This window comes from Chiloscyllium punctatum, chromosome 29, assembly GCF_047496795.1.
Source record: "Chiloscyllium punctatum isolate Juve2018m chromosome 29, sChiPun1.3, whole genome shotgun sequence".
NCBI classification, from domain to species: Eukaryota; Metazoa; Chordata; class Chondrichthyes; order Orectolobiformes; family Hemiscylliidae; genus Chiloscyllium; species Chiloscyllium punctatum.
In genome coordinates, this window is record NC_092767.1 from 36886503 (window position 1) to 37030681 (window position 144179).

At 45.2% G+C, this 144179-nt stretch overlaps 1 long non-coding RNA gene across 1 annotated transcript; it reads right to left on the bottom strand.

Moving 5' to 3' along the window:
- Positions 1-17330: 17330 nt before the first annotated feature.
- On the bottom strand, positions 17331-95384 carry LOC140454339 (uncharacterized). The gene is made up of 3 exons (XR_011952676.1): positions 95272-95384; positions 94958-95170; positions 17331-17374 (listed from the first exon to the last, which is right to left on the bottom strand). It is a non-coding gene; the product is annotated as an uncharacterized lncRNA (long non-coding RNA).
- Positions 95385-144179: the final 48795 nt, after the last annotated feature.

Here is a 144179-nt window from a genome sequence, read left to right on the forward strand (position 1 = left end):
CATGGTCAGGGTGTCAGAAGAGTATTTGTCATTTGAGTAACCACGTCTTTTTGCTCAAAAGCTGCTTTCTTAGCCGCTAAGCAGTTGTTGCTTTTGGTGACATCGGAAGCATCAGAGGAGTGGTGAAGAAGGCGTTTGGTATGCTTTCCTTTATTGGTCAGAGTATTGAGTACAGGAGTTGGGAGGTCATGTTGTGGCTGTACAGGACATTGGTTAGGCCATTTTTGGAATATTGCGTGCAATTCTGGTCTCCTTCCTAGTGGAAGTATGTAGAGAGGGTTCAGAAAAGATTTACAAGGATGTTGCCAGGACTGGAAAATTTGAGCTGTAGGGAGAGGCTGAATAGTCTGGGGCTATTTTCCCTGGAGCGTTGGAGGCTGAGGGGTGACCCTATAGAGGTGGATAAAATTATGAAGGGCATGGATAGGATAAATGGACAAAGTCTTTTCCCTGGGGTCGGGGAGTCCAGAACTAGAGGACATAGGTTTAGGGTGAGAGGGGAAAGATATAAAAGAGACCTAAGGGGCAACCTTTTCATGCAGAGGGTGGTACGTGTGTGGAATGAGCTGCCAGAGGATGTGGTGGAGGCTGGTACAATTGCAACACTTAAAAGGCATCTGGATGTGTATATGAATAGGAAGGGTTGAGAGGGATTTGGGCTGGGTGCAACAAGTCAGACTGGATTGGGTTGGGATGTCTGTTTGGCATGGACGAGTTGGACCAAGGGGTCTGTTTCCCTGCTGTACATCTCTATTACTTTATGAGTGAACAAAACATTTGATAATTGCTGAGAGGGAAGTTGAATAGCACTGAGGGGATTAGCAAAACAGACAGCATTGAGGATAGGAGTTCCTGATGAGGCAAGGAAGCTGCGCTGCTGCTAGAGTTGACCAAAATCATGGGCACATCCAAAGCGTAGTGGGAATCAGTCTAGATATTAGATGACTTTCCTTTAGTAAGTGTACAGGCATGGGTGAAAGCAAAGAGTTCCGCTTGTTAGGCAGAACAGAGTGGGTCGACAGAATAAGCTTCGATTGTTTAGGACAAAGTGACGATCGCATATCGCATGCGTTTGTCCTTTGGAGAAGTAGAAGAAGAACCATCGACATAAAGTGTAAGGTCAAGGTTAACAAGAGCCTGATCCGTAACGTCAGGACATGGTTTAATAACAAGTTCATTTATGAGAACACAAACATGGGGAGGATCAGGCAGTTCAAGAGCTTCTTCCTGCAGGAATGTACCAGGGTACATTTTGGAGCAGTCTCTGAAGGAGAGAAGTGGATTCTGAAATATTGAAATCTCATAGCGACAGAGTCGAGCCACAGTGAGGTGTTGAGCACGTTTAGAGGTAAGCAAGGATATCACAGAATGGGATGTACAGACTTATATATTTTGATGTGAAGTTATATTAGGGACAGCCGCTACCATAGTATGAATGGCGGGGAGAATTTGGGTGGAATTTTAAAATAATCGTGTCGCAGTCACATGTACGTTCATCTTGAATGAATTAAATGTGGTCCCAGTAGAAGGCCACAGGCTGTCTGTAAATACTAATTCGGAGGCAGAGTTGTAATTGCCAACCTGTACGGTGGCCTAATCCTTCTAATCAGAATTTTAAATTGCATTAGTTTGTATCTAATTTGCACTTCTGGTTGTTTTAAAGTCAAACTAAAATACTTTTTTTTTGAAAAACTAGCAAAGTTTTGGTTCTTTCAGCAGTACATTGTTTTCTTTCTCGTTTTAAAAGCAGCAGTTAGATTTGATCAGAATCATTGGCATTAAGTTCACTTATCAGTGCAGTTGTAACACTCCTAAAACACACAGGGACAAATGATTCATTAAGGGAAGGGCATGGGCCTTGGCACATTGGTCCTCAGAGTGGGGGTGGGATGTGGGGTTCAGGTGACTTTTTTTTATGAGGAGTGTTCACCTTGGCCGTATTGTGGGTGAGGTTTGAGGAGGTCCTCAGTGGGCAATCAGAGGAGATCAGCTGACTGGACGGGAGGCGTAAAATATTTCCTCCTCTGAATCTGAATCCCATCACTCATTTGCGGATGGATCAGGATTTTTTTGTAATGGGTCTTTGGGAGAGATGGGGTATAAGGAACAGTCTTTGTCGTCCGTCTAGTCCTGCACGGCTGCAGCTGCAATCTGTTTCCCTTTTCTTTGGGCCCCTGACATTTCAGCTTCGACTGTGATTCTTTGCTTAACTTTTTATTTTTTTTTTATTCTCTCCCTCGCCAATTCCAATTCTGCTTCTAAATCATGTGCTTCATATTTACATTTTAGTTCTGTCCAATTCAGTTCAATCCTTCCTCATTTAATGGACTAATTCACTTTTTAATAAAGTTTGGTCTCCATGATGATTGCATGGATTTTTCCCATTTTTCTTGAGCTACCTTTTTCCACACTGATATGGCTTCTTTCTGCTTAGTTCCCTTTCTTTTTTCCCCAAATCTATTCTGTTGAGCAGCTGTGGTCGATATTCTCCTTAATTGTTTCTCATAGTTAGGATACAGACTTATTATTTTTGTTAGGGGACATTTGTCTTCCATCTTATCTAGAGTTGCACCATATTTATCTTATTTACTTTAAACCTTCACAAAACTACTGATCTACAGGGGACTCGAACCCCAATTACTACAGGGGTCTCTAACCCCACAAAACACAGCGGCCTCTAACTCCATAATTTTCTGCTTCTAGATAAACTATCTCATTTAGGGTTCCATCAGGGTACCGTGAGAGTGAAATGGGGGAAGCAGCACACAAAGAGCAATCAAGATATAATCTTACCTTGTGAGCCCGACCCTTAGGTCAAGCTCCTCTTTTCCAGTTTCACTCAAACGTGTCCCTTGTTGGAACCCTGCTCGCAGCACCAAATTGATAAAGTACAGATTTGAGATGGCCCAGGGAACCCCTTGTGGACTCAAACTGTCAGCCTCTCTTGTTTCGTCCCAGAGATTGTACTTTTTGGAAGTCTAGAATTAAAAAAACCTCTTTCAGGCAGTTTAGTTTAATTTTAGTCATCCCCTTTAATTACCAATAGCATCACTGTTACACCATAACACTGATATCTATAAGCCAGGCTAATTAGGTTCTAATAACTAAGGAGTGTAGGATATCAGCTCCTCTACAGCCTGAGCAGGCTACGCTGCTGTACTGTCACAAACAGGCTTCCTTTATTCAAATCAAGTTTACAAAAACACTGCATGTTCTTAACTAGAAAGATAACAGTGAAGGACAATATTTAAGGAGAGAAGTTAATTGATACAGAGTTTCATTTCGAGGTCAGAATCAAACACTGTTCCTAATTTCACAACGGAACAGCCATGAATGTTATCACTCTGTGTCCTGTTTACACAGATTCACTGGTGCCAAGATAAATATTTTTAATTGCCTTACCTTCCCTGCCTGTCTATTTTCTAGTGTGCAGCAAACGTGTTCTATAATTCAACATTACATTTTAGTCGAAATGTTTACAGACATGTTTTAAGGCTACAGACTTTCTCAAAAGGAGAGGGTAGATCCTGTAACATGGTTCCCTGAGCAGACTGTCAAAAGTAACTTGGCAAAATGCCTCATCACCAGAACTTTCCAATAAACACCAAGGCATTGCTTGGCTGGCGGTGGGAAGGGCACCACCTGCGAGACCCTCTTGTCTTCCTAGACTGTGTGTGCCACCACACTCTGCCCTTGAAGCTGCTGCAAACTGAGTAGAGACTGTGTCACATCCTCTTCTGGAATGTACTTTCGCAAAGGAAGTCTGCAGGAAGATGCAGTGGTTTTTGTTGAGGTACATCCCAAGCAGCTCCGTGAAGCAGAACTCTACATTCTAGGATTCTGTGATACACACTGAGACAAACATTGGCTGTAGCTGGAGAACCATCAGCATGGCTAAAGATGCTCTTTGTTCTGCCCAAAACTTGTTGGTCTTCCAAAACAAGGAGGTGACCCCCATCGAGTGTTGCAGACTGGCACGTTCCAAGGTCCAGGACTACGTGCTGAGGGATGCACTAAAGCTTGGGGCAGCTGCTATCAAGACACATTGGGGAAGGACCACTGTTTGAGATCTTTCTGCTGAAGGCAAGTGGAGATCCATTAAGTTATCGGACCCTTTGGGTACCTCAAAAATATATATAATCTTATACAAGTAAGAGATGCCTTTGGTTTGTTTATTGGGTAGAGTCCAACTTCAATGTTTGTCTTGTTTTCTTTACTTGCTATTGTAAAGAATCAAACTTCTTTAGTAACTATGGATATCTATATATTTTTCATGAATAAAGTGTATTTTTGAAATAAAAAGAATCCTTCCTTAGATGCGGGACCGAAAACTGCTCACAATATTCCAAATACCTTATACAGCCTGAGCAACACATCCCTATTCTAACCTTCTCAAACAAGCCCTAACATTGCATTTACTTTCCTAACTGCCAACTGAAGCTGCATTTTAACATGAAGAGAATCCTGACCACGGACTAACAAGTCCCTTTGTGCTTCAGGTCTGTCAGTATCTGCCCAGAGAGAGATAAAGCTGAGACAATGTTTGGGGTCCGGGGGCGGCCGTTATTCGGAAGATCGCGCTTTGGGACTTGATGCCGCCACACAATTTCTTCATCACTTTCACCTCCCTGCCTGTGGGAGTATTTTCATTCTGATACATATTATTTTGTTTGGCGACACCGAAGTCCGCCCTTTTGTGTTTCTGTTTTCTCTCCTGAAAGGGTTGTTTCTCTTTAAAGAGTTTATTTTCTGAAGCAGCTGCTAACGGTCACTCGGGGCACGAGGCGGCCGTTAACCGCCAGCTCGCGCGCGGCGGGGGGCGGGGCCTGGAGCTAAATTGGTGGCGGTCCCACCCAGAAAGGACAAGGGTCAGAGGGAGAGTGGACTGTGTCAACAAAGTCCCTGTTCTCAAGGTAACGATGGTGGTTATTGGGGGATGGAGGGAGAGCGGACTGTGTCAGGAAAGTCCCTGTTCTCAAGGTAACGATGGTGGTTATGGGGGGATGGAGGGAGAGTGGACTGTGTCAACAAAGTCCCTGTTCTCAAGGTAACGATGGTGGTTATTGGGGGATGGAGGGAGAGTGGACTGTGTCAACAAAGTCCCTGTTCTCAAGGTAACGATGGTGGTTATTGGGGGATGGAGGGAGAGTGGACTGTGTCAACAAAGTCCCTGTTCTCAAGGTAACGATGGTGGTTATTGGGGGATGGAGGGAGAGTGGACTGTGTCAGGAAAGTCTCTGTTCTCAAGGTAACGATGGTGGTTATTGGGGGATGGAGGGAGAGCGGACTGTGTCAGGAAAGTCCCTGTTCTCAAGGTAATGATGGCGGTTATTGGGGGATGGAGGGAGAGTGGACTGTGTCAACAAAGTCCCTGTTCTCAAGGTAACGATGGTGGTTATTGGGGGATGGAGGGAGAGTGGACTGTGTCAACAAAGTCCCTGTTCTCAAGGTAACGATGGTGGTTATTGGGGGATGGAGGGAGAGCGGACTGTGTCAGGAAAGTCCCTGTTCTCAAGGTAATGATGGTGGTTATTGGGGGATGGAGGGAGAGTGGACTGTGTCAACAAAGTCCCTGTTCTCAAGGTAACGATGGTGATTATTGGGGGGTGGAGGGAGAGTGGACTGTGTCAACAAAGTCCCTGTTCTCAAGCTAACGATGGTGGTTATTGGGGGATGGAGGGAGAGTGGACTGTGTCAACAACGTATCTGTTCTCAAGGTAACGATGGTGGTTATTGGGGGATGGAGGGAGAGTGGACTGTGTCAGTAAAGTCCCTGTTCTCAAGGTAACGATGGTGGTTATTGGGGGATGGAGGGAGAGTGGACTGTGGCAACAAAGTCCCTGTTCTCAAGGTAACGATGGTGGTTATTGGGGGATGGAGGGAGAGTGGACTGTGTCAGTAAAGTCTCTTCTCTCAAGGTAACGATGGTGGTTTTTGGGGGATGGAGGGAGAGTGGACTGTGTCAACAAAGTCCCTGTTCTCAAGATAACGATGGTGGTTATTGGGGGATGGAGGGAGAGTGGACTGTGGCAACAAAATCCCTGTTCTCAAGGTAACGATGGTGGTTATTGGGGGATGGAGGGAGAGTGGACTGTGGCAACAAAGTCCCTGTTCTCAAGGTAACGATGGTGGTTATTGGGGGATGGAGGGAGAGTGGACTGTGTCAACAAAGTCCCTGTTCTCAAGGTAACGATGGTGGTTATTGGGGGATGGAGGGAGAGTGGACTGTGTCAACAAAGTCCCTGTTCTCAAGGTAACGATGGTGGTTATTGGGGGATGGAGGGAGAGTGGACTGTGTCAACAAAGTCCCTGTTCTCAAGGTAACGATTGTGGTTATTGGGGGATGGTGGGAGAGTGGACTGTGTCAGTAAAGTCCCTGTTCTCAAGGTAACGATGGTGGTTATTGGGGGATGGAGGGAGAGTGGACTGTGTCAACAAAGTCCCTGTTCTCAAGGTAACGATGGTGGTTATTGGGGGCTGAGGGGGAGAGGATTGAGCCTGGTTCCTTCCCCACAGTGAGACATCTTTCCGGTAAGCGGGCCTGGGTGACCGTTACAAATTTTATTTTATATTCCACCCCCCCCCCCCCGCTCACTTAGCTCCAAGGGTTTTTGTTTACACTGGAGGATATTGTCTGATGGTGGGGAGCTGATGCTGGTGAAGGAAGAGGGATCGCTGACCACCGCGACGGCGAGGACCACACCGTTTTATTTTGCCGCTGGGACCCGCTCCAGATGCAGGAGGATGCTCGGGGACTGAGGAAAGAAAGAGAACTTGGAGATGGGAAGAGTTGGTCGGGTTTGGGACTCTGTACCTCAAACTGCAGTCTATCCCAATTCAATTGTTAAATTTATATTTGACATAAGCAATTATTTTTATGAATCGGTGTATGGGGTCAAGGCAGACAAATGGAGTGAGGCCATAGATCAACCCCAATCTTATTGAGGGATTGGAACAGGATCTAGGGGCTGAATGGCCTCCTCCTTTTCCTGTGAAACTTGTTTACAAATTTTCCAGAACTCTTCAGTAAAATTGGAAGGTGATAAATTAATAAGGATGGATAATCTCGTGCCCCGGGGCAGCACAGTCGCTCAGTGGTTTGCACTGCTGCCTCACAGCACCAGGGCCCCAGGTTTGATTCCAGCCTCGGGTGACCGTCTGTGTGGAGTTTGCACATTCTCCCTGTATCTGCGTGGGTTTCCTCCGCGTGCTCCAGTTTCCTTCCACAGTCCAAAGATGAGTGGGTCAGGTGGACTGGACATGCTAAAGTGCCCAAAATATTAGGGGCATTAGTCGGGGAGAAATGGGTCTGGGTGGGTTACTTTTCAGAGGGTCGGTGTGGACTGGTTGGGCAAAAGGGCCTGTTTCCGCACAGTAGGGGAATCTAATCTAAGACAGGGTTCACTCTGCTGAAACTGCTGGGATGGGACTGTGCATTTCTCATCAAATAGTTACTGTGTCCCTGACCCCACTGTGTCGGTGTCCCTGACCCCACTGTGAGCAGACTGATACCTTATCCTTTAAGGAGGATGTGTTCTGTTTCTCTTGATGAGGGATGTTATCAACCTGGTGCCAAGGTGTATGTTCCATGGAAAGCAGAGTAAATGACTTTGGGTTTTCTTAAATTATGACCAAAGCAGCATGAGGAAGTGGATTCTGGCTCTTACTGATCCAGGGGCTCAGTGCTGCTTTCAGTTACTGAAGTTGCATTATTTGGTGCTGAAGCTATTCGTCACAGCTGTCACCTCTCTCTGCTGTAGGAAAAAAGCTTGAACTCTCACCCTGCTGTGAGATTGTTTGTTTTTGTGTTCCTGTCTTTTGGATTGGAGGAGATAGTAAGTGAGGGAAGTCTGTTTTGCTGAATTTGCCTTTACTATGGGTCTGTTTATAGGATGTGGCTGTATTGGAACAGTTGATTGGTAGAATTAAATAATATATTATTTTGTTCTGTATTCCAACAGGTTCAAGTTGTGTTTTTTTCATTGTTTGCATTTTAATTGTGGTGTAAGAATTAAGTGTGTTTTGTGTAAAGCTCAACATTCTGACCAATCGGATTCCATCCAGAACAGAACACTCTTGAACTGTACATGATGCTACCAGCAATGTCTAAGGTTTGACGTGACTGTTCTCAAACTCACTTGAACTATTAGCCAACAGAGTTCGGTACATTCTAGAAGGGATGTGAGTGCATTGGAGAGGGTGCAGAGGAGATTGACCAGGACGTTCCCTGGGCTTGGAGAGTTTTAGTTCTGAAGAGAGTTTGGACAGACAGGGATTGTTTTCATTAAAGCAGAGGTGATGGAGAGGAGACATGACTGAGATGTATAAAACTATGATAGCCATAGGGTATACAGGAAGAGAACATTTCCCATGGATGGGGGGATTAAGGACCGGGACATAGATTTTAAGTGAAGGAAACTGAACCCTTTAGTTGAAGAGGAGTAGCGTGTCAACAACTAAATGGCTGGAAGATAAGAGAAAGAGCTGGAAAGCACAGCCTAAATGAGTAGTAGAGGTGTGAACCCTGAAGACAATTCGGAATTATATGGATGATATTTTGAAATGCCACAGTGGACATGGCTGCAGACTGATGTAGACAGTGAGGCAAGAGGATATGACAGACAAGGAATGAAACCCACACCTCTCTGTATAGTGGGCCCAGACCCATACCCTCCCTGGCCTCACCCCTCCATCCCCCTTCAAACTGCTCCGTCATCAGTCAGCTGTTTTGGGTTTCTACACTGAGCATGCCCAGTACACTGCAGGGAACAAAGAATGATTCATCCCCATCTGCTGCCGTACAGATCGTGTGTGTCTCCGAGTCAGCTCTGAAACATCTCCAGGGCAGTCTCAATCTGTATCTGTGTGTCTCTGACTCCGTGTCATTGAGCATCACCCATACACCCTAATGTCTATGTCTAGAACTGCTTTGTATATTCTGGAATATGAGCACATTGTAACCTGAGAAAGGTGAGGATTTCGGTCCTCCCCGGCTTACTCCCTGTTTGATCGCAGTGAGGCCACTTGAACTGGACAGGTCAAAGTGTGACCTCACAGAATAAGTGTGACCTCACTGTGTACATCACAGAGAGAGATCCGACATCACAACTGGTTTGTAAACTGGCTTCAACTGAGACACGAGGCTGTGTCAGGAAACACAGGGAAGGCTAGGTCACTGCACTGACCGTGTCTCAGGCTGATCTGTCTGAGATTCAATGTGATCAGAGAGACCATCAAAACAGCTGGACTTTACCAAGAGAAAACAAAGCTTTGAAAACACCATCAGCAATCGGATCAGGCAGAAGATGGGGAGGTTTGAAAGGTTAGTGTAAAATTCTTCCTCTTGCACTGACTGAGGATTTGGGGGTAATTATAGAGTCATAGAGTTATAGAGATGTACAGCATGGAAACAGACCCTTCAGTCCAACCTGTCCACACCGACCAGATATCCCAACCCAATCTAGTTCCCCCATGGCAGCACCCAGCCCATATCCCTCCAAGCCCTTCCTATTCATTGACCCATCCAAACACCTCTTAAATGTTGCATTTGTACCAGCCACCACCACATCCTCTGGCAGCTCATTCCATACACGTACCATCCTCTGCGTGAAAACGTTGCCCCTTAAGTCTCTTTTATATCTTTCCCCTCTCATCCTAATTCTATGCCCTCTAGTTCCGGACTCCCCGATCCCAGGGAAAAGACTTTGTCTATTTATCCTATCCATGCCCCTCATAATTTTGTAAACCTCTAAAAGGTCACCCTTCAGCCTCCGATGCTCCAGGGAAAACAGCCCCAGCCTGTTCAGCCTCTCCCTATAGCTCAGATCCTCCAACCCTGGCAACATTCTTATAAATCTTTTCTGAACCCTTTCAAGTTTCACAACATCTTTCCGATAGGAAGGAGATCAGAATTGCTCACAATATTCCAGTAGTGGCCGAACCAATGTCCTGTACAGCTGCAACATGACCTCCCAACTCCTGTACTCAATACTCTGACCAATAAAGGAAAGCATACCAAATGCCTTCTTCACTTTCCTATCTGCCTGCAACTCCACTTTCAAGGAGCTATGAACCTGCACTCCAAGGTCTCTTTGTTCAGCAACACTCCCTAGGACCTTACCATTACGTGTATAAGTCCTGCTAGGATTTGCTTTCCAAAAATGCAGCACCTCGCATTTATCTAAATTAAACTCCATCTGCCTCTTCTCAGCCCATTGGCCCATCTGGTCCAGATCCTGTTGTAATCTGAGTTAACCCTCTTCGCTGTCCACTACACCTCCAATTTTGGTGTCATCTGCAAACGTACTAACTGTACCTTTTATGCTCGCATCCAAATCATTTATGTAAATGACAAGTAGTAGAGGGCCCAGCACTGATCCTTCTGGCACTCCACTGGTCGCAGGCCTCCAGTCTCAAAAACAACTCTCCACCATCGCCCTCTGTCTTCTACCTTTGAGCCAGTTCTGTATCCAAATGGCTAGTTCTCCCTTTATTCCATGAGATCTAACCTTGCTAATCAGTCTCCCATGGGGAACCTTGTCAAACGCCTTACTGAAGTCCATATGGATCACATCTACTGCTCTGACCTCATCAATCTTCTTTGTTACTACTTCAAAAATCTCAATCAAGTTTGTGAGACATGATTTCCCATGCACAAAGCCGCGTTGACTATCCCTAATCAGTCCTTGCCTTTCCAAATACATGTACGTCCTGTCCTTCAAGATTCCCTCCAACAACTTGCCCACCACTGAGGTCAGGTCCACTGGTCAAAGTTCCCTGGCTTGTCTTTACTGCCCTTCTTTCCAGCACCTCACCTGTGACTATTGATGATACAAAGATCTCAGGAAGAGCCCAGCAATTACTTCTCAAGCTTCCCACAATGTTCTCGGGTACACCTGATCAGGTCCTGGGGATTTATCCACCTTTAACCATTTCAAGACATCCAGCACTTCCTCCTCTGTAATCTGGACCTTTTGCAAGATGTCATCATCTATTTCCCAATAGTCTATATCTTCCATATCCTTTTCCACAGTACATACTGATGCAAAATATTAATTTAGTATCTCCCCCATTTCCTGTGGTTCCACACAAAGGCTGCCTTGCAGTTATTTCAGGGGCCCTATTCACTCCCTAGTAACCTTTTTGTCCTGAATGTATTTGTAAAAACCCTATTGGGGAATAATGCTCTAGAGATTTATTCTGAGAAAGATTGGGGCTCATTGAAACCGGTGAGATACACAGAACTGATTCTTAATGAGGGACAGAAACTGTCTCAAATGTCACTCTTTTCCTCGGACCTAGGCCAATACCTATGTTCGTTCTTTTGAAAAGGGTGGTAAAAATTGTTTAGTAGAGAACTGGTCTGCCAAGAATTTGAGGAGAACCCAGAGACAATGCATGTCACTTGGAGGAAGACGGGTCAGAAATTGAGTTGGAGAGGGATTGGTTGAAGTGGAGCTCCCTGTGAGAGATTAGGGCGGGAGAGGAATCTGATGGTGAAGATTAGAGGGGAGGGTATTGTGGAGAGATAATGCCCTGCTTCACATCATCATTGCCCTCAATTCCACCAACATTACCAAGAGTGCCAATCTCAAGAACTTGTGGCGATGCTAACCATTCTCAGCATTGGGCCATAGTACTCAATATTCCTCATGAGCTTTTAAAAAATATTTTTCCTCTCAATCTTGAGATTTGTGATTTACTTGGATGGAGTTGACCGTGGATTTGAAAATCCGCATGCTCTCTTGAAACTCATCCTGCCTACATGACTTGGAGGTGCCCGTGTTGGACTGGAGTGGACAAAATTAAAAACCACACAACACCAGTTTATATCCAACAGGTTTATTTGGAAGCACTGCTCCTTCATCAGGTGGTTGTGATAAAGGGGCAGCATTTCGAAAGCTGGTGCTTCCAAATCAATCTGTTGGACGAGAACCTGGTGTTGTGATTTTTATCTTCTTCCTGCAGACACAGTTCACAGTCATGAAAGGGAGATTACACCAGCATTTTCATGGAGAATGATGTCTTTCCAGTTTCAGGAAAACTCCTCCCCCCCCTTATTCAGTGTAGATTTGTTACCACGAATTGTTGAATGTGGTAATATCCAGGATGAACGAGAATGTGTGTTTGTGGGATTGATTCAGACGCTTTTATTTTTAATTTCATGATGTTCACTCTCTGCTGGAATGAACACCCAGCCCAATGCCATTCCTGTGACATTCTGTGAGGCCCTGACATTTCAGTGGTCACCATAAAGACTGACATTTGACGACTTCATTCATTTTCATCAGTCAAATGCTTACACCGTGCACTTGATGTATCCTGCTCTGATTGCCATCCAGTCAGACCCAGGATAAACCATGGAATGATTTTACCTTCTTCTGTAAAATAAGAAACATTGAAGCTCACCTGTGTCTTCCTCTTTCCCAAAATTTATGTTCTGATTCACCATCCAAGTTCATGGATTTGCCTCATGAGGTGGATCGTCTCGAGCTTCAACTGATTCAGCTTTGATGCTCTGAACCCAGAACATCGATGCACAAATTCCTGTGTGTTCCGAATCTTCTCCCAGACCCAAACTCCATTTCATATTTAATCTTTAATTAAGTGTGAAGCAGGCCATTCAGACCATCAAGTCCACATGCATCCTCCGAAGAGCATCCCAAGCAGACCCACTCCATCACCATATTGTTCTCATGGTCAATCTATCTAGCCTGCACATCTTTGTGGGAGGAAATAGAGCGCTTGGAGGCATGGAGAGAATGTATAAACTCCAGTCGGACAGTTACCCGAGGGTGGAATCAAATTCAAGTTCCTAGCGCCATGAAACAGTAGTGCTAACCACTTCCCCACTGTGCTGCCCTGATCTATAATAGGTCCCCACATTGTGATTTCTCCCTGTCTCCTCGAGTCTATCACCAGTCCTAATCTGCTTGGTGTTTTGGGTAACAGACCAAATCCTCTCTCTCCGTCTTTCTGTCTGTCTTTCTCTCTTTTTCTCCCACTGCTTGCTTCTGGATCCATCCTAACAGGGTTCAGGCTTAACTCTGGATATGAACTTTTAGTCTCAGTTTTAATTTGGCTCTGAGATTTTTGCTGCTTCAGGCTCCAAACCAAAGCATCGTGGATGTAACCTTCCAAAAATAAAAAGACCACTGTCACTGAAAAGGGCAAATTCCACAGACACTGAGGAACCCGTCAATAGACTATATTGCACTAGTTTGAATTTAAACTATACTGCATTCCGTTAATGTTATTTGATCAAAACGTCCCAGAAATTCCTCCTTAGTCATCCCATGGTTTCTGTCCATCCTTCAGTCCACATTCCTTCAGAAAGAAGGATTTTCTCAGTTTACAAAGATAAAGTTTATTAAGCCAGCTGAAGTGGCAGTCACTGTTGTAAGGTAGGGAAACAGCAGCTACTTTACACACACTAAGCTTTCACAAACAGTAATATCATTGGAACCAGATCATCTTTTGTTTCTTGAGTGCTCTGTTGTGAGGAAGAATTATTGGCCAGAAGACACATGGGCTATTTCTGGTATCTTCAATGTTTGGGAGAAGGTTTGTAACTCGGGTGCTTGTTGTGGTTCTGTTCGCAACACAAATTCCCAGCTCAGCGAACAGAACCACAACATTTCTGGTATCTTTTGCAATAGTAAGAATGGTCAGGAAAGGTCCCGGATGATTGGAAGATGGCTGTTTTAACCCCCTTGTTCAAGAAAGGATCAAGGCAAAAGATGGAAAATTATAGGCCAATCAGCTTCACCTCGGTTGTTGGTAAAATTCTAGAATCCATCATTAAGGATGAGGTTTCTAAATTCTTGGAAGAGCAGAGTCTGATTAGAACAAGTCAACATGGATTTAGTAAAGGGAGGTCATGCCTGACAAACCTGTTGGAATTTTTTGAAGAGGTAACAAGTAGGTTAGACCAGGGAAACCCAGTGGATGTGGTCTATCTAGACTTTCAAAAGGCCTTTGATAAGGTGCCACACGGGAGGCTGCTGAGCAAGGTGAGGGCCCATGGTGTTCGAGGTGAGCTGCTGGGATGGATTGAGGATTGACTGTCTAACAGAAGGCAGAGAGTTGGGATAAAAGGTTCTTTTCCAGAATGGCAGCCGGTGACGAGCGGTGTCCCGCAGGGTTCGGTGCTGGGGCCACAGCTGTTCGCATTATATATTAATGATTTGGATGAGGGAACTGGGGGCATTCTAGCGAAGTTTGCCGATGATACGAAGTTAGGTGGACAGGCAGGTAGTACTGAGGAAGTGGGGAGGCTACAGAAGGATCTAGACAGGTTGGGAAGAGTGGTCCAGGAAATGGCTGATGGAATTTAACGTGAGCAAGTGCGAGGTCTTGCACTTTGGCAAAAAGAATAAAAGCATGGACTACTTTCTAAATGGTGAGAAAATTAATTAAGCCAAAGCACAAAGGGATCTGGGAGTGCTAGTCGAGGATTCTCTAAAGGTAAACATGCAGGTTGAGTCTGTGATTAAGAAAGCGAATGCAATGTTGTCTCTTATCTCAAGAGGGTTGGAATATAAAAGCAGAGATGTACTACTAAGACTTTATAAAGCTCTGGTTAGGCCCCATTTGGAGTACTGTGTCCAGTTTTGGTCCCCACACCTCAGGAAGGACATACTGGCACTGGAACGTGTCCAGCGGAGATTCACACGGATGATCCCTGGAATGACAGGTCTAGCATATGAGGAACGGCTGAGGATACTGGGATTGTATTCGTCGGAGTTTAGAAGATTAAGGGGAGACTTAATAGAGACGTACAAAATAATACATGGCTTGGAAAAGGTGGATGCTAGGAAATTGTTTCCGTTAGACGAGGAGACTAGGACCCGTGGACACAGCCTTAGAATTAGAGGGGGTCATTTCAGAACAGAAATGCGGAGACATTTCTTCAGCCAGAGAGTGGTGGGCCTATGGAATTCATTGCCACGGAGTGCAGTGGAAGCCGGGACGCGAAATGTCTTCAAGGCCGAGATTGATAGATTCTTGTTGTCTCGAGGAATTAAGGGCTATGGGGAGAACGCTGGTAAGTGGAGCTGAAATGCGCATCAGCCATGATTGAATGGCGGAGTGGACTCGATGGGCCGAATGGCCTTACTTCCATCCTATGTCTAATGGTCTTATGGTCTTATGGTCTGAGAGAAGAGATGGAACACTTCATTTAAATGACAGAGGCAATGCAACATTTCCTTTGTAGTGATCCTCCAATAGTGTAAAAACTCCTCATTAATGAGCATGGAACTTTTTTCACTATCTTTGAACAAATTATCTGGAATGTGTTCTGATACACTCTCAGTACCACTTACTGAATTGCAGCTTTGATTGTACAATGTCTTGAATCACAAAAGTAGAAGTCCTGCACAGATTCACAATGATCAAACCCAGCTATATCTCGCAATTATTATCAGATCACGTTATGTCAAAATTTCTCCAGTTTTGTCAAGAATTGAGAATCAAAAAGTCGTTACTTTGAGGTTTTATAATCATAAAAGTTATTTATAAATGTTGGAAGTGACCAATCGATTGGACTGAGTGTTCACAAACAATTTGGAATGGTGAGGACAGTGAAAGGTGAGAGTTTCCTTTAATGCTTATTGTAACAGGCTTGAGCAGGACAGCATACTTTTCAACTGACCAATGTGTCCAGCAATGGTCAGGTAAAATTTGAATAGCAATACATGCAACAGCATAACAATTTTCTTGAAAACTATATTTAGTATTATTCAGGGCACAAAAAGTATACATTGTTAACAAATTATTGACTATGATCCAGAACACATTGTTGATTACCATTATTCATTGGAACCTGATGCTTTCGTCCCCCTCCATTGATGTAGATCCATCTTGCTTCCTGAAGTCAATGATCAGTTCTTCTGTTTTGCAGACATTGAGACAAAAATTGTTATCATTGCACTATGAAACCAAGCACGCTGTCGACTTCCTGTATTCTGTCTCATCATTATTTGATATGCAGCCTAAAACCATGATGTCATCAGCAAACTTGGAGATGTTCATATGAAATGTGGCCAATCAGTCATGTGTATAGGGAGTGTTTGGGGGCTGAGGATGCATCCTTACGGGGCCGCAGTGTTGAGAATTATTGTAGAAGAGGTGCAGTTAGCTACCTTCACTGATTGCGGTCTGTGCGTCAGGAAACTGAGGATACAGTTGCAGAATTTGGAGCCATGCCCTAGGTCTCGGAGTTTTGAGATTAGTTCAATTGGGATTATAATGTTGAAGGCGGAGCTGCAGTTGATTAGTAGGAGCCTGATGTAGGTATCCTTATTATCTCGATGTTCCAGGGACAAATGTAGGGCGAGGGAATTGTGTCCACTGTGGACCTGTTCTGCTGACCGGTAAATTGCAAGGGAATGAAGTAGTATTATCATGTTGCTCCACCTCTTTCTCCTTTCATTCCATTCCTCATGTGGACTCCTCGTTCCATTATCTGCTGCATCTAATGTTGGCTCTCAGTTCCTTGGATTTGTTCCTCAATTGAATTATTTTTATAACTGGATATTTCACTGCATACATTAACTGGTCTCTGAATGCTCTCTGTGTCACCACATAAATAAAAGCATTTGTGCAGCAACTCAGGTTCCGAAGCATGAATGCGATTCTTTCAAATGTCCGAAAAGCAGTGTAATTCAAAGAATTAGCAGCACTAAACATATATAAAATGTACCCCAACCAGAGAAGGATGAAGCTTGCACATATGGCAAAGAGTAAAATGGCAGATTTCTTTCTGCTCTCCAGCTCTGGGTCATTCTCTATTTTTCTCTGACCTTTCAGTTCCACACGCACCTTAATTGCCTCGAAGATGTGTCTGACAGTCAGGACATTGATAAATAGAATAAAAGTGAATGGGAATATTGGTGTTAAAAATTGTTCAAAATATTTGAAACTTGCCCACCGACGGCCATTATAATAACTGCGTGTGGTAAAACAGTACCATGGAGCGTTGTTGATGATCCTTTCAGGTTTAAATCAGAAGTAGTTAGGAATGTTCTTTCAGGGAAAAGAAATTGTTGCTAGAACGCTCATTGCAGTTTTCTCTGTGCAATACTTAGTTTTCAAATGGTGAAAACAGATGGCAACAAATCGATCAAAAGAAAAAGCAGCAGTGAACCAGACAGAACATCAATGGCTGAGCAGGTCAGGACATAGATAACTCTGCAAACAGGAGTGATGTTCAGGAAACAGCGTGGATAATAATAAGACACAAATCTATCAAGTACGATATCAAAAACGATGAACAGTAGATCAGATGTTGCCATGGCCACCAGATAGTGAATGGTGCATGTAGAAAGACCACACTTGCCCCGAGCCAAGAGTGCAATCACCACTAGACTCACTGAAAGAGAGAGAGAAAGGAGACAGAGACTTGAAGTTACTCTCTGTGCCTGAGCCCAGATTGTAAGTAATGGCAAGAAGGACATTGTTGTTCCAAACCACATGAAGTCTCGACAATATGAACCTCAATAGCAAACTCTCTCTAAATGAATCATTTGCACTTTTAAAAGACAGAGGTAAGAACATGAGCGACAGTTTATTCATAGCAACATGGTCACATATTCAATGTTTAGTTTGGGTTGGCAGTGTTTGGTTTGAGCTGCTTTATAGGTTACTCTGACTGGTTGGATTTTCCTATAGGACCGCAACATTTACACAAAGGCACCCTGCATGAGTAAATCAACGATGTTGTACATTGAGCACAAACATTGATTGGAAAATTCTTGCAATCAGTTTTGGAGTTTCCACAGCTCAGATTGTGTCGATAATTTTAGGTCCACACTGTATGAACTATAATATGGGACTGGGAGTGGATGCGCTCCACAATATGAAATTTTAAAAAATGATAAAATTTTGAGTCCATCCCACGTGTACAGGATTGAACATACCAACAATTTTATCCATGGAAGTATTCAGCAGTGAATCCAAGCACCATACCCCAGGTTAGGTGCCTACCACAATCATAAGAATTTCAATATTTGGCATGGAGTCCCTGACCTGTCTTAGACTGTACTCCACTGCTCCCACCCAAATCCATGCAGCATTGGTCATTGCAACTTTCTAGTTTAGAATTCACACTTTTTATCTGGGATGAAGCAAAGCTTCCTGCCTGATGTCCAGGCTCTCTCACACAAGCTCCTCTCCTTGTGAACAGAGATCCTCCTCCCAGATTCAGAGCACATGCTGGGGCTAAGAATGTCCATAGGTTACCCAACACACACCTTGGAAACACGAGAATTGTACTAAAGCTTGTTGTGGGAGACCCAAACATTGTTCCATTGCCTGGCTTCAGAGACTCTCTCTGAATTCAGGTCAATATTAAAGGTTAGGGGAGATGATGGGCTCATATATACTAATACTATACTAGACTCACAACAATCTGGTGACTCTAAGATGATTGCTCCCTTTTTTAGACCACTTCTTATGATAGGATATCCTTATGTGATGTTCATTTTCACGAGCGTGCAACTCCCAAAATTGACCCAGTTTTAAAGATAAGAGATCCTGAATTTGATTCAGTGTAATTTTCTAAAGTAAGGAACACCAACGCATAAACCCATAGACCACAGGGAAAAGGATCTGTCTTCTGGTTTATAGACCAGTAGTAATTGGGAAATTCGTTGGACAAGACAAAATAAGCTTTGACATGGACCATCCACTGGAATAGCTGACATCCTGAATCCAGGAAGATATCAGCACCAAGCTTCCCTACTTTCCCCTTGGTTATTTCTCCTGCTGTCTCCCATGTGGGACATTCTTTTGGACAATAATCACAGCTCAGGTTCAGAGCTATCTTCTTTCAGATCTGGGAATATTGGTTAATTTTAAATGTACTCACAAAATGTGAGTTTTGGTGCCTGGACCAATAATTCTTGCCCAATTCTAATTGCCTTTGAGATAGTACTGGAGAGCAGCATTTTTGAACACCTGCATTATCTGGTGGATAGGAAAACCCTGTATATTTTGGAGCAGAGTTCCATAATTTTTAGACAGCAGTAGTAATGGAACAATGATGCATTTCCAAGTCAGAATGAAATCTATCCTGAAAGGGAAGTAGCATGTGATGGTGTTTCTATGCAACTCCTGCTCTTGCTCTTCTAGCTATTAGAGGTCATGGTTCTGCGAGGTGCTGTCAAAAAACACTTGGGGTGCAATGTTTTGCATCTGTGGGTGGTATTCATTGTGGGTCTTTCATGCCATTAGTGAAGAGAGTGAGTACGGAATGTGGTAATTGGCATGGTGATCAATCAGCTGTTTGTACTGCACAATGTGGTGCTTTGTAAATGTTGTTGGAGATGCTTTCAGTGAGACACATGGAAAGCAATCCATCCCACCCAAGCTATACTTTCTGGATGGTAGACATGGATTGGAGAGACAGACAGGGAGCTTATTCCTGCTGTAATCAATATCTGACATACTCCTGTGTCCACAGCACTTGCATGGCTGGACCAGATCATTTTTTTGTCAATGGTTGGGCCAGGTTGTTGTTAGCCATGCATTCAGTGACAGTAATGTCACTGTAAGCCAATGGCATATTGGTAGATTCTGACTTCTTGGGGATGGCTATTCCCTTGTGCTTGTGGGATACGAATGTTACTTGTCAATTACCAGACCAAGCGAGATGTTATCTCACTGTATCATGACACAGATCTTTTCATTATCTAAGGAGATGTAAATGGTGCTGAATGTTGTGCAACCATGAACAAACCTCTCTCCTTTGGAAATGGCAATGGAGGGAAAGGCATTGATGAGGCAGCTGCAGATTTTAAGGCCAAGGTACAAGTGTGAAGAACTCCTACAGAGATGTGTGACGGCTGAGATGATTGACCGCCATCGACTGTAACTATCTTCATCTGTGGTCAGGATGAAATGCAAGAGAGTTGAAATCTTGGTGAGTTCAGTTTTTCAAGGAGTCCTTATTTTGAATATGTGTTGACAATAAGAGCTGAGCATTTGTTGTCAGTAATTAAAATTTAACTGTAAAAAGAGAAGCATTTGATTGAGATAAATACAATCAATACCTCTGTAAATCCAAGTCAAACGATCCTGAGTTTGTCACACTAGAATATAGAAGGTCAAAGGCTGAGGGGAAATAACAGGTCAATGTGTGACACAGTTTGAATGCCCAGGAAAAGTCAGAATGTTTGTCATTATCACATGAAAGGGATAGAATTACTCCCAATACTGTAAGTGGGAATTGTCTTAGTGACATGTATACCAAGGGCAGGCAGAAATAACTCGTTATGTTGAAGGTAAAATTAATCAGTCATACTTTTCAATATTTCATGTACAGGTTGTTCTGTCACAATGTGTTTCGTTAACACAAAATCACTACAATGCAATTGACAAATTGAAGACACTGTTTCTAAAGTGCAGAATGTTAAGGTGTGTCTTAGTTATAATACTATTCCAGCCCCATTAGTTCAAATGGTGCTCTTATTACTCCATTTTCTTATAACACGGGATTGCACAAGAATGGAATTACCACATTATCGCGGAACTGACTGTAAGGGTCTCCTTCTTCTGCAACTATGTTCCCTCGTTCAAGACTCCTACAGAAGTGGAAACATCATCTCAACATCGACCCTGTCAAACCCCCTCAGAATTATGTATATTTCAGTAAGATCAAAATGCTAATGAGGAAAGACCTAATCTAGTTATCATTTTTCCTAAGTCAACCCTTCACCCCAGGAATCAGTCCAGTGAATCTTTTGAACTGCTCACCTTTTGTTTTGCACACAAATCACACTTTGCTGACCTTTTTGAAATCTGCCTCCATTTATAATTGTTTGCTTTTTTGATTCTTCCTAGCAAAGTGTTTGACCTTACACTTTCCAGCATTAAAGCTTCAGCTTCCAAGTTTTTGCCCATTCACTCCATGTATCTACACCCCCTTGCAGATTCCTTATGTTCTTACCAGAATGTACCCCCGCCCCACCCCCAACCACAGCTATTTATATATCATCAGCAAATTTGAACACATTTTTCTCTGTTTCCTTCTTCAAGTCATGAATGTAGATAGCAAGGAATTGAGATGCTGTGACTTGATGGTTCTGATGGCACTTCACAAATTACATCTCTCCAACAAAATGTCTATTAACCCCAACTCTCCATCTTCTGTGTGTTAATCCAGTCTCAATCCATGCTAATACATTACACTCAACACTGTGAGCTCCTGTCTTGAGCATTAACCTTCCATGCAGCACTTAAAAAAAACTTTGAAATCCAAATGCACTACATCTTCACTTTTGACTCCTCAAAGTCTGTCCACCAGCGAGAAGGCACAAGTCAGGAATGCAATGGAATACTCCCTACAGTACCACATCCAAAAAGAAGTATGCCTCTGTTTCTTGAAAGATGAGTACAGCTAAAGTTGGGGTATGAAACTTTAAAAAGATATGAAGATGGAATTTCCATGAATAAGGGTGATGACAACTAGAGTTTGTTTTGTTCGAATATTCATTCAGCATTTGAACACTTCGTAATGGGAAAGGCATGTCAGAGATACTCCTACTTACGCAAGGCCACTGGTTAAGTTGTTCCCCTCCAGTTAGTTACCCACACTCAGTATAATTTTGCTTTGAGAGATGCTCCCAGTGACACCTGAACACTGGGGTAAGTTGTTCCCCTTTAGCTAAGAACCCACACTCAGTGAAATTCTAATTGAAAGATGCTAACTGAATCACAATGTCACTGGAATTAGATGTTCCCTTCAGGCCATTGACTCACATGCAAAACAGTTCTATAATGAAAGATATTAGTGATTGAGGGCATTTTCCTATTCATAGTCCACATTGACTACAATGCTGCTTTTACAGATACCCACAGGAAGCGCGAACACTGGGTCACAAATTCCTCATGACCAATTCTTTTTGTTTCCTGACACACAGAATCGTTGGCTGGCCAGCATTTATTAGTCAACCTCAGTTGCCCTTGAAAGGTGATGTGAGCTGCGTTCTTGAACTGCTGCAGTCCATGTGCTGTAGGTTGCCCTACAATGCCATAAGGGAATGGATTCCAGGATTTTGACCCAGTCTGACATTGAAGGCATGGTGATATATTTCCAAGTCAAGATGGAGATTGGCTTGGAGAGGAACTTTCAGGTGGTGGTGTTCCCAAGAATCCACTGTCCTTCATCTTCTAGATGGTACTAATCATAGTTTTGGACAGTGCTGTTTAAGGAACTTTAGTGAATTTCTGCACGTCTCCTGTAGACTGAACACACTGCTGTCAGTGGTGAAGATAGTGGCTGTTTGTGGATGTCGTGCTAATCAAATACACAGCTTTGTTTAGGATGGTGTCAAGATCCATCAGTTTTGTTGAAGTTTCACTCATCCAAGCAATTAGGGAGTATTCCATCACCCCCCTAACTTGTGCCTTGCAGGTGGTGGACAGGTTTTGGGGAGTCAGGAGGTGATTTGTTTGCTACAGTATTCTGAGCCTCTGAACTGCTGTCCCAGCCACTGTATTGATGGGGTGAGGCCAGTTGAATTTCTGGCCAGTACTGATAATGGGGGATTCACTGATGTTAACACCATTGAATGTCAAGGTGTGGAGGGAAGGTCATCTCTTATCACAGATAGTCATTGCCTTGCATTTGTATGGCATGAATCTTATCTGCCATTTTTCAGCCCAAGCCCAGATACCCAGCATATCTGGCAGCACAGTGGTAATCAATGCTGCCTCACGGCACCAGGCGCCCAAGTTTAGGTTCTAGCCTTGAAGGACCGTCTGCATGGAGTTTACCTGTAAGTGTGGTTTTGGTTTCAATGGTTTCATCTCACAGTCCAAAGCTGTGCAGGTTTGGTAGGTAAATGCAAAATTATGCCAGTAGGGTGGTGGTGTGGGATGGTCTGCGGAGAGTTGGTGCTGACCCAATGGGCTGAATGGCCTCTGTCTGCAGAGTAGGGATTCTACAATTCCATGATATTGTTGAGATCTTGCTCCCTTCAAACATTGATTTCTTCAGTATCAGATGAGTTGCGAATGGTGCTGAACATTGTACAATTATCGGCAAACATCCCCACTTCTGACTTTCTGACGGAGGGCACGTCATTGATGAAGCAGCCGAAGATGGTTGGGCCTAGAGCACTACTCTGAGGAACTGCTGCAGAAATGACCAGGAGATGAGAAGACTGACCTCTAAGAACTACTCTGTGCCAGTTTTGACTCCATCCATCGGAGTTTGCTTCCCGATACCCCATTCATTCCAGTTTTGCCTGGGCTCCTGATGCCACACTTGACTGAGTGTGGTCTTGATGTCAAAGGTAATCACTGTCACCACATTTCTGGAAATCAGCTCTGCAATTCAGCTCTACAGTGATGGATTCTCCCAACAACAAGACACCATTGCAATCAGAGGGTCCAGCCTGATGTTCATGATCCCAATACAGTTCAGTTCCATGATCATTAATGCCTTCATTCAGAGTGATTTCTGGAGACTTGACTCAGTATCACACATCAGTCCAGTAAATCAGTGGCAATGAAGAGCGCCTGTGGGCAATAAAACCTTTTTTTTTGTTGTTCTCCGTTGACGAATTACACCACAGAGTAAGTTTGAAAATGTTAAATGTGTACATTGATATCACACATTAGGAATTTGTTCTGCTCAGTTCAGTGGCCAGTAAGAGGAGGGTTAAATGTATTTGTCATGCAAACCAATGGATCAGCATTCAGAGAGTACCCCACATCTGAGAGGTGGCTCCTCTGGGGAGGTAAAGACTGAACTTGAAGAGAAGAAATAAATACTTGAAGAGAGCCCATCACAGAATGCTTGTACCCTAGAACATTCAGTCTTCTGTATTGTACTAACCTCTGGCATTATGGCAGCAACACATGTTCTCTGAATCTGACATCGTTCCCTTGGCTGTCAAATGAAATTTGTTTAATATCTTGTCATCCAATATTCCATGGGAATGGGTTGAGCTCAGTTGGCTGGATTGTTGGTTTGCAGAGCAGTATGATGCTAACAGCATCGGCTCAATTCTCATCACTGGCTTGAGGTTACCATGAAGGACTCTCCTTCTCAACCTCTTCCCTCAGCTGAGGTCTGGTGGCCCTCAAGTTAAACCACCAGCAGCCTCTTCTCTCTAATGAGAGCCCTGTGGTCTGATAAGACTCTGGTGACACAATATATCGAACACTCTATTTTCCTTCAAGTGAATCATTATGGAATTGAAGAATGGTGTCATTATTGCATGAGAGAGTTTGACCCACTGTATTACTCCCCTGATGTAAAACACACTGTTCCAGATATGCCCCAGGCAGCAGTGTTGATGAAGCAGCCTTGACATTTACAATGTACTGTGGGAACATTCAGCTTGGTGTTACTGTTACTGCAAACATTTATAAACTTCCAAGTGCTAGCTGGCATCAATAAGAACCTTCTATACTATCTCTCATCCACTCCCAATTTAAATTCGATTCCTCGATAGCCACTAAACAGTCTGAGATTACTCAGCATCTACGTGTGATCTCCAATAAACCACCTCATATTGATATAGAGATTCAATCAACATGGAAACTTTTATCCAACCAGAAGGGGCTGAATGCACGGAACCCTGGCCATTCAGGGAACTGACCCTACACAGGGCAGTTAAGACATGAGTGATTTCCCACAAAGTGAATACAGGTGAGCAGTCATTCCCACTCACCTCAGCTTTCCAATCGTTCAGAATGGGAGGAAAATATGATAAAATTTCTAAGGGCAGATTGGCTCAAATTGATCAGCAAGATCTTGAATAGCATTGATGTAACATCTCACCTTATAACTGTAGGAACTGATATGTCTATGCAAATCTCTCAATGGTGTAAACCACAATTACTGTTTGGACAGACATCCTATGTGACAATTGGTGCAATGATATCCCACACCATGAGACAAAGAGCATCATGCAAATCAGGGTTCACAGATGATTCACATGAGAACACAGAACATCGAACTGTAAAGCACAGGAACAGTCTTTATAAAGCTGAAACATGACATCTTGACTCTTGTACTCAATTTATCAGCCAATAAAGGCAAGCTGACCATACATCTTCTTTGCTACCCTATTTACTTGCAAGGTCACTTGAAGGGAGCTATGGACTTGAGCACCAAGATCACTGTACATCAATGCTGTTCAGGGTTCTGCCATTAACTATATATCTTTTCCCTAACTTTCAATCTCCTAAAGTGCAGCGCCTCATACTTGCCCAGATTAAACTCCATCTGCCACCTTTCCACCCCTATTGGCAATTGATCTCCACTGTATCTTTGACAACCTTATCCACAACTTCATTGATGGTTCTATCATCTGCAAATAAACAAAGGTCAGAGGTCCCATTCTGGAACCTTGAGGAACATCACGAGTCACGAACCTCCAGCCAGAAAAACACCTTTCCTCACTGTCCTCTGCTTTCTATGGGAATCGAACCTGCCACTTCACCATGGATCCCATGTAGTGTAATCTTCAGGATGAGCCCACCATGAGGGACCATATCGGGCACCTTTACTGAAATCCATGCAGACAACATCCACTGCTCTACCCTCATCGACTACCTTTGTCACTTCCTCAAAAGATTCAATCAAGTTCGTAAGACATGACCTGCCTTGCATAATGCCATGCTGACTGTCCCTAATTAGGCCCTGCATTTCCAAATGCCTGTAAACCCTATCCCTAAGAATCATCTCCAATAGTTTATTTTAATATCCATTCAGCAGTGTGCTGTTGATGGACTATGATTCAATTGGTGATCCTGATACAGTATCTAACGCAGCAAGTCCCTCAATACTGAACATCAGGTCAGTTGGGTGCCACAGTAGCAGGGCTGACTTTTACTCCATATGGCCGGATGTTCTTGATCCTGATTGGAGCCTCTGAGCAGCACAACTATATCAAATATCCGAAACTGCACATCAGTCACCCCAAACCAAAATGTCTTTCATCTACAAAAAATTATCTCCACGGTTCTGAGCCAGGTACAATGACAGAGGTTTCACAAAGTTGGTGGAGTACTGCAGTACATGGTGTAACACTCGAGCCTCAAGGTGAATCCGTCTAAAAATATATCCAGGGGTTTTAGTCTCTAAAACATCAGTCCTGACAAAATAGTCATAATAATAATGTTATAACAATAATGTGAATAATAATGATAGCAATTACATATTTAAACTGACAGCTAAAGTCTAAATAATAATCCCAAATTAACACAAATTGGAGGACCTTCACATTATCATTTGGGGAACATCAAAGGATAAAGCAAAAAAAGGCAAGATAGAAAACATCCTGTTGGACAATTTGATCCTCTGAGGCACCAAAAACTCCAGCCCTCAGCGCTTATCCTACTGGGCCCTGCACCACAGCACTGTGTATCCTTTTACAAATGGCACACCTCACATGGCAGTCACATAATTTCAACAATATACATTGTAGTTGGAACCTTGTGTTCAATAACCCTCCAAGTGATCTGTCCTCACAAATATCATAACTCCAGGCATCCACTGACTGACCCAAACTCAAGATGGTCAAAGCCATCTAGGCTGATCCACCCTTATCATGATTTGATTTTCTCCAGGGTGGAAACATTTGGCCCAAAAGGTCCACACTGACACTAATTAATGGACCTAACACTGTACGCAATTTAACATGGGCAATTCACCTGACCTACACATGTTCAGATTGTGGGAGGAAACCTACACAGACACAGGGAGAACATGCAAACTCCATGAAGATAATCAGCAGAGGCAGGAATTGAACCCAGGTCACTGTTGCTGTGAGGCAGCAATGCTAACCACTGAGCCACCATGTCACAGGGGACCTAATCTAATCCAGCTGACTGAGAGCAGGCTTGAAGTGACCACGGAGAGAGAATGGTCTTGCTAAACGCTTTCTAGACAAGCTGGGGCCGGTGCTCAGCCAAACTTCATCACTGAAGCCTCAGTGTAAGCCCATTCTGCACAGGACAGAGAAACAGACACTGCTACACGTTACTGAGAAAGTTCCGAATCGACAAACAATTCACTTTAAACTCTGTAAGTGAGAGCACTTTCATCTGGCATTGGGATTTGATTTGCTCAATGGAAATTAAATCATCAGGAAATGCAGATCGGAAATATAGACTTATGTAACTTAAGTTGTTCCAAGACTTACCGGGTACACCAACAATGACAAGGATGGTGTCGCATATTTTTGAGATCATTATGTTTGGAAAATACATTTTGTTGTTTGTGAAACAACCTCTCCCTTCCTGCTGCTGGCATCTGTTCGAATTGTCTCAAAATTAGAGATGAGACATATCCAGAGACATCGTTTTATATTTTGTGATTCATTTTATATTTTGTTGTATCCCTCCTGGGAAAATATGATTACACATTCACCTTTTTAATATCATTTTGAACAAAGAGATTATGACAACAGGTTTAGTTTGATGATGTAATGTCATTGAAATTTAAGTCTACATTTGAATACCCCAAAGACTGGATGAATCTAATCTTATTTGGTCACAACTGCTCCTTGTAACTTGTCATCAAACAAGATAAGTCCCCTGGGCCTGATGGCATTTATCTTAGGATTCTCTCGGAAGCAAGGGAGGAGATTGCAGAGCCATTGGCCTTGATTTTTGTGTCCTCTTTGTCTACAGGAGTAGTGCCGGAGGACTGGAGGCTAGCAAACGTGGTTCCCTTGTTCAAGAAGGGGAGTAGGGATAATCCTAGTAACTATAGGCCAGTGAGTCTCACTTCTGTTGTGGGCAAAGTCTCAGAGAGAATTGTAAGGGATAGGATTTATGCACATCTGGATAAGAATGATGTGATCAAGGATAGTCAGCATGGTTTTGTGAAGGGCAGGTCGTGCCTCACAAACCTCATTGAATTCTTTGAGAAGGTGACGAAGGAGGTAGATGAGGGGAAAGCGGTAGATGTGGTATATATGGATTTTAGTAAGGCGTTTGATAAGGTCCCCCATGGTAGGCTACTGCAGAAAATACAGAGATATGGCATTGAGGGTGAGTTGGAGGTTTGGATTAGGAATTGGCTGGCTGGAAGAAGACAGAGGGTAGTAGTTGATGGCAAAGGTTCATCTTGGAGTGCCGTCACTAGCGGTGTTCCGCCAGGATCTGTTTTGGGACCATTGCTGTTTGTCATTTTTATAAATGACCTGGAGGATGGGTTAGAAGGTTGGGTGAGCAAGTTTGCGGATGATACGAAAGTCGGAGGAGTTGTAGACAGTGAGGAAGGATATGGCAGGTTACAGCAGGATATAGAGAAGCTGCAGAGCTGGGCAGAAAGGTGGCAAATGGAGTTCAATGTAGCTAAGTGTGAGGTGATTCACTTTGGTAAGAGTAATAAAAAGATGGATTACTGGGCTAATGGTAGACTACTTGGTAGTGTGGAAGAGCAGAGGGATCTTGGTGTCCATGTACACAGATCTCTGAAAGTTGCCACCCAGGTAAATAGTGCTGTGACGAAGGCATATGGCATACTGGCTTTTATTGGTAGAGGAATTGAGTTCCGGAGTCCTGAGGTCATGCTGCAGTTGTATAAGACTCTGGTGCGGCCGCATCTGGAATATTGTGTGCAGTTTTGGTCGCCATACTATAGGAAGGATGTGGAGGCACTGGAACGGGTGCAGAGGAAGTTTACCAGGATGTTGCCTGGTATGGTAGGAAGATCCTATGAGGAAAGGCTGAGGCACTTGGGGCTGTTTTCATTGGAGAAAAGAAGGTTTAGGGGTGACTTGATAGAGGTGTACAAGATGATTAGGAGGTTAGATAGGGTTGACAGTGAGAACCTTTTTCCACGTATGGAGTCAGTTATTACAAGGGGGCATAGCTTTAAATTAAGGGGGGGGTAGATATAGGACTGATGTTAGGGGTAGGTTCTTCACTCAGCGAGTCGTAAGTTCATGGAATGCCCTGCCAGTAGCAGTAGTGGACTCTCCCTCTTTATGGATATTTAAGCGGGCATTGGATAGGTATATGGAGGATCGTGGGTTAGTGTAGGTTAGGTGGGCTTTGATCGGCGCAACATCGAGGGCCGAAGGGCCTGTACTGCACTGTATTCTTCTATGTTCTATGTTAAGAATGCTTGCAGTGTTTCACACACTAATAATCCCATCAACATCTGAATATCTTTTGATATTCTTTACTGTGATGACTTTTATTTTACTGAGGGTATTCAATCATTCAAAACCTCATGTTGTACCTTGACAGCTGTTCTACTGCACACTGTTATACCACTAGTTTCCTTGTTAATTCAATTCCATGACTCATTTGGGAAAGTCTGTCTGATTCAGCACTTGAATACCGAAGCTGAAACTAATACTGACCACAACAATAACTGAAACTTACACTTGGTAATAATTTCTCAAAACAAAGTCAAAAATAAATCAGAACCTTAACTTCAAAATTATAGAATGATAGCACCATACAGGACAAAAGTGACCCATCGATCCACAAAGGTTGTTCCTCCAAAACTTACATGAAAAGCTGCACAAGTCCCACTCCCCAGCACTTAGTCCACAGTCTTGAATGTTATGACATTTCAAGTGCTCATTCAAGTACTTTTTAAAGGTTTTGAGGATTTCCTCCTCAGTTACCCTCCTGGGCAATGCACTGTAGGCCCTGCCATACTCTGGATGTCATGTTCCCTCTAAACCTCCTGCCTTTCAGCTACACCCCAGTATTGGCCCTTCACTTACTAGGATGCTAACTGGACTGGAGGTTTTGAGCTATAAGACGGGGTTAAATAGATTGGGACTTTTTTTTTACTGGCAACGTACGAGACAGAGAGGCAACCTTATTGAGGTCTATTAAATCTTCTGAGATACATATAAGATAGATAGGCAACAGATTTTCACCAGTATAGGAGAGTCAAATATTAGAGGGCATAAGTTAAGGTGAGAGTGGAGAGATACAAAAGGATTCAGAGGGACACTTTGTTCAAACAGAGGGTGGTGAGTGCTTGTAACAGGCTGCCAGAGGTATTGGCAGAAGCAAGTACAATTTTGTGATTTGATTAGATTCGGTTTCCTACAGTGGGGAAACAGGCCCTTCAGCCCAAAAAGTCCACACTTGTTGCCCACCAAGACCCATTCCCCTACACCTAACACTATGGACAATTTAGCATGGCCAATTCACCTAACCTGCGCATCTTTAGACTGTGGGAGGAAACCGGAGCACCCGGAGGAAACCCACACAGACACAGGGAGAATGTGCAAACTCCACACAGACAGTTGGCCGAGACGGGAATTGAAACCAGGTCCCTGGCGCTCTGAGGCAGCAGCAGTGCTAACTACCGAGCCACTGTGCCGCCCTAAGAAACATTTTAAAAAGTACATGGATGGGGTAGATATGGAGGGATATGGACCAAACCCAGGCAAATGGGTCCAGTTTAATTGTGAAAACTGGGTGGCATAAGCAATTTGGGCCATGCTGAGAATCTCTGTGACTTTATCTATTCCTGGACTGGTAAAGACACGTATCTTGTATGCCTTAACTATCCTATTACCCTGTCTTGCTGTCTTTGGGGATCTGTTAACAAGCACCTCAAGGTCCTTCTGTTTCTCTGAGCTTCCTGGTGTCCCACCACTCATTGTCTTATGTTGTGACTTCTACTAAAGTGCATCATCTCACATTTGTCAGAGTTAAATTGCATCTGCCACTGATCTGCCCATCTGACCGGTCTATATTATTTATGAATATGACAAACAATAAGGGATTCAGCACTGATCTCTGTGATACATACTGTACATGAACCTCTAATTACACAAACAGCCTTCTGTCAATATTCGCTGCCTCCTCTGACTGAGCCAATTTCCCAGCCAACTTGCCAAGTTACTCCAGCTGCCATATGCTTTTACCTTCATTCTCAATCTCCCATGTGGGACCTTGTCAAAGACTTTGCTAAAACCCATGTAAACTACTTCAATTGTCCTAGCCACATCCACAGACATGGTCACCTCCTCCAAAACTCCACCAGATTGTCAGACCTCCATCTGACAAAGCCGTGCTGACTGTCCATGATCAAACCTTGTTTCTTTAATTGGAGATTAATCCTTTCTTTTGGAATTTTCTCCAATAATTTCTCTAACATTGATAGACACTCACTGCTCTGTTATTTCTGGTCTACCTCTACCACATTTCTCAAAAAGTGAAAACACATCAGCTGTCCTCCAGTTCTATGAGACTTCCCCTGTGGCCGGAGAGGAATTAAACATTTGAGTCAGAGTCCCTGTAATTTCTTCCCTTGTCTCCTTGGTTACAACTCCTCCAGACCTCAGGATTTGTATACTTTGAAGCTCCCCAGTCTTCAATAACTGTTCTCATCAGATATAAATCTGCTGAAGAGAGACTGAGAGTGAGATTGTTGTTTTGCATTTTGCATGTTTCCTTCCTAATGCTGTTCCCATCCTTACTGAGGTGGGGGCAACATGTGTTTTTAGGACCCTGGGTTTCAAATTCCAATTTTTCAGATAAGCACATTCCAAAGTACTTTAAGACTAAGGGGAAGAAAGAGTTCTTATTCATGCAGAAGAATTTCTTAGGTATTTTACACACAGAAACACAGAAAGACATGTACACATGTGTGCACATATACACACACACCACATTTACCTCACACATATATAAATTATTCTTTTACCTTTCTACTCAATACCTCCCTCTGTATGGTAAAATAATTCCCTCTAATCATCCATTGTTCCATTATAACTCCCACTGAGCAAATACACAAACCTATCTTGCCCTGATACAAACTGGATGTTCTCACAATTGGTCATAGTCAAGACAAATTCATGGAGTTGACCACTATCACTTAGTCTGTTGTATTTCCATTTTTTGGGATCAAATAGAAACAAATTAACTTATCACTAAACGGTAAAAAAAATCTTAAAACTTTATTGGGTAATTGGAACAGTGGTTAGCACTGCTGCCTCACAGCGCCAGAGACTCAGGTTCAATTCCCGCCTCAGGTGACTGTCTGTGTGGAGTTTGCACATTCTCCCTGTGTCTGCGTGGGTTTCCTCTGGGTGCTCCGGTTTCCTCCCACAGTCCAAAAATGTGCAGGTTAGGTGAATTGGCCATGCTAAATTGCCCATAGTGTAAGGTCAAGGGGTAAGTGTAGGGGAATGGGTCTGGGTGGGTTGCGTTTCAGCGGGTCGGTGTGGACTTGTTGGGCCGAAGGGCCTGTTTCCACACTGTAAGTAATCCAATCTAAAAAAAATCAAGTTGGGTTCCAACTCAGCCAGGAAGCCAGCCATTGAATTAGCTCATATTCAGATACTTCAGAGCTACGATCATGGAATTGGGTCAAATCCCAGCATGACAAAACTTCAATTTCATAAGTATGTGGATTATAACTCTAATGTCAACCATGAAACTAATGTCAGTTGTCAAAGAAAATGCACCTGGTTCATTAATATCCTTTAAGGAAATATAACTACTGTCTTTACCTGGTCTGGACTATATGTGACTCCAGACCCACAGAAATTGGTGTGGTTTATGGAGGTCAGCCATCTAAGCTCCAAGACCTCACAGCAGGAGGTCCTCAAGATTGTGTCCTAGCCCTAACTATCTTTAGTGACTGTATAACTGACCTTCTCTCAATCAGAATGCCATAAATCAGAGGGTTCGCTGATACTTGCACAATGTTCAAAGCATTCTTACACCCTCAGATACTGAAGCACTCCATGTCACTCTGTCACAAGACCCCTGAAAATTCCAGCCTGGGCTGACAATTGGCAATTAACATTCACGCTGTACAAATGGGAAGCAATTACCACCTTCAATAAGAGATCACCTAAATAATGCTTCTGGACACTTAAGTCTTTGCTGTTGCTGAATCCCCAACAATCAACAGTATCGGAATTACCATTGAGCTGAAAATGAACTGGACTCATGAGATAAGTCCTGCTCACTGTGGATAGAAGGGCAGGTCAGAGATCAAAAATACTGCCGTGAGTGATGCAGTTCATGACACCAAATGCCTCTCTGCTATCTACAAGGCACACATCAGGAATATGATTGAATACAGCCCATTTGACTGGATGAAATGTATCTCCAATAACAGTCAAGAAATTGGACACCATCATGATAAACACACAATGCTGTAGACACTTGAAGCCTGAAATGAAACCGGAAAGTGCTGGAGAAAGTCAACAAGCCTGGCAGCATTGGTGGAGAGAAATACAGAATTAACCTTTTGATTCCAATATAACTCCTCTTCAGAACAGGACTGAGGAGGAGTCATGTAGGACTAGAAACATTAATTCTCTTTCTCTCTTAACATATACTACCAGACCTGCTGAATTTCTCCAGCTCTTGCTTTTTTAGGAAAAAGTAGCCAGTTTGATTGGCACCATATCTACAAACATGCAGTGAATCCAACACCAATCTTCTGTAGCAGCCTTATGTATCATCAACTAGATGTGCTCCAGAAATTCACCAATGCTCCTTAGACAGCATCTTCCAAATGTACGACCATATCTTCCTAAAGACAAAGGCAGTAGATGCATGAGAACACCACTACCTACATGTTCCCTTCCAAGCCACTTAGTATCGTGTCTTGGATATATATTCCTTCCATGTCCCCATAGTCATAGTGAACTACAGGCTGTTCTCCCATTAGCGAGACATGACTGATTGTGAGCTTAACCTGAGTGTCACCATGCCCCAGGGGAGGGGTGAGGTTGAGAAGATGGGACCTTCATGATGACCTCAGCTGGTGTATGGGGATTGAACCTGTGCTGTCGGTGTCACTCTACATCATGAACCAGTTGTCCAGCCACCATTGCCACAGGGAGTCAGTTAGCACAGTTGGCTGGACGGCTGGTGTGAGATGTAAAGAGGAGAAGTGATCCTTAGGTTAAGCTCACCACCAGTTGACTCTCTCTTTCTCTCTCTCTCTCTATCTCTATGAGAGAGCAGCCATATGGAACTAGAACTAGGGCGATTTCTACGGTAACCCTTGTTACGACACGAGGTAAACCCTCCTGCTTAATTTAAAACCAGCAACACAGAAAAGATTGATCCTGTGCAGTAATCTGTAAAAATTCGAATGGCCAAGGAATATTTAAAATAAAATTAATGGCTTTATTACTTAAAGTATAACAGAGAATAATTAACTACTATTTACAATTTCTTTCTCTAACCTACATTCTACCTTCCCTTCTATAATACTACTCCAATAAAACTCCCAGTTAAGATTTACTAAACAACACTTCTTATCTCAGAACCAGGCAGCTGTAGGTTCTTGTCTTCGGATCTTCCTGTGTCTGGAGTACTGAGAGACAGAAGTACTCTAACTCCCAGTACTTCTGCTTAACAGAAATCTTAGTTTTTGCTTCAGAGTAAACAATTGATCAGATATCGATGTCTGTTTGTGGAAGGAAACTTCCATCACTTGCATCTACCTTCTAATTTATAAATGGTGAATAGAATTTGACAGTCACTCAGTATCTAGTCTCTGCCACATTCTCAAATCCACATTTGTAATAATCAGGCGGTTGAATATTTTCTTGCTGGAAATGGTGATTTCTTCATTAGTAAGTACTACCTGCCACACGATGTTGTACAGGTCGTGCTGTAGGAGCCTTGTGAGCTGCCTTATTCTGGAAGGAATTGGGAATGGAGCTGAATGATGTAAAATTGCTCATGAACATCGCTGTGACTTTATATGATAAATGGAAGATTGTTGAAGGAACAGCTGAAAATGGGCAAGATGGGGATGCCACCTGGAAAAACTCCTGATCATAGAATCCCTACAATGTGGAGAAAGACCATTTGGCCCATTGAGTATGTGCTGACCCTCCCAAGAGCTTTCTCCTCAGACCCCGCTCCCTACCCTACACTGTAATCACACATTTGCTATGTTTAATCCACCTAACGGGACATTTTTGGACTGTGGGAGGACACTGGAACACATGACGGAAACCCATGCAGAACATTGGGAGACAGTACAAACTCCACACAGACTGTCACCCAAGGCTGGAATTGAACCTGGATCCCTGGCACTGTGAGGCAGCAGTGCAAACCGCTGAGCCTGATGTCCCGAGAGAAAGGCAAAATGTTGCCAATGCTGGAAATCTGAAATTAAAAACACAAAATGCCAGGAAAGCACATGTGATCAGACCGTATCTGAAGAGAGAAACAGTTTGGTACAGGTCAGGGCATTTCCACATGAGATACAACCTTCTTGAGACATCCGAGATTCCCAGAGGACTTGTCAGGGTCGATGCAGAAAGATTGGTTCCTCTTGCAGGAGCAGAGGGCATAATCTCTGAATAATCTCTCAGCTATCTAAGACAGATGAGGTAGAATTTCTCCTCTGACCGTAATGAATCTGGAATTATTTATCACAGAGGACTGTATTGGCTGTATAAGGACATTCAATACTGAGCGATTTTTAAGGGAAGCATTATATCAAAACGGTCATGATTTCATTGAATGGCAAAATGGACTTAAGGGACGGCATGACCACCTTCTGCTGTGTCTTACTGCAAGGATTAACAGATGTAATGGTCAAACTGTAAAACTAATTGATATTAATCAGGGTTCACTGCTAAAACTATACTAATTTCAAAAAGGCAGGGATCAGAGACAAGGGTGTCTAATCTGTGAATGGAAACTGACCAAGGATTAAATGAATAAAAGACCCGAATAGTCTAAGCCAATTAGTATCAACATGTCCAAAACCAATTAATTTGAGAAACAACCTGTTTAGGAACAAGAAAGGAACCAAGGATAAAAAGCTAATTAGACTTGAACAGGATGCTAAGAAATTCTCCTGGAAGAATTCAAGAAGCAGAATATGGTTGTCAAAGAAAAGCATGGGTTCAGTGAAATTTAGGGGATCAGTCCATGCACTGCTGCAAGAATGAAGACTTTAAGAAGTGTGGCCAGATAATATGAAAGTTTGTGGAACTGTCAGTCAAATGGTAACAGGGTTACAGTCAGTGGAGAAACTCAGCAAGAAGCTGCAGCAGAGAAGAGTGTGCTTTTGGGCCAAAGATATTAAATGTGGTGAATTAGAATGTGAACCATCAGGTACAGCATGGATTAGAGTTGGATAGCACATTGCTTTCACATGATTCTCTGCCAGTTTTCACTGTATGGTGCTGCACCTTTAAAGATGTTAACATAGTCCAAAGCAACAACTGGTTAGCGCTGCAGCCTCACATTGCCAGGGACCTGGGTTTGCTTCCAGCCTCGGGTGACTGTCTGTGTGGAGTTTGCACATCTTCCCTGTGTCTGCGTGGGTTCCCTCTGGGTGCTCTGGTTTTGTCCCCAATCCAAAGATGCGCAGGTTAGGTGAATTGGCCATGTTAAATTGCTCATTGTGTTCAGGGATGTGTAGCTTAAGTGTATTAGTCAATGGTAAATGTAGAGTAATGGGATATGGGTTTGGAGGATCAGTGTAGACTTGTTGGGCCGAAGGGCGTTTTCCCACACTGTAGGGATTCTAAGATTCTGAGTGAACAGTTCATGTTCAAGGAGATACAGAGATACAAAACATGAACCTGCTGTAATAATCAATTCAGTTCACGCCAACTGATAGCAAGTTGTGGCTGGGAACATTGATAAATTGAAGACTACAGGTTCTGATAATATCTTGGCTGCAATGTTCAAGACCGATCCATTGCATTGCCTCCTTCTTATTCAATGTATTCTACTGTTTTTATACCCCTGGCATCCACCCAGCAATGTAGAGACTAAGCAAGTTAAGTTCTACTCAGATAAAAAAGATTATCTTTAACCTAATCCTTTTATTCTCCTGCAAAATACCATAACACGGCAGTAGTCGTCAAGTAGTACATATCAACCAGCCATTTGGATACAGAACTGGCTCGAAGGCAGAACACACAGGGTAGTGATGGAGGGTTGCTTTTGCAGACTGGAGGCCTGGACCAGTGGTGTGCCACAAATATCGGTGCTGAGTCCACTGCTTTTCATCATTTAAATAATTGATTTGGATGTGAACTCAGGAGGTATAATTAGCACGTTTTCGGATTATACCAAAATTTGAGGTAAATTTCTTTACTATACACTGCACCTTCAGAGTACAATGGGATCCTGATCAGATAGACCAATAGGCCAAGGAGTGGCAGATGGAATTTAATTTAGATAAATGTGAGGTGCTGCATTTTGGAAAAGTAAATCAGGGCAGGACTTATACACTTAATGGTAAGGTCCTGATGAGTGTTGCTTGGAGTGCAGAAAGGGTTCAGAAAAGATTTACAAGGATGTTTGCCAGGGTTGGAGGGTTTCAGCTGCAGAACTGAATCATAGCCTTACTCAGAAAACTTAAGAAATCAGGAGAATTAAACAAGACAGACTTTCAAAAAATGAAACTAGACAGATCCAGCACAGCATGCTTCTATGGACTACCCAAAGTTCACAAACTAGGAGTCCCCCTCAGACCCACAGTCTCACTACCAGGAACACCAATATACAGACTAGCCAAGGAACTCCACAAGAGTCTAAAGCACTTTGTAGAGTACTCCTACCACTGCACCTAAGAACTCCTGAACCTCATGAAAGACACCAAGAAAGAAGTGGATGAAATAATGGTCTCCTTTGACGTAACAGCCCTGTTCCCATCCATCAACATCAACCTGGCCAAAGAAACACTGACTACGCTATTAGAAAAACCAAAGACACATACACCAAACACCACCAACTTCATCAACAAGGACAACATCATCAAGCTGGTGGAACTATGCCTCACCACCCACTTCACTTTCAATAGCAGGACCCTTAAGCAAATCAACGGGATCACCGATATCAGAATTCATCGCAGAAACAGTAATGCAGAGACTCAAACAAACAACTCTCCCAACCATCCAAGCCACACTTTGAGTCCGCTGCGTGGATGGCACCTTTGTGATCACTGAACAAAACAATTTAGAGGAAACCTTCAAGATCATCAATAGTATCCTTACTGGCATAAAATTCACAAAGGATGAGGAAAACAACAATAACCTGCCATTTCTCGATGTCACAGTGGAGCAGACAGCCAATGGAGACCTTCAAATGAGCATCCACAGGAAAACAACACATCCGGACCAAATACTGAACTACAGAAGCAATCATCCCAAGACCCACAAACACATTTGTCTTGCAAACGTTTCGTCCCCTGTCTAGGTGACATCCTCAGTGCTTGGGAGCCTCCTGTGAAGCGCTTCAGTGCTGTCTCCTCTGGCATTTCCAGTTGTCAGTTCCAGCTGTCCACTGTAGTGGCCGGTATATTGGGTCCAGATCGATGTGCTTGTTGGTAGAGTCTGTGGATGAGTGCCATGCCTGTAGGAATGCCCTGGCTGTTCTCTTTTTGGCTTGCCCTATAATGGTAGGGCATTATAGGGCAAGCCAAACAGAGATCACCCAGGGCATTCCTAGAGGCATGGCACTCATCGACAGACTCTACCAACAAGCTCATCGACCTGGACCCAATATACCGGCCACTACAGCGGACAGAGGAACTGACAACCGGAAGTGGCAGAGACAGGCCACGATAAATGCCAGAGGAAACAGTACAGAAGCGCTTCACAGGAGGCTCCTAAGCACTGAAGATGTCACCTAGACAGGGGACGAAATGTTTGCAAGACAAATTCCCAGCTCGGCGAACAGAACCACAACAACGAGCACCCGAGCTACAAATCTTCTCCCAAACCTTGAACCCACAAACAAAGCTGCATTAGGACAGTATTTCAATGAGCCACCACACGCTGCAGCATTGTAGAACTTCAAAGAGCAGAAGAAAACCACCCATACAGTGTATTCAAGAAGAACAGGAACCCAATAAACACATTCTGCCGATTTCTCAGCAACAAACCCAAACAAACAGACAAAACAGGCCCAGAAGCCTTCGGCACTTTACGCTGCATCAAAGACATCTCTGAAATGACTGCCAGCCTACTCAGACCTGTTGGCAGCATGATAGCCCACAAACCCAACAACACACTTAAACAGTAGCTAATGAACCAGACAGCATGCAAAAAAAAACGTCATCTACAAAATTGAGAATCGACGTTTCAGGCATAAGCCCTTCTTCAGGCTTATGCCCGAAACGTCGATTCTCCTGCTCCTTGGATGCTGCCTGACCTGCTGCGCTTTTCCAGCAACACATTTTCAGTTCTTTGCCCCTTAGCATTGGACATAATTGCACTGATTATCCCATGGGATGTCTGACCAAACAGTGATTGTGGTTTATAGATGAGGTGGTTTATTGGAGGTTTATTGGATATTAAAAGGGACCTAAGGGGCAAGCTTTTCATGCTGAGGGTGGCGTGTGAATGGAATGAGTTGCCAGAAGAAGTGGTGGAGGTTGGTACAATTACAATATTTAAAAGGCATCTGGATGAGTATATGAATAAGAAGGGTTTAGAGGGATATGGTCCAAGTGCTGGCAAGTGGGACTCGATGAATTTCGGATATTTGGTTGGCATGGAAAGGTTGGACTGAAGAGTTTGTTGTCATGCTGTATGTTCTATGTCTCTGTCTCGAGTACCATCTGGCAGCTTCTACTCTCCAATGACCAGGTCAGTAAATCTTTGTTTACCTTCTGTTGGAATTATTGAACTCCCAGTTTCATCATAGCCTCAATGGGCTGAGGGAAAATTGAGAGGAAATGCGAGAATAATTGTTCTCAACACCAAGACTATTGAGTCAAGTATAGTGTCAAAGGAACCGAACAAAACAAACCAATGGATTGTTTAACATGGCCTTAGGATGCCAGGGATCAAAACAGAAAATTCTGGAAACATTTAGCACATCAGAAGGCATCAGTGGACAGAGAAACAGAGTTCACATTTCAGATTGTAACCTTGCATTGATTCTGATAAAAGCTGCCAGTTAATGAAATCATGGCTGATCTGATAACCCTCAACTCTACTTGCCTGCCTTTTCCCATAATGCCTGATTCCCTTATTGATTAAAGTCGATCTGTCTCGGCATTGAATTTTCTTAAAGCCCTCTGTGGTGTTGTATAGAAAGCACATCCGTTGATCACCCTGAAAGGTATTCCTTGAATTTTCACGCTTTTCTCTTATTTCTGGGCTGTTCTCCCCTGACTTTTTCCCATGGAAATAATCTCTCTTTAACTATCTTTACCTTAAATATTGATCAAGCTGATACAAATGTATATTGTATAATCTGGCCTCGTTGAAACTTTTTAAAATCTCAGAATCATTCTGCTGATTCTGTATTGCACCTCCCCCATGCTGCAGTGCCGAATTGGGTAGTGTCCCAGATCACGTTTTGTATATATATATTAAAATATATATATTTCTATACCTCGACCCCATAAAAACAGTCATTCGGGTAGGAATGACAACATTGAGAAGACAAAGATCATTGCAAAATGCCTTGTTAAAAAGGATATATTGCTTTGTGAAATTAGAGTTGTGTGCTTATTAAAGTCTCTGGGTAAATGGTCTGGTGATAATACCGCTAGGCCATTGCCTCCCCCTAAATGAAAGATAATGCATTCATATCAAAACAGTGAGTATTTTGGCAGATATTTAAATTTTTTTTTAAACTTTTGGACACCTTAAGTTCAAGGGGAGCTCATTGAGCTAACTGATTTTGTATAAATTTGAAAATTAATTAATTGATGAAAGTATTTGGCTTTATTGCTTCATCTTCAGCTACCGGATCACAATCATAGTAATAATGCAACATGGGTCTGCAGACCAGCTAGTTTAAAGTTGGTTGTAGGAAAAATATTGCAATTTTTACTCAAAGCCATAATGGTAAAATATCCAGAACTGAGAATTCAATAAAGAACAGTCAGCATTGGTGTCTAACCTTATTGAATTGTTTGATGACAAAACAGTATATGTAAAGGTATTGGGGAGGGTGTGTTTATGTCTGTATTTTTATAAGATATGTTAATAGTAAACGAGAGTTACAACATGGATGCAGGGAAGAAGTAGCAGAATGGATAACAATAGGGTTAGAAACAGAAATTAAAGCTAAAAGTTAGTTGTTCAGACTGACAGAATGTGTTGTTCCACAGGGTACTAGTCCTGAAAGTAATTGTGCCTGGAGATCAGGGGTATAACAATTATGTGGATGACAGGAAATTGGTGATTATGGCTAATACTGAGGAAGGTTGTGGTAAAATAGCAGAGTCCAGAAAGGTGAGCAGAATGGGCAAGACAATGGAAAATAATTTTAAGAGGTGGTGTATTCACATAGGAAGGAGAAGGAGGAAGCTACTTCGATGTATGTTTAAAATTGAGGGGATTTGATGATGTGGGTGTAAAAACATGGTGTCTGACATGAGGAATAAAAATCAGATGACATCAATATAAGATGGTCACAATTAAGGCCAATAAAGAATTTGGGAGAAATGTCTTCTCCAAAGAGCTTTCAGAATGTGGTGTTCAATGCCACATGTAGTTGAGAGGAATATTGTAAGTGCCGTTTAAGGTGGTGTTCATCAAGTCCATGAGAAGAAAATGAAAACCTGAAGGATGTACAGAGGGTGAGATGGACCGGAGTGAATGAGCCCCTTCTGAAGCTTGAAGACTGAACAGAGCAGCTGAGCCTAATAAACTTCAAAGTCAATCATTCATATATTCTTTTCAATAAAAAAAAAGAAAGTTTGTGTAATTTGTATTATTATCTGTTTCAACCCCACCCGACCCCGAACATTAGGCATGTCTACAGAAGAGACAGCTGATGCTGGGCTTCAGTACCTGAGGACCGGACGATGGAGTAATGATGGAGTCATAGTCACCAACAACACAGGGAAGTGGGCAGCCAGGTTCACCACTAATACAATGCCATGGGTTACAGTGATTGGTGACACCATCTATTATGGCATGGCTTTGGGAGAGGTCCACACTTCTACCATTGAAGATATTTCCCTGTGAAGTCAGTACAGAGGATGAAGTGACATCCCAGGGTATTTGTTCCTAGTTTCTATTGGATCATCTGTGAGTGTACTCATCTACCTAATATCACTGGAGTTATTAATAACATTCATGCTCACTTCTTTCAGTCCATTCTTTCAGTCTTACAGAGCAGGAAGATCGATGGTTTCATCCTTGATTGATGCTGAGAAATCTGATTATCGACAATGATCAACTTCAGTGATGTTTAATGAGTGACTATTGGAAATCCGTTGGGCTTCCCTCTTCCAATCACAAGGCAATGACTTCCCTGTGGCCTTGGGGTTTATGAATTTCAGTGAAGAAAGGATTTTGCTTTATTTCCTTCCATTATTGAATACTGCTCAATAACAGTGAGGTACCGGAAGGCAACTGTGGTCCGTGGACCATGAGTCAGGAACTTCAGCTTCTGAACAAAATAAAAGGAAACAGTGAATTAAACGACATTCTTCATCATCATATTTCCTCTAAAGGAAAGTTTGTGTGTTAAGTCCTAAGATGAAGTTGAGGCTGTAATTTAACCTGTGATCAAAGAACAATCAAATGAGAGCACAACGGAGACTTCAGTCATTCATTAAACAGGAGCTGGGAGTCCTGAGGGACCAAGGTTGCATTCATCCTTTAATCAATATCATCAAAACCGATTCCCTCTTACATTTTATGGGATTTGCGATGTGCAAATTGATGGGTATGTTTTGCAAAGATAATAGTAATGACTGCAGTTCAAAAGGAATGAGTTCATGGTGAAGCCTCTTGGGGATAACCTGAAGTAATGGGATGGTGCCACATGAAATGACATCATATCCTTTTGTGTTCCTATTTACTTTTACTCCTCAGATCAAAGTTTGTGTGTTCTTTTGTAAAGGCTGTTATGCTCCAGGTTAGCGCTGAGCCCAAATGACCCAAGTACTCCATCAGATATCTGAAATTCGTGGCATATTTTAGATAAATATCATGTTTTGGGGGGCTTTATAGATTTGATTTTCGAAAGATTCTTTAACGATTTGAAGTTTCTACCACCAATACATTATTGAATTCAAAAATGTTCTGGCAAATTTGGAATGCTTTGCTTTAAAAGTTATGTAGGCCCTTTAATAAAGTCATAGTTAGACAGTTCAGAAAAGGCCCTTTGTCCTATTGAGTCCTCACTGACATTAACTATCACCAAAGGCATGGTCATCCCAAATCCCTGTACTCGTCACATAGTCTTGAATGTTATGTTATTTCATGTGCTCATTCAAATATTTTTAAAGGTTGTAAGATTTCCAACCTCTCCTAATATACTGGCAGGGAGATTTCTTCGAGCTGCTCAGGAGGATTTAAACTAGTGCAGGGTGGGAAAGGGTGCAGAGGTGGGCTGTGAGGGGGGTGTAGGGGGAAGACCTCGGGAGATAGTGAGAAAAGAGATCAGTCTGAGACTGGTACAGTTGGGGAAAGGAGCAAGTCAAATAGGGTAGGCAGGAACAAAGCAGAGAATGAGGTAGGACTAATAAATTAAGCTGCATTTGTTTCAATGCAAGAGGCATAACAGAGAAGGCGGATAAATTCGGCATGGTTGGGAAAAAGGGATTGGGATATCACAGCAATTATAGAGATGGGGCTCAGGGATGGACACGACTGGCAGCTTCGTATTCCAGTTTATAGATGCTATAGGAAGGATAGAAAGGGGCAAGAGAAGTGGGGGAGTGGCGTTTTTGATTAGGAATAACATTACTGCTGTACTTCAGGAGGATATTCCTAGGAATGCACACAGGAAAGTTATTTAGGCAGAACTGAGAAATAAGAAAAGGATGATCACCTTATTGGGAAATGTACAATAGAGACCTTAAACCCCCAATAGTCAGCAGGAAATTGAGAAACAAATTTGTAAGGAGATATCTGTTATCTGTAAGAATAATAGGGTGGTTATGGTAGGGGATTTTAACTTTCCAAGCATTGACTGGGACGACCATACTGCTAAGGGCTTGGATGGTGAGGAATTTGTTAAGTGTGTGCGAGAAATTTTTCTGATTCAGTATGTAGATATACCGACTAGAGAAGGTGCAAAACTTGACCTTTTCGGGATAAGGCAGGGCAAGTGAACTAGGTATCAATGGGGGAGCGAACATCATTCTGTTAGTTGTAAAATACTGATGTAAAAGGATAGACCAGATCTAAAAGTTAACATTCAAAATTGAAGGAAAGCATATTTTGATGGTTTTAGTCAAGAACTTTCGAAAGTTGATTGTGGGTGGATACTCACAGGTAAAGGCAAGGCTGGGCAATGTCAAACTTTCAAAATGAGATAATGGGGTCTAATATACTGTATGTTCCTACTCGGTTGAAGGGCAAGGTTGGGAAGGGTAGGGAATGCTGATAACTAGAGTAATTATGTTTCTGGTCAAGAAAAAGAAGGAAGCAGATGTCAGGTATTAACAGCAGGGATTGAGTAAATCCCAAGAAAAATACCAGGAACAATCCGCTCCTTCCGAGTATTAGCCTAGTAAACCTGTTCTTCCAACACATTAACGTAAGTACGGTGACCGGTACTGTACACAGCACTCCACATGAGGCCTGACCCACATCCTGGGTAAGTGAAGCAGAGCCTTCACACTCTTGCTTTCAATTCCTCTCACAATAAAATGTGACACAATTAGCCTTCCTGATTACTTGCAATACCTATAGATTACCTTTCTGTGATTTGTGTCCGAAGGCACCCAGATTCCTCTCCATCCCTGAGCTCTTCAGCCATAGTATTGCAGTAATATGTTGCCTTATTATTCTTTCTTCCAAAATGCACCATTTCACACTTTGCCACATTGTACTCCATTTGCCAGATGGTTTGTCTTTACAACTCATTTTCCTACCCACCTTTATGTCATCAGCAAATTGACTCTTCACTGCCCTTTGCACAATTAAGGATGGACAATGATGGACATCAGAATGAACTGGCAATAGAGATAGATCGTGAGGGAGCATACTAAACTGGGAATGGGGAGAGACAGCATCAAGACATTGACCTGGGAATGGGGAGAGACAGTGACAAGACATTGACCTGGGAATGGAGAGAAACAGTGACAAGACAGTGACCTGGGAATGGAGAGAGACAGTGACAAGACATTGACCTGGGAATGGGGAGAGACAGTGACAAGACATTGACCTGGGAATGGGGAGAAACAGTGACAAGGCAATGAACTTGGATTAGAGACAGAGAGAGACATCACACTGAATTGGTAATATAGAGACTTAATGATTAGATTACAGTACTAACAGTGTGAAAACAGGCCCTTCAGTATAACAAGTCCACACCGACCCTCTGAAGAGCAACCCACCCAAACCCATTCCCCTAAATTTACCCCTTCACGTAACACTACGGGCAATTTAGCATGGCCAATTCACCTATTGTGGGAGGAAACCGGAGCACGGAGCACCCAGAGGAAACCCACGTAGACACGGGGACAGTTGCCTGAGGCGGGAATTGAACCCAGGTCTCTGGCACTGTGAGGCAGCAGTGCTAACCACTGAGCTACCATGCCACCCAAAAAAAAATTAAACGCACCCATTCCCTGGCTGGGAATCGAACCCAGGACAAGACGGTGAAAGTACCGAATCCTAAGCACTAGACCACCAGGTAATGAGAGACAGTGATTTGCGATTAGAGAGAGACAGAGTGGCAGCACAATGAATTTGAAAATGAGAGACAGAGAGACAACTCACTGAATTGGGAATGCAGAGAGAGATGGAGTGACAACACAGAACTGGCAATAGCAACAGAGAGACAACACTCTGAACTGGAAAAAGAGGGAAACAGGGTACAAGACACTGAAGTGGGAATAGTGAGAGATAGACAGACAACATAGACAAAAGATGATAACACACTGAACTGGGAATAGAAGGAGATAAACTAACATCACAATGAACTGGGAACGGAGAGAGAGAAACAGAGAATGCATTGAACTGGGAGAGGTGAGAGACAAACTGAGAACACACAACTTGGAATCGAGAGAGACAACACACTGAACTGGAACAGAGAGTGACAGAACTGGCAATAGAGAGAGATAGAGAACACCCTGAACTGGGAATAGAGATTGAGAGACACCCACAGTGAACTGGAAATGGAGAGAGACAAAGAGACAACACATTGAACTGAGAATAGAGTAAGATAAACTGACAAAACACTGAACTGGAAATGGAGAAAGAGAGAAACAGAGAGTATACAACTAAAAATAGAGAGAAACAGAAAGATAAAACACTGAACTGAGAATAGAGAGGACAAAAAATGTGATAATACACTGAACTGGCAATAGAGAAAGACAGAGAGACAACACACTGAATTGGGAACAGAGAGAGAGAAAAACAGAGACCACACAACTGGAAAAAGTGAGAGACAAGCGGAGAACACACAATTGGGAAGAAAGAAAGGTGGAGAGATAACACACTGACCGGTGAACACAGGGAGACAGAGAGTGTGACAATACACTGAACTGGGAACAGAGAGTGACATAATGAGAGACAAGACCTTGGAGTGAATGTCCACAAGTCCTTGAAGGTGAGTGGGAGGATTATACAGTGGTCACAAAATCATACATTTTCTTATTATCTGAAGCATTGGAGGTTTTATTGATAGGTTAGGCTACAGCTGGAGTACAGAATATAGTTATGGTCAATGTACAACAGGGAGTGGGAGCAGCGTCGAAGTAAAAGCGAACCCGGGAGACTACAGCAAAGGTAAGACAGTTTGTTTTAAAATTGCTTACCTGTAGCAGGCAGCGGTGTGTTTTTTTCTCTCTCTCTCTCTCCACAGAAAGAGCGGGAGCAGCAGAGGAAGTGACGGCAAGCAGAGGGGCAGCCGGGAAGGAAAAGTGAGTATATAAGTCAGGAAGGCGGCTAAATCCGAGATTCTACACCTGTAGTATCTCCCACCCACCCTCCTCCTCTAACCTTCTTAACTACTCTGCTTTTTCTTTTCAGGTAAGGATTTTTATTTCTTTACCAGGGACTAATTAACAATTTACTTCGTTTTTTTTGTGTGTGTATACATCAAGTCCTTATTTAGGGTAAAAAAAACTATAGCAGAGAGGTATCAGAAGGTATTCTAACTCATACTTGTACAAAGTAAGTAATTAACTAACTAAGCAGAGATGGCTGGGCAGGTGATGTGCTGTTGCTGTATGATGTGGGAGCTGGCTGATCCCATTGTTAACGGCAGTGACCACATCTGCAGCAAGTGTTGGTTGCTGGAAGAACTCCGGATCAGAGTTGATGATCTGCAATCTGAGCTTCAAACGCTGCGGCACATCCGGGAGGGGGAGAGTTACCTGGATGCTTTGTTTCAGGAGGCAGTCACACCTGGGAGATTAAGTAATTCACATTCAGCTAGTGATCAGGCACAAAAGAGTGTGACTGTAAGTGAGGCAGGTAGGGGGAACCAGAGTTCAGGAGTGGAGGAGCCTCAGCCCTTGACCTTGTCCAACAGGTACGAGATTCTTGCTCCCTGTTCGGATGAGGAAAAGGGCTCTGGACAGGATGAGCCAACTGACCAAGGCACCATGGTGCAGAAGGCCATTCAAGAGGGGGGAGCTAATAGACAAGTAGTGGTTATAGGGGATTCTATAATTAGGGGGACAGATAGTATCCTTTGCAAGCCGGATCGGGAGTCTCGCATGGTGTGTTGCCTGCCCGGTGCCAGGGTGCGAGACATCTCTGACCGGCTTGAAAGGATATTGGAGCGGGAGGGGGAGGATCCAGTTATTGTGGTCCACGTTGGTACCAACAACATAGGCAAGACTAGGGTGGAGGACCTGTTGGGCATTACGAAGCACTAGGCAGGAAATTGAAGCACAGGTCCTCAAGGGTCATAATCTCTGGATTACTGCCCGAGCCACATGCCAATTGGCATAGGGACAAGAAAATTAGGCAAGTAAACACGTGGCGATGGGATTGGTGTGGGAAAGAGGGATTCCACTTCATGGGGCATTGGCATCAGTTTTGGAACAGGGGGGGATCTGTACCGTTGGGACGGTCTCCACCTGAACCGATCAGGTAGCAATGTTCTAGCGAAGAGGATAAAAATGGTGGTCAGTAGGACTTTAAACTTCTGAGTTGGGGGAAAGGGAAAGTGAAAGCGACAGGGAGTATGGAGGTATATGGAAAGATAAGCAGCAGGATAGCATGTTTCCAGGCGGATTTAAAATTGAGGCAGACTGAGAATGCAGAAAAAAGCAAGGATAACTTAGGACATATGATTTCCAGCATCTGTAATGATAAGGAAGTTAGCATTAAGGCACTTTACCTGAATGCTCGTAGCATTCATAACAAGCATGTGGATGAGGGTAGAGCAGTGGATGTAGTGTACATGGATTTTAGTAAGGCATTTGATAAGGTTCCCCATGGTAGGCTTATGCGGAAAGTCAGGAGGCATGGGATAGTGGGAAATTTGGCCAATTGGATAGAAAACTGGCTAACCGGTCGAAGTCAGAGAGTGGTGGTTGATGGTAAATATTCAGCATGGAGCCCAGTTACAAGTGGAGTTCCGCAGGGATCAGTTCTGGGTCCTCTGCTGTTTGTAATTTTTATTAATGACTTAGATGAGGGAGTCGAAGGGTGGGTCAGTAAATTTGCAGATGATACAAAGATAGGTGGAGTTGTGGACAGTGCGGAGGGCTGTTGTCGGCTGCAGAGGGACTTAGATATGATGCAGAGCTGGGCTGAGGAGTGGCAGATGGAGTTCAACCCTGCCAAGTGTGAGGTTGTCCATTTTGGAAGAACAAATAAGAATGCGGAATACAGGGTTAATGGTAGGGTTCTTGGTCAGGTGGAGGAACAGAGGGATCTTGGGGTCTATGTACATAGATCTTTGAAGGTTGCCACTCAGGTGGATAGAGTTTGTAAGAAGGTCTATGGAGTATTATCGTTCATTAGCAGAGGGATTGAATTCAAGAGTCGTGAAGTGATGTTGCAGCTGTACAGCACTTTGGTTAGGCCACAGTTGGAGTACTGTGTGCAGTTCTGGTTGCCTCACTTTAGGAAAGATGTGGAAGCTTTGGAGAGGGTGCAGAGAAGATTTACCAGGATGTTGCCTGGAATCGAGAGTAGGTCGTACGAGGATAGGTTGAGAGTTCTCGGCCTTTTCTCGTTGGAACGGCGAAGGATGAGGGGTGACTTGATAGAGGTTTATAAGATGATCAGAGGAATAGATAGAGTAGACAGTCAGAAACTTTTTCCCCGGGTACAACAGAGTGTTACAAGGGGGCATAAATTTAAGGTGAAGGGTGGAAGATATAGGGGAGATGTCAGGGGTGGGTTCTTTACCCAGAGAGTGGTGGGGGCATGGAATGCGCTGCCTGTGGGAGTGGTAGAGTCAGAATCATTGGCGACCTTTAAGCGGCATTTGGATAGGTACATGGATGGGTGCTTAATCTAGGATAGAAGTTCGGCACAACATCGTGGGCCGAAGGGCCTGTTCTGTGCTGTATTGTTCTATGTTCTATGTTCTAAAGCTGATGAACTAATGGCACAGATAATAGTGAATGATTATGATGTAGTAGGCATCACTGAGACTTGGTTACAGGGGGGTCAGGACTGGCAGTTAAACCTCCATGGTTTTTCAACTTATCGAAAAGACAGAGAGGTGGGCAGAGGGGGTGGGGTTGCCTTGTTAGTTAAGAACAAAATTAAATCTATGGTATTCAATGACATAGCGTCGGATGATGTGGAGTCTGTGTGGGTGGAATTGAGGAACCACAAAGGCAAAAAAAAATAATTGGAGTTGTGTATAGACCTCCTAACAGTGGTCAGGACCAGGGACGCAACATGTACTGGGAAATAGAGAAGGCATGTCAGAAAGGCAAGGTTACATTGATCATGGGAGACTTCAATATGCAGGTGGACTGGGTAAATAATTTTGCTAGTGGATCTAAAGAAAGGGAATTCATGGAATGCTTACAGGATGGCTTTTTGGAACAGCTTGTCATGGAGCCCACAAGAGAGCAGGCTATTCTGGACCTAGTGCTTTGCAATGAACCAGACTCTATAAAAGATCTTAAAGTAAGGGAACCCTTAGGAAGTAGCGACCATAATATGGTAGAGTTCAGTCTGGAGTTTGAAAGGGAGAAGGCAAAATCGGATGTAATGGTGTTACAGTTGAATAAAGGTAATTATGAGGACATGAGAGAGGAACTGACTAAAATAGACTGAAAGCAGAGGCTAACCGGGAAGACAGTAGAGCAAAAATGGCAGGAGTTTGTAGGTATAATTGAGGACACTGTACAGAGGTTCATTCCCAAGAAAAGAAAGATTAACCGGGGAGGGATTAGACAACCTTGGCTGACAAAGGAAGTCAGGAAATGTATTAAAGAAAAAGAGAGATCCTATAAAGTGGCTAAGAACAGTGGGAAATCAGAAGATTGGGAAGGATACAAAAGCAAACAGAGGATAACAAAGAGTGTAATAAGAAATGAGAGGATCAAATATGAAGGTAGGCTAGCCAGTAATATTAGAAATAATAGTAAAAGTTTCTTTCAGTACATAAGAAACAAACGACAGGCAAAAGTAGACATTGGGCCACTTCAAACTGATGCAGGAAGCCTAGTGATGAGAGATAAGGAAATAGCAGGTGAACATAACAAGTACTTTGCGTCAGTTTTCACAGTGGAAGACATGAGTAATATCCCAAAAATGAAAAGGTGTCACGGGGCTGAGTTGAGTATGGTTGCCATCACGAAAGAGATAGTGCTAGAAAAGTTAAAAAGTCTTAAAATTGATTAATTTCCTGGCCCCGATGGGATACACCCTAGAGTTCTGAGAGAGGTGGCTGAGAAAATAGCAGAGGCATTGGTTGAGATCTTTCAAGAGTCACTGGATTCAGGGAATGTCCCGGATGATTGGAAGACCGCTGTTGTAACCCCCTTGTTCAAGAAAGGATCAAGACAAAAGATAGAAAATTATAGGCCAATTAGCCTAACCTCGGTTGTTGGTAAAATTCTAGAATCCATCATTAAGGATGAGGTTTCTAAATTCTTGGAAGAGCAGAGTCTGATTAGAACAAGTCAACATGGATTTAGTAAAGGGAGGTCATGCCTGACAAACCTGTTGGAATTTTTTGAAGAGGTAACAAGTAGGTTAGACCAGGGAAACCCAGTGGATGTGGTCTATCTAGACTTTCAAAAGGCCTTTGATAAGGTGCCACACGGGAGGCTGCTGAGCAAGGTGAGGGCCCATGGTTTTCGAGGTGAGCTGCTGGGATGGATTGAGGATTGGCTGTCTAACAGAAGGCAGAGAGTTGGGATAAAAGGTTCCTTTTCAGAATGGCAGCCGGTGATGAGCGGTGTCCCGCAGGGTTCGGTGCTGGGGCCACAGCTGTTTGCATTATATATTAATGATTTGGATGAGGGAACCGGGGGCATTCTAGACGATGATAATGTTTGCCGATGATACGAAGTTAGGTGGACAGGCAGGTAGTACTGAGGAAGTGGGGAGGCGACAGAAGGATCTAGACAGGTTGGGAGAGTGGTCCAGGAAATGGCTGATGGAATTTAACATGAGCAAGTGCAAGGTCTTGCACTTTGGCAAAAAGAATAAAAGCATGGACTACTTTCTAAATGGTGAGAAAATTAATAAAGCCAAAGCACAAAGGGATCTGGGAGTGCTAGTCGAGGATTCTCTAAAGGCAAACATGCAGGTTGAGTCCGTGATTACGAAAGCGAATGCAATGTTGTCTCTTATCTCAAGAGGGTTGGAATATAAAAGCAGAGATGTACTATTAAGACTTTATAAAGCTCTGGTTAGGCCCCATTTGGAGTACTGTGTCCAGTTTTGGTCCCCACACCTCAGGAAGGACATACTGGCACTGGAACGTGTCCAGCGGAGATTCACACGGATGGTCCCTGGAATGACAGGTCTAGCATATGAGGAACGGCTGAGGATACTGGGATTGTATTCATTGGAGTTTAGAAGATTAAGGGGAGACTTAATAGAGACGTACAAAATAATACATGGCTTGGAAAAGGTGGATGCTAGGAAATTGTTTCTGTTAGATGAGGAGACTAGGACCCGTGGACACAGCCTTAGAATTAGAGGGGGTCATTTCAGAACAGAAATGCGGAGACATTTCTTCAGCCAGAGAGTGGTATTCCTGTGGAATTCATTGCCACGGAGTGCAGTGGAAGCCGGGACGCTAAATGTCTTCAAGGCCGAGATTGATAGATTCTTGTTGTCTAGAGGAATTAAGGGCTACGGGGAGAACGCTGGTAAGTGGAGCTGAAATGCGCATCAGCCATGATTGAATGGCGGAGTGGACTCGATGGGCCGAATGGCCTTACTTCCACTCCTATGTCTTATGGTCTTATATTTGATAGAGTTCAGAAGGATGTTGTGAGATCTAATTGAAACTTGCAGAATACTAAATGAACTTGACAGTGAGGATTTTTGGAAGATGTTTCAAATGATAGGAGAGACTAGGACCCGAGGGTAAAGAGTAAAGAGGAGACTTTTAGAACAGAGATAAGGAGAAACGTCTTCATCCAGAAAGTGGTGAATCTATGGAATTCATTGCCACAGACGGCTGTTGAAGGCAGGTCATTGATTATATTTAAGAGTGAGACAGATACGTTATTGATTGTAAAGGAGATCAAAAAAGCAGGAGATTCGGGTTGAGAAACTTAACAGCCGTCATTGAATTGCAGAGCAGGGTCAATGGGCTGAGTGGCCACATTTCTGCTACAATGCCTTCTGGTCGTATGGTTAATATTGGCTCTTCTCATTCCTCATTGGAGATGTATCCTGGAATTTGATTTTCATATGATTTATAAAGAACAACATTCCAATACTGATGACTGGGAAATATGATATCTCACCCCTCCAGTCTCAGCAACCATGTCCCCAATATCATAATCACATTGCAATTGAAGTCCAGTGAATGGTACTTAAGCACACTTTATTGACATCGATAACATTAACAGCATAATCCTCACCTGCACTCTCTGATCCTCCAGTAACCATATGAATTTTGTGTCACATCATATTCTCTGTTCACATATCCATGCCATTTGTATGTTATAACTCATGCTGTCACAGGCACATTTTACTGTCAAGATTATGGACTAGAAAAGGTCTCTCCATATTTTACTGACATTATAATCTCTGATCAGTAGTTACAGGCTGTATGTTTCCATTCATAAATGGAGAAAATTGGTTATGTTCTGACAATACTTTGACATTACTCTCATATCCAAGGCAGATAGAATGTTTGCACACAATCAATCTACTATCTCCAAATTCCTTCCCACAGTTGCCCGCATATATCCCATGCAAAATGGATACATTTTGAACGTTCTTTTGAAATTTAATAAAATCAGTATTGAATTGAAAGGGGTTAACTGGAGCTATTTGTTTAGTGACTGTGATTAATGTCTATCTCCGTGGATCCGAGTTATCCCAGTAGAGAATTTCCATCATTGAATGATAAATGGGCTCTGACAATGTGTTATTCCATGGTATGAGTAGAAGAACACTGTCGGCTCTAACACGGATCAGCAGCTCGAGAGAGAGGGGTAGGAGAGATCAACATCTGAGCACATCAGCGTGGAACATTACAATAATGGTTCAGAATCTGAGGACCCCGGATTGGAATGTTCCAACAATGGATCAGAATCTGAGAACATTAGACTGGAATGTTACAACAATGGACAGGAGCTTGTTCTCGGGACTTCACTGGCTTTCTCTGCCTTTGATACCATTAGCACATCGGATCCAGGCTGTCCTTTTCGTTATTCAAGCTGGTTACTATCCCATCCTCGCTATAGTTGGTGTTCCTGGTAAGTCATTATATTTGTCTACTAAACCGGGTTGAACTGAATTTCTGCTCATGAGATATAAATTTTGGTAAGTGCAAGTCAATGTCTTCAGTTCCAAACAAAAATTCCTTCCCTTATAAATTATAACTATGAAACTACTATTTATAAATTACTCACTGATACTGAACCAGACTGTTCTCAAACTCCATAAGCCATTTTGTCCTCCACAGATTAACATCTCCATGTCCTCCCAACTCACCAATCTTTTCCAATACCACCACCATGATATCCCTGTCTCCTCCTCAGTCTCAGTGCAACTTCTGAATAAACCATGATTTGCACCTTTATTCAATCCGGATGCAACAGTTTCAAGTGACATGTCTGTCACTAAATAATTACTCTTGAGAATGTTTAACTTGTTCTCTGCATATACAGGAAGACAGTTTATGGTGGTCAAGCCATTGACTCATAATATAGAGCCACAGAATAATGGTCTGTTGGTAACTCGTGAAGGAAATTAGTGGAATTTAAAAGCAACCATAATTATTTGTTATAAAAACCCATCTACTTGCCTCAAGTCCTTTAGGGAAGTCAATGTGTCATGCTTCCATAGTCAGGTTTCCATGTGACCTCTTTGATGAACATGTGTGTGTGTAATGTACCTTTACGAGAATTAAGAGCCAGCAATAACTACCTCACAGCACCAAGAGTTCTGAATAATAGATATAATGTAATATTTGGCCAAACAACTCGATTCGCTCATTGTCTCGAGACAAAACCAAATTCAACCAAACAGTTTTAATTATATTCCAAAATATCCACCTCCAATCAAGTTTGAATTTAGTCTCTTGACAATCTTAAAGCCAATGACACAATCCTATGGTTTGGCGGGGGGGGGGGGGGGGGGGGGGGGGGGGGGGGGGTACAAGGCCGTGGAAAATTTAACAGTTGACAGGAGATTTGCCAAGCTATCGGCATGCAAAGACTGCCTGAAAAATAGTTCTGTTAAAGGTACCTTTATTGATTAGAAACTGGTGAAACAGGATCTCCAAGAAGAAAAGAAGACAGGAATATTGAGAAGAACCGAAAGCTTTCTGGTTTTGAGATAACAAGTTTTGTTTTGTAAGTCTTAATTAGGAGTCTTATCAGACTCGGATTGTGGCGGGCAAAGGTAAAAGATAGGTTAGAGGAAGAAATTATAAATAGTCGTTCGTTTATTATTCTCTGTTATACTTTAAGAAATAAAGTTGTTAATTTTTACATTAAATACTTTTGGACTCTAGAATTATTACATATTGCTGCATGGGATAAACCTTTTCTCTGTTGCTAGTTTTAGTTGAGCAGGATAATTTATCCTGTGTTGTAACGCTACAAATCCACAGGAATGTGTTTTACTCTTTACGGTACTGTGGAAAAGCTAAACTAGCCACTCAGTTCAAGGTCAGCATAACATGCTGCCCTGACCAGGGCAGCATACAACCTGTGAGAGAAGAACAAAAGTAAAGATGGCTCCCTTCCTCTGCCTGTTTCCGGTATTCATACAGCTCATTTCTATTCAAATAGGTGATCATCCCCTATTGGAGGAGTATTCAATCGCATTGAAATTCTCCCCAAAAGTGATACATATCTTCATAGGCATCTCTGGTGTTGGCATTATTGATGCTGACGTACAGATGTAAGGAACTTACAAATTCCATGTTAGTCGTAGTGCATAGAGAAGGAATGGCTTTTTGTGGCACAGGCAAAAAGTGGCGATGTCTAAGTGAGAGAAAAGGATTATTGCCATCATCCCTAACAGTGTAGTTGAGGCAGTATTTGGGGACCTGTGGATATACCATCTCCCAAGATTCACCAGACTAATCCCTGGGGTGATGGCACCTTGAGCAGTGAGTGAAGCTCAGTGAGAGAATAAGAGGTGATTGCATTGAACCTTAAGGGGGATGGACAGTCATTCATGATGTTCTAAAATGATACTGATAGGCTGATAAATTCCATGGCTTTTTATTCACTCAGGTTACATGATTCTTGATAGTTTAAGAGCCTCTGAGAACGTTCCACCCAACCACCCCCAATTTTGATTGAGACAGAGAGAGAGAGAGACAGATAGACAGGCAGACAGACAGACAGATGTTCAGCCTTTTTAATAAACTCTCCCAACATTAATGCAGTTAAATTGGTGCGTGATCCTGCAATGAAGGTCAGGCTATCCATAATCCCGACAGCAGACGCAATACCTTCATTATAAAAGAGTTAACACCTCCCAGCAGCTTCTGACCTCCATGGAGAACATAGGTTTGTCTTTTCGGAGAAGGAAGATGCTTCCTTCAGACTTGACACAAAACATTTTGCTTTCCTCCTCACTTCCAGCAAACCATGTTAAAGGAGCAGACGTTCTACAAACAATGGAGCCATGATTATCATCATGGAGCTCTCTATCAAAGCATTCTCGGTTTTATTGGGTTGTCATGTTGTAACATCATTGACTCCTTCCTGTTCGTGTATAACTATCTCGAGGGGCTGAATGGCCTCCTCCTGGTCTCATGGAACAGGTTTAAGGATCTGATTGGGCTCTGCCTGCTCCTGTTTAAACAGCTCAATGTACTGACCAGACTCATTCTCTTCCTGTGGACTGTCCCTCTTCTTGTTCACTAGTTTCCGCGGGCTAAATGGCTTCCACATATCAGTGTGTAACCAGCTTGAAATGCTTAATGATGGTGGCAATGTGCATTGATGTCACCACAGTGATCTCTGAGGCACTTCATCAGTTACAGCTGTGCAGCCTGAAAGTAAACATTCCTCCCTACTCTGTATTTTTTATCGTGACAAATTCCTTCTCCCTGTGTATCCGTTTAGGCCTGTTGAATGGCCTCGCTCTGGGCTGTGTATTGTACTCAACGAGCTGAATTACTCATTCTATATTCTTGTGTAATTCCTTAGAGGAGCAGAATGGTCACCTCCCGTCTCATTGTAGCGATCCTGTGTGACTGAATGGCGTGGTCCCCTACCCTGTAACAGCATCGGGGGGTGGATTGCGGGAACAGCCCATGGGTTAGGGGCAGCAATATATCTCTGTAACAGCACCGAGAGACGGATTAAGGAAACAACACATGGGGTAGGGGCAGTAGTATATTTCCGTAATAGCAGCGAAGGACAGATTGTGGAAACAACACATTACGTAGGGATAGCAGTATATCTCTGTAACAGCCTCGAGGGTGGATTGAGGGAACAACACTTGGGTTAGGGTTCAGCAATATATCTCCATAACAGCACTGAGGGAACAAGACATGGGATAGGGGCACCTGTATATTTCTGTAACAGAATCGAGGGTTGATTAAGGAAACAACACATGGGGTAGGTGCACTTGTATATCTCTGTAAAGCAGCGAAAGACAGATTGTGGGAACATCACATAAGGTAGGGACAGCAGTATAACGCTGTAACACCCTCGAAGGTGATTTGAGGGAACAACACATGAGGTGGGGACAGCAGTACATCTCTGTAACTGCCTCGATGGTGACTTGAGGGAACAACACATGGGATAGGAGCAGCAATATATCTCTGTAACAGCCTCGAGGGTGACTTGAGGGAACAACACATGGGATAGGAGCAGCAATATATCTCTGTAACAGCATTCAAGTGTGGATTGACAGAACAACACATGGGGTCAGGGCAGCAGTATATCTCTGTGACAGCCTTGAGGGTTAATTGAGGGAATAACACATGGGGTAGAGACAGCAGTATATCTCTGTGACAGCCTCGACGGGTGGATTGAGAGAACAACACGTGGGGTAGGGACAGCAGTATATCTCTGTAACAGCATCGAAGGGTGGATTGAGAGAACAACACATGGGATAGGGGCAGCAGTACATCACTGTAACAAACCTCGAGGGTGTATTGAGAGAACAACGTGTGGGGTAGGGGCAGCAGTATATCTCTGTAACAGCATCGCGGGATTGATTGAGGGGACAAAATATGGGATAGGGGCAGCAGTACATCTCTGTAACAAACCTCGAGGGTGTATTGAGGGAACAACGCGTGGGGTAGGGGCAGCAGTATATCTCTGTAACAGCATCGCGGGATTGATTGAGGGGACAAAATATGGGGTAGGTGCAGTGGTATATCGCTGTAACAGCCTCGAGGGGTGGATTGAGGGAATAACACATGAGGTAGGGACAGCAGTAATGGAGGCTGATGCAATCACAACATTTAAAAGGCATCTGAATGGCTATATGAATAGTAGGGGTTTGCAGGGATATAAGCCAAGTGCTGGCAGGTGGGACTAGATTGGGTTGGGATATCTGGTCGGCATGGATGAGATGGACCGAAGGGACTGTTTCCGTGCTGTACATTTCTATGTGTCTATGACACTATGGCCCAGTCTTCACTGTTCCCTGGCGTTGTGAATACCACAGGCAGCTCTTCCCTAACGAGATAGGAACATCCTTATCTCAATCTTAAATGGTAGAACATCTAAATTTAAAAGCGTATGAACCTCACAGTTAGCTTCTCATTTTTAAAAAAAATGAAGGCACAATGAATAGGAAATCGATAGACCATTCAGTCCCTCAACCTTATCCCACATTCCCATTCAGTAAAGTTTTTATCAAATTCAGCCTCCATAGCTCTTTTGGGTCGACATTTCAGATAGCGTAAACCATAGAGCATATGACATTGGTGCAGAACTATAGTGTTTAGTCCATCAAGTCTGATCTGCTGTTCGATCATGGCTGACATTTGTCTCAACAAAATTCTCCCACAGTTTCACTGTAACTCTTATATCTATCCCTGTCTTAAACACAGAAGTGTGTCTGTGTCTCTGTATGTTTTTATGTGTGTGTGTGTGTGTGTGTGTGTGTGTTTCGGGTTATTGACAGGAGGCAAAGGGTGGTGGAGGATGGTTGTCTTTGGGACTGGAGGCCTGTGACCAGCGGCTTTCCACATGGATTGGTGCAGGATCCACTTTTGGTTGTCATTTATAGCAATGATTTAGATGAGAATTATAGAAAGCATGGTGAGCAAGTTTATGGCTGAAACCAAGATTAGTTATACAGTGGAAGGTGAAGAAAGTTGCATACGATTACAAAGAGAGCTTTACAAATTGGATTGATTATTCCAAGAGTTGCACAGCACAGAAACAGACCCTTTGGTCAAACTCACTCGTAAGAACCAGATGTCTTAAATTAATTTAGTTTCATTTTCCACCATTTGTTCCATACCCTTCTAAACCATTCCAATTCATGTCCCCATCTAGATGCCTTTTAAATGTTGTAATTGTAACAACTTCCACCACTACGTATGGAAGTTCATTGCATACACGCACCATCCTCTGTGTGAAAGTAGTCCTCTTAGGTTCCTTTTAAATCTTGTCCATCTCACCTTAAATCTATGTCTTCTATTTTTGGATCTACCTGCACTTGGGTAAAGTCCCTGACTATTCACCCTATCCACTGTCTTCATGATTTTATAAGCCTCTGGAATGTGCAAACGTGACTCCAATCAACACGAGTGGCTGTGTTTTCTATCAACCTGGGCCTAAGTTCTTAAATTCAATATTAACACCTCTTCCTTCTCCAACACATCACAACTCTAAAATAATTTAATTAACTTGTTCAGCCACATTATGAAACAGTTCTGTGGGATTTGAATCTAGACTTTTGGGCTCAGAGGTATGGAAACTACTACCACTTGGCAATAGTCCCTATAGCTGCAACATTATTCACCTCTGTGTTTATTCATCAGCTTGTTTTGAAATATTGTGATATATCTCCGTGACAGACAGGACTTGAATCCAGACCTTATGGTCCAGAGTAAGAGACATTACTATGCAAGTTCAGGTATTGCAATATAACCCAGAGCTCCAGCTTAGTGGCATGGGCATTACCCTCTACACAAGACCTAAACCATGCCCAGATTTTCGGCTCTCATTTTAAATGTCAGCTTTCAGCTCGGTGTGGATTCCTTAAAATTTGGTTCACTTTACCGAATTACACAGTTAAAAGAGTTACATTTTTCAACGGATGAAAGATACTCACCTCAAATGTAGGATATTGAGTTTATGTGCTCTGCCTTCGTGATAAACTATGAAGATCTTTAATTGTTTGGCTATGGTTTCCACCTTAAGTGGCTATTATCTGGCATCTGCAATATGAGTGAAAGACATCCTGCAGACACAGTCTGCACCATAAAGGATCTGGAAGAGATACTTATCACTGAACACCAGAGATGAAGAAAGCGCATACTTTCTGGATCAAATACACCAATCACTCTTTCCCGCCTCTAATGTGTGACTGCCCTCTTCTTAAAACCACGAAATGATTTAAGGCTGTGGATTACTTTTCAGCCTTTCTTCACCAGTACTATCACTCACTGGGCTGAGAAGTGGCAGGTGGAGTTTAACTTCGTTAAATGCAAGGTATCACAATTTGATAAAACAAACAAGGAGTGGACATACACAATTAAATGCCAGGCCATTGGTAGCATTGGAGACCAGAGGGATCTAGGGTTCTGGTATATTTCTTTGAAGTTTGCATCATGTGTAGGCAGGGTAGTTATGAAGGCTTGCTGGCCTTCATTGCTCAGATCTTTGAGTACAGGAGCTGGAACTTTATCTTCAGGTTGTGCTGGACATTCGTGAGGTCTCTCCTGGAGTACTGTGTGCAGTTCAGTTCACCCAGTCACATTGAGGATATGAATAAACTGGACTTGGTTCAGAAAAGATTTACCGGGTTTTTGCTGGGAATGGAGTGTTTAAGTTATAAGGACAGACTCGATGGACTGGGACCTTTTCCACTGCAGTGTAGGAGGTTGAGACTTTGTCAACCTTATAGAGGTTTATAAAACAATGACGGGTATAGATAGTGTTGAATGGCAGGTGTCCTTTCCTTAGGGTAGTGGATTTCAGGACTGTGGGTAATTTTAAGATGCCAGGAGAAAGTTTCACAGAAGACATAGTGTCATGGAGCTGTCCAGCATGGAAACAGACTGAGGAGATGTCCGACATTAATGAGGGTCCATTTGCCTGCATTTGGCCCATATCCCTCGAACCATTTCCTATTCATGTGCCCATCCAGATGCCTCTTAAATGTTGGACTTGTCCCCCCCACCACAACTTCCTCAAGCAGCTCATTACAAATAAAGCGCCCTCTCTTTGAAAACGCTGCCCCTTCGATCCCTTATAAGTCTTTCCCCTCTAACCTTCAACCTATGTTCTCTTGCTTTGGAATGTGCTACCCTGGGGAAAATACTTTGCCTATTGGCATTATCCATTCCACTTGTGAGTATATGAACCTCTATGATCACCGCTCAACCGCTGATGCTCCAGGGAAAATAACCCTGACATATTCAGCCTCTCAATAAATCTCAAAATATGCAACCCTGGCAATATCTCTGTAAATCATTTCTGAATTTTTCAGGTTTCACACATCCTTCCTCGAGAAGTGAGACCATAATTGCACCAAGTATGCAATGTCCTGCTGAAAAATGTGTTGCAGGAAAAGCGCAGCAGGTCAGGCAGCATCCAAGTAGCAGAAGAATCGACGTTTCAGGCAGAAACCCTTCTTCAGGAATCCTGGAAGCAATGTCCTGTACAGCTGCAATATGACCTTCCAACTCCAAAATTCAATGCTCTGTCCAACAACGACAAGAATATCAAACACCTTCTTCGCTATCTTATATACCTGTGACTTCGCTTTCAAAGTACTATGAACCTGCGCTCCAAGGTCTCTTTGTTTAGCAACACTCCCCAGTGAATTAACATTAAATGTATAAGCCAACCCTTGATTATCCTTTACAAAATGCAGCACTTCACATTTATCTAAATTAAACTCCATCTGCAACTCTTCAGTCCATTGGTCCAGCTGATCAAGATCCCAATATATTCTGTGGTAATCATTTTCTCTGTCCACTGCACCTTCAATTTTGGTGTCAAATATGAACTTACTAACCAGACCTGTACTGTTCACATCCAAATCATTTATGTAAACGATGAACAAGAGTCGAACCAGCACAAATCATTGTGGCACACCACTGGTCACAGGCCTGCAGTCTGAAAAGCAACCCTAAACCACCATCCTCTGTATTCTAACTTTAAGCCAGTTCTATATCCAAATGACTAGTTCTGCTGGTATTCATGATATCTCACCTTGCTAACCAGTCTCCCATGGGGAACCTTGTCGAATGCCATACTAAACTCAATATATATCACCTCCGCTGCTCTGCCCTCATCAATGACAATAGACAGTAGACAATAGGTGCAGGAGTAGGCCATTCTGCCCTTCGAGGCAGCACCACCATTCATTATGATCATGGCTGATCATCCTCAATCAGTATCCTGATCCTGCCTTATCCGCATAACCCTTAATTCCAATATCCTTAAGAGTGCTATTCAACACTTTCTTGAAAGTATCCAGAGACTTAGCCTCCACTGCCTTCTGCAGCAGAGCATTCGACACACCCACCACTCTCTGGGTGAAGGTGTTTCTCCTCAACTCTGTTCTAAATGGCCTACCCATTATTTTTAAACTGTGTCCTCTGGTTCGGGACTCACCCATCAGCGGAAACATGGTTCTGCCTCCAGAGTGTCCAATCCTTTAATAATCTTATACTTCTCAATCAGATCCCCTCTCAGCCTTCTAAACTCAAGAGTATACAAGCCCAGTCACTCCAATCTTTCAACGTAAGATAATCTCGCCATGCCGGGAATTGACCTCGTGAATCTATGCTGCACTCCCTCAATAGCCAGAATATCTTTCCTCAAATTTGGAGACCAAAATTGCACACACAATATTCCAGGTGCGGTCTCACCAGGGCCATGTACAGTTGCAGAAGAACCTCTTTGCTAGTGTACTCAATTTCACTTGTTATGAAGGCCGGCATGCTATCATCTTTCTTCACTGCCTGCTGTACCTGCATGCTTACTTTCATTAGCTGATGTACAAAAACACCTAGATCTCGTTGTACTGCCCATTTACCAAACTTGACTCCATTTAGGTTGTAATCTGGCCAGCAAAGTGGATAACCACACATTTATCCACATTAAACTGCATCTGCCATGCATCTGTCCACTCACATAGCCTGTCCAGGTCACCCTGTAATCTCCAAACATCCTCCTCACATTTCACCCTTCCACCCAGCTTTGTATCACCAGCAAATTTGCTAATACTACTTTTAATACCTTCATCTATATCATTAATGTACATTGTCAAAAGCTGCGGCCCCAGCACTGATCCATGCGGTTGCCCACTGGTCTCAACCTGCCATTCCGAAAGGGAGCCACTTATCACTATGCATTGTTTCCTGTCAGCCAACCAATTTTCAATCCGAGTCAGTATTTTGCTCCCAATACCATGCGCCCTAGTTTTGTGCACTAACCTCCTATGTGAGACTTTATCAAAGGTTTTCTGAAGGCCCAGGTACACTACATCCACTGGATCTCCCTTGTCCATCTTCAGAGTTACATACTCAAAATATTCGAGAAGATTAGTCAAGCATGATTTCCCCTTCATAAATCCAAGCTGACTCTGACCTATCCTGTTACTGCTATCCAGATGTGTTGTAATTTCATCCTTTAGAATTGACTCCAGCATCTTTCCCCACTGAGGTCAGACTAACTCGTCTATAATTCCCTGCTTTCTCTCTCCCTCCTTTCTTAAAAAGTGGGACAACATCAGCCACACTTCAATTCTCAGGAACTGATCCTGAATCTATAGAACTTTGGAAAATGATCACCAATGCTTCCACGAGTACCCTGGGATGTCGACCATCAGGTCCCGGGGACATATCAGCCTTCAGACCTAACAGTCTCTCCAACACCAATTCCTGGAAATTATAAATTCCCTTCATTTCAGCTCCTTCAGTTACTATTACCTCTGGGAGATTGCTTGTGTCTTCCCCAGTGAACACAGATCTGAAGTACTAATTCAACTCTTCTGCCATTTCTTTGTGCCCCGTAATGTATTCCCCTGTTTCTCTCTTCAAGGGCCCAATTTTAGTCTTAACTATTTTTTTCCCCTTTCACATACCTAAAAACGCCTTTCCTCTCCTCCTTTATATTTTTGGCCAGATTACCTTCGTACCTCATTTTTTTTCTCTGCGTATTTCCGTCTTAGTTATACTCTGTTGTTCTTTAAAAGCTTCCCAGTCCTCTGTTTTCCCACTCATCTATGCTGTGTTATACTTTTTTCTCTTTTGACTTTATATGTTGCTTAGCTTCCCTCGTTAGCCACGGCCACCCATGCCTCCTCTTAGGATCTTTCTTCCTTTTTGGAATCAACTGATCCTACATCTTTTGCATTATACCCAGAAATATCTGCCATTTTTCCTCCACTGCCATCCCTGCTAGGGTATTGCATCATTGAACTTTGGCCAGCCCCTCCCTCCTAGCTCCATAATTCCTTTTATTCAACTGAAATATTGCCACTTCCGATTGTACCTTCTCCCCTTCAAATTGCAGAGTAAAGCTTATTGTATTATGCTCACTACCTCCTAACGGCTCCTTCACTTCGAGGCCCCTGATCAACTCTGGTTAGTTGCACAACACCAGATCCAGAATTGCCTTTTCACTGGTAGGCTCCAGCTGTTCTCAGAATCCATCTCGGAGGCACTCCACAAACTCCCTTTCTTGGGTTCCAGTACCGTCCTGATTCTCCCAGTCTACCTGCATGTTTAAATCCTCCATAACAACTGTAGTAATATCTTTGCGACAGGCCAATTTCAGTTCCTTGTTCAACTTGCACCCTACATCCAGACTACTGTTTGGGGCCCTGTAGATAGCGCCCATGAGGGTGTTTCTACCCTTAGAATTTCTCAGCTCTATCCATACTGACTCTACATCCTGGATTAGTGGTGCTGGAAGAGCATAGCACTTCAGGCAGCATCCAAGGAACTTCGAAATCAACGTTTCCGTCAAAAGTCCTTCATCAGGAATGACTCTACATCCCCTGATCTCGGTCCTCCCGCGCAAGGGACTGAATATAATTCCTTACCAACAGGGCCACCCACCCCCTCTGCCCGTCAGCCTGTCCTTATGACAGCACGTCGAGACTTGAATGTTCATTTCCCAGTCCCTGTCCACTTCGAGTCACGTCTCCATTATTCCCACAATATCGTAGCTGCCAATTTCCAAACGAGCCTCAAGCTCATCCATCTCGAGCTTCCCACAATTTTCTTGTGTGTTCCTGATCAGGACCTATGAATTGCATTTTTATTACACATCGTTTGGTTCGTATATGGCATGAACGTCCTCAGATAGATGTGGGTAGTTACAATGTTTAAAATACATTTTATTAAGAGTAAGAATAAGAGAAGGTTTGGAAAAATATGGTCCAAGCACAGGAACGTGGGACTGGTTTAGTTTTAAATTATCATTATCAAAGACTGTATGGGCATTTGGTCTGTTTTCAAACCCCCTGTATAACTTTATGGTTCCATGTGTCTTCGTATGTCTAAGTTTGGATCTGCATATTTCTGTTTTGTGCATTTGTGTGTGTGTGTCTGTGGGTGCGTGTGTGTGTCTGTGTCTGTGTGTTTATGTGTGTGTGTGCGTGTCTGTCTGTGTGTGTCTGTGTGCATCTGTGTGTGTGTCTGTGGGTGTGTGTGTCAGTGTCTGCGTTTTTATGTGTGTGTGTGTGTCTGTGTGTTCGTGTGCGTGTGTGCCTGTGTGTGTGTGTGTGTGTGTGTTGATGGTGCTGTGAGCCGCTGCCCTCCATCTGTCCCTCCCAAACTGAATCCCTGAGGATTTTCACCCTTCACCCCTACTGTACTGTGGTGTGGGGAGGCCCACACTGGCAGCAACAGAAAGCTCAGCAGGTCTGACCGCATCTGTGGACAGAAATGAAAGGACCCTTCCTCGGATCTTGTGTCAGGGGGATATTACATCACTTTAAGCACAATAGAGACTGCCAGACTCGCTCCACGTTGATACACACAGATAGGCACACACTCATACAGAGACTTATAGACACTCACTAATACACAGAAACTAATGTAGACATGGAGTGTCTCTAAGTATTTCTCTTGCTCCATGGTAACCCTGTCAATAATTCAATCATTCTGTCTGATGTGTGTCAGTATTTAAATCTGTTCTCAGGGAGTGTGTTACCATTACAATTGCTCACAATAGTGAGTGAGTCAGTATTTCTATGTGGAGTGTGACTGTAGGACAATTTCAATATTTGCAGATACCAAACCTGGAAGTATTATAAAGTATGTAGAGGACACGGTGGGACTCCAACGCGATATTCACACGTTGGTGTAGTTTTCAGATTTATGGCAGATGAGGTTCAATGCAAAACTGTATGAGGCGATGCACCTTGGTAGGAATAACTCTGAAAGTCAATATAAAACATTCTGTTCCATTATAAAGGGGTGAAGGAGCATGGACCGCTGGGTGTACATAAGCACAGATTATTGAAGATGTCAGGACAAGTAAGGAGAGCAGTAACTATCACAGATCAGTTTCAGTATCTGAGCTGTTTAGAGGAGGAAGTGTAGAAGGGAGCATCCATGCTCCCTTCCTGGGAGGTGGTGGTGACGATGTGTTGTGAGCTCACCCTCCTGCCCACCGAGACCATGGGGATTCAATTTGCCCTTCACTGAACATTGCTCCTTACTCGGCCGGTGGGACGTGGATGTTTCAGAATCTCCACACGAGGCATCTCGGTCCTCTCTGGCTCGTACCAGGGTCCTACCCCCATGGCAGTGGGGAGGGTCGAGGGAGCAGATAACGTGCAACCCACCCCTCGGCTTGGCTCTTTCTGTCCTATTCCAGGCAGTTTCAGATCCCTGAAAAATGTCCAGATATACAGAGGAGGAAGTGCTGGATGTCTTGAAACGGGAAAAGGTGGATAAATCCCCCGGAATTGCTCAAGTGTAACCGAGGGCTCCGTGGGAAGACAGAGAATTAATTGCTAGGCCTCTTGCTGAGGTAGTTGCATCATCGATAGTCACAGGTGAGGTGCCAGAAGACCGGTAGTGCCACTGTTAAAGAACGGTGGTAAAGACAAGCCAGGAAACTATAGACCGGTGAGCCTGACCACAGTGATGGGCAAGTTGTAGGAGGGAATCCTGAGGGACATGATGCACATATATTTGGAAAGGCAAGGACCGATTAGGCATAGTCAAAGTGGCTTTGTGCGTTGGAACTCATGTCTCACAAACTTGATTGAGTTAATTGAAGAAGTGACAAGGAAGATTAATGAGGGCAGAGCTGTAGATGTGATCTATATGATCTTCAGTAAGGCGTCCGTAAAGGTTCCCCATGGGAGATTGATTAGCAAGGTTAGATCTCATGGAATACATGGAGAACTAGCCATTTGGATACAGAACTGGCTCAAAGGTAGAAGATAGAGGGTGGTGATGGAGGGTTGTTTTTCAGACTGGAGGCCTGTGACCAGTGGAGTGCAACAAGGATCAGTGCTGGGTCCTCTACTTTTTGTCATTTACAGAAATGATTTGGATGCGAGCATAAGAGGTAGTTAGTAAGTTTGCAGATTACACCAAAATTGGAGGTGTAATGGACAACGAAGAGGATTAGCTCAGATTACAACAGGATTTGAACCAGATGGGCCAATGAGCTGAGAAGTGGCAGATGGAGTTTAATTCAGGTAAATGCGAGGTGCTGCATTTTGGGAAAGCAAATCTTAGCAGGACTTCTACACTTAATGGTAAGGTCCTAGGGCATGTCGCTGAACAAAGAGATCTTGGAGTGCAGGTTCATAGCTCCCTGAAAGTGGAGTCGCCAGTAGATAGGACAGTGAAGAAGGCGTTTTGTATGCTTTCCTTTATTGGTCAGAGTATTGAGTACAGGAGTTGGGAGGTTATGTTGCGGCTGTGCAGGACATTGGTTAGGTCACTCTTGGAATGCTGCGTGCAATTCTGGTATCCTTCCTTTTGGAAAGATGTTGTGAAACCTGAAAGGGTTCAGAAAGAATTTACAAGGATATTGCCAGGGTGGAGGATTTGAGGTACAGAGAGATGCTGAACAGGCTGGGGCTGTTTTCCCTGGAATGTCGGAGGCCGAGGGGTGACCATATAGAGGTTTACAAAATTATGAGGGGCATGGATAGGATAAATAGGCAAAGTCTTTTCCCTGGGTGGGGGTGTCAAGAACTAGAGGGCATAGGTTTAGGGTGAGAGGGGAAAGATATAAAAGAGACCTAGGGGGCAACTTTTTCACGCAGAAGGTGGTATGTGTATGGAATAAGCTGCCAGAGAAAGTGGTGGAGACAGGTACAATTCCTACATTTAAGAGGCATTTGGATGGGTATATGAATAGGAAGTATTTGGAGGGATATGGCCAGGATGCTGGCAGGTGGGACTAGATTGGGTTGGGATATCTGGTCGGCATGGACAGGTTGGACCGCAGGGTCTGTTTCAATGCTGTACATCTCTATGACTATGACTCATTGATAGAGAGAGAGAGGGGGCGGTGGGGGGGGTGGGGGGGGAGGTGTTGCCTGTAGTAGTGAGAGTGGTGGAGCATGAGCAGTATTTGGGGGTAGACGCTATAACAGATATGCAGTGAATGTGAGGGAGCAGGAAGAATATGGTGAGCCTTACGCTAACAGAGTGGGGATGGTTATTATTGCTTGTCCTGTATTGCGAGACATTTCTTCATACAGCAGATACTTCACTGAGCTGGGTGGTGAGCACAGACCATGTTCGATGGGTATGTCATTGTGGCCCACTCTGGGAAGAGAATGGTCCTCCTCTGTACGAGCTCATTCTCCAGAATCTCCGCATCTTTGTTGACAAACCGTGGTTTAATTGCCCCTTGTCTTCCATGCTCTGGGTAAACAGTGCAGGGCAGCTCCAAAGAGAGAAAGCTCAACTGTGTGCCCATTGGCCTTTAAAGATAGCAACAGTGTCAGGGATCCCGGAATATCTGGGGTCATGCGGGTGTTCATGAATACCTACAGCCATTATAGGTTGGAGAATCGGGCTGGCATTAAGTGAAAGGGACACCATGGGGTGGGGTGGGTAGTTAACGAGATGAATTCGATAAGATAGCACCAAGACACTAGCTCAGTCTCATATAGACAATCCTTCCATCACACACAATGAAAATGTTACTGAGACAAGTTATTGTTAGATTCAACCCAATGAGTCGAAGACTCTGCTGACCCTACTCCCAGTTACAAAGCCACAGAACAAATGCTCATCCAATACTCTCCATCATCTGAACTCACACCAATACCCTGTTCACTCATCATTCCTGGAAACACTGGCGCATGTTGCAGGGTACCGTTGAAATGTCTTCATTTCACAGTCTGGAACTTGGGAACAAAACCTTCCATGACATTGTCTCTCAGTCTCCACCCTCTGTCTATTCCCCAAACTCCTCCTATTTGTTGCTACATAAACTGATTGCCCCGCCATCTCTCCCTAGCAGTGATGTTCACACCGGCAGCATCTCTGTGTCATGATACAATGGAAATTTGGAGCTGTAAATGGATGGGAGCTGCATATCCTGTCACTTCCAGCAAGCTTTACAAGTTTTCCTACACTGGGCAGTCATCTCACACAATGTTACTGAACAATGCACTGGGATGATGGACACAGCTCCACACCCTGGTCAATTATCTTATCTGGGTTTATAGATGCTGTGGTCTGCATACCTTTCCACTCTGGGTAGGTTGTGGGTTGTGTTGTACAGAACACCAGTCCGGTATGCACAGTGCTCCCTGCTGAACACAGGTCTCATCTGGGTTTACAGATCAATGCATTGCTGAGGTCTGCACAGTGTTCCATTGTGGACTGATTGTAGGGTGGTGTTCAGAAGTACACTAGCCTGGTCTGCACAGTGCTCCATGCTGAACACATATCTCCTCTGGGTTTATGGTGTCTGGTCTGATTCTGTGAGGTGGTTGAGAATGTGATATAACTAATCATTTCAGTTGATATGGCAATGGCTTTATTTTTGTTCACAATCATGTGAATGGACCCTCCAAATTCTGACTCGTCCGGCCAGTCCCATTCTTTAATCTACCTCCATAGTTCAGCAATGTGATGGCCCGTGAGAAATTATCCAGTTTCAATGTGAATAACTGTTCTCTCTATTACTCTGACCTCTGGCCTTGCTCACCCTGGAGCATTGGGATTCACCGCAATAAACCTCAGTAAGGTCACTCATCAGAACCAATGCTCCAGGGAACATAGCCCAGCCCATTCATACTCTGCCTGTAGCTCAACATCACTCGCCACCACCACCCTACACAACACTGCCAATATACTTGGAAAACTTTTCAGCATGCTTTCAGGTTTAACAGCATCGTTCCTACAGCAGAGAGAACAGAATTAAAGGCAGCATTTCAGAAGTGGCTGAACCGAGCGTTTAGGTGAAAGTGAATATTGCAGATGCGGGAGATGAGAGTCAAGAATGTGGTGCTGGAAAAGAACAACAGGTCAGACAGTATCCAAGGAGCAGGAGAATCAATTTTTCTGGAAAAATTCCAAATTCTGATGCAGGGCTTTTGCACAAAACGTCGAATTTTCCTGCTCCTCGGATGCTGCCGGTATTGCTGTGCTTTTCCAGCAGCACATTCTGAACCCAGTGTAAATCCCAGATGGCCTCCTTCTTCAAGACAGCAACTTCCCCTCCCACATGGTCTATGATGCCATCCAGAGCATCTCATCCACTTCCCGCACTTCAGCCTTCGAATCCTACCCCTCGCAAAGCAACAGGGAAAGAACACTCTGTTCCTCACCTTCCACCCCACAAAACCTCCAGATACAATGCATTATCCTCCCCCATTTGTGCCACCTACAAACAGACTCCACCACCAGGGATATATTTCCCTCCCCACCCCGATTTGCGTTCTATAAAGAACATTCGCAGCGTGAATCCTTTGTCAGGTCCACACCAACCACCAACCCACCCTCCACTCCTGGCACCTTCCCCTGCCACCGCAAGAATTGGAAAACTGGACCCTCACCTGCAACCCCCCCCCCCCCAACCTTCCGAGATCCCAAAGTGTACTTCCAGATTCTTTGGAGTTTTAACTCCACAGACGTCGCCTACAGTATCCATTGCTCCTGATGTCTGCTTGACATTGGGGGGACCGAACACCAATGTACGGAACACTTCAGAGAACAATGCTGGGACACCCACACCATCCAACCCCACCACACCGTGGCTAAACACTTTAACTCCCCCTTCCACTCCGCCATGGCCATGCAGGTCCTGGGCCTCCTCCCCCGCCAAACCTTAACCAGCCGACATCTGGAGGAAGAGAGACAAACTTCTGCCTTTAGGCCCTGCACCCACATGGAATCAATGTGCATTTCACCAGCTTTCTTATTTCCCCTACGTCCACCTTATCCCACATCCAACCTTCCAAATCAGCACCGCCCCCATGACCTGCCCTACCTGTCCATCATTCTTCCCATCTTTCTGCTCCACCCTCCTCTCCAACATATCACCTCCAACCCTAACTTCATCTACCTGTCACATTATCAGCTACCTTCCCCAACCCTATCCCCTTCCCATTTATCTCTCAGTACCCTTGGGCCACAAGCCTCATTCCTGAAGAAACGTTTAGACAAGGAATGTCGATGCTCCTCCGATGCTGCCTGACCTGCTGTGCTATTCCAGCACCACATTCTCGACTCTGACCTCCAGCATCTGCAATACTCACTTTCCCCCTTGAGTTAATGCATCCAGAAAAGTTCCCCACCAGACATTTTATGCAGCTGGTCAGTTATTTTATCCCTGTCTTCTTTATAAACAGAGTGGGGCACATACAGCCCTGCAGTGCTCTGGCAATACTCCCACGTACATGGAAAAAGTTAATAAAAAGGAAAAATGTTAACTCCGTCCGTCAGTCACCCTCATCCATTCCATTGAGACTGAGTAAATATTCCCTTTTATTATGATATGAAATGTTATGTAAGGAAGAGGTTAACTGAGCCTGTTTGTTGTGTGACTGTGATTAATGGCAGTCTCCATGGATTCTAATTATCCCAGTGGAGAGTTCCCATATTTTAATGATAAATGGGCACCGTTCAATGTATTATCTCATAGTGTGAGCGGGAGCATCATTGACAGCCCTAATAGAGATCAGCAGCTCCAGATGGAGAAGGGGAGGAGAGATTAATCCGAGAACATTAGACTGGAATGTTTCAACAATAGAACAGAATCTGAGAACATTGGACTGGAATGTTCCAACAATGGACAGGGGTTTATCCGAAAGAAGGTTTGGTTTCTTTCAACATATTATGATTGGTTGTCATTATATTCATGGATATATTATGTCCTTCGGATTATTCAATATTTTTATTATCCTCTTCATGCTATCGTTGGTGTTCCTGGTAAGTCTCACCATCCAGATATGTTTTTTTTGTCTATAAACCAGTTACGACTGTGTTTCTATTCTCTCATGTGGTCTTCATTTCTTGCCACTATTATTGTTCATGTTGAGACTCCGAATCCAGATATTCACTCTGCAGTCCACTACTAACTGCATCAGGGAACTTATTCAATTACTGGCTCCCTCCTTGATTCTGGCAGTGTTACTCATGGGTCTCTATGTTAACCTACTCACTTTCAGATGTGAACTATCGTCTCACTGCCCTTGTTATTTAAATATTGGGAGCGTGGAGTTCATTGCCCTCCATTACGTTTACAAACTCCGTTTACTTCATGGGACTCCATCCCATCCCTGGCCAATATCTTTTTTTTTAAAATTCATTTCTGGGACTTGGGCATCGCTGGCCCGCATTCCTATTTGCCCTTGAGAAGGTGGTGGTGAGCTGCCTTCTTCAATCGCTTCAGTCTTCTTGCTGTGGATTGACCCACAATGCCATTAGGAGGGCATTCCAGGATCCTGACCGTACGGGCAGGGGGTATGAGAAGGTGAAGTGCATAAAAGTTTGTGCCAGAAGCCAATAGACAGTGTTTCAGGAATCTAAAATAGCGTCCCTGGTTAAACGTACATTGAGTTTGAAAAAATCAAAGTAATTTTGAAAGGTGGATAATGGCATTAAAAGCAGAGCAAACCTACGACACTCTTAAAGAGATTCTTACTTGGGAGAAGTTCAAACATTCACATCCTGCAGTCGTGAGAACTCGTGTGGAAGAGCAGAGATTTAAAATGGCGTGACTAGAAGCTGAAATAGTGAATGATTATTAGTTGGTCCATAAATCAAAATTTGGCTTCTGTGAGGGATTGAGAAGAACGTGCTAGATTTTCGTAAAACATACGCCTGTGAGAGTAAGGTTTAATGGCGTAGGCCAGGAGTAGTAGGTAAAGAGGTTACAGCATTAAGAGGTACAGAAGCATGTAATTCTTTTATGCTGAGACATAAGGAGTTATGTCATTCAGAAGGACTATTGGAGAGATGAGAAGTGCTCCATTATGTAACGTGTGGTTTGAGTGCCCGCTGAAACCATCAACAAAAATATTTCTCAATGGGGAAGGTGACCTTGAGCTTGGTGTTGGCGTTGCAACATTTCAGCATTTAAAATGCCGATAACACGCCTGAGCAAAATCGATATACTGATCATAGCTTCTATAAGTTTTTGGACAAATTTAGGTAGAATACTTCCAGTCTGTTCCGATAGAGGTTACTATTGTTGCCATTCAATTTGGAAGTTATATACGTAACAGGACAAGAAACTGTACTTGCTGCCAAGTTGTCGAGCCTTGAATGAAGAAATACAGAGGCATTCTGTGGCAGGGATAAACTGACTGAAATAGAATGGAGTTTTGAATGTTTGCATGCTTAGTGCCAATATCATATATATGTATTGTAGTCTACTAATAGAGTAAAAATAAGGGGTTAAAAATGATGCTACAGCTGTATCTTGATGGTTATTTTTTCAAAGGGGGAGGTTTGACGATACTGTCACTTTTAAAAGATTATTTTCTCTTGGTCGTTTTTGAAGACAGGAATTAAAGGCAGAGATGCCAAACTACCACCTGAAAACGACTTGAGTAAATACTGAGGAGGTCTTTAGGTTTTATTAAAACGATGGGAGCAATAAAAGGGCAGCGGCCAGCTCTCCCAGACAAGGTTTTCTCGTTTTGTTTTTAGCTGCAGCATTCAGCGGCTACTTGGGGTCCCAGCAGGATTGGAAGTTTCAATGCATGATCCCCAGCTGCTCTTCTCTCTGAGATCTCTTCTAATATGTTACTTTCTGGATTTGAACACTGCACATAAGAATTTGTATTTGAGTTTATCTTTGTGCCAAGCGGTGTTTACCAAGAAGGTACGGCATCTATAGTTTGTGTATGTGTTCCAACATATAAGTCAACCCAATTGTTCTTTTCTTTGACTGAATTTTAACTAAAGCGTTTGAAGAGATTGTATTTTGCTTCACCCTTCATATCTACGGTTACAATTAGGAAATGTTTGGGCTGGAGCAACCTTCTTACAATATTTTACGGGTATCTCGTCTGATCGATAACTCTCTTAGCTCAGGGGATTCTGACTGACTCCTGTTATTGAAAAGTTAGTGGAGGTGCTGCGGATGGTTTGATGGACGTTGTGCTTTGAGCTGCCTCAGACATTCAGGGAGACCTGAGGATTTGCTGACCCAACTCTGGATGCAGCATAGGGACTGTAATTACAACATCTGGGTCTGTATAGCATGAACAGCAAATGGAGCAGAGGCTGCAGAGAGGGGAAGCTCTGAAACCACTGAGTGAGTGTGTGGGGGGAAAGGGATCTGCTGTATCCACCCCGGGTTTCCAGGAAAAGCTCCCAAGTTACACTTAACCCAGGAGAGAGTGTGAGGGGACCCTTTGAGCAGTGTCACCTCCTTCAAGACGACCTACAGCTTCATACCGGGAGAGGACAGTCCTGTCAATGGCTGTTAGGGTCACAGTTTTATTCAGCTTCAATGATCCGGAACATTCCAGGCAGGACTGAGTGACATATCCATCATCTCCCAGTTTGTCAACATCACTGGTAATGTTCTGTCAAACTGATTGAGACTGATTTATCAGGAGTGCCTGCTTCCTGTTTGATAACCAGTCCTCCCCCACTCCTGTGTAACACATTTGAAGGGCTAAATAAGAACAAGGAACATCAGTCAGTAATCCAGCCCCTCGAGCCGGCTCCACCATTGAATACAATCATGGCTGATGTCATCGCGGCCTCTGTTCCACTTTCATACCATTTCTCCACCCTGAAACTCTGGTCTCTTGTAAATTGCAGCACCTGAAAATATATCCACTCCACATCTACACTTTCAATTAGTTTTAGCATTTTACAGACGTTAATGAGATCTCCTTGAGATAAACGTGAGAGTATAGTCCTGAACTGCTCAATCTCTTTTCATAAGACAAACCCCTCATCTCTAGAATCAATCTAATGAACCTCTTGTGAATCACCTTCAATGCAAATGCATCCTTCCGCAAATCAGGGCACTCAAACTGTACTCCAGTTGCAGCCTCACTCATGTCTTGAATAGCTACAGCAATACTCCCTACTTTTCTACTCTGTCCTTTTACAAACAAAAACTGAACCTATGCTTGCCTTTCCCATTACTTGCTGGACCTGCATGCAGGTTTTCTGTAATATGCATGTGAACACACTGACCCCTCTGCACTTGAGCACTTTGAAGCTTATCTCCATTTAGCTAATAGTTTGCCTTTCTATTTTGCTGACCAAATTGATAAATCTCATAGTTGTCCACTTTAATTTTCATTGCCAAGTGTTAGCCCAATCACCCAACCTATCCAGATTCACTTTTAAACCTCTTTCATCTTCATTCCGAAGTAATTTCCCACCGATGTTAGTGTCATCTGAAAAATTGGCTATAGTATTTTCTATCCTGTCAACCGAGTAATAATATTGATGACAAACATTTAAGGCATGAGTAATGAAATCTGTGGCACCTCACAACGTACATTTGCCAAAAGAAAATGACACATTTATTCCATCTGACTGTATTTTGTTGGTTCACCAATCCACCATCCAAGCTAATAAAGTTTTCCTAAACCCATGTTGTCTGATCTTACTGCCTATTCTTTGCAGAAGCGACATATCCAATGCCTTCTGGAAGACCAGATATATTCCATCTCCAGGATTCCCACTATCCACCTTGTTTGTGACGTCCTTAAATAACTGAAGTTTAAAATTCAAACACAATTTAGCCTTCGTAAAATCATGTGGACTCTGACGGATTGTGGTTTAACTTTGCAAATGTCCTGAACAATGGATTCTAACAACTTGTCTTAACTTACTATAGTTTATCGTTACACTTTACTCCCTAATGTGTCCAGTTATTATAAGTTCTTCCTTTTCGAAAACCTTTACGTTTACTTTGAATTCCTGTTTAACAGGCACAAGGCTTTAAGAGATCTGCTCCAATTGCTGTATAAGAGCCATGTGTGGCTGAATGGACTCATCATCCTGCTGGTATACAAACTCGATGGACTGGCGTCTTTCTAGTGTTCTCATGTTGTCGTCTCCAAGGCCAGAATGACCTTCTACCGTTGATGTGTGAGAGGGTTGGGGGATTACGGAATCTTCCTGTTGCTGCGGAACAGCTCGAGGGGGCTGATGGGCCTTCTCATATTCCTCCATCATAGGCTGGAGAAACTGAACGGTCTCCTCATGTATCCCTTACATGGGACCGGGGGAGTGATTGGTCTTCTCCTGCTCCCTTACAGTTGACACGTGCCTGAATTACCTCCCACTTTCTCATTTAAAAAGTCTCAGATAGATTGTATCCTTATCCAATTCACTTGCAACAGGCTCAGTGGGGCTGAATGGCCTCCTGTTATCCCAGCATAACAATCTCCAGTCACTGTGTGGTCTCTTCCAGTCCCCGTGTAACAGACTTGACAAGGCTGAATGGACTGATCCTGTTGATGTGTAGCAGGATACTGGTCCATTATGGCCTACTCTGGGTCCAGGGTTATCGGCTCGAGGGGCTGATTGGTTTCCTCCTGTCACTGTATATCAGGCTCCAGGGTCTGAATAGCTTCGTCATGTTCTGGTGTAACAGTGTTGTAGGCCTGAATATCCTTCTGTTGTTTCTGTGTAACAGGCTGGAGAATGGCATGGGTTTCTCCATGTGTAATTGGCTTCTGTAGCTAACTCCTTCTGGTCATCTGTGTTGAAATAAGATCATCTTTCATTCTTGTAAAGTCTAACGTGTATAGGATCAACCTGACCGTCCTTTGCTTATAAACTAACAGCTTCATTACACAAATCAGTTGAGGGAAGCATCTCAGAACTGCTTCCAATGTAACAACGTAACAATATCAGTGAGAAGATTACACCTGTGTGCACTACTCCAGATGTGACCTCACTAAGATCCTGTACAGCAGCAGCAATGCTTTACCAGCCTGTTGTAAGGTTCCCAACCAGGTTAGAGCTGTCTCAGCTGTCTGGAGGAATTCACAGCATTGTTGAAAGATCATTAACCTTCTCTACTCCACCAGCATAACGGGAGATCTTATTAAAGATATTAAAGTTATTAAAGATAGAAGCCTAAAATTTACATGGAACACTACGACAGATTAGTGCAGAAGGGAAATGGACTGAAGTGCACCAGATTGTGTTACCAGTAGCATACAGTGTTACGGGTAGCACATGAATTAATTGCAGGCGTTCACCTAGGTGTACAGACTCAGGCTAAGGTACAGAAGCATTTCTAGTGGCTTGGAATGCACAAGGACGTGGTTAAATTTTTTTTGTACATGTCATACATGCCAAATGGTATGTACGTCACAGGCAGTAATAAAACCAGAACCTTTGTTGCCAATTCCTGTATTCTAAGAACCTTTCACGTGGGTTATGATTAATTGTGGAGCTCCTCTTTCTAAAATAAAAGTGGAAACCAATCTCTGCTGATCATAATGGATGCGTCTACCTGAATTCGAGCGATAATTCCATTATGGAGTATTAGGGCAAAGAGGGAGGTGGAGGAGTTGGTAGTTTTCTTTACTCACTGTGGGTTATGCAGTGTGATTCAGTCAGACCAAGGGTCTCATTTTACCGCTCAACTGTTTAAGGAAGCCATGGATAGCTTCAGCATACAACAGTTTAAATCAAGTGCGTCCCATACCAAATTACAGGGAACCTTGGAAAGTTGGCATTAGACACTGAAGACAATGTTAACAGCGTACTATCAGAATTACCCGAATGTTTGGAATTAAGGCGTCTCATTATATTGTTTGCCATGAGATATGCCCCAAATAAATCTCCTCAGTTTACTTCCTTTGAGTAAATATTTGTATATGAAGTGAGAGGTTCTTTGAAATTAATTAAATATAAATTGTCAGGACCGAAGTCGGAAATCTCACACTTGGATTATGTATCTGAGGTGAGAGAGAAATTAGATGGAGGTGAGTTAGCTAAACAGCACCTGAAGAGGGCACAGTACGGAATGAAGCAGGTGGCAGATAAAAATTCTGTAACATTACCGATTTCCTTGGGGATGACGTATTAGTATTGCCAAATTGGTAGGAAATCCCTTCAAAGACAGGTTGAGTGATCCCCTTCAAATTAAAAAAAAATGTTGCGTCAGTTAAACTATCTGGTAAAGCTACCAGATGTGACAAAAGAAATGCTAGAGACTGTCATGTGAGTGAATAATGCTCCAGGCACATTTAAGACTCAGGAACAGAGTTCCTTTTAGACAGAACGGTCTTGCTGAATAGAAAGAACAGCCACAGATACCAGCTAAAGTTCAGACTGTTCCCAATGTCACCATTAGCTGGAAAATGGATACCTTAGTTTTGGTTGCTGTTTTGACAACAATTCAAATGCAACCAAAGAATTTAATAACGTTTAGCAGACCAGAAGCCATAGGAAATTGATATTATTGTTTGGACAACTGGAAAGTATGAGATTTATTGTTTCATGGGGAATATATAAACCAAGCATTTTGAACACTAGAGGGAGAGTCACTGCCATCCAACAGCAGAGTAACTGCTGTAGAGCAGGAGTGCTAACTGGTCATCTCAAACACTCTTTATCAAAGATGCATGCATATGCCAAATCTACTTGCAGTAAAAAAAAACATGAATTGTGAACACAGTGGCGAAGACAGAGACTATGTTTAATATGAAATTATAATGTTTAATATGTGGGTTGTTGGAACAGCATATTTTTACAGAGTTGGAGTCAGATGGTAATTAATTAAGAAACAGAGGGGCTTGTATTTGTGAATAGTTGTTGTTTAGTGTTCACTATTAAAGTTAATAAATAAACTTGTTAATTTTTCCTGATAGTGGAACGTTTGACTCCACCTTGTAAATGTCCATCCACGCTAACCACATTTCCCTGCAGCTGGCCCATATCCTTCTAGTCCTTTCCCATCCACATATTTATCCAAATGCTTTTGAAATGTTGTTAATGTACCCCCCTCAACCACATCTGCTGGCAGCTCATCCACGTACCAACCCTCTGTGTAAAGAAGTGGCCCCACAGGTTCCCTTTTATTCCTTCCTCTTTAACCTTAAACTGATTCCCTCTAGTCCTCGACAGTCTAACCTGTGGAAAAAGGCTGAGAGCATTCGCCCTATCCATACCCCATATGATTTAATACAGCTCTATAAGGTCCCCCCTCATTCTCCTACACTGTAAAGAAAAGGTCCTAGCTTGTACAACCTCTCCCTAAATCACAGACCATTGAGTCCTGGCAACGTCCTTGTAAATTTATACTGCATTCTATGTAATTTAATAACATCCTCCCTATAACAACGGTGACAAAACTGAACACAATACTCCAAGTTTGGGCTTACCAAAGTCCTGTGTAATTGCAACAAAGATTCCCAACTTCTATACTCAATGTCCTGCCTGATGAAGGCCAGTGGGCCAAGTGCTTCTTGCACTGCCCTGTCTACCTGTGATTCCACTCTCAGAGAACTGTGAAACTGAACGCCAAGGTCTCTCTGCCCATTACACCCCTTAAGGCCCTCCCATACACCGTGAAACTCCTACCTTGATTTGAGATTCCAAAATGCAAGACCTCACACATCTATACTAAATTCAATTTGTCATTTCTCGGCCCACTTCCCCACCTGATTAAGGTACTGCTGCAACTTCTGATAATCTTCCTCACTGATCACGATACCACTTATTTTAGTGTCATCTGCAGCTTACTAATCATGCCTTGTACATTCTCAACCAAATCATAGTTAACAAACAGCTATGGACCAAGCCTGACAAGCATCCTTCCACAAAACCCTTTGCGTCCTACCATCAAGCCAACTGTGTATCCAATTGGCCAGTTTCCCCAGAATTACACGCGATGTAACCCTACAGAGCATCCTGCCATGTGGAACCTTATCAAAGGCCTTACTGAAATACATAGAGTATACGGTGACCGCTCTGCCCTCGTCAACCTTCTTGGTCACTTCATCAAAGAACTCTAACAAATTTGGGAACCATGATCTCGCACTCACAAGTCTATGCTGACTGCTCTGAATCAAACCCTGTGTAAGTAATGGGTGCAGTCAGTGGTATGCTGTCCTTCATTGTAAGATGATTCGAGTACATAAGTAAAGCCATCTTCCTGCTGTTGTAGAGCCTTGCTGAGAGAGCATTCGAGGCACTCTCTACAGTTTTGATCACCTTTGTAAGGATTGATTTCCTTACCACAGACATGGATGATGGTAACATGAGGATAGAGTAAAGAAGTTGCGTGTTCAATCTGTAGAGCTGTGAGAGAGACGACGAAATGGTGAGGCTGAAACACGAGGAGAGGCAGCGATCACTTACTTCCGAAACAGACATTGACAGGGAGAGAAATTCCATACTTTACCCAGGATTGATTGGTTTGATTTATTGTCACGAGCATCTCAGTACAGTGACACACTTTATTTATGAGCAGTGGAGGCAGATCATAGTAAGCATTGTCAGGCAGATCATAGGGTGGAATTAGACTCGGACAGAGTAAGTCGTACATGTGACACTGAACAGGATGTGCACGAGCCAAGATAAACATGAACATGATCAGCATTATTTAAACTTAGAGAGTCCATTCATCAGTCTAACGTGGCTTTTCTAATAGTACTGAACGTCAGATTGTTCACAATCTCCAACAGCAGCCACAATACCTTCCATCTGAAACACGTATCCATTCCCACCATTTTCCATCCTACATAGAGAACACCAGGCTGTCTTCTCCGAAATGAAAGGCACTTCTTGAGACTTCACACAAGACATATGGCTTCCCTGCTCACCACTATAAAACCACATTAAAGTCCCACGTGTGTATCATAAGCAACGGAGCCAGGAGGAACAACGTGGAGCAGTCTGTCTGTGCAGCCTGTGCTCCACTTGATGATCATGTTAGAGCATCAATTGGGAGACACTTAATACTACCGATGCTGGAGATCAGAGTAGAGCATCGATTTCTGGAAAAGTACAGCAGGTCAGGCAGCATCCGAGAAGCAGGAGAATCGACGTTTTGGGCATAAGACATTCATCAGAAATCAGCATCAATTCCCTCATTCTGCCCCCGTGTAAGTGCATTGAGGTCGGAATGGCTTCCTACTCTTCCTGTATAAGTGACTCAAGGGACTGACTGGCTTCTTCCTCGTCCGATTGGATAGGGCCAAGGGCCTGACTGGTTACCCCTGGTTCCTGTTTGACAGCTCAATGTACTGACTAGTGTGACAACGCTGCAGCTTTAACAGGTTATTTTGTCGTGGTTTATTTTAAGAGAGAGATTGAACGATTGTTACCAAGATGGCTAGTTAAGACCACTTGAGTAAACAGCGAGAGAAGCGTTGTGTTTATTTTAATGCAGACTGAATGAGGGTGGCCAGCTCTCACAGATTAGGATCTCTGGGTTTTGATTTCTCAGTAACATCAGAAACTATAGGGGTCTCAACAGAGTTGGAAGCTTCAGTTAATGTCTCCTGGCTGCTACTCTCTCTGAGTTTACTCTTCTTGCAGTTTTTAATTCCTGGATTGGAGAAATATTTGTGACAATCTGTGTCTGAATTTTCCTTCTTGCCAAGAGCTGTGTTTATGGGAGTTTCCTATGTTGTACTAGTTCTTTAGCAATAGATCTATAGCAATAGCTCCTAGATCTATTATTCTGTTAAGCTGTCCAATAGAATTACGTTGTTCTAGATTCCTCTTTCTTTGGTTTAATTTTATCTTTTGTGTTGAAGTAAATGGTGTTTTGCTTCACACCGAGTAGTTTGACCAGTCACATTGCATCTGGAACAAACACTTTACATTTCCTTTAAAATAAGGAAACATTAGAATCTAGGCTACCGCCTTCAAATATTTTCGAGTGGCTCTGGTGTGGCCCATCACACTAGACTCCTGCTCTTTTTGAGTAATAGGCTGGAGGCACTGAATGGGCTGTCCCTGTTCTTCTCCAACAGTGTCAATGGGCCGAATGACTTCATCGTATTCCTGTGAAAATAGCGTGAGATGCTGAATGAACTCTGGTTTTACTGTGGCAATGTGCAGTGCCAGGCAGTGCTGTTACATGAATGCAACAGACACGTTCACAGCACAAGTCTCACTGGAGTCTGGGTCTTGCTGCACATGGACACAGACCAGTTCAGGAGCTGAGGGTGGACAAAATGTTCTGAACATTGTGGAATCTTCAGTGACCATCCCCACTTCTGATGTTATGGTGAGGAGGGTGGGGGCGGGGAGACATTGATGAAGCAGCTGAAGATGTTTGTGAAGAGGAAGCTACCCTGAGGGTCTCCCACAGAGCTGACCCAGTAATGAGATGATGATCATCTGCTTTTGTGCCATGTTTAACCCCAAACACTGGAGTGTTCACTCTGATTCCCATTAAGTCCAGTTTTGTTAAGCTCCTTGATGTCATCAGTAGTCAACCACTGCCTTGATATCAGCCAGTCATTTTTATTTGAACTCTTGTGTCAATCTCTTTTGTTCACATCAATAGGCCATGATATAGGAGCAGCAAGTGTTTTCTTCAAACAGGTGGGATTGGATGTCAGGATTTCTCTTCTCAAGAATGTTGGGGAGCAAGATGACTGAAAGTATTTGAAGAGGAGGTAGATGGATATTGACCTGTCAGAGAGTTGAGGGCTATGAAAAATTGGGTATGAAAAAGGATTTGAGACCAAGCAAAGATCAGTCATGATCTTATGGAGGGCAAAGTAGGCTTCAGGAGTGAATGACCTGTCCCTGTTTCTGATATTCTCAAATTCTGTTATTGGAAAGTTAGTGGGTGTCATTTTCATGAATGTTCTGTTATTGAATGTTGCAGTCAGGGAGATCAGAGAATTTTGTGAGCCATCGCTGGGTGAGGTAAAGGGGCTGTATTCTCAGTGAATTTGGGTTTACAACATGACCAATAAATGAAGCACAAGTTGTAGAGAGGGGAAGCTCTGTAAAGAGAGATGAGGGGACTCTTTCATACCCAGCCTGGGTTTTCCAATTACATTCCCCAAATCACCTCAAAGTGTGTGGGACAGTCTATAAGGGCCAAATGATCTCCTCTGTTTCTGTGCAACAGGTTATAGGAGTAGGTAGCCTCCACCTGTTCCTATCTAGCAGGTTTGAGGGGCTGAATGGAACACAGGAACATGGGACTGAGGGACTGGAGTGGTTCATTAGACACTTTGACCCTTCTCCACCAGGCACTAAGATTGTGGCTGATCAGGTTGTGGTCTCAACCCCAGTTTCCTGTCTGCATCCCATTATCCGTGACTCACTTCCCTGTCAAATATTTAACTGACTCAGCTTTCAATCAATGTGAACATAGAGGCACGATCAACTTAGAGTGAAGGGAATTCTGACTTGAAATGCCATTTCAGAATTAATCGTCATCCCTCTTATAGAATCAGAGAGCCATGCAGAACGGAAACAGACCCGTTAGTCCAATCTGTTCACTCCTATCAGATATCAAATCTGAGCTAAACCCATTTGTTAGTATTTGGTCAATATCCATCCTCTTTCGGATACGTTTTAAATGTGCGATTGTAACAGACATCACCACAGCACTTTCTGTACACACACCACTCTCTGTGTGAAACATTTACCTTCAGGTCCCTTCTAAATCATTCGCCCTCTCCCCTTCAACCTATGCACTCCTATTCTGGACTTGCCTATCCTGCGGAGCAGAGCGTGACTGTTCAGAATATCTATGCCCCTGATGATTTTATAAACCTCTATAATGTCACCCCTCAACCTCTGACACACCAGGGGGAAACACCTCAACCTAATCAGCCTCCCCCTAAAGCTCAAACCTCCAGACGTGCAATATACGTGTAAGTCATTTCTGCAGAAAACCGAATAGTACGCAGTATTCTTAAAGTGGCCTCACCAGCATCGTTTACAGATGCAACATGCCACCTCAACTCCTATACTCAATGCTCTGACTGATTAAGACAAATGTGCCAAATACGTTCAGCACCTCACTGTCTACCTGCGACTCCACTTTCAAGGAACAATGTACCTGCAGCCCTATGTCCCTTTGTTTCGCAAAACGGCCCAGGACCTTACCATTAAGTGTGTAATTTCAGCCCTGATTTGCCTTCCCAAAATGCAAAACCTCGTATTTATCTAAATTAAACTTCATCTGTCACTCCTTGCCCCTTTGTCCAATCTCTTTGTGGTCTCGTTGTACTCTGAGATAATCTACTACACCACCTTTCTGATGTAATCTGTAAATTTACTAATTATGCCTCCGAATTGCATATCTAAATCCTTTACATAAATGATGAAATGCAGCGAACTTAGTACTGATTCTTACAGCACACTACTGTTCACAAGCCTCCAGTCTGAAAATTGTCCCTCTTCCTTCAAGCCAATTGTGACAAGCTTCTTCTGTATCCCATGTGACTGAACTTACTAATCTGTCCATCAATCAGAATGAAATTCTAGCAATGAAGAAAGGCCGAGTAGGTTAGATTTATTTTCACGAGAAAAAAGGAGATTGAGGGGGGAACCTGATTGAGGTTTGCAAAATCATGAAGGGTATAGACAGGATGGATAGAGACAAGCTTTTTCCCAGGGGGAAGGGTTCAATAACGAGAGATCGTGCTTTCAAGGTGAGCGGTGGAACGTTTAAGGGGGATACACGCTGTAAGTACTTCACACAGAGGGTGGTGGGCATTTGGAACGCGTTGCTAGCAGAGGTGATAGAGGCAGACACGGCAGATTCATTTAAGATGCGTCTGGACAGATGCATGAGTAGGTGGGGAGCAGAGGGATACAGATGCTTAGGAATTGGGCGACAGATTTAGACAGTACATTTGGATCGGCTCAGGCTTGGACGGTGAAGGGCCTGTTCGTGGGGTGTAAATTTTCTTTGTTCTTTGTTCTTTAAATGAACACCTTGCTGAAGTCCATATGGACAATATCTACCAAACTGCCTTCATCAATCTTCTTTGTCACCTCTTCATAAAACTCAACCAAATTCATGAGACATGATTTCCCATGTAGAAAGCCACGCTGTCTACCCCAATCAGACCTTGCCTTCCCAAACGTATGCAAATGTTATCCCTCAGAATCCCCACCAACAACTTACCCACCACTGACATTTGGCTCACTGGTCTATAGTTCCCCAGCGTTTCGCGTCACTGTTTCCTTTTCTAGTCCCTCTCCTCCGCTGCTCAGAACAAATGTTAAATGTAACCAAGTTTGTGATATGGCCGATGATATCGGTCTCAGACTGGGTCAGGATCAGTTTTAGCAACAGGTCAGGCTAGTTTCTTTAATCTGCTAAAATAGCACGTTTAGGACCCAGAGCAATGTTACTCAAACTATGATGGAAAAATGAATGGCCAACTGTTTGGGTATTGCAAATATATAATCAATATTTCACTTTCTAAAAATGCTGACACACACACACACACACACACACACACAGATAAACAAAATCTCTGCAATTTTAACTTGAAAGAACGTTGTCCAGATATTATTGGAACTCATGACAAAAGGAAGCATGTTGGTTAGATACCTCACAGCAACAGGGACTTGGGGTCGATTCCAACCTTGGGTGTCTGTGCGGAGTTTGCACATTTCCCCCTTGTCTGTGTCAGTTTCTAATGGCTGATCCCGTTTCCTACCACAGCTCAAACTGTGTAGGTTAGGTGGATTGGTCATGGTAAATTGTCCGTAGTGTTCTGGGATTTCCAGGTTAGGGGTAAATATAGGGGACTGGGTTGGGAAGGTTGGTATGGACTTGTTGGGCTGAAGGGCCTGTGTCAACACTACAGGGAAGCTATAAAAATAAGAATGGTAATGATGACTGTAGATTTTTTGTTAGCTCGCACACATTGTTGTGATGTGTAACAATGAAGGAGAGAGAGTGCAATAGGCCATTCCTTCTAGGGCAGCGGACATTTCCTCCCTCTCTGAGCTGAATCACACAGTAATGTCATCCTCTCCCAAAGTGGACCATGTGAAGTCTCCTTGTGCATTGTCCAAACTATGTCTCCATCACATTCCCTGCTCCACGTAGGTGTATCATTGCTGCTGTCATACAGAGTCGTACCCATAGCAGAAAATGGTTTCGGCCGATTTGAAATATGTTTACATGACCCCGCATCATTAAAAATTAAAATGTTTAATTTATTCAGAATACCTGTGCTATAATGCATGCATTTTTAAAAAGAAATACAGAAATTGCTGTAAAAGTTCGGCAGGTCTGTCAGTATCCAGATGGCTTTTACATGCTGTAGTTGTACTCGCCTCCAGCACTTCCTCTGGCAGCTCATTCCTTATGCATGCCATCCTCTGTGTGAAATGGTGCCCCTAGGTCTCGTCAAAACCTTTTCCGTCTCTCTTTCAACCAATGCCCTCTAGTTTTGGACGTCCCTAACCTGTGGAAAAACCCTGACATACTCACCCTATCCATGACCATTTTGATTTTATAAACCTTTTCTGCCGCGAAATGTGACTCCAATCAACACGAATGGCTGTACTTTCAGTCATCCTGGGCCTAAATTCTGAAATGCAATATTGGCACTTCTTCCTTCTCCATCAAGTCACAATTCAAAATTCGTTTCAATCGGTTTGTTCAGATGTATCATGAGACACTTCTGTGAACTTTACACCTAGACCTTTGTGCCCAGAGGTAGGGACACTAGCACCACTCAGCAATACCCATAAAGCTGTAACAGTATTCTCCTGTATGTTTGTTCATCAGCCTGTTCTGACATGCTGGGACATACCTTTGCAACAGGCAGGACTTGAATCCAGGCCTTCTAGTCCAGAGCTAGGAACACTACCACACAAGTTCAGGAATTGGAATCAAATCCAGAGTTCTGGCTCAGAGACAGGGACACAACCCACTACACTACCATACCCAGATTTTGGGTCATATTTTAGTGCCCACTTTCAGCTCAGTGTGGATTTATTATAATCAGGTTACCATTACTGAGCTACACAAAACACTTTGTATTGTTAAACAAATGCAAGATATTTGTCTCAACTGTAGGATATTGAGTGTACGTGCTGTGCTATCGAAATTAACTATGAACATCTTTAATCGCTATTATCTGGAGTCTGCAAAATTAGGGAATGAAATCCTGCAGGCACACTCTGCCCAATGATGTGTCTCAAATGGATATTTATTACTGAACAACAAAGACGAAGGAAGAGTTTAATTTCTGGTCCGAAAACATCGATCACTCTTACCCACCTGTAACGTGTGTCTGCCTTCTTCCAAAAACCATGAAATGATACCAGGCCGGTGATTACTGTCAGCCGCTCCTCCCCACTGACTGTTTCTGCAATCTGTCCCTCCTCCCACTAACCACACAAGGCAAACCAAGCTCAGAGCCTTTGTGAAAATCAAGACTGGAGTGTGCAGGCATCCTGGAGAGGGTTGGGCATTTTAAGATTTAATGGGGCGGGTGAGGTGGCAGTAATATCATACACTGGACTGAGGGATGGCAGATGAAGTTTAGTTTAGATTAATGGTAGGTATTGGCTTTGGTAAATCAAAAAAGAGTAGGCTCTATACAATTAAATGTAGGGTCTTTGGCAGTGTTGTAGAACAGAGATCTCGACCAACAGGTATAACTCTTTAAAATTTGCATCTCATACAGTATGGTTAGGAAGGTGTTTAACACACTTGTCTGCATAGGTCAGACCTTTGAGTATCGGAATTGGGATGTCATGTTGTGGTTGTAAAGGGCCTCTTTTGGAATACTATGTCCAGTCTGGTCTCCCTGACCGATCATTCCAAAGGCACGTCACCCTCTGTGTGAAAAAGCTGCCCCTCAGGTCACTTTTAAATGTTCCCCTCTCATTTAAGCCTATGTCTCCCCGTACCCTTGGAACATACCTTGACTATTCACTTTGATATTATTGACCTTGATATTATTAAGCTGGAGAGGGTTCAGAAGAGATTAACCTGGATGTTGCTGGGAATGGAAGGCATGAGCTATAAGGAGAGGCTGGACAGACGAGGAGGTTTTTTCAGTGGAGAGTATGAGAGATTAAGGGGTAACTTTACAGAGGTTTACAAAATAACGAGGGGTATAGATAACCTGAAGGACTGATGTCTTTTCCCTAGAGTTGAGGCTTCAAAACTTTGGGATATTTTAAGGTGCGAGGAAAAAGATTTACAAAAGTCATGAGAGATAAATATTTTAGACAGAATCTGGCTTGTGTGTGAAATGAACTTCCAGAGGAAGTGGTGAAAGCAGGGACAGTTGCAACATTTAAAGGACATTTAGATCAGTACATGGATAAGATATCAGTTTGGATTGTGCTGTGAGCAGTTGCCCTCTCCCTCCCCCTCTCAGAATGAATCCCTGTTGGTTTTCACCCTCTGCCAATGCCTGTGCAGTGGCGTGGGGAGGCCAGCAGAGGGTGGCATTGCATCATTTTAAGCACCACAGAGACTGGCAGACCTGCCCCACACAGAGACACACAGATACACGCACACAGCAATTGTTCAGGCACGGCGTGAAGCTCACCTGGTAACTTAAACTACACATAAAGAAATACTCAAATCGCCTTTTAAACTGTTAAAATATGAGTGACAGAGAACTCTCAAATGCCACTGTTTAAATAAAAACATCAATTTATTTTTTTAACTCTGAAAGTGAATATTTTACATCAACTATTCACAACTCTGGGACTCTCTTTCTCTTAACTGCTTATCACCCGACTCCAACTCTATAACAATATATTGTTTCTGAGTCTACTATCCTCTCATACCACAGGTGCTTGTAAGCTCTCAGTTCAGAACAGCATTCACTCTCTCTTAAAGGTACAGGACACACTTTCAACTTCATCACATTATACCCTGATGAAGATCGATAAGTGGATACTATCCGGATTTGTCTTGCTCTGTGGTTTGTCAATATTTCATTCACTCCATCTGGTGTGTGTCAGGACCATTGTTGCTCCATTGACAGCATGTCATTAATCGACTCCCTCCGTGGGAATATATCAGTATTTCACTTGTTCACACTCGTGAGTGTGGTGCAGGATTTCAGTTGTTTCATGGGGAAAGTGACGCTATAACAATCTCAATGTTTGTAGAATGCACTTGAACCTGAAAGAACTCTGAAGTCTATGGAGGAGAGTCTGGAACTCTAACAGGACAATCACATTGGTGTAGTGTTCAGGTGTGAAGCAGATGGGTAGCAATGCAGAGCAGTGTGAGGTGATGCACTTTGGTAGGAAAGACAATGAATGACAATATAAAACAGGCTGTACCATTATAAAGGGGTTGCAGGATCAGAGGGCCCTGGGTGTATATGAGCACAGATTGTTGAAGATATCAGGACAAGTGGGGAGAGCAGTAATTATCACAGATTAGTTTCAGTATTTGAGCTGTTTACAGGGGGAGGTGTAGGAAGGAGTCTCGGTGTTCCTTTCCTGGGAGGTGGTGGTGAAAATGCATTGTCAGCCTACCCTCCTGTCCACCGAGACCGTGGGGATTCCATGTGTACCAGCTCGTCATAAAAGGGAGATGGCATCAGGGCCACGGCTTCTAAGTTGTGCCAGGGGCTAACGGAGCTGCCAGTGGGTTTAAGGTGAGAGTTGCCATTCACCAAACATTGCTCCTTACTCGGTTGGTGGGACTTGGATGTTTCAGAATCTCCACACGTGGCATCCCGGTCCTCTGCGGCTTGTATCAGGGTCCTCCCCACATGGGGAGGGGGGTGAGGGTACGGATATCGGGCACTCCACTACATGGCTTGGCCCTTTGAGTGCTATTCCCAGCTGTTTCTCCTGGAATGGGAGAAAGGGAGGGAGGGGTGGTGGGGGTGTTGGCCCTGCTGTTAGGGCTGGTGTAGGTGTGATAATGACAAGTGGTGAGGTTTTCAGAGGGAGTCTGTCGACAGTGTTGTATCCACGCAGTTTAGTTAATGTGAGGGGTAAAGTGGACGGGGTGAAAGAGATAGAGAGAGACAGAGAGGGGGGAGAGAGAGAGGGGAGGTGCTGCATTCAATAGTGAGAGGGGTGGACCATGAGCCTTGTTCGGGGGTAGGTGCTATAACAGATATACAGTGAGTGTGGGGGAGCAGAGAGAATACAGTGACCCTTATTCTGACAGAGCGGGGAAGGTTATTGATGCTTGTCCTGTATTGCTGGACATTTCTTCAGACCCCAGATACTGCACTGAGCTGGGTGTGGAGCTCAGACCATGCTTGGTGGGTCTGCTGGTGTGTTCCATCTCTGTACTAGCCCATCCACCAGGACCTCCGTGCCCTTTTCAACAAACTGTAGTGTAATTGTCACTTATCTGCCATGCTTGGGGTAAACTGTGCAGGGCAGTTCCGAATTGAGACAACTCAACCGTGTGCCCATTGGCCTTTTAAAGATGGCCCCAGTGTCAGGGATCACAGAATATCCAGAGGTATCCTGCCGATGATGAGTACCTCCATCCATGATGGGAGGGAGAATCGGGCTCGTTTTGAATGAGACGGACACCATGGGGTGGGGCAGATAGTTAATGAGGTGAGTTCAATAAGGTAGCACCAGGAAATTAGCTCAGCCTCCTGCAGACAATCCCTCTGTCACACTCAATGAACATGACATAGAGGCAAATTGTTGTTAGATTCAGCCTAGTTAGTCAAAACTTCTGTTGAAACCACTCCCATTTACAAAGCTGTAGAACAAATGCTCACCCAAAATTCTACACAATCTGACCTCACACCAATCTCCCTTTTTCCCATCTTTCCTGGGAAGACTGGCTCATGTTACCGGATGCAATCGAAGAGTCTACATTTCACCATTCTGCAACCTGCGAACACATCCTTCCATGACACTGTCTCTCAGTCTCCCCATCTCTGTATATACCCCAAACCCCAAACCACTGGGGTGGTGTACACAGTCCTACATGCTGGGAGGGTAACTGCTCCTGTTTTACAAATCAATACATGGAGTAGAGTACACAGCCCTACATACCAGGAGGGAAACTGCTCCTGGTTTATAGATCAATTCTTTGGGTTGGTGTACGCAACCCGACATGCTGGGGGCTAACTGCACCTAGTTTACAGATCCATGCACTGTGGTGGTGCACAACGTCCTACATGCTGGGAGGTTAACTGCTCCTGGTTTACAGGTCAATGCACTGGGGTGGTGTACACAGTCCTACATGCTGGGAGGGTAACTGCTCCTGGGTTACAGATCAATGTACTGGAGTCATATACACAGTCCTACATGCTGGGAGGGTCACTGATTCTGGTTTATAGATCAATGCGCAGTGGTGATGTACACAGTCCTACATGCTGGGAGTATAACTGCTGATGGGTTACTGATCAATGCACTGGGGTAGTGTGCACAGTCCAACATGATGAAAGGGTAACTGCTCCTGGTTTACAGATCAATGCACTGGGGTGGGGTACACAGTCCTACGTGCTGGGAGTGTAACTGATTCTGGTTTATAGATCAATGCGCAGTGGTGATGTACACAGTCCAACATGATGAGAGGGTAACTGCTCCTGGGTTACAGATCAATGTACTGGGGTGTTGCACACAGTCCTACATGCTGGGAGGGTAAGTGCTCCTGGTTTACAGATCAATGCACTGGGGTGGTACATACAGTCTGCCATGTTAAGAGGTTAACTGCTCCTGTTTTTCATATCAAAGCACTGGGGTGGTTTACACAGTCCTGCATGCTGGGAGGGTCACTGCTCCTTGTTTAAATATCAATGCACTGGGGTGGTGTACACAGTCGTACATGCTGAGAGGGTAACTGTTCCTGGGTTACAGATCAATGCACTGGAATGACGTACATAGCTCTACATGCCGTAATGGTAACTGCTCCCGGTTTATAGATCAATGCTTTGGGGTAGTGTACACAGCCCGATATGCTGGGGGCTCACTGCTCCTGGGTTACGGATCAATGTACTTTGTTGGTGTACATACCCCAACATGCTGGGAGGGTAACTGTTCCTGGTTTACAGATCAATGCACTGGGGTGGTGTACACAGCCCTACATGCTGAGAGACTAACTGCTCCTGTGTTACAGATCAAGGCATGGGGTGGAGTACACAGCCCTACATACAGGGAGAATAACTGAACCTGGTTTACAGATCAATGCACTGGGGTGCTGTACACAGCACTACATTCTGGGAGGGTAACTGCTCCTGGTTTACAGATCAATACACTGGGGTGGTGTACGTAGTCCTACATGCTGGAAGTGTAACTGGTCCTGGATTTCAGATCAATGCACTTGGGTCTCGTGCACAGTCCTACATGCAGGGAGAGTACTTCTCCTGGGTTACAGATTAATGTACTGGAGTGGTGCACACAGTCCTAAATGCTGGGAGGGTAACTGCTCCTGGTTTACAGATCAATGCTCCGGGGTGGTGGACACATGCTGGGAGGATAACTGCTCCTGTGTTACAGATCAATGCACTGGGGTGGTGTACGAAGACCTACATGCTGGGAGTATAACTGCTCCTGGGTTACAGATCAATGCACTGGGGTGGTGTACGAAGACCTACATGCTGGGAGTATAACTGCTCCTGGGTTACAGATCAATGCACTGGGGTGGTGTACACAGTCCTACATGCTGGGAGGGTAACTGTTCCTGGTTTACAGATAAATGCATTGGTGATTTGTACAGAGCCCTACATGCTGGGAGGGTAACTGCTCCTGATTTTCAGATCAATGCATTGTGGTGTTGTCCACAGTCCTACATGCTGGGATGGTATCTGCTTCTGGTTTATCGATCAATACACTGTGGTGGTGGGCACAGTCCTACATGCTGGGAGTAGAACTGCTCCTGGGTTACAGATCAATACATGGGGTGGAGTACACTGCCCTACATACATGGAGTGTAACTGCTTCTGGGTTAAAGATCAATGTACTGGGGTGATGTACACAGTTCTTCATGCTGGGAGGGCAACTGCTCCTGGTTTACAGATCAATGTACTGCGGTGGTGGACTCAGTCCTACATGCTGGGAGGGTAACTGCTCCTGGTTTACAAATAAATGCACTGGTGATTTGTACAGAGCTCGATATGCTAGGATTGTAACTGCGCCTCGTTTACAGATCAATGCACTCGGTTCGTGTACGCAGCCGTACATAATGGGCGGGTAACTGCAACTGGGTTACAGATCAGTGCACTGGGGTGATGTACACAGTCCTACATTCTGGGAGGGTAACTGCTCCAGGGTTATTGATCAATGCACTGGGCCATTGTACAGAGTTCTTCATGCTGGGCGGGTAATTCCTCCTGGTTTACATATCAATGCAATGGGGTGGTGTACACAGTCCTACGTGCTGGGAGGGTAACTGCTCCTGGTTTACAGATTAATTCACGGGTGATCACTGCACAGGTCGCTGTGCTGGTCAAACTATCTGGTTGGGGTTTATAGATAATGCAATGATGTGGTTTGTGTTGCTCCTAATGCTGGATGGATATTTGTATCAGGTTCACACATTAGTGCCCTGCTGTGGTCTGCACAGCTCCCCGAGCTGGACAGATATCCAGTCCGGCTTTATAGATCAATGCACTGCTGTGGTCTGCACTTCCCCTGGTGCTGGACAGATATCCAGTCCGGCTTTATAGATCAATGCACTGCTGTGGTCTGCACTTCCCCTGGTGCTGGACAGATATCCAGTCCGGCTTTATAGATCAATGCACTGCTGTGGTCTGCACTTCCCCTGGTGCTGGACAGATATCCAGTCCGGCTTTATAGATCAATGCACTGCTGTGGTCTGCACTTCCCCTGGTGCTGGACAGATATCCAGTCCGGCTTTATAGATCAATGCACTGCTGTGGTCTGCACTTCCCCTGGTGCTGGACAGATATCCAGTCCGGCTTTATAGATCAATGCACTGCTGTGGTCTGCACTTCCCCTGGTGCTGGACAGATATCTAGTCCGGGTTTATAGATCAATGCACTGCTGTGGTCAGCGCAGTGTTCCACTCCGGACAGATTGCTGGATTGTACTGACCAGTGTAATGGATGAATCTGGACAGATTGCTGGGTTGTACTGAGCAGTACACTGGCCTGGTTTACACAGTGTTCCACGGTGAACAAACATCTCCTCTGGGTGTATGGTATCTGGGCTGGTTCTATGAGGTGGATTGAGAATGTGGTATAACGAACCATTTCAGCTGATCTGGCAATGCCTTTAGCTCCCATTCCTGTGATTGGACCCTCTGTCTCTCATCCCATTAATATTACAGTGTTCCCAAGCACAGTGCATCATGTTGGTGGGGTGGATGGGGGCAAAGGTGATGGATGGATCAAGGAGTTCCCCGGAAACACTCAGTCCCCAACATGCTATAACTGACATTCCCCGGAACGTTCTGTCCCTGACATTGTTTGTGAACGGCCGGACGTCAGTGAATTGAACAAACAATAAGATCCCGAGGGAAGAGATCCCGTTCCAGGGAGAAGGAGACACTGTTCTGAAGGCCCCTCAGGCAGTTAAAGGGGTGAATACGTTTTCCCTGCGTTTACATTTCTTCACGACACAGGATCGACCACAATTTAAACCAAAATACAGAAATTTCCAAATTCCGTTTGTCTTCAGGAAACTGGGAGAGAATCCTTCAGGACAGCAACGTTCCCACCCTCCGTATTAGGAACTGGGAAGGACTGACCTGTGTCTGCTCTCGAGTGATCGAGTGGGTGGGAATGTTTTAGAAACCATCTGTCCTTATGGATGTGTCTCTGTGTGTTTGGGGAGGGAGGGTTTCTTGTGGTTTCTGTCCCATTTTTGTCAGTAATTCAGGCCTTCCCATTTGTTATTCCAGCTCCAATTATTTTAATAAATCCCTGAATACAGGGACACATTTGAAAATCTCACTGGGTCCCCGATCAAACGGGTCCCTTTACCTCCAGGCTGATGGATAATGGGTTTGTTTTCCTTCCTCACAGTTAACGTAGTGACCATCTACGTCCTGCTTTATAAAGATTGTGGATTGTCTCCATGTGTCAGACGTTACCTGGGGGCCATGGCAGCGGCGGATCTCCTGGTCATTATCCTCGACCTGATCCTGAGACACATTCCCACTGTTTATCGGGAACAGTTTTATTTCCTGAAGTCCGTCCCCGTGTGTAATATCCACGCCGTCCTGATTTATGCAGCCACTGACTGCTCTGTCTGGTTCACCGTCACTTTCACCTTCGATCGGTTTGTGGCCATTTGTTGCCAGAAGCTGAAAAGTAAATATTGCAGTGAGAAAACGGCGGCTGTGGTTCTGGGAGCAGTGACTGTGCTGAGCTGTTTAAAGAACATTTTCTGGTATTTTATTCTTACGGCTGAGTATTTGTTGGTGAACCTCCCCTGGTTTTGTGATGTAACATTCGCTGTTCTATTCTCCAGTGTCTGGGTCACAATCGAGTTCCTCCACTACATTCTAACCCCGTGTGTCCCATTTCTCCTGATTCTGCTGCTCAATGTTCTCACCGTCAGACACATTTTAGTGACCAGCAGAGCCCGCAGGAGACTCCGCGCTCACACCAATGGGGACGCTCAGTCTGACACTGAAATGAGAAACCGAAAAAAATCCATCATTTTACTGTTTGTGATCTCAGCCAATTTCATCCTGTTATGGTCAACGTTCATGCTGTTTTCTCTATGGTACCGGCTGTATTATATTGTGTTTAACACTGTGTATATCCATGACGTTGTGCGGGAATTGGGCTTCATGCTGCAGCTCCTCAGTTGCTGCACAAACACCGCGATTTATGCCGTGACCCAGACTATGTTCAGGCAGCAGCTGAAGAATGTGCTGAAATATCCCTTCACCCAAATCCATCCATCAATCAAATTCCCTCATTAATCAATCCATCCGTGATTTTCTCATTTCAGTTCAGTGTTTCAGTGATGGAGCAGCCTGTCGATATGGTAACAGACTGAGGGTAGCGCTGATTTGTCCATCCTTATCCCACAGGGGGGTTACAGGGAAACATTTCAATGTTTCTCACAACTCAGGGGCCAGTGATAAAAGGCACCATCCCACTGACTGTATCCATCACTTCCATTTGTAAACAATAAAAATGGTCATTAAAGCGTGCCGAGCAGCAGAGTGGACGATGTTGTTGTGTGTCTTTGTGTTGGAGAAGCTGAGCTGGAGAGAGACAGACTCAGCCCCAAGTCCTGGTCCTCAGGGAGGGGGAGGGCACCGCGCCCTGAGCTCAGGAGCTGGGTCTAACTCCCTCTGTCGCCCCACTGCAGCCTGGCATCCCCATTTCCTCTCCCCTACTCTTTCTCATCACTTGTCTCCCTCTCCCTCCTGCACACTCACTCTTTCTCACCACATCTCCCTTTCTCTCCCTCTCTCTCTCTCACAAACCCCCAACCCCCCATTTCTCCACCTGCCTCCACTCTTCACTCTCCCCCTCCCCCTCACTCTGCCGTCTCTGTCTCCCTCCCGCAATTCCGTCTCTACCCCATATTCCCCTCCTCCTACCTCCCACATCTCTCTATTCTCTCACCCCCACCACCCCCACCATATGCAGCCGCACCACCACCCACACCAGTCTCTGGGTCAGAGGGTGAGGGAAGGATCAAGGAGACAGAGTGCATCCGAGAGAGAGGTAAGGAGGGCCAGAAGGGAGAGAGGTTCAGTCAATGAGAAACGGAGAGAGGTGGGGAGAGAGGGAGAGAGAGAAATAGCGAGGCAGAGGGAACGAGAGTGAGTGAAAGTAGAGAGAGAGAAGGAGCAGGGAGGGAGAGAGGGGAAAAAGGGAGAGTTATGGTGAAGGAAGGGAGAGAGAGAGAGACAGCGGAGGAGGTAATGAGACCGAGACGAGAGAGAGTGAGACAAAGAGTTGTGAGGGAGGGGGCGAGAGAGAAAGGGGGCAAGTCTTAGAGAGAGTGAAGGACAAGGAGAGAGAAAGGGGACAAGAGGGAAGAGAGAGAGAGAATGAGGGGGTGAGAGAGAGAGAGGTGAGAGATAGAGAGAGGGGCAAAAAAGAGTGGGATGGCAAGAGATAGAATGTCGAGAGAGAGAGGGGCGATAGAGCGAGAGAGATGGGCAAGAGAGAGAGGGGGGCGAGAGAGAGGGGGGCGAGAGAGAGAGGGGGGCGAGAGAGAGGGGGGCGAGAGAGAGAGGCGAGAGACGGGGGTGAGAGAGACAGAGGGGCGTTAGAGAGAGGGGGGCGAGAGAGAGGGGGGCGAGAGAGAGAGGCGAGAGACGGGGGTGAGAGAGACAGAGGGGCGTTAGAGAGAGGGGGGCGAGAGAGAGAGTGGCAAGAGAGAGAGAGGGTGGGCAAGGGAGGGGGCGAGAGAGAGGGGGCGAGAGATGGGGTGCGAGAGTGAGAAGGGGTGAAAGAGAGGGGGCAAGAGAGAGGGGGTGAGAAAAAGAGGGGCTGAGAGAGCGAGGGGGGCTAGAGAGAGGGGGCGAAAGAGGGGGACGAGAGAGAGGGGGCAGGGCCAGGGCTAATGAGAAAGGGATTGAGTAGGGGAGGTGTTCTATGGGGTCGAGGGAGGGGGCGATGTTGGACGGTGTTGGGGAGAAGGGGCGGAGTTTGATTGGGTTGGGGATGTGGGGGTGTTGGGGAGGGGGTTGTATTGGATAGGTTTGGGGAGGGGCGGTGTTGGACGGGGTTGGGGAGGGGGCGGTGTTGGGGAGGGGGTGGTGTTGGATGGGGTTGGGGAGGCGCAGTGTTAGACGGGGTTGGGGAGGGAGCGGTGTTGGACGGGGTTGGGGAGGGGGCAGTGTTGGACAGGGTTTCAGAAGGGGCAGTGTTGGACGGGGTTGGGGAGGGGGCAGTGTTGGACGGTGTTTGGAGAAGGGCGTTGTTGGATGGGGTTGGGGGAGGGGGCGGTGTTTGGACTGGGTTGGGGAGGTTGGGCTGTTGGACGGCTTTGGGGAGGAGTCGGTGTTGGATGGTGTTGGGGAGATGGAGTGGTGTTGGACGGGAATAGGGAGGGGCCGGTGTTGGACCAGGTTGGCGGATGGAGCGGTGTTTGACGGGATTGGGGGAGGGAGCGTTGTTAAACGGGGTGGGTGGAGTGGCCGATGTTGGACAGGGTTGGTAAGGACGCGGTGTTGGATGTGGTTGGGGAGGGAGCGGTGTTGGACTGGGTTAGGGGAGCGGGTGCTGATGGAAGGGGTTGGGGAGGGGGCGGTGTTGAACGTGGTTAAGTTGGAGGCGGTGTTGGATGGGATTGGGGAGGGGGCGGGGTTGGATGGGGTTGGGGAGGGGGTGGTGTTGGGGGAGGGGGCGGTGTTGGACGTAGTTGGGGAGGGGGCGGTGTTGGATGGGGTTGGGGGAGGGGGCGGTGTTGGGGGAGGGGGCGGTGTTGGACGTAGTTGGGGAGGGCGCGGGGTTGGACGGGGTTGGAGGAGGGGGTGGTGTTGGGGGAGGGGGCGGTGTTCGATGGGTTTGGGAAGGGGCGGTGTTGGACCAGGTTGGGGAGGGGGCGGGGTTGGATGGGGTTGGGGGAGGGGGTAGCATTGGAAGGGTTTGGGGAGGGTAAGGTGAATGATGGGGTTGGGGCCGGGGGTGATATTGGAGGGCATTGGGGAAGGGGCAGTGGAAGGGCTTGGGGAGGGGGCGGTGTTGGATAGGGTTGGGGGCGGAGGCGGTGTTGGACGTGGTTGGAGGAGGGTTCGGTGATGGTCGGGGTTGGGGAGGGGGCGGTGTTGGGGGAGGGGGCGGTGTTGGACTGGGTTTGGGAAGGGCCAGTATTAAACGAGGTTGGGGAGAAGGTGGTGGAAGACTGGGTTGGGAGATGGAACGGTGTTGGACGGGGTTGGCAGAGGGAATGGTGTTGGATGGGGATGGCGAGGGGACGGTGTTGGAAGGGTTGGAGAGGGGGTGGTGTTGGACGGAGTTGGGGGAGTGGGCACTGATGGACGGGGTTGGGGGAGGGGGCAGTGTTGGATGGGGTTGTGGGGAGGGGGCAGTGGACGCGGTTGGGGAGGGGGCGGTGTAGGACAGGGTTGGTGGATTGGGCGGTGTTGGACGGGGTTGGGGGAGGGGGCGATGTTGGATGGGGTTGGGGAAGGGGTGCTGTTGGACGGGATTGGGGAGGAGGGAGTTGTTGGATGGGATTGGGGAGCTGGCGGTATTGGACGGGGTTGGGGAGGGAGTAGTGTTGGACGGAGTTGGTGAGGGGGTGGTGTTGGATGGGGTTGGGGAAGTGGCAGAGTTGGATGGGGTTGGGGGAAGGGGGCAATGTTGGACGGGATTGAGGAGGGGGCGGTGTTGGATGGGGTTGGGGAGGGGGCATTGTTGGACGGGTTTTGGGGAGGGCAGTGTTGGATGGTGTTGGAGAGGGGCGGTATTGGACGGGGTTGGGTATAGGGGACGGTGTTGAATGGGGTTGGGGAGAGAGCGGTTTTGGACGGGTTTGGGGAGAGGGCAGTGTTCGATGGGGTTGGGCAGGGTGGAGTGTTGGATGGGTTTGGGGAGGGGGAGTTATGCACGGGGTTGGGGAGGAGGCGGTGTTGGAAGGGTTTGTGGAGGGGGCAGTGTTGGATGGGGTTTAGGGAGGGGGCAGTGTTGGACGTGGATTGGGTGGAGACGGTGTTGAACGGGGTTGGGGGAGCGGGCGATGTTGGATGGTGTTAGGGAAGGGAGCAGTGATTGATGGGGTTGGGGGAGGGGGCGGTGTTGGACGGGGTTGCGGGAGGGGGCGGTGTTGGACGGGGTTGGGAGAGGAGGCAGTGTTGGAAGGGTTTTGGGCAGGTAGCAGTGTTGGATGGCGTTGGGGAGGGGGCGGGGTTGGACGGATTTGGGGGAGAGGGCGCTGATGGACAGGGTTGGGGTAGAGGGCGGTGTTGGACGTGGTTGGAGGAGGGGGCGGTGTTGGTGGAGGGGCTGTGTTGTATGGGTTTGGGAAGGCGCGGTGTTGGACAGGGTTGGGGAGGGGGTGGTGTTGGATGGGGTTGGGGAGGGGGTGGCATTGGACGGGTTTGGGGAGGGTGCGGTGTTGGATGTGGTTGGGGAGGGGACGGTGTTGGACGGGATTGGGGAGGGGTCAGTGAATGATGGGGTTGGGGAGGGGGCGGTGTTGGAGGGTATTGGGGAGGGTGCAGTGGAACGGGTTGAGGAGGGGGCGGTGTTGGACGTGGTTGGGGGAGGGTTCAGTGATGGTCGGGGTTGGGGAGGGGCGGTGTTGGGGATGGGCTGGTGTTGGACGGGGTTTGCGAAGGGGCGGTGTTGGACGGTGTTGGGGAGGGGTTGGTGTAGGACGGGGTTGGGGGATGGAATGGTGCTGGACGGGTTTGGCGGAGGGAGCGGTGTTGGACAGGGTTGGGCGAGAGCTCGGTGTTGGACGGGGTTGGTAAGAACTTGGTGTTGGACGGGGTTGGGGAGGGAGTAGTGTTGAATGGGGTTGGGGGAGCGGGTGGTGTTGGACGGGGTTAGGGGAGTGTTCGGTTTTGGACGGGTTTGGGGACGGGGCAGTGTTGGACGAGGTTTGGGAGGGGCGGTGTTGGATGGTGTTGTGGAGGGGTGGTGTTGGCGGGGTTGGGAAAAGGGGGCGGTGTTGGACGGGGTTGGGGAGGGAGCGGTTTTGGACGGGTTTGCGGAGAGGGCAGTGTTCGATGGGGTTGGGCAGGGGGGAGTGTTGGACGGGTTTGGGGAGGGGGAGTTATGTACGGGTTTGGGGAGGAGGCGGTGTTGGAAGGGTTTGGGGAGGGGGCAGTGTTGGACGGGGTTGGGGAGGGGGCGGTGTTGGAATGTGTTGGGGGAGGGGGCAGTGTTGGACGTGGATTGGGTGGAGACGGTGTTGAATGGGATTGGGGGAGCGGGCGGTGTTGGATGGGGTTAGGGAAGGGAGCGGTGATTGATGGGGTTGGGGGAGGGGGCGGTGTTGGACGGGGTTGTGGGAGGGGGCGGTGTTGGACGGGGTTGGGAGAGGAGGCATGTTGGACGGGTTTTGGGGCGGTGGCAGTGTTGGATGGTGTTAGGGAGGGGTCGGGGTTGGACAGAGTTCGGGAGGGGCGGTGTTGGATGGATTTGGTGGAGAGGGCGCTGATTGACGGGGTTGGGGTAGCGGGCGGTGTTGGACGGGGTTGGAGGAGGGGGCGGTGTTGGGGCAGGGGGCGGTGTTGGATGGGTTTGGGAAGGGGTGGAGTTGGACAGGGTTGGGGAGGGGGTGGTATTGGATGGGGTTGGGGGAGGGGGTGGCATTGGATGGGTTTGGGGAGGGTGCGGTGTTGGATGTGATTGGGGAGGGGACGGTGTTGGATGGGGTTGGGGAGGGGCTGGCATTGGACGGGTTTGGGGAGGGGGCAGTGAATGATGGGGTTGGGGCGTGGGCGGTGTTGGACGGGGTTGGGGGAGGGTTCGGTGATGGTCGGGGTTGGGGTGGGGGCGGTGTTGGGGAGGGGGTGGTGTTGGACGGGGTTGGGGAGGGGGTGGTGTAGGATGGGGTTGGGGGATGGAACGGTGTTGGACGGGGTTGGCGGAGGGAGTGGTGTTGGACGGGGTTGGGCGAGAGCTCGGTGTTGGTAAGGACTCGGTGTTGGACGGGGTTGTGGAGGGAGTAGTGTTGGAGTCGGTTGGGGGAGTGGTCGGTGTTGGATGGGGTTTGGGGAGGGGGCAGTATTGGACGTGAATGGGGTGGAGACGGTGTTGAACGGGGTTGGGGGAGTATTCGGTTTTGGACGGGTTTGGGGACGGGGCAGTGTTGGACGAGGTTTGGGAGGGGCGGTTTTGGATGGTGTTGTGGAGGGGCGGTGTTGGACGGGGCTGGGGAGGAGACGGTGTTGGACGGCGTTGGTGGGAGGAGGCGGTGTTGGACGGCGTTGGTGGGAGGAGGCGGTGTTGGAAGGTTTTTGGGGAGGTGGCAGTGTTGGATGGCGTTAGGGAGGGGGCGGGGTTGGACGGGGTTGGGGAGGGAGCGGTGGTGGACAGGGTTGGGGTGGGGGGAATGTTAGATGGGATTGGGTGGGGGAGACGGTGTTGGAAGGATTTAGGGAGTTGGCAGTGTTGGACGGGGTTGAGGAGGGAATGTTGTTGGGGAAGGAGTGGTTTTGGAGGGGGTTTGGGGAGCGGGCGGTGTTGGACTTTTCCACCCTCGACGTTCCCCCTTCGACTTTCCCCCCTCGACTTCCCCCTCGACTTTCCCCCACTCGACTTTCCCCCATCGACTTTTGCCCCAATCGACTTTCCCCCACTCGACTTCCCTTCCCAATTTCCCCTCACTTCGACTTCGCCCCCCCTCCCCCGACAGCATTGGAATGGAAAGACAGATTAAAAGAGGATCTCTTTTAATGCAGCGTTCTTTCTCCATCCGAATATTGCAGGACCTTCACATAATTCCCCCCCAAAACACATAAGCCCCTCGTCCCCTCCCTCCCTCTGTGTCTATACATATATCGATACATAACATTAAACATCACACAACCCCAGGTTATAGTCCCGACAGGTTTCCCTGGAACCACGAGATCCGGGGGGTGTAAACTGCTTGTGTCACAATCCCAAGGACCCGGTTCCTTTAACCCCAGGCCTCAAATCCATTTTAAATCAATGAACCTTCCACTGGGACAGTCAGCGCTCTCTTTCACTACTTCCTCTCTCTCTCTCACTCACTCTGTCTCTCCCGCCCGCTTCACACCCCGATTCTGGAGCTGGAGTGAGGGAGGGAGGCAGTGACATCTGTGGGATCAGACTGTGCAGCAGCCCCCCTCCAACTTTACCCCCCTTTGTCTCCCCCAGTCCAGACCAGAACACGCCTCCTTGTGGTAAAAATCCCAGAGACAGCCTGAACCCCACCATTCTTTTCCCTGCATGTGTGTGTGTAAATGAACGACAAGGAGACAGGACACTTTCTGATTATTCTCTCTCTCTGTGCCTGATGATTCCTCGCGGCAGAAGTGATTTAATTCTCTCTGTCTCTACATCATCCCAAGTTTTAGCACCTGGATCCAATCTCCTCCTCATCCCCAGGGTTAGGGGGAGCGGGGGTGGGGGGTGGGGATATACACTGAGAAATAAAAACAAATCAATTTGAAATAAAATGCAACAGTGGCACCAAAAGCACAGCAAGAGCCCACAGCTCTCTACCTTCTCCAATCTCCCACGTGACCCTGTGACACTGGTTCAGTTTAATTATTGCAGAATTAATGAATTGCTGACCATCATAGCGACGTTGAAATACACAGACATCACCGCAGAGCAGTTGACCAGAGGCTAGAAACATGAATAAACATGAATGTACAGCAAGACCCCACAAGTAGCAAGCTAACCAAACACACATCGTAGTTGATGCTGGTTAAGGGTTGACGTATTTGTGTCAAACCTCAAGGTCCCAGTTACCTTAGCCCCAGGCTTCAAACTTATTCAAAAACGACAAGGCCGCAATCCGACAGAAACGGGTTAACCAGAGGTCCCGTTAAAAGCCAGCCCCCTCCGCAGAGAGAGGAGATTAAATCTCTGGGTAATACACAGAGAAAACTGACCCGGGCCCAACAGGCTGCAGCCTGTCAAACAGGCCTCAGGTCTGCGCCCCCTCTGTAGATAGCTCTTGTTTCAAGGTTTCCTCCTCCCAAATACACTCTTTTCAAATTCTCAAGTGACCAGGAAGACCCCTTTTGGAGGAAAGAGGCAACATTAGTGGGAAGGCTGAGCAGGAAAATCTTTCACAGGGGAGAAGCACAGCAATATCACAGGTTTTCCCCTCTCAGTGAGACAGACCTTTTCTCAGCAACTCCCAAACACAAACACGACGGGTGATGATTTGAGTTTTCATGTTGAAAAGTTTTTGTAATGACGGGTTAGCTGATTCAACCACTCACTGCCTGCAACAAAGGCATTAGGGCAATTTACGCACAGCAAGATCCCACAAGTGACAGTGCTGCAGATAATCTGATCATTTTTATTTCCAGTTTAATTATTTCCTGTCACCCCAGAATGAAATATTGCAGCTATTTCACAATCTCACACTGTCCCTCTCTCTCTCTCCTGTTTCTCTTGTTTTCACCATTTCCCATTTCTTTCTCTCACTCTCTTTCTCTGTCGTGTCGAATTCAATCATCCTGCCCTCTGTATGAGCCACTTTCCTCTGATAGTGTGACAATTCTTTCCGGAGGGTCAGATATTTTGGGTTACAATTCCCTCCTGAGGTAGTCCCGTCTCGCAGATCCTGGGGGTTTAACCTGTTTGTGTCCCAATGCCAATGCCTCAGTTACTTCAATCCCAGGCTTCAAACCCGTTTTAAAACCGACAAGGCCATGATCTGACAGAACGAAGTTAACCAGAGGCCCCGACAAACCAAGCTCCCACACCCACCCCATACCCCCATTCCCCAGAAATGAAACTTCGGGGGAAGAAATAGATTCCCAACTCTCCTGGGTCGCATGGGCTGCAGCCTGGCCAACAGGCCTCAGGCCTGTGCTCTCCCTCTGGAGGTTGTTCTTGCCCAAGGCTTTCTTGGACCACAGCCATTTGGAATCTTCACTTGCCTGCTTTCCCAACAAAAGTTCCTCAGGATAAAAGAAAGAAGAGATGAGTTAGTGGGGGGCCAGGGGAGAGAGAGCAGTGTGATGCAAAATTACACAGCAAGATCCCAAATTAAACACAATCCCACCACTCCCTTCCCCATCCCCAATGCATTTCATAACATCACAGCAACATCAAAATACCAACAAATCATAAGAAAGCAATTAACCATTAAACACACACACACACACACACACACAGTCTCAACCAGACAGGGAGGGTTGCTCCCTCTCCATACAGAGAGAGAACAGGGTTTGAGAATGAATCTGACCAATTCCTTGCGCACATGTATTCTGGGTGAGGGGTTAGTGGACACCCCCCACCCTCTCTGACACGTTGCATCGTCTCTCAGTCTGCTCCCTGGGGAGGGTTCTGTCTGATTGACATGTTAATTCCTTGGACAGGAGCCTTGTGGGATCTTGCTGCCCACTGAGATGTTAATTCTGGGGCAACAAAGTGTAATCCTTCCCAGTAGCTACAACTCTTTTCTGGAAGCCTTATTAGTTGTGTCAGTGCAGTTTGAAAACATTAAATGTTACTCCCACACTAGCGTCTCAGAGCCTGACTGTAGGTAGGCTTCCTGAGACACACACACATGGCTGGGAATGGAAAGGGGGATATTTGCTGAGGCATCCTTGGGATTTTCCTGTGTTATGTGCGATTCCCAGAATTAATCTGTCTCTGTCCCTGTCTGTCTGTCTCGGTGTGTCGCTCTCTGTCACTCTCTTTCTCTCTGTCTCTGTTTCTCTCTCTCTGTCTATCTCAGTCTCTCTGTTCCTCTGTGTGTGTGTGTGTGTGTGTATGTGTGTGTTTGTATGTGCCTCTCTGTTTCTCTGTATCCCTGGGTATCCCACTCTCTGTCTCTGTCTCTCTCTGTCTGCCTTCTCTCTCTGTCCCTGTGTCTCTCTCTTCTCTGTGTCTCTGTCTTTCTGTCTCCGTATGTCTCTCTCTCTCTGTCTCTGTCTGTCTCTCCCTGCTCTGCTCTGCATCCAGCCATTTCTAACTTGATTTTCAGTCTTTTAGTTCCTTTCCCTTTCTCAAGCATATTGGCAGCGTTTGGGAATTTAAATCATCGATCACGTATCTGACCCTCATCACCCACTTTTCACCCTCCCTCTCCCCTGCCTTCACCTCCCCCCCACACACAGAAACACACAGAGACACATGCACACACAGACATTCAGACAGACACACACACAGAGACACACACACAGACACACATAGAGACACGCACAGATACACGCACACAGACACACACAGACACACCCAGAGAGACAAACACACTGACACACACAGAGAGACACAAATACAGAGACACACACACCGAGACAGACATACACAGAGACACACACACAGAAACACACAGACACACACACACAGACACACACAGACAGACACAGACAGTCCGACACACAGACACCGACACACACACACAGACCCTCACATGTACAGACAGGCATTCTCTCTCACACACACACATTCTCTCTCTCACACACACGCATTCTCTCACTCTCACACACGCGTTCTCCCTCTCTTGCACTCACTTTCCCTCTCATGCACACACTATTCTCACTCTCAGGCACACACACATTCTCACTCACATGCACAGATGCATTCTTTCTCACACATGCATTCTCTCTCTCACACACACACACATTCTCTCACACACACACGCATTCTCTCTCTCACAAACACGCATTCTCTCGCTCTCGCACATGCAATCTCTCTCACACATGCATTCTCTCTCTCACACACGTGCATTATCTCTATGCACGCACACTTTCTCTTTCACAGACGCATTCTCTCACTCACTCACGCATTCTCGCTCTCACACACGCATTCTCTATCTCATGCACACAAGCATTTTCTCTCTCTCACACACATGCATTCTCTCTCTCGCACACGCATTCCCTCTCATGCACACACTATTCTCACTCTCACGCACACACACATTCTCACTCAGACATACGCATGCATTCTCTCTCTCACGCACACACGCATTCTCTCTCTCACACACACGCATTCTCTCTCTCACACACACGCATTCTCTCTCTCACAAACACGCATTCTCTCTCTCTCACGCGCGCATTCTCTCTCTCTCACACACATGCATTCTCTATATCGCACAAGTGCATTATCTCTCACGCACACACATTCTCTCTTTCTCTCACACGCATTCTCTCACTCACTCACGCATTCTTGCTCTCACATACGCATTCTCTATCTCATGCACACACGCATTCTCTCTCACACACATGCGTTCTCTCTCCTTCGCACACACACATTCTCTCTCTCACACACGCATTCTCTCACTCACACACACATTCTCTCACTCTCTCACTCACGCATTCTCTCTCTCCTCACGCATTCTATCTCTCTACCTCACACGCATTCGCTCTCTCACACACATACAGATTCTCTCACTCTAACACTCACGCATTCTCGCTCTATCTCACATGCATTCTCTCTCTCACACACACACAGGCATTCTCTCTCTCTCAGACATGCATTTTCTCTCTTGCACACACGCATTGTCTCTCCCTCACACACGCATTCTCTCCCTCACGCACCCACGCATTATCTCTCTCACATTCACGCATTGTCTAACTCTGACGCACATGCATTCTCTCTCCCTCACACACACGCATTCTCTCTTTTACACACACACGCATTCTTGCTCTCACACACACGCATACTTTCTCTCTCACGCACACACGAATTCTCTCTCTTGCACGCACGCATACTCTCTCTCACGCACACATGCATTCTCACCCACTCACACACGCATTCTCTCTCACAGACACACATTCTTTCTGTCACGCACGCACGCATTCTCTCACTCTCATACACGCATTCTCTCTCTCACACATGCATTCTCTCGCTCTCACACATACATTCTCTATCTCACGCACACACACATTCTCTATCCCTCACACACACTCATTTTCTCTCTCTCTCACTCACGCATTCTCTCTCTCGCACACACGCATTCGCTCTTTCACACACACGCATTCGCTCTCACTCTCACACATGCATTCTCTCTCTCTCACACATGCATTCTCTCTCTCTCTCTCGCACACATTACCTCTCATGCACACACTATTCTCACTCTCACGCACACACGCATTCTCACTCACACATATGCATGCATTCTCTCTCTCTTACGCACACACGCATTCTCTCTCACACACATGTATTCTCTCTCTCGCACACACATTCTCTCTCACACACACTCGCATTCTCCCTCTCAGAAACACGCATTCTCTCTCTCTCACACACGCATTTTCTCTCTTTCTCTCACACACGCATTCTCTCTCCCACACATGCATTCTCTCTCTCACACACGCATTCTCTCACTCACACACGCATTCTCTATCTCATGCACACATGCATTCTCTCTCACACACACACATTCTCTCACTCACTCACTCACGCATTCTTGCTCTATCTCTCACACATTCTCTCTCTCCCTCACACATGCATTCTCTCTCTTGCGCACCCACGCCTTATCTCTCTCACATACACGCATTCTCTCACTCTGACGCACATGCATCTCTCTCCCTCACACACACGCATTCTCTCTCACACACATACATGCATTCTCGCTCTCACACACACGCATACTCTCTCTCTCACGCATACACGAATTCTCTCTTTTGCACGCACGCATTTTCTTTCTCACACACACGCATTCTCTCTCTCATGCACACATGCATTCTCACCCACTGACACACGCATTCTCTCACACACACACACATTCTTTCTGTCACGCACACATGCATTCTCTCACTCTCACGCACACATTCCCTCTTACACATACGCATTCTCTCTCCCTCGCTCATATGCATTCTCTCACGTCACACACGCATTCTCTCACTCTCTCACTCATGCATTTTCTCTCTCTCTCACTCACGCATTCGCTCTTTCACACACATACGCATTCTCTCTCACCCTCACACACGCATTCTCTCACTCTCTCACTCACGCTCTTCTCTCTCTCTCACTCAAACATTCTCTCTCTCACACACACGCATTCTCTCTCTTTTTCACGCATGCATTCTCTCTCTCTCTCACACACACACACACATTCTCTCTCTCGTGCATCCAGGCATACTCTCTCTCTCATACACATACATTCTTTCTCTCCCTCACTCACGCATTCTCTCTCTTTCTCTCGCACGCATTTGCTCTCTCACACAGACAGGCATTCTCTCACTCGCGCACACACATGCATTCTCTCTTCCTCTCACACACGCACTGTCTCTCTCACGCACATAGGCATTCTATCTCTCACGTACACACACATTCTCTCTCTCTCACACATGCATTCTCTCTCTCACGCACACATGGATTTTTCTCTCGCACACATGCACTCTCTCTCTCGCACACACGCATTCTCTCTCACGCACACACACATTCTCTCTCACGCACACAAACAGTCCTCCTCACACACACCCATTCTCTCTCTCACGCACACAAGCATTCCCTCTCACGCACACACGCATTGTCTCACACACACACACATTCTCTCTCTCACGCGCACTCACATTCTCTTTCTCTCACATGCATTTTCATTCTCACACACATGCATTCTTTCTCTCTCTCACATATGCATTCTCTCTCTCGCACACGTGCATTATCTCTCACGCACACAAAACATTCCCTCTCGCACACACGCATTCTCTCACACACACACAATCTCTATCTCATTCACACACGCATTCTCTATTTCACACTCACATTCTCTCACTCACTCACACATTCTCTCTCTCCTCACGCATTCTATCTCCCTCCCTCACACGCATTCGCTCTCGCACACACATACGCATTCTCTCTCTCTAATACACACGCATTCTCTCACTCTCTCACTCACGCATTCTCTCTCTCACGCACACACTCATTCTTGCTCTATCTCACATGCATTCTCTCTCACACACACAGGCATTCTCTCTCTCTCAGACATGCATTCTCTCTCTCGCACACACGCATTCTCTCTCCTTCACACACGCATTCTCTCTCTCACGCACCCACGCATTATCTCTCTCACACACGCATTCTCTCACTCTGACGCACATGCATTCTCTATCCCTCACACACACGCATTCTCTCTCTCACACACACACGCATTCTCGCTCTCACACACACGCATACTCTCTCTCTCACGCACACACGAATTCTCTTTTTTACAAGCACGCATTTTCTCTCTCACACACATGCATTCTCTCTCTCACGCACACATGCATTCTCCCCCACTCACACACGCATTCTCTCTCTCACACACACACGCATTCTTTCTGTCACGCACACATGCATTCTCTCATTCTCACACACGCATTCTCTCTCACACATACGCATTCTCTCCCGCACGCATGCATTATCTCTCTCACACACATGCATTCTCTATCTCACGCACACACGCATTCTCTCTCCTTCACACACATGCATTCTCTCATTCACACACACGCACTCTCTCACTCTCTCACTCACACTTTTTCACTCTCTCTCACTCACGCATTATCTCTCTCTCAAACACGCATTCTCTCTTTCACACACACACGCATTCTCTCTCACTCACACACACATTCACTCTCCCTCACACACACGCATTGTCTCACTCTCTCACTCACGCTCTTCTCTCTCTCTCACTCAAACATTCTCTCTCTCACACACGCATTCTCTCACTCTCTCACTCACGCTCTTCTCTCTCTCTCACTCAAGAATTCTCTTTCTCATACATGCATTCTCTCTCTCTAATACACACACACACATTCTCTCTCTCATGCATCCAGGCATTCTCTCTCTCTCAAACACATACATTCTTTCTCTCTGTCACTCATACGTTCTCTCCCTTTCTCTCGCACGCATTCGCTCTCTCACACACACAGGAATTCTCTCTCTCACACACACACATTCTCTCTCTCTCACACATGCATTCTCTCTCTCACGCACACACGGATTTTCTCTCTCGCACACATGCACTCTCTCTTTCGCACACACACATTCTCTCTCACGCACACACGCATTCTCTCTCTCATGCATACAAGCATTCCCCCTCACACACACCCATTCTCTCTCTCATGCACACAAGCATTCCTCCTCACGCACACATGCATTCTCTCTCTCACACACACATTCTCTCTCTCACACACACGCATTCTCTCTCTCTCGCTCACACGCATTCTCTCTCGCTCACACATGCTTTCTCTCTCGCACACACACATTCTCAGACACGCATTTTCTCTCTCTCACATGCATTCTCTCTTTCACAAACACATTCTCTCTGTCACACACACGCATTCTCTCTCACGCACACGCGCATTCTCTCTCTCTCTCACACATGTATTCTTTCTGTCACGCACACAGGCATTCTCTCTTTCACACACGCATGCATTCTCTCTCACATTCACACAAGCATTCCCCCTCACACACACATGCATTCTCTCTCTCATGCACACAAGCATTCCCCCTCACACACACACGCATTCTCTCTCACATACAAACACATTCTCGCTCTCACGCACATACGCATTCTATCTCTCTCACACACACATTCTCTCTCTCACGGGCATGCATTTTCTCTCTCACACACACAAGCATTTTCACTCTTTCACACACACGCATTCTCTCTCTCTCTCACATACACATTCGCTGTCTCTCGCACACACGCATTTTCTCTCACACACACACGCATTCTCTCTCTCACGCACACACGCATTGTCTCTCTCTCGCACACATGCATTCTCTCTCATGTACCCACGCGTTCTCTCTCACGCACACAGGCATTCTCTCACTCTCGCTCACACACGCATTCTCACTCTCACGCACACAGGCATTCTCTCTCTCACGCACACTCACATTCTCTGCATCTCACTCATGCATTCTCGCTCTCACGCATGCATGGATTTTCTCTCTCGCACACATGCACTCTCTCTCTCAGACATATGCATTCTCTCTCACGCACACATGCATTCTCTCTCACATGCACACTAGCATTCCCACTCACGCACACACGTGTTCTCTCTCTCACGCACACACGCTTTCTCTCTCACACAAAAATGCATTCTCTCTCACACGCGCACACGCATTCTCTCTCATGCACACATGCATTCTCTCTCTCACAATGCATTCACTCTCTCGCACACACGCATTCTCTCTCACGCACACACATTCTCTCTCTCTCACTCATGCATTCTCACTCTCTCTCACACACGCATTCTCTCACTCGCTCACTCATGCATTCTCTCTCTCTCACACATGCATTCTCTCTCTCACACACATGCATTCTCTCACTCACTCTCACACACGCATTCTCTCTCCCTCACACACACTCATTCTCTCACATACTCACGCATTCTCTCTGTCACACGCATTCTCTCTCACACACACACGCATTCTCTCTCTCACTCACGATCTCTCTCTCCCACTTAAGCATTCTCCCTCTTTCTCTCACACACATTTGCTCTCTCACTCGCGCAGGCATTCTCTCACTCTCACACACGCACGCATTTTCTCTCATGCACACACGCATTCTCTCTCACTCACACACGCATTCTCTCTCTCACACACACGCATTCTTTCTCATGTATACACGCATTCTCTCTCTCACGCTCACACACATTCTCTCACGCACAGAAGCATTCTCTCTCACGCTCACACGCATTCTCTCTCACAGACACACATTCTCTCTCTCACGCACACACACATTCTCTCTCAAACACGCATTCTCTCTCTCATACACACACATTCTCTCTCAAACACGCATTCTCTCTCTCATACACATGCATTCTCTCTCTCACGCACACACGCATACACTCTCACGCACACACATGCATTCTCTCAATCTCTCACTCACGCATTTTCTCTCTCTCACACACGCACAATTTCTCTCTCACACACACCATTCGCTCTTTCACACACACACGCATTCTCTCGCACTCAAAAACACGCATTCTCTCACTCTCTTACTCACGTATTCTAACTCTCACTCAAACATTCTCTCTCTCACACACGCATTCTCTCTCTCACACACACTAGCATTTCCCCTCACACACACACATGTTCTCTCTCTCATGCACACAGGCATTCTCTCTCACACACGTGCATTATCTCTATCTCTCACTCACACGCATTCTCTCTCTCTCACTCACGCATCCTCTCTTTCTCTCGCACACATTCGCTCTCTCACGCACACAGGCATTCTCTCACTCTCGCTCACACACACATTCTCTCTTTCTCACACACACGCATTCTCACTCTCATGCACACAGGCATTCTCTCTCTCACGCACAGTCACATTCTCTGCCTCTCACTCATGCATTCTCTCTCTCACGCATGCATGGATTTTCTCTCTCGCACACATGCACTCTCTCTCTCAGACACATGCATTCTCTCTCACGCTCACACACATTCTCTCACGCACAGAAGCATTCTCTCTCACGCTCACATGCATTCTCTCTCATACACATGCATTCTCTCTCTCACGCACACACGCATTCACTCTCACGCACACACACGCATTCTCTCACTGTCTCACATACACATTCCCTACCTCACGCACAAATGCAATCTCCCTCCCTCACTGACGCATTCTCTCTCTCTCACACACGCATTCTCTCACTCTCACACGCATTCTCTCTCTCTCATACACGCATTCTCTCTCCCACGCGCACACACATTCTCTCTATAAAACACGCATTCTCTCTCATACACACACCTTCTCTCTCTCATGCACACATGAATTCTATTTCTCGTATGCACGCATTCTCTCTCACACACACGCATTCTCTCCCACTCACACATGCATTCTCTATCTCACACACACACACATTCTCTCTACCTCACACACACGCATTCTCTCACTCTCTCACTCACGCATTCTCTCTCTCACACACACACGCATTCGCTCTTTCACACACACACGAATTCTCTCTCACTCTCACTCACATATTCTCTCTCTCACACACACGCATTCTTTCTCATGTATACACGCATTCTCTCTCTCACGCACACACATTCTCTCTCTCACAGACATTCTCTCTCTCACGCACACGCATTTTCTCTCTCGCTCTCTCTCACACACATCTTCTCTCTCTCTCGCACACGCGCGTTCGGTCTCTCTCTCTCTCACACACAGATTCTCTCTCTCACACACACGCATTCTCTCCCACGCACGTATGCATTCTCTCTCTCTCTCACAGGCATTCTCTCTCTTTCTCACATGCATTCTCACACGCACGCATTCTCTATCTGACGCACACAGGCATTCTCTCTCTCTCGCACACACGCATACTCTCTGTCTCACACACGCATTCTCTCTCTCTCACATGCAGGCATTCTCTCTCATGTACCCACGCATTGTCCCTCTCTCTCACACACACACCTTCTCTAACTCTATCACACACGCATTCTCTCTCTCATACACACATGTATTCTCTCTCTCACACCCACATGCATTCTCTCTCTCACACACACACACAGAGGCATGGTCTGTGTCTGTGTGTCTTTCTGCCTGAGTGTGTATGTGTGTCTGTGAGTGTGTTTGCCTGTGTCTCTGTGTGTGTCTCTGTGTGTGTGTCTGTGTGTATCTGTATCTCTGTGTGTGTCTGTGTGTGTCTATGTCTCTGTATGTGCAAGTCTGTTTGCGTGTCTGTGTGTGTCTCCGTGTGTGTCTGTGTGTGCCTGTGTGTCTGTGTGTGTGTGTCTGTGTGTCTCTGTGTGTGTGTGTGTCAGTGTGTGTGTGTCTGTGTGTGGGTGTCTCTGTGTGTGTGTGTCCGTGTGTGTCTGTCTGTCTGTCTGTGTGTCTGTGTGTGTGTGTCCATGTGTGTCTCTGTCTCTGTGTGTGTGTCTCTGTGTATGTGTGTCTGTGTGTGGGTGGGGGGTGAAGGCAGGGTTGCAGAGAGGGTGAAATGTGGGTGTTGAGGGGCAGACACGTGATCTATGATTTAAATTCCCAAACTCTGCCAATATGTTTGAGAAAGGGAAAGGAAATAAATGACTGAAAATCAAGTTAGAAATAGTTGGATGTAGATCAGGGCAGGGAGAGACAGACACAGAGAGAGAGAGAGATAAAGAGACAGAGAGAGAGAGAGAGAGAGAGACAGCGACAAAGAGAAGAGAGAGATACAGGGACAGAGAGAGAAGACAGACAGAGAGAGAGAGACACAGAGTGGAAGACACGGAGAAAGAGAGAGAGACACACACACACAGGAACAGAGATAAAGAGACAGACAGAGAGAAAGAGAGTGACAGAGAGAGAGACAAATAGAGACAGAAAGACAGGGACAGAAACAGAGATTAATTCTGGGAATCACACCAACCTACCTACAGTCAGGCTCTGAGACGCTAGTGTGGGAGTCATCTTTAATGTTTTCAAACTGCACCGACACAACTAATAAGGCTTCAAAAAAAGAGAGTTGTAGCAACTGGGAAAGATGACACTTTGTTGCCACAGAATTAACATTTCAGTGGGCAGCAAGATCCCACAAGGCTCCTGTCCTGGGAATTATCATGTCAATCACACAGAGCACTCCCCAGGGAGCAGACTGACAGACGATGCAACGTGTCAGAGAGGGCAGGGCTGGGCTCCACTAACCCCTCACCCAGAATAAATGTGCACAAGGAATTGGTCAGATTCATTCTCAAACTCTGTTCTCTCTCTGTATGGAGAGGGAGCAACCCTCCCTGTCTGGTTGAGACAATGTCTGTGTGATTAATAATGTTTCCAGCCTTGCTTTCTTATGATTTGTTTGTATTTTGATGTTGCTGTGAGGTTATTAAATGCATTGGGGATGGGAGAAGGGAGTAGTAGTATTGTGTTTAAACTGGGATCTTGCTGTGTAATTTTGCATCACACTGCTCTCGCTCCCCCCCCCCCCCCCCCCACCACCACCACCACCACCAACTCATCTCTTCTCTCTTTTCTCCCGAGGAACTTTTGTTGTGAAAGCAGGAAAGTGAAGACCAAAATGCCTTGGGGGTCAGGAAAGCCTTGGACAGAAAAACCTCCAGAGGGGGGCATTCTGCAGCCCCTGGGGCCCAGGAGAGTGGGGGTCTGTTTATTCCCATGAGGTTTCATCTCTGGGTTGGGGGTGTGGGGTGGGTGTGGGAGACTGGTTTGTCTGGCCCTCTGGTTAATTGGGTCCTGTCAGATCACGACCTTGTCAGTTTTAAAACGGGTTTGCAGCCTGGGGTTAAAGTAACCGGGGCATTGGCATTGGGACACAAACAGGTTAAACCCCCAGGATCTGGGAGACGGGACGACCTCAGGAGGGAATTGTAACCCAAAATATCTGACCCTCTGGAACGAATTGTCACACTATCAGAGGAAAGTGGGTTATAGAGAGGGCAGGATGATTAAAGAGAAAGAGAGTGAGAGAAAGAAATGGAAAATTATGAGAGCAAGAGAAACAGGAGAGAGAGATGGAGGGGCAGTGTGAGATTGTGAAATAGCTGCAATATTTGAATCTGGGGTGACTGGAAATAATTAAACTGGAAATAAAAATGATCAGATTATTGAGCTTCTGCAGCACTGTCACTTGTAGGATCTTGCTGTGTGTCAATTGCCCTAATGCCATCGTTGCAGGCAGTGAGTGGTTTAATCATCTAACCCGTCATTTCAAAAACTATTCAACATGAAAACTCAACTCATTACCTGATGTGATTGTGTTTGGATGTTGCAGAGGAATTGTCTGCCTCATTGAGAGGGGAAAACCTGGGATCTTGCTGTGCTATCTCCCTGTGAAAGCTTTTCCTGCTCAGCCTTCCCACTAATGTTGCCTCTTTCCTCCCAAAGTGATCTTCCTGGCCACTTGAGGATTTGAAAAGAGTCTGTTTGGGAGCAGGAAACCTTCAAACAAGAGCTTTCTCCAGAGGGAGAATGCAGTCCTGAGGCCTGTTCGACAGGCTGCAGCCTGTTGGGCCCAGGTGAGTTTTGTCTGTGTATTACCCCGAGGTTTAATCTCCACTCTCATGGGAGGTGTCTGGCTTTTAACGGGACCTCTGGTTATCCGGGTCCTGTTGGATTGCGGCCTTGTCGTTTTTGAACAGGTTTGAAGCCTGGGGCTAAGGTAACTGGGACCTTGGGATTTGACACAAATACGTCAATCCTTAACCAGCAACACCCACGATGTGTGTGGGGTTAGATTGATGTTTGTGGGATCTTGCTGCGCGTGCCTGTTTATTAATGTTTCTAGCCTCTGGACAACTGCTCTGCGGTGATGTCTATGTATTTCAATGTCACTGTGATTGTCAGCAATACATTAATTCTGCAATAATTAAACTGTACTAGTGTCACAGGGTCACGTGGGAGATTGGGGAAGGAAGAGAGCTGTGGGATCTTGCTGTGCTTTCGGTGCCACTATTGTATTTTATTTCAAATTGTTTTGTTTCTATTTCTCAGTGTGTTTCCCCAACCTCCGCTCCCCCAACCCTGTGGGTTAGGAGTAGATTGGATCCAGGAGCTGAAACTCGGGACGATGCAGAGACAAAGATAATTAAATCATTTCTGCCGTGAGGAATCATCAGACACACAGAGAGAGATTAATCAGAGAATGTCCTGTCGCCTTGTCGTTCATTTACATATACACTCACACACTGGGAAAAGAATGGTGGGGTTCAGGCTGTCTCTGGGAATTTTACCACAAGGTGGCGTGTTCTGGTCTGGATTGGGGGAGAAAAAGGGGGGACAGATGGAGGAGGAGCTTCTGCACAGTTTGATCCAACAGATTTCACTGCCGCCCTCTCTCACTCCAGCTCCAGGGACACAGAGAGAGGTGGAGGGAGAATGGGTGTGTGAAGGGGGCGGGAGAGACAGAGTGAGAGAGAGAGTGTGTGCGTGAGAGAGAGAAGTAGTGAAAGAGAACGCTGACTGTCCCAGTGGATGTTTCATTGGTTTAAAATGGATTTTAAGCCTGGGGATTGTGACACAAACACGTTACACCCCCAGGGTCTGGGAGGAAGGACTCCCGGAGGAGGGAATGAATACCTTATCATGAGAAACTCTCTCCAAAGCCCCATTCTAATGTCAGAGTCATATGCAGAGGCCACGGGGATAAAATGTGAGAAATCTGAGAGACAGAGAGAAAGATCTTCGCGATGAAGACAGCGAGAGGGGGGAACACAGAGGAAGAGATTTCAGAGATAGAGGGAGAGAGGGGAGGAACAGAGACACCTCGGAGATAGAGAGAGTGGGGGAGGGGGGACAGAGCGAGGTAGGGAAGAGAGATCAGAGATGGAGACAGCGAGAGAGGGGGAACACAGAGAGAGAACAGAGAGAGATCTCAGATGGAGAGAGCACAAGACAGGAATCAGAGAGTACAGGGCACAGAGCAGGAAGGGGGAAATGTTTGGAATCTGTTCAACAGGAGGATTGCTCTTTCTTGTCCAGGAGACAGAATCAAACCCTTTAACAGCATCAGGGACACACACGATCTGTCTGTGGTTACACTGCTACTTGTGGGATCTTGCTGTGTGTGTTTCAAGCATGCATCTGGTTAAAAGCTCGATGGTGATCTTTATATTTCGATGATGGAGATGCCAGTGTTGGACTGGGACAACACCAGGTTATAGTATAACAGGATTCTCCGAAAGCTAGTGTTTCCAGGGAAACCTGTCGGGACTATAACCTGGGGTTGGGTTGTGTTTAACGTTATATATTGATATATATAGATACAGAAGGAAGGGAGGGGAGGAGGGGCTTATGTGTTTTTTTTGGGGGATGGTTTGAGGTTCCTGTTCTATTTAAACGAGATCCTCTTTTTAATCTGTCATTCAATCACAATGTTGTCGGGGGGGATGTCGAGGAGGGGAAAGTCGGGTGAGGGGAAAAGTCGAGGGGGGAGTCGAGGGGGGAAGTCGAAGGGGGAAAGTCAAGGAGGGAAGTCTAGAGGGAGCATGTCGAGGGGGGAATGTCGAGGGGGTAGTCCGGGGGGAGTCGAGGGGGAAAGTCGAGGAGTGAAAGTCGAGGGGAGGGAAGTCGAGGGGTGGGAAGTCGAGGTTGAGAAGTCGAAGGGGCGAAGTCGAGGGAGGGAAAGTCGGGGGGAAGTCGAGTGGGGGAAGTCGAGGGGGGATAGAGAGAAAAAAGGGACAGAGAGAAATAAGGGACAGAGGGAGAGACAAAAGGGACAGGCAGAGAGAAAGAGAAAAGGGGCAGAGAAAGAGTTAGAAAAGGGACAAGGAGAGAGAGAGAAAATGGACAGAGAGAGAGAAAAGGGACAGAGAGAGAGGAAAGTGATCGGCAGAGAGAGAGAGAAAAGGGAGAGAGAGAGAAAAAAGGGATAGAGAGAAAAGGGACAGAGAGAGAGAGAGAGAAAAGGAAAGAGAGAGAGATTGATCCCTCCCTCTCTAGACCTTCATCTCTCTCTCTCTCTTTCTCCCTCTCTCTCGCCCCCTTGATCCCTCCCTCTCGCCACCCCCTCCCTTTCTCGACCCTTTCTCTCTCTCCACCCTCTCTCTCTCTCGACCCCCTCTCTCTCCCTCTTTCGACCCGGTATCATTCCACTCTTTGACCCTCTCTCTCTTGCCCCCATGTCTCACCATGTGTCTCTCTTTCACCTCCTCAATCTCTCTCTCTCTGTCCTCTATCTCTCTCCTCCCCATCTCTCTCGCCCCCTTTGTCTCTATCCTGGTCCCCTCTCTCAGTCTTTCGCGTGCTCTCTCTCTTGCTCGCGCTATCCCTCTCGCACCCTCTCTGTCTCGCTCCCTCTCCGTATCGGTCCTTCCCTCCATCACGCTCCCTCCCTCTGTCTCACTCCCTCCCTCAGTCTCCCTCCCCTTCCCTCCGTCTCTCTCTCGCCCCTCATCTCCTCCTGTCTCTCTCTCTCCGCCTTCTCTCACTCTCGATCCCCCTCCCTCTGTCTGTATCTCTCCCTCTCCCCACTTCCCTCCGTTTCTTTTTGACTGAATCTCTCTCCACCCTCCATCCCTCCCTGTCTGTCTGATACACTTTGTCTCCCTGGTTCTTCCCTTTCCCCGGAGGTGATGAGAGAGAGTATGTGTGCAGAGAGAGGGGGGGAGAGAAATGAGGGGATATATTAGGGGAGAGAAAATGGGGAGGCCAGGTTAGAGTCGGTGGGAGGGAGTTAAACCCAGCTCCTGAGCTCAGGGCGCGGTGCCCTCCCCTTCCCTTAGGTCCAGGACTTGGAGCTGAGTCCGTCTCTCTCCAGCTCAGCTTCTCCAACACAAAGACACACAAGAACATCGTCCACTCTGCTGCTCAGGACGCTTTAGTGACCATTTTTATTGTTTACAAATGGAAGTGATGGATACAGTCAGTGGGATTGTGCCTTTTATCACTGGCCCCTGAGTTGTGAGAAACATTGAAATGTCTCCCTGTAACCCTCCTGTGGGATAAGGATGGACAAACCAACGCTACCCTCAGTCTGTTACCATATCGACAGGCTGCTCCATCGCTGAAACACTGAACTGAAATGAGAAAATCCCGGATGGATTGATTAATGAGGGAATTTGATGGATGGATGGATTTGGGTGAAGGGATATTTCAGCACATTCTTCAGCTGCTGCCTGAACTTAGTCTGGGTCACGGCATAAATCGCGGTGTTTGTGCAGCAACTGAGGAGCTGCAGCATGAAGCCTAATTCCTGCACAAAGGGATCGAGATACACAGTGGAATACCTAATCCACAACATCCGGTACCATATAGAATACAGCATTAACGTTAACCATAACAGGATGAAATTGGTCGAGATCACAAACAGTAAAATGATGGATTTTTTTCGGTTTCTCATTTCAGCGTCAGACTGAGCGTCCCCATTGGTGTGAGCGCGGAGTCTCCTGCGGGCTCTGCTGGTCACTAAAGTGAGTCTGACGGTGAGAACATTGAGCAGCAGAATCTCCTGGGGGCACACGGGGTTAGAATGTTGTGGAGGAACTCGATTGTGACCAATACACTGGAGAATAGAACAGCGTCTGTTATATCACAAAACCAGAGGATGTTCCTCAGCGAATACCGAACCGTGAAAATAAAAAACCAGGAAATGTTCTTTAAACAGCTCAGCACAGTCACTGCTTCCAGAACCACAGCAATATTTACTTTTCAGTTTCGGGCAAAAATGGCCACAAACCGATCAAAGGTGAATGTGACGCTGAACCAGACAGAGCAGTCAGTGGCTGCATAAGGCAGAACGGCCCGGATATTACACACGGGGACGGAGTCCCTCAGGAAATAAACTGTTCCCGATAAACAATGGGAATGTGTCTCAGGATCAGGTCGAGGATAATGACCAGGAGATCCGACGCTGCCATGGCCCCCAGGTAACGTCTGACGCATGGAGACAATCCACAATCTTTATAAAGCAGGACGTAGATGGTCACTACGTTAACTGTGAGGAAGGAAAACAAACCCATTATCCATCAGCCTGGAGGCAAAGGGACCCGTTTGATCGGGGACCCAGTGAGACGTTCAAATGTGTCCCTGTATTCAGGGGTTAATTAAAATAATTGGAGCTGGAATAACAAATGGGAAGGTCTGAATTACTGACAAAAATGTGACAAAAATGTGGGCGGCACGGTGGCACAGTGGTTAGCACTGCTGCCTCACAGCGCCAGAGATCCGGGTTCAATTCCCGCCTCAGGCGACTAACTGTGTGGAGTTTGCACGTTCTCCCCGTGTCTGCGTGGGTTTCCTCCGGGTGCTCCGGTTTCCTCCCACAGTCCAAAGATGTGCAGGTCAGGTGAATTGGCCATGCTAAATTGCCCGTAGTGTTAGGTAAAGGGTAAATGTAGGGGTATGGGTGGGTTGCGCTTCGGCGGGTCGGTGTGGACTTGTTGGGCCGAAGGGCCTGTTTCCACACTGTAAGTAATCTAATCTAATCTAAAACACAAGAAACACTCCCTCCCTAAACACACAGAGACGCAACCATAAGGACAGATTGTTTCTAGAACATTCCCACACATTCAATCACTAGACAGCAGACACAGGTCACTCTTTCCCAGTTCCTAATGCGGAGGGTAGAAACGTTGCTGTGCTGAAGGATTCTCTCCCAGTTTCCTGAAGACAAACAGAGTTTGGAAATTTCTGTATTTTCAATCTAAATTGTGGTCGATCCTGTGTCGTGAAGAAATGTAAACGCCGTGAAAACATATTCACCCCTTTAACTACGTGAGGGGCCTTCGGAACAGTGTCTCCTTCTCCCTGGAACAGGATCTCTTCCCTCGAGATCTTATCATTTGGTCAATTCGCTGATGTCTGGCCGTTTATAAACACTGTCAGGGACAGAACCTTTCTTGGAATGTCAGTTATATAATGTCAGGGACAGAACGTTCCAGTGAATGTCAGTTATAGAATGTCGGGGACAGAACGTTCCGGGGAATGTCTGTTATAGAATGTCAGGGACAGAACGTTCCGGGGAATGTCAGTTATAGAATGTTGGGGACGGAACGTTCCGGGGAATGTCAGTAAGAGAATGTTGGGGACAGTACGTTCCGGGGAATGTCAGTTATAGAATGTCGGGGACAGAACGTTCCGGGGAATGTCTGTTATAGAATGTCAGGGACAGAACGTTCCGGGGAATGTCAGTTATAGAATGTTGGGGACGGAACGTTCCGGGGAATGTCAGTAAGAGAATGTTGGGGACAGTACATTCCGGGGAATGTCAGTTATAGAATGTTGGGGACAGAACGTTCCAGGGAATGTCAGTTATCGAATGTCAGGGACAGAACGTTCCGGGGAATGTCAGTTATAGAATGTTGGGGACGGAACGTTCCGGGGAATGTCTGTTATAGAATGTCAGGGACAGAACGTTCCGGGGAATGTCAGTTATAGAATGTTGGGGACGGAACGTTCCGGGGAATGTCAGTAAGAGAATGTTGGGGACAGTACGTTCCGGGGAATGTCAGTTATAGAATGTTGGGGACAGAACGTTCCAGGGAATGTCAGTTATAGAATGTCAGGGACAGAACGTTCCGGGGAATGTCAGTTATAGAATGTTGGGGACGGAACGTTCCGGGGAATGTCAGTAAGAGAATGTTGGGGACAGTACGTTCCGGGGAATGTCAGTTATAGAATGTTGGGGACAGAACGTTCTGGGGAATGTCGGTTGTAGAATGTTGGGGACAGAACGTTGCAGGGAATGTCAGTTATAGAATGTCAGGGACAGGACGTTCCGGGGAATGTCAGTTATAGAATGTTGGGGACAGAACGTTCTGGGGAATGTCGGTTGTAGAATGTTGGGGACAGAACGTTGCAGGGAATGTCAGTTATAGAATTTCAGGGACAGGACGTTCCGGGGAATGTCAGTTATAAAATGTTGGGGACAGAACGTTCCGGCGAGCCCCTTGACCTGTCTATCACCTCTCCCCCCTATCCACCCCATCAACATGATGTCCTGTACCTGGACACACTGTAATATTAATGGGGTGAGAGACAGAGGGTCGAATCACAGGAATGGGAGCTAAAGGCATTGCCAGATCAGCTGAAATGGTTCGTTATACCACATTCTCAATCCACCTCATAGAAACAGCCCAGATACCATACACCCAGAGGAGATATCTGTTCACCGTGGAACACTGTGTAAACCAGGCCAGTGTACTGCTCAGTACAACCCAGCAATCTGTCCAGATTCATCCATTACACTGGTCAGTACAATCCAGCAATCTGTCCAGAGTGGAACACTGCGCTGACCACAGCAGTGCATTGATCTATAAACCCGGACTAGATATCTGTCCAGCACAGGGAGCTGTGCAGACCACAGCAGCGCACTAACGTTTAAACCTGAAAGAAATATCCATCCAACATCAGGAGGTAAACAAAACACATCATTGCATTATCTATAAACCTCAATCAGATAGTCTGACCAGCACAGTGACCTGTGCAGTGATCACCGGTGAATTAACCTGTAAACCAGGAACATTTGCCCTCCCAGCATGTAGGACTGTATACACCATCCCAGTGCATTGATCTGTAAACCAGGAGCAGTTAAACTCCCATCATGTAGGACTGTGTACCCCACCCCAGTGCATTGATCTGTAACCCAGGAGCAGTTATCCTCCCAGCATGTAGGACTGTGTACACCACCTGACTGCATTGCTCAGTAACATTGTGTTAGATCACTGCCCAGCCTGGGGAACCTTGCAGCCCATGCTGGAAGTGACAGAATGTGCAGCTTCCACCCATTTCCAGCTCCATATCCCCATTGTGCCATGACACAGGGGTGCTGTGCGTGTGTACATCACTGGCAGAGAGAGGTGGCAGTGGAATCAGTTGAAATATCAACACATGGGAGGGGTTTGGGAAATAGAGAGTGGGAGACTGCGAGACAGTGTCATGGAAGGATGTGTTCCTAAGTTGCAGAATGCTGAAATGCAGACACTTCGATCGCATCCTGTAACGTGAGCCAGTCTTCCCAAGAAAGATGGGAAAAAGGGATATTGGTGTGAGGTCAGATGAGCATTTGTTCTGCATCTTTGTAATTGGAATTAGTTTCAACCAAATCTATGACTCATTGGGCAGATTCTAACAATAATTTATCTTTGTTTGATTTTCCTTGAGTGTGACAGAGGGATTGTCTGCACGAGGCCGAGCGAGTTCCCTGGTGCTATCTTATCGAACTCACCTCATTAACTACACACCCAACCCCATGGTGTCTCTCTCATTCAATACCAGCCTGATCCTCCCACCCATCATGGCGGGTGGTACTCACCTTCGCCCGGGTGCCCTTGGATATTCCGTGATCCATGACACTGGCGCCATCTTTAAAAGGACAATGGGCAAATGTTTGAGCTTTCTTCATTAGGAGCTGCCCTGCACAGTTTATCCGAGCATGATTGATAAGGGGCAATTACACCACGTTTTGCCGACAGAGGCGCGGAGGTCCTGGTGAATGGGCTAGTACCGAGGGGGACCATTCTCTTTCTAGAGGGGGCCACACCACCAGAACCACCGAGCATAGTCTGAGCTCACAGCCCAGCTCAGTGCAGTATCTGCGGTCTGAAGAAATGTCTAGCAATACAGGACAAGCATCAATAACCTTTCCCATCTCTGTCAGGATAAGGTTCACTGTATTCTCTCTGGTCCCTCACACTCACTGTACATCTGTTATCGCACCGACTCCCAAACAAGGCTCACTGTCAATCACTCTCACTGCTGCATGCAGCACCTTCTCTCTCTCTCTGTCTCTCTCTCTCTGTCTCTCTCTCTCTCTCTCTCTCCCTCTCCCTCCACTTTACCCCCTCCACTAATAACACTGCATTGATACAACACTGTGGACTGACTCCCTCCGGACACCTCACCATGAACCTGTCCCCCACCTACACCAGCACTAACAGCAGGGCCAGCCACTCCCACCCTCCCTCCCTCCCTCCATTTCTCCCATTCCAGGAGAAACAGCTGGAATAGGACAGAAAAGACCAAGCCGTGTGGTGGAGTGCCCGATATCCGTTCCCTCACCCCCCTCCCCCTGCCATGTGGGGAGGACCCTATTAGGAGCCGGAGAGGACCGGAACGCCTCGTGTGGAGATTCTGAAACATCCACGTCCCACCGACTGTGTAAGGAGCAATGTTCAGTGAAGGGCAATTCTCACTTTAAACCCACTGCAGTTCCATTTCCCCCGGCACAACTTAGATGGCGTGGCCCTGATGCCATCTCCCTTTTGTGTCGAGCTAGTACAAATGGAATCTCTACGGTCTCAGTGGGCAGGAGGGTGGGCTCACAACACATCGTCACCACCACCTCCCAGGAAGGGAGCACCGAGACTCCCTCCTACACCTCCTCTTTTGAACAGCTCAGATACTCAAACTAATCTGCGATAGTTACTGCTCTCCCCACTTGTCCTGACATCTTAAACAATCTGAGCTCATATACACCCAGCGCTCTCTGCTCCTGCAGTCCCTTTATAATGGCACAGCCTGTTTTAAACTGTCTTTCGTTGTCTTTCCTACCAAAGTGCATCACCTCACACAGCTCTGCATTGATCCCCATCTGCCATAAATCTGAACACCACACCAACGTGTGATTGTCCTTTTCAAGTTGCACACTGTCCTCCTAAGACTTCAGAATTCTTCTAGGTTCGGTGCCATCTACAAGCATTGAGATTGTTATAGCGTCACAGTTATCATGAAACAACTGAAATCCTGCCCCACACTCACGAGTGTGATCAAGTGAAATACTGCTATATTCCCACGGACAGTGTCAAATAATTAGATGCTGTCAATGGAGCAACAAAAATCCTGACACAGACGAGACAGAGTAGATGAAATATTGACAAATCACAGAGCAAGAGAAATTGGATAGGTTCCACTTATCTATATTCATCAGGGTATAATGTGATGAAGTTGAAAGTGTGTATTGTACCTTTAAGAGAGGGTGAATGCTGTTCTGAACTGAGAGCTTACAAGCACATGTGGTATGAGCGGATGGTAGACCCAAAAACAGTATAATTGCTGTAGAGCTGGAGCAGGGTATTAAGCAGTTAAGAGAAAGAGGATCCCAGAGTTGTGAATACTTGATGTAAAATGTTCACTTTCAGAGTGAAAAAGAATCGATGTTTTTAAACAGTGGAATTTGGCAGATCTGTCAGTCATATTTTAGCACTTTACAAGGCAAATTGAGCACTTCTTTATATTTCATTTAAGTTACCAGATAAGCTTCACGCCGTGTCCTCGCAATTGCTGTTTGTGTATCTGTGTGTCTCTGTGTGGGGCAGGTCTGGCAGTCTTTGTTGTGCTTAAAATGATGCAATGCCACTCTCTGCTGGCCTAGCCACGCCACTGCACAGGCATTGGCAGAGGGTGAAAACCAACAAGGATTCATTCAGAGAGGAGGAGGGAGAGGGCAGCTGCTTGCAGTACCATCCAAACTGATGTCTTATTCATTGAATGATCTAAATGTCCTTTAAACGTTGTAACTGTCTCTGCTCTCACCACTTCCTCTGGAAGTGCATTCCACACACAAGCCAGCTTCTGTCTAAAATAATTACCTCTCATGAATTTTGTAAATCTTTTTCCTCGCACCTTAAAATATCCCTCAGTATAGAATCCCCAACTCTAGGGAAAAGACATCAGCCCTTCAGCTTATCTGTACCCTTCATTATTTTGTAATCCTCTGTAAAGTTACCCCTTAATCTCATAATTTCCAGTGAAAAAGTCCCAGCCTACCCAGCATCTCCTTATAGCTCAATCCCTTCTTTCCCAGCAACATCCAGGATAACCTCTTCTGAACGCTCTCCAGCTTAATAATCTCAAGGTCACTAATATCAAAGTGAATAGTCAAGGTGTTTTCTAAGGGTACGGGGAGTCCTAACCTGAAGGACATGAACTTAAGGTGAGAGGGGAAACATTTAAAAATGACCTAAGGGGCAGCTTTTTCCCCCAGAGTGTGGTGTGCCTATGGAATGAGCGGGCAGGATGACTAGACTGGACACAGCATTCCAGAAGAGGCCTCACCAATGTCCTGTACAACCTCAACATGACGTCCCAATTCCGATACTCAAAAGTCTGACCAATGAAGACATGTGTGCTAAACACCTTCTTGACCACACTATCTATATAAGATGCAAATGTTAAAGAATTATACCTGACGACCTATGTCTCTGTTACACAGCATTGCCAAAGGCTCTACTTTTAATTGTATATATCCTGCTGATGTTTGATTTACCAAATCTAACACCTCGCATTAATCTAAACTAAACTCCATCTGCCACCCCTCAGCCCAGTGTGAGATATTACTGTCACCTCACCCTCCCCCTTCAATTTTAAAATGCCCATGCCTGTCCAGGATGCCTGTACACTCCGGCCTTGATTTTTACAAAGACCCCGAGCTTGGTTTGCCTTGTGTGGTTAGGGGGAGGAGGGACAGATTGCAGACACAGTCAGTGGGGAGGAGAGGATGGACAGTAATCACCGGCCTGGTATCATTTCATGGGTTTAGGAAGAGGGGAGTCGCACGTTAGAGTTGGGTGATCGGTGTTTTGGAAGCAGAAATTAAGCCCTTTCTCCGTCTCTGGTGTTCGGTAATAAAATCTATTTGAGATGCTTCATTGGGCTGAGTGTGTCTGCAGGATTTCTTTCCCTAATATTACAGGCTACAGATAATTGCGATTAAAGATGGTCATAGTTAATTTCAATGGCACAGCACGTGCACTCAACATCGTACCGTTGAGACAAATATCTTGCATTTCTTTAACAATACGAAGTGTTTTGTGTAGTTCAGTCATGGTAACCTGATTATAATAATAAATGAACACCGAGCTGAAAGCTGGCACTTAAAATATGACCCAAAATCTGGGTGTGGTAATGTAGTGGGTAGTGTCCCTGTCTCTGAGCCAGCGCTCTGGATTTGATTCCAATTCCTGAAACTATGTGGTGGTGTTCCTAGCTCTGGACTAGAAGGCCCGGATTCAAGACCTGCCTGTTGCATAGGTATGTCACAGCATGTCAGAACAGGCTGATGAGCAAACACACAGGAGAATAATGTTACAGCTTTATGGGTATTGCCGAGTGGTACTAGTGTCCATACCTCTGGGCACAAAGGTCTAAGTGTAAATCTCACAGAAGTCTCTCATGATGCATCTGAACAAACTGATGAAAATGGATTTAGAATTGTGACTTGATGGAGAAGGAAGAGGTGTCAGTATTGAATTTCAGAATTTAGGCCCGGGGTGACTGAAAGTATAGCTATTCGTGTTGATTGGAGTCACATTTCTCAGCAGTAGAGGTTTATAAAATCAGAATGGTCACGGGTATGGTGAGTATTCATGGCTTTTCCCCAGGTTAGGGGCATCCAAAACCAGAGGGCATTGGTTGAAAGTGAGAGGGGAAAGGTTTTCAAGACGTCTAAGGGGTACCATTTCACGCAGAGGGTGGTGTGTGTATGGAATGATATCAGAGGAAGTGGTGGAGGCTGGTACAACGACAGCATGTAAAAGGCATCTTGTTGCTGACAGACCTGCTGAGCTTTTCCAGCAATTTCTGTATTTGTTTTAAAAATGCATTCATTTTGACACAGGTATTCTGAATACATTAAACATGTTATGTTTTTCATGACGCGGGGACATATAAACATATCTTCAAATTGACCGAGACCATTTTCTGCGAAGGGTATGGCTCTGTATATGACAGCATCAATGATGCACCTACATGGAACAGGGAATGTGATGGAGACATAGTTTGGACAATGTACAAGGAGACCTCACATGGTCCAGTTTGGGAGAGGATGACATTATTGTGTGAATCAACACAGAGTGGGAGAAAATGTAATCTGCCAGAGAAGTAACGGCCTATTGCACACTCTCTCCTTCATTGTTTTTCATCACAGTAATGTGTGCGATCTAAAAAAGAACTCTACAGTAATTGTTACCATTCTTATTTTTATATAGTCCCTGCAGTGTGGAAACAGATCCTTCGGCCCAACAAGTCCATACCAAGCTTCCAAAGATTAACCTTCCCAGGCCAGTTCCCTTGCATTTATCCCTGACTAATGCAGCTAACCTAGAAACTCCTGAACATTATCGACAATTTAGCATGACCAATCCACCTAACATGCACAGCTTTGGATTGTGGGCGGAAACTGGAGCAGCCATGAGAAGCTCACACACAAAAGGGAAGAATGTGCAAACTTCACACCGATAAAATGGAGCCTAAAATTAAACCCAAGTCCCTGGTACTGTGAGGCAGTAATTCTAATCACTGAGCCACGGTGCTACCTATTGGAGGATTCCTGAACAGAATTCATTGGAATCTCCTCACTGCCTAATGCAAAGGGAATTCAGTGAAATCCAACTGTTCCAGGATGGAATCCCATTGCTGGCAGCTTGTGTGAGTAGAATATCTTCAGAAGCAGAATCACATTTTGGACAATCTCTCAATTTTTCCTTTTGTCATGAGTTACACGAATATCCGGACCAAGTTCTTTCAACTTGAAATTGCAGAGATTTTCTTTATCGTGTGTGTGTATGTGTGTGTGTGAGTGTGTGTGTGTGTGTGTGTGTGTGTGTGTGTGTGTGTGTGTGTGTGTGTGTGTGAGTGTGTGTGTGTGTGTGAGTGTGTGTGTGTGTGTGTGTGTGTGTGAGTGTGAGTGTGTGTGTGTGAGTGTGTGTATGTGTGTGTGTGTGTGAGTGTGAGTGTGTGTGTGTGAGTGTGTGTATGTGTGTGTGTGAGTGTGTGTGTGTGAGTGAGTGTGTGTGTGTGTGTGAGTGTGTGTGTGAGTGTGAGTGTGTGTGTGTGTGAGTGTGTGTGTGTGTGAGTGTGTGTATGTGTGAGTGTGTGTGTGTGTGTGTGTGTGAGTGTGTGTGTGTGTGTGTGTGTGAGTGTGTGTGAGTGTGTGTGTGAGTGTGTGTGTGAGTGTGTGTGTGTGAGTGTGAGTGTGAGTGTGTGTGTGTGAGTGTGTGTGTGTGTGAGTGTGTGTATGTGTGAGTGTGTGTGTGTGTGTGTGTGTGTGAGTGTGTGTGTGTGTGTGTGAGTGTGTGTGTGTGAGTGTGTGTGTGTGAGTGTGTGTGTGTGTGTGAGTGTGTGTGTGTGAGTGTGTGTGTGTGAGTGTGAGTGTGTGTGTGTGAGTGTGTGTGTGTGTGTGAGTGTGTGTGTGTGTGAGTGTGTGTGTGTGTGAGTGTGTGTGTGAGTGTGTGTGTGTGAGTGTGTGTGTGTGTGTGTGTGAGTGTATGTATGTGTGTGTGTTAGTGTGTGTGTGTGTGAGTGTGTGTGTGTGAGTGTGAGTGTGTGTGTGTGAGTGTGTGAGTCAGTCAGTGTTTTTAGAAAGGGAAATATCGATTCTATATTTGCAATATCCAAACAGTTTGCCATTCATCTTTCCAACATTGTTTGAGCAACAGTGCTCTGTTTCATAAAGCTGATATTTCAGCAGATTAAAGAAACTAGCCTGACCTGTTCCTAAAACTGACCCTGACACGGTTTGAAACCGATATCATCGGCCATATCACCGACCTGGTTACATTTAACATTTGTTGTGAGCAGTGGAGGAGTGGGAAAAGAAAAGAAAACAGAGAACCAAAAAGTCGGGGAACTATAGACTGATGAGCCTGATGTCAGTGGTTTGTAAGTTGTTGGAGGGGAATCTGAGGGACAGGATTTACATACATTTGGGAAAGCAATGGGTGATCGGGGTAGAAAACGTGGTTTCTGCATGGGAAATCATGTCTCATTAAGTTGATTGAGTTTTATGAAGAGGTGACAAAGAAGATTGATGAAGGCAGTTTGATAGACATTATCCATATGGACTTCGGCAAGGTGTTCATGACATTCCGATTGGTGCACAGATTAGTAAGTTTCGGTGATATGAGATACAGAGGAAGCTAGTCACAACTGGCTCGAAGGAAGAGGGGTATTTTTCAGACTGGAGGCTTGTGGGCAGCCGTGTGCTGTAAGAATCAGTACTGAGTTCACTGCAGTTCATCATTTATGTAAATAATTTGATTGTGAATATTGGGACCATAGTTAGTAAGTTTACAGATTACATCAGAAACGTGGTGTAGTAGAGTATCTCAGAGTACAACGAGATCACAATTAGATGTAACTTTATCGTGCCTCTATGTTCAAATTGATTGAAAACTTTGTTAGTTAAATATTTGACAGGGAAGTGAGTCATGGATTATGGGACACAGACCGGAAAGTGGGACTGAACCAAAACCTGATCAGCCACAATCTTAGTGACTGGTGGAGAAGGCTCAAAGTGTCCAATGACCAACTCCTGCTCCTCTGTCCCATGTTTCTGTGTTCCATTCAGCCCCTCAAACCTGCTAGGCAGGAGTAGTTGGAGGCTACTTACTGCTGTAAACTGGTGCACAGAAACAGAGTAGACCATTCAGCCCCTCAAAACTGACACACGCGCTTTGAGGTGATTTGGGAAATGTAATTGAAAATCCAGGCATGGGTATGAAAGAGGCACTTTATCTCTCTTCAGAAAGCTTCCCCCTCTCTGCAACTTGTGCCTCTGACAGGTCAATATCCATCTACCTCCTTTTCAAATACTTTCAGACATCCAGCTACCCCAACACTCTTGAGAAGAGAAATCCTGACATTCAATGTCACCTGTTTGAAGAAAACACTTGCTGCTCTGATATATCATGGCCTATTGACATGAACAAAAGAGGTTGACACAAAGGTTAAGGTAAAAATGACTGGCCGTGATGTCAAGGAAATGGTTAACTTCTGTTGACTTCAAGGAGCTGAACATAACTTGACTTAATGGGATTCAGACTCCTTCCAGTGTTTGGAATCAAACATAGCACAAAGGGAGATGTTCATTGTCTCAGTCCTGTGACGCCTCTGTGGAAGATCCTCAGGTTGGCCTCCTCTTCACAAACATCTTCAGCTGCTTCATAAATGTCTCCCCGCCCCCACCCTCCTCACCATAAGATCAAAATGTGGGGATGGTGACTGAAGATTCCACAATGTTCAGAACATTTTGTCCCCACTCAGCTCCTGAACTGGTCTGTGTCCAAGAGCAGCACGACCCAGACACCAGTGAGGCGTTTGCTGTTAAAGGGTGCATAACATTCATGTAACACCACTGCCTGACACTGCATATTGCCACAGCAAAACAAGTGTTCATTCAGCACCTCACGCTGGTTTCACAAGAATATGAGAAAGTCGTTCAGCCCATTGACACTACTGGAGAAGAACAGGGACAGCCCATTCAGTGCCTCCAGATTAGTAATCAGGAACAGAAGGAGTCTAGTGTGATGGACTACACGAGAGCCCCTCGAAAATATTTGAAGGCAGTAGCCTAGACTCTAATGTTTTCTTATTTTGAAGGAAATGTAAACTGTCTGTCCCAGATGCAATGTGACTGGTCGAACTACTCAGTGTGAAGCAAAACACCATCTACTTAAACACAAAAGATAAAATGAAACAAAGAAAGACGAATCTAGAATAATGTAATTCTATTGGCAAAGTTAACAGACTAATAGATCGTGGAGCTATTACTGATAAACTGTTCCAATATAGAAAAATCCCAGAAATACAGCCCCGGGTAAAAAGGAATATTCAGACACAGATTGTCACAAAAATTTCTCCAATCCAGGAATTAAAAAGAGCACCAAAAGAAAATTCAGAGAGAGTAGCAGCCAGGAGATAGTCACTGAAGCTTCCAACTCTATGGAGACCCCAATAGTTTCTGATGTAACTGAGAAACCAAAACCCAGAGATCCTAATCTGTGAGAGCTGGCCGCACCCATTCAGGCTGCATTAAAATAAACGCAAGGCCTCCCTAGCTGTTTACTCAGTGGTCTTAACTATCCAGCTTGGTAACGATCATTCAATCTCTCTCTGAAAAGAAACCAGGACAAAATATCCTATTAAAGCTGCAGCATCATCACACTTGTCAGTATATCGTGCTGTCAAACAGGAACCAGGGGTAACCCAGTCAGGCCCTTGGCCTTGTCCAATCGGACGAGGAAGAAGCCATTCAGTCCCTTGATTCACTTACACAGGAACAGGAGGAGGCCATTCAGCCCCTGGAGTCACTTATACAGAACAGGAGGAGACCATTCCCCTCTCTACGGACTTACAAAGGGACAGAATGAGGTAATTGATGCTGATTCCTGATGAATGGCTGATGCCCAAAACGTGGATTCTCCTGCTCCTCGGATGCTGCCTGACCTGCTGTGTTTTTCCAGCAATCCACTCTCTACTCCAATCTCCAGCATGGGCAGTCCTCACTATCTCCTAATTGATGCTCTAACATGATGAACAAGTAAAGCAGAGGGTACACAGACAGACTGCGGAACGCTGTTCCACGTGGGTCTCTTGCTCATGATACACACGTGGGACTTTGATGTGGTTTTCTAGTGGTGAGCAGGGAAGCCATATGTCTTATGTGAAGTCTCAAGAAGGCACCTTCCATCGTCGAGAAGACAGCCTGATGTTCTCTATGTAGTGTGGGAGCTGGTGGGAATGGCTACCTGTTACAGATGGAAGATATTGTAGCTGCTGTTGGGGATTGTGAATAACCTGACGTTCAGCACGGGTTCACACACCGACTGCACAATAACATGGGGAGAGTTAATTTAGGCATATAAACTATTAGGAAAGTCACGTTAGACTGATGAATGAACTCTCTAAGATCAAATAATGCTGATCTTGTTCATGTTGATCTTGACTAGTGTACGTCCTGTTCAGTGTAACCTGTATGCCTTACTCTGTCCAAGTCTATTTCCACCCTATGATCCGCCTGGCCATGCTGACTATGATCTTCCTCCACTGCTCATAAATAAAGTGTTTCCCTGTACTGAGGTACATATGACAATAAATAAAACCAATCAATCCTGGGTAAAGTATGGAATTTCTCTCCCTATCAATGTCTCTTTTGGAATAAAGTGATCGCTGCCACTCATCGTGTTTCAGTATCACCATTCCTTCGTCTCTCACAGCTCTACACATTAAACACTCAGCTTCTTCACTCTATCCTCATGTTACCATCATCTGGATCTGTGGTAAGGAGATCATTCCTTACAATGGAGATCAAATCTGTATAGAGTGCCCCAAATGCTCTCTCAGCAAGGCTCTACAACAGCAGCACAATGGCTTTTCTTATGTACTCGAATCATCTTACAATGAAGGACAGCATACCATTAACTGCACCCATTACTTAGACAGGTTTTGATTCAGAGCTGTCAGCATAGACTTGTGAGTGGGAGATCATGCTTCCCAAATTTGTTAGCGTTCTTTGATGAAGTGACCAAGAAGGTTGATGAGGGCCAAGCGGTAGACGTAGTCTGTATGGATTTCAGTAAGGCCTTTGATAAGGTACCACATGGCAGGCTGCACTGGAAGGTTCCATCACGTGGAATGCTGGCAGAACTGGCCAATTGGATACACAGTTGGCTTGATGGTAGGAAGCAGAGGGTTCAGTGGAAGGATGCTTGTCAGACCGGAGGCTGGGTCCATTGCTGTTTGACATTGACATCTTTTCATTCTGATGGTTCATTTTCTTCTCTGAAGGGGCGAGGTGTTATGAAGCCGAAAGCACGTCTGGTCACTTTAAGACCCCAATGAAATAGTCTCATATTCTGGTCTTTAAATATTCCAAAAAATGCGAGAGATTTGTTGTTGTCCACAACCATCTCCGACAATTCATTTTCCATGTAAACATTAAAATATTGTCAGGCCAGTACGAAACTCAATCATTGTTTTACAATAATGGAGATTTTGTATTTTTTTTCTGGTGGATATTGAGTTTTTTTCGACAAGTAGCCAATTGGCCGTTCAATGCCATCATCATCTTTCTGTATCAATACATCTCCAACCCTTATATCCCCAGCATCAAACAACATTTTCAAAGGATTTCAAAATATTTGGTGTAGCTAAAACTGGTGCAGTGATTAATCCTGCTTAAAAATTCTCAAATGCCTCCTGGAATTGTTCTGTCCACCACAATTCTGTGTTCTTCTTTAATAATAGACAATAGACAATAGACAATAGACAATAGACAATAGACAATAGACAATAGACAATAGATGCAGGAGTAGGCCATTCTGCCCTTCGAGCCTGCACCGCCATTCAATATGATCATGGCTGATCATTCCTAATTAGTATCCTGTTCCAGCCTTATCTCCATACCCCTTGACTCCACTATCTTTAAGAGCTCTATCCAATTCTTTCTTAAAAGAATCCAGAGACTGGGCCTCCACTGCCCTCTGGGGCAGAGCATTCCACACAGCCACCACTCTCTGTGTGAAGTAGTTTCTCCTCATCTCTGTCCTAAATGGTCTACCCCGTATTTTTATGTTGTGTCCTCTGGTTCGACACTCCCCCATCAACGGAAATATGTTCCCTCCTGCCAGAGTGTCCAGTCCTTTCATAAGCCTATACGTTTCAATCAGATCCCCTCTCAGTCTTCTAAACTCAAGGGTATACAAGCCCAGTCGCTTCAGTCTTTCCGTGTAAGGCAATCCTGCCATTCCAGGAATTGACCTCGTGAACCTACGCTGCACTCCCTCAATAGCCAGAATGTCTTTCCTCAAATTTGGAGACCAGAACTGTACACAGTACTCCAGGTGTGGTCTCACCAGGGCCCTGTACAGCTGCAGAAGCACCTCTTTGCTTCTATACTCAATCCCTCTTGTTATGAAGGCCAGCATGCTATTAGCCTTCTTCACAACCTGCTGTACCTGCATGCTTGCCTTCATTGACTGGTGGACAAGAACACCCAGATCTCTCTGAACAGCCCCTTTACCTAATTTGATACCATTGAGGTAGTAATCTGCCTTCCTGTTCTTGCCACCAAAGTGGATAACCAGACATTTATCCACATTAAACTGCATCTGCCATGCATCTGCCCACTCACCTAACTTGTCCAGGTCACCCTGTAATCCCCTAACATCCTCATCACATTTCACCCTACCACCTAGCTTTGTGTCATCAGCAAATTTGCTAATGTTATTGCTGATACCATCTTCTATATCATTTACATATATTGTAAAAAGCTGCGGTCCCAGCACGGATCCCTGCGGTACCCCACTGGTCACTGCCTGCCATTTCGAAATGGAGCCGTTAATCACTACCCTTTGTTTCCTGTTAGCCAACCAATTCTCTATCCAATCTAGTACTTTGCCCCCAATCCCGTGCGCCCTAATTTTACTCACTAACCTCTTGTGTGGGACTTTATCAAAAGCTTTCTGAAAGTCCAGGTACACTACATCCACTGGATCTCCCTCGTCCATCTTCCGAGTTACATCCTCAAAAAATTCAAGAAGATTAGTCAAGCATGATTTCCCCTTCATAAATCCATGCTGACTCTGTCCTATCCTGTTACTATTATCCAGATGTGCCGTAATTTCATCCTTTATAATAGACTCCAGCATCTTTCCCACCACTGAGGTCAGACTAACTGGTCTATAATTTCCTGCTTTCTCCCGCCCACCCTTCTTAAAAAGTGGCACAACATTAGCCGCCCTCCAATCCTCAGGAACCAACCCCGATTCTATTGAACTCTGGAAAATAATCACCAGCGCATCCACGATTTCCCGAGCCACCTCCTTCAGTACCCTGGGATGCAGGCCATCAGGTCCCGGAGACTTATCAACCTTCAGACCTAACAGTCTCTCCAACACCAAATCCTGGCAAATAGAAATTCCCTTAAGTTCAGGTCCTTCAGCCACTGTTACCTCAGGGAGATTGCTTGTGTCTTCCCCAGTGAACACAGATCTGAAGTACCCATTTAATTCCTCTGCCATTTCTTCGTTCCCAGTAATATATTCCCCTGCTTCTGTCTTCAAGGGCCCAATTTTTGTCCTAACCATTTTTTTGCCTTGGACATACCTAAAAAAGCTTTTACTATCCTCCTTTATATTCTTGGCCAGTTTACCTTCGTACCTCATTTTTTCTCTGCGTATTTCCTTCTTACTAATCCTCTGTTGTTCTTTAAAAGCTTCCCAGTCCTCCGTTTTCCCGCTTATCTTCGCTAAGTTATACTTTTTCTCTTTTAACCTTATATGTTTCTTTACTTCCCTTGTCAGCCACGGCCGCCCATGTCTCCTCCTGGGATCTTTCTTCCTTTTAGGAATGAACTGATCCTGCATCTTCTGCATTATACACAGAAATATCTGCCATTGTTCCTCCACGGTCTTCCCTGTTAAGGTATTAAACCATTGAACTTTGGCCAGTTGCTCCCTCATAGCTCCATATTTCCCTTTATTCAACTGAAATATTGTCACTTCAGATTGTACCCACTCCCTCTCAAATTGCAGATTGAAGCTTATTGTATTATGGTCACTACTTCCCAATGGCTCCTTCACTTCGAGGTCACTGACCAATTCTGGTTCGTTACACAATACCAGATCCAGAATCGCCTTATCCCTGGTCGGCTCCAGCACCAGCTGCACTAAAAATCCATCTCTGAGGCACTCCACAAAGTCTCTTTCTTGAGGCCCGATACCATCCTGATTCTCCCAGTCTACCTGCATGTTAAAATCCCCCATAACAACTGTAGTAACATCTTTGCGACAAGCCAATTTCAGCTCCTGATTCAACTTACCTCCAACATCCAGACTACTGTTTGGGGGCCTGTAGATGACTCCCATGAGGGTCTTTTTACCCTTAGTGTTTCGAAGCTCTATCCACACTGACTCTACATCCCCTGACTCTAGGTCCGCCCGCGCAAGGGACTGAATATCCTCCCTTACCAACAAGGCCACCCCACCCCCTCTGCCCGTCAGTCTATCCTTACGATAACACATGTAGCCTTGAATATTCATTTCCCAGGCCCTGTCCCCATGAAGCCACGTCTCAGTTATCCCCACAATATCGTATCTGCCAATTTCCAAAAGAGCCTCAAGCTCATCCACCTTGTGTCTAATGCTTCGTGCATTCATATATAGAATTTTTAATTTGTTACTGCTCTCACCCTTCCCCTCAACCCTTATTTCACTCAACTTTACAGCATGATGCCTTTTCCAGTTTTCTGCCTCCTTGATACAGTTGTCTTTCTTGACTTCTCTTGTTCTAACTACCCCTTCAATTTCCTTTTTAAACATCCAGCTTGTCCCCTCCCCCCCGCTACTTAGTTTAAATGTAGCGGTGTTGCAGCAGAAAACCTGCCTGCCAGAATGCCGATCCCTGTTCTATTAAGGTGCAAGCCATCTCTCTTGTAGGATTTATGGTTACCATAAAATATACCCCAGTGATCCAAGAACTTGAAACCTTGCTTCCTGCACCAGTTCCCCAACCACACGTTCAAGTCCATTATCTCCCGGTTTCTGGCCACACTAGCCCGAGGAACTGGAAGCAAACTGGAGATAACCACCTTGGACGTCCTGCTTTTTAGCCTTCTTCCTAGTTCTGCGAAGTCTCGCTGTAGTATGTTCCTCCTCTTCTTCCCGACATCATTTGTGCCGACGTGTACCACCACCTCGGGCTCTTCACCCTCGTCCTTGAGGATGTCCTGCACTCTGTCCGCGATGTCTTTCACTCTAGCACCAGGAAAGCAACACACCATCCTTAAATCCCGTCTGCTGCCACAAAAACCCCGGTCAGTTCCTCTCACGATGGAGTCCCCTATTACCACGGCTCTATGTGATGTCCGACTCTTCCGCTCTGCTTCTGCGGCAACTTTTGATTGACAAACATGGCCGCCTTGCGAACTGGTAGTGTCATCAGACTCTACTGTTTCCAAAAGCTTCAACTTGTTCCTGACAGGTACTTCTCCCGGCGTCTCTTGCACCTGTCTCCTCTCTGCCTTCCTCATCGTCTGCACTCTTCTGCTCTCTTCTGGCATGATTGGTGTAATAACATCATTGAAGGTCTTGTCCAGAAAGATCTCGTTCTCTCGTAAATCCATCAGCAGTGCCAATACGCTGCTGAAGGTTGCAACAAGCTTCCGATAGAATCAACTCAGTTCCAAAAATCGAAGCTCTTCTTTCTTCAGGGATGGTCGTCAAAATTCCTCAAAGCCCTTCGTCTTTGTTTCCCATGGGGTCAACCTTCCATGGCCAATTTAATGTCCCAAGGACATTATCTCTAACTTCGCGAATTCTGTTTTCTTTACGTTTATTACCAGTTTTGCTTCTTGTAATTGTTCAACATGTTCTGTCACCTGTAATATGTGAGCTTTCAATCACTTACTAAAGATCACTACATCATACAGATAACCTGCACAATTTGTACATCTGGCCACAGCTCTGTTCCTGAGTGCTAAATGTGGATTGTGCATTATTCATTCACATAACATATTCGATAACGTTTTTGTCATATCCGGTATCGTAACCAGATAGTTTAACTGACTCAGCATTTTTTTTTTATTTGAAAGGGGCCACTAAATCTGGCTTTGAAGAGATTTCCTACCTCTGGTGGCAATAATAATATGTCATCCCCACAGGACATCGTCAAAATTTCAGAGTTTTTATCTGCCACCTGTTTCACTCTAGGCTGTGGCCTCTTCAGGTGCTATTTAGCGAACTCACCTAGTCGGTCTCATCTCTCCTTCACCTCACATACATAATCCAAGTGAGAGATCGCCGACTTCAGTCTTGTCACTTCATATTTAATTAATTTCAAAGGACGTCTCACTTCATGTACGAATATTAACTCAAAGGAAGTAAACTGAGTTGATTTATTTAGGACCTCTCCGATGGCAAACAATTTAATGGGACGCCTTTATCCCAATCATTCAAGTCATCCTGACAGTACGCTGTTAACATAGACTTCAGCGTCTGATGCTAACTTTCCAAGGCTCCCTGGGATTCAGGATGGAACGCACTTGATTTGAAATGCTGAATACCTAAGCTATCCTTGACTTCCTTAAACAGCTGAGCGGTAAAATGAGACCCTTGGTCTGACTGAATCTCACTGCTTAGCCCACAGCGAGTAAAGAAAGCTACCAATCCCTCCACCTCCCTTCTTGCCTTAACACTCTGTAATGGAATTGCCTCTGGCAACCTGGTAGACATATCCATTATGGTCAGAAAATATTGGTTTCCATTTTTACTTTAGAAAGGGGATCTCCACAATTAATCATAACCTACGTGAAAGGTTCTTCGAATGCAGCAATTGGCGACAAAGGTGCTGTTTTTATTATTTCCTGTAACCTGCCTACCATTTGCCATATTTGACATGTACAACAAACATTACCCATGTCCTTGTGCAGTCCAAGCCGGTAGAAATGCTTCCATACCTTAGCCTGTGTCTTCTGTACACCTAGGTGCCCACCTGCAGTTAGTTCATGTGCTACTCATAACACTATATGTTACCAGTAACAAAATCTGGTACACCTCTGCCCATTTCCCTTCTGCACTAAACTGTCGTGGTCTCCATTTTAATTTTAGGATTATATCTTTTAGTGAATAACGTTCGACAATATATTTAAATTCCTTTTCTGTGTGTGTGTGTGTGTGTATCTTTTCTGAGTCCATTACTGTTTTGGGACTAAACACCCCTGCCTGAACCTCTGCCTGTTCAGGTTTTTCCTGCACCGTTACATCAAGCAGGGTGTCAGTTCACTGAACGTCAACTCCTTTGTCTCTTTTTTTCGTTTTTCCTTCCTGCTGTAACTTATGACAGTGGGATCTTGTTACTACACTGTCTAGAAAAATATACTGGGTATTCTTTCTTATAGCTCCCCAGTTCCCTAGTCTCCCTTTGCCTTCACTACCACAAGGTGTGCCTCTCCCATCTTGGATCTCAACTACAAGAACAAACTGTATTCCTGGAACTGACAATCTGTCGCTCACTCTCACTGTTTCTTCCCCAACCTTGATTTGGCACTCTAACGTGATGTTACAGGAGGGAATGCTAAATTTCAGTCTCCGTTCCACAAATTATCAAGGTCTTGAATAATATGCCAGAAAGAGTGAAAATACTTCCATCTCTTACTATTGGAAGCCGAGAGAAATTGAGGACTGCAGACGCTGGAGATCAGGGTTGAAAAGTGTTGGGCTGGAAAAAGACAGTAGGTCAGGCAGCATCCGAGACGTAGGAGAGTTGACGTTTCTGGCATAAACCGTTCATCAGGAAAGTGGGGGTAAGGGGGCTGAGAAATAAGTAAGAGGGTGGGGCTGGAGCTTGATGGACGGGAGCTTGGAAGGCGATAAGTAAATGCAGTTGGGGTGTGATCGTGATAGATCGGAAAGGAGGGTGAAGTAGATAAGTGATAGGATAGCTGGAACCCTCAAACTATACAGCATCAAAATCAACTTCATCAATTTCCAAATCTCCCCTCCCCAACCATTCAACTTTGCACTGCCCTCTTGAACTGTCTTAATTGTCCATCTTCCTTCCCACCTATCCACTCCACCCTCCCCTCTGACATATCACTCTCACTCACAACTACATCTTCCTATCGCCCTCCCAGTGACCCTCCCACCAGCTCCTACCCTCCTAGTTATCTTTCAGCCCCCTTTTCCTCACGCCACATCCCTGATGATGGATTTATACCTGATATTTCAACTGCCCTGCTCTTAGGATGCTGCCTGATCTGTTGTGCTTTTCTGGCACCTCACTTCTCCATTATTAGAGACTGAGCAGATACCGTATCTCACAAAATTATTATTGTCCTCCCCCGCTCCCACCACCACCTTCTGAGTAAACTTTATCCACAGAGGCGGATTCTTTATAGAGACCAGGCACTGACTCTATACCTGGGCTGTGCACTCTCCAGTTTTAGAGACTGGAGAAAGAAGACCCCACTCTTGGAGACTTGGGGTCTTCTTTACCAGGTTCACTAATGCCACTGGCTTAACCTCTTTTACCATATCTTTTCCCAAGATGTCTTCCTTCAATGCCCAGCACAGTGTGTCCCAGCTTACTGCAGTGAAAATACCTTTTCCCAGTGCTCTTCGTAATCCATCGGCACTGTAATTCTATGTGTTCCACTCCCTTATAGTGAGAACACATGAGGCCTTTCACCACTTTTCAACCCGCTTGATCTTATTTTTCACCTGAGGTAAACTATTGCCAATGTGCTTTACCCTATGTTTTGCAGTGTAGGATCTCCCCTTCTCCCAATTTCTATCCCTCACAGGATGAAAATCCTCCCAGAAGCTAAATTTCATCTCATGCACCAATGCATATTTACCTGCCATTTCTGCTACGCTTCTCACTTCTTGAACTTTCTGTTCATTCAAATGAATTCTTACCATCTCTGGAAGTGATTCTTTAAACTCCTCCAGCATAATAATCTCCTTTCCTGCCTCACAGGTATTATCCATTTTTATGGCCCGCTCCCATCTATCAAAATGACTGTGCTTAATTCTTTCAAACTCAAAATAAGCCTCACCTGAATCTCTCTCTATTTTTCTGACCCTCTGTCTATATTCTTCTAGTACCAATGCATAACCACTCAAAATAGTTAGATTTATATTTCCATAATCTCTTGACCCCTCATCTGGTAGCGCTGCACATACCTCACCAGCTGTGCCCACCAGCTTAGTCTGAACTGGCATTACCCACAAGTTCACTGGACACGCCATCTCCTGAGCCATTTTTTCAAACAAAATAAAAGACTTTTTGATATTTGTTTCATCAAAATATGGCAAGGTATTAACACCGTTGTATATATCCCTACGTTCTCCCTTCATCTCCATCCTGTTAATTTAACTTCCTTGTTTTATTCCCAACTTCTGAATTTCAAATTCTCTGTATCTTTCTTTATCCTCTCTTTCTCTTTCTTCTCTCTCTATTTCCATCTCTTTCTTTATCTTCTAACTTCAGTTGCCATATTTGCAATTTAAGTTGTTTCTAACTCTACTGCACTTGTCTGTTTCTCTGACACACCAAAGTACTTGACCAACTCCATTACAATTTCAGCTTTCCTTTTGGCCCCGGTTAAACCCAATTCCAACCTATTTGCTAATTCTAAAAAAAATGTCCTTCTGTCTTTCTAAACTTCCTTGGCAAATGTGGGAACCTCCTTAGTAATGTTAAAAGCCATTTCTCTCACTTGTAATTTAACCAACCACAGGTAAACAAAATTAAACAAATTTTACCACCGGTTATATTTGAAGGACTAGGTCACTAATTGCCACGTGTTTGAATCTGCTGGGACCTTTTGTACCCCAAATCTGTTCAAATCTATCCAAATCCCATACGGCAAGGCCCCAAAATGTTATGACATCAATGTCGAACCCCTCTGTTAATTAAAACCACACACCCAAAAAAGCTCACCTCACATCATAATCTGTTAAAACATGACTACTCCTAAATTCCACCAATAAAGTAAAATAACAGTTTATATGTATGCAAGTTAGCTTGTTATGCTTGAAGGTTTGTTTTCAGATGTTTCGACACCATGACTAGGTAACATCATCAATGAGAGTCTCCGCTGAAGCGTTGGTGACATGACCTGCCTCTCTATTCATAGGTCTTGGTTTTCTTAAGGTGGGTGGGTCATTTCCAGTTCTTTTGCTTTACAAGAGAAGGTAGATAGGATCTAAATTAATGTGTTTATTGATGGACCTCTGGTCAGAATGTCATTCCTCTCAGAATGTCCTGAGTATGTGAGGGTGCTGTCCCAATCAAAGTGGTGCCTTTTTTTGTCTGCATGTATGGAACATAGTCGTGTCTTTTGGTGGCCAGTTGGTGTTCATTTATCCTGGTAACACGACAACAGGACCATTACAATGGCGGTAAAATGATTTTATATACACTGGTTAATCATGTGTGTGTGCAGATAAGTAACATTTTTCATATGTGCACGACACTTTCTAAATGAACAACGGAGACACAGTTAACGAAAAATGATGCATATGATGTATATAATTTGTAAACCATTAAAACATTATTTGATCCTCATCCTAAGTGATATGTTCCACTTCTCTCAATGCTCCCTCCTTTTCTGGAATTCTCTACTTCAATCTCTTATTCTTATCAGGATGTGTGTTATAAATTCTTGCTTCTGGTATCCCGACTTATTTCAGTTAATCCCCTTTCTACCGGGACTTCAATATATTGGCCTGCTGGGTTCTTTCCAAATTTAATGCCTGTCATATCATTGGAGATAAAAACAATTCTGCCATCAGACTCAGCATTTGATCACATTACCCTGTTGTACGTGCACTGAACAAAGGACCACAGCACACAGGCATTGCCAAAACATTGAGGGATGTACATCTAAACCTTTCAATAATCAAGTCTTCTCATTTTTTGCATTTCCTCATCTATATCCACCCTCTCGTTCTCTAATTGTATCTAGTTAAGAAATTTACCAATTATTCTTCACATCCCTTCTCTCAAAACTCCTTCTTTTGGTTTATATCTATTGCTCTCTTCTTGATGTAATGTGATTATAATTGTAACTACAATGACATGTGGGAGGAGCTGGTCAGAGTTAATTGGTAGGGGAGCCGAGTAGGAAAGACCATGGAGCA